This window comes from Liolophura sinensis, chromosome 1 (genome assembly GCF_032854445.1).
Source record: "Liolophura sinensis isolate JHLJ2023 chromosome 1, CUHK_Ljap_v2, whole genome shotgun sequence".
NCBI lineage: Eukaryota > Metazoa > Mollusca > Polyplacophora > Chitonida > Chitonidae > Liolophura > Liolophura sinensis.
In genome coordinates, this window is record NC_088295.1 from 51,973,266 (window position 1) to 52,107,068 (window position 133,803).

The 133,803-nt window shown below is 41.0% G+C and overlaps 5 protein-coding genes across 6 annotated transcripts; 3 read left to right on the forward strand and 2 right to left on the reverse strand.

Moving 5' to 3' along the window:
• The first annotated feature begins 1,961 nt into the window (after positions 1-1,961).
• On the forward strand, positions 1,962-18,980 carry LOC135467592 (catalase-like). Of its 2 annotated transcripts, XM_064745764.1 has the most exons (12): positions 1,962-2,110; positions 3,809-3,980; positions 6,472-6,582; positions 8,253-8,383; positions 9,966-10,016; positions 11,165-11,344; positions 11,697-11,888; positions 12,350-12,502; positions 13,685-13,823; positions 14,601-14,752; positions 17,133-17,297; positions 18,762-18,980. In XM_064745764.1, exons 1-12 carry the CDS (start codon positions 2,051-2,053, stop codon positions 18,783-18,785), a joined length of 1,530 nt encoding a protein of 509 aa, XP_064601834.1. In that variant the 5' UTR covers positions 1,962-2,050; the 3' UTR covers positions 18,786-18,980. The 2 variants fall into 2 exon arrangements, with proteins under 2 accessions (XP_064601834.1, XP_064602677.1); XM_064746607.1 differs by lacking the exon at positions 8,253-8,383 and having other exon boundaries at positions 1,970-2,110.
• A 5,963-nt stretch (positions 18,981-24,943) lies between these two features.
• On the forward strand, positions 24,944-34,688 carry LOC135468924 (dehydrodolichyl diphosphate synthase complex subunit nus1-like). The gene is made up of 5 exons (XM_064747803.1): positions 24,944-25,276; positions 27,558-27,674; positions 29,195-29,347; positions 30,811-30,910; positions 32,101-34,688. The coding sequence occupies exons 1-5, from the start codon at positions 24,979-24,981 to the stop codon at positions 32,189-32,191; spliced, it is 759 nt and encodes a 252-aa protein (XP_064603873.1). The 5' UTR covers positions 24,944-24,978; the 3' UTR covers positions 32,192-34,688.
• Positions 34,689-41,805: 7,117 nt separating this feature from the next.
• On the reverse strand, positions 41,806-44,808 carry LOC135481890 (DNA polymerase epsilon subunit 2-like). Its single transcript, XM_064761659.1, has one exon. The coding sequence runs from the start codon at positions 44,806-44,808 to the stop codon at positions 43,237-43,239; it is 1,572 nt and encodes a 523-aa protein (XP_064617729.1). The 3' UTR covers positions 41,806-43,236.
• A 276-nt stretch (positions 44,809-45,084) lies between these two features.
• Positions 45,085-60,402, forward strand: LOC135481891 (uncharacterized). The gene is given in 9 exon segments (XM_064761660.1): positions 45,085-45,109; positions 48,355-48,514; positions 49,800-49,977; positions 50,399-50,589; positions 53,881-53,991; positions 55,501-55,576; positions 55,578-55,631; positions 56,522-56,624; positions 59,373-60,402. Coding segments are annotated over 8 exon segments (975 nt in total). The 5' UTR covers positions 45,085-45,109; positions 48,355-48,392; the 3' UTR covers positions 59,513-60,402.
• Positions 60,403-72,196: 11,794 nt separating this feature from the next.
• On the reverse strand, positions 72,197-94,448 carry LOC135472750 (uncharacterized). The gene is made up of 6 exons (XM_064752416.1): positions 94,397-94,448; positions 81,933-83,842; positions 77,632-77,748; positions 76,668-76,868; positions 72,929-73,114; positions 72,197-72,469 (listed from the first exon to the last, which is right to left on the reverse strand). Exons 2-6 carry the CDS (start codon positions 83,787-83,789, stop codon positions 72,347-72,349), a joined length of 2,484 nt encoding a protein of 827 aa, XP_064608486.1. The 5' UTR covers positions 83,790-83,842; positions 94,397-94,448; the 3' UTR covers positions 72,197-72,346.
• Between the last annotated feature and the right edge of the window lie 39,355 nt (positions 94,449-133,803).

Consider the following 133,803-nt stretch of genomic DNA (forward strand, 5'->3'; position numbering starts at 1 on the left):
AGTTTATGTTCTATAGCCAAAATGTTCTATGAACCTTTGATCAATCTGTATTTTCTTGTTGATATCCTTTCACTATCATACCCAGGAGTTTGGTATGCACTTTGAACTCAACTTAATTTCAACACTCGCCGGAGATGGGAGTGTGTTTTGTTTTTCCTGTTGTCCTTTCAACGTCAAAATTAAGTATTGTGTCAAACATTAAGTTCTGGACTGGCTGGTTTGTATTAGCACATGACAATAAAAAACGAGAAATTCTCACCTAATAGTTAGACTCAGTCGTTCTCTTGCTTGTATGACATAGGTGCGGGAATGATGCATCTTTGATATTCCTTCTTCAACTAGATGGAACACTTGGGCAAACTGCTCCCTTGACATCCTGTGAAACTCAATGAACTTTTCTTCGAACTGCCCAAGTTCTTTAACCAGTGTATGGAAAACCCCGTGTGTGTTGCGACTCTGTAATATGGGGTGGACGTTCCATCGTCGAAATCTTCTCCTCTTTTTTCGTTTCAGCAGCAGTATGCCTAATCCGATGATAATGATATCTTGATCACGATCAGCGAGAGTTGGCTGTACGGGGACCATGATGGAAATGAAAACCGCTCGTACCGCGTTTCAGTAAACACTCACCCCTGCGGAAAAAAAAAACGCTGCCGCTACCAAAGCCGCCGCTGCGGCCGCGGACGCTATCGCTACCGAAACCGCTAAATCTACCGCTCGCCAGTAAACGAAGCTTCATACTTCAGTGGTGGCGGCACACTGACGGCATGGGCTCGTCACGCCACAACGAGACACAGTATTCATTTATTTATTTATTTGATTGGTGCTTTACGCCGTACTCAAGAATATATCACTTATACGACGGGACCGGCCCGGATAGCACAGTTGGTAGAGCGCCCGCTTCGGGACCGGTAGATCGAGGATCAATCCTTGATCGAGTCACACCTAAGACTTTGAAAGAGGAAGTTGTAACTTCCTCGCTTGGCGTTCAGCATGAAGGGGATAGTGCAACGACTGGTTGACCCGTATCAGTATAATGGCTCGGGCGGGGCAGCTTACTTGCCTTCGGTAAGTCGTCTCAGTGAAGCAGCACTAAATAAAAGAGCGGTGGAAATCCGTCCTGCAACAAGGAGGCACATTACACGTACATGCACCCTAATGATTCCTTCGTTGTCATTTGACTGAAAAATTGTTGAGTACGACGTTAAACCCCAAGCACTCACTCACTCACTTATACGACGGCGGCAAACATCATGGTGGGAGGAAAGCGGGAACAGCCAGGGGAAACCCACGACTATCCACAGCTTGCTGGAAGACCTTCCCACGTACGCAGGGCATAGTAGGCCTATGCCTATATAGTATGTAATTAATGCACACATTGGATAAGCTCGGTCATCGTTCTCACTTTACGTCCTGGAATTTTTTTTAAAATAAAACCCATACATAAGCATTTAGCCTACTTCTAATTAATATTCTGCCTGGATACTGTAATCGCCTTACTTTTGCTTGGCCATGAATTGAAAAATTATATTTATTTATTTTATTGGTGTTTTACGCCGTCCTCAAGAATATTTCACTTACACAACAACGGCCAGCAGAGCCCGGGGGAAACCCACACCCATCTGCAGGTTGTTGACAGACCTTTTCCCCAACAGCCGGAGAGGATGAAGAATTATATAGTAAATATGCCAGTTAAGCTACACATTAAAGGTACTATATCTTAGAAGTTAAGAAATTGTATATATTTGGATACGTGATCGGTACTTGTGCATTTACATGTAGTGCAAAAAGACAACCCTAAACTTTGGGTGTAATAATTAATATGTGATTTTTGCCGTTTAATTTGTGTCGAAACAGCGGCTAAGAAAATGTAGTTGTTGCTCAGATAGTGACACGGGGTCGTTCACAGAAAAGGGCCTATTAACATAGACGTCGCTGGTAGCCTCGTCAGGCCATCCAAAGGTCTACCTGTAGTTCTAGTTCGCTCATCGTATGCAAGTACTGTGTCAATAACCTGCAAGTTAGTATCCTGTGTGAGCAAGTTTAAAAGATGTCTAAGTCAAGAGACCGTGCTGCTGACCAGTTAAATGACTTCAAGAAATCGCAACAGGTAACATGCAAGTAGTACAACAGGCGTTTAAATTAGTCCGAGAAACTTTGCAGCTGACTGTTCATTTGTTCCATCTAAATCACCAGCTGTCCTACATTTTAGCCTGCGACACTCACAGTAGGCCTACATGTACATGTACATTGTAGTGTCCGATAACGACTCTGTACATAATGTGCAGACCTTTGTGCGTATCGAATGATTACACTGTCCTAGGGTAGCTTCACGAGTGACGCTGATACCTGAGTTAACAATGTACAAATGTATAATGTAATAGCATGTCAGCTTCACCCACTCCTGGGATGAAATCAACGGCGTTGGAAGCTGAAAAACTTGCTTTCTGCCAGAAAGCTTCGGAAATACATTATAACAAGCATTAACGTAGTATATTCATAATGTCATTGACGAAATGAACCTTTCTGAGCATTTCTGCGTCATCGTTTTGTAGGTTCCGGTCACTATATACACTAAATCCATGTCTTGCACTGCCAGGGTCTCCATCTCGGGGGAACGAAAGCCTTGTTTCTATTTGACATAACCGCCTAATCACCTGTAATGCCATGTGCTCGCAGGTCTTCCCACACAGGGGAAGCCTAATTTAACAGATGGAACCCACAGAGGGATGAATTGAGATGCTCTCAAATGACTGACTTTGTAAATTTTTACTGCTGACAGCTCGAAGCAATTCGCTTCATCCAGTGTCAGGAGCGGCGGAACGTTAGAGAATTTATTATCCCAGCCGATCAGTAGAGGGTTCAGGGTCCACTTAGGCTCAGAAGTTCTTGGCATTTATATCGCTGGAAATGCCATTAAGGCGCTTTCTGGTGAAAAAAATTGTGATAAATCTTGGATAAACTGCACTTTTTCCTCATTTATTAAGCATTTTTATTCAAACTGTTCAGCTGAAGCCATTTGCACAATAGAAAAAAACATTATTTTAGCGGGGGCTTAGCTCCCCTACTTTGTCTTGAAATAGGGTGATTGGAAACTGACTTTTGGTAGACTTCTAACTTAAAGTGTGTTTGGCTAGAATCATATGCATTAACGTAAATATCTGTCTCCAGGGCCCATTTGTTCAAAAGTGTATTAGAACTTAAGCCTGGCATTAATTTTAGTCCAGATTAAAGCCATTTATTTTGTTTTAGGATAAGACTGATATTAAGTCTGGCTTAACTTTAATATACTTCTGAACAACTGGCCCATTTCATTGGCCTAGACTACATTCAGTTAATTCATTGAAGGAAAGACAACTCAATGATTTCATCAACATTTTTTATTTAAAATAAAAAGAAAATATTGTACTTTGCTGAAAATTAGGTGTTCATGTGACCAGTAATGAAATATTTGATTTACGTGAACCATGAGATAGTTCAGGGTCATCAGCAAGAACACAATCATCAATGGCTTCTCCCATAACTAGGTCAAAACCTAGAATTTGATAGGTAGCATGGGACAGTTAATGACATATATATATTGTTGGTTAATTTCAGTTAAGGAATGTTAAGTTTACAGTGTATTTTATAAGAAAAAGAGTAATGAGGTGCAATTAAATCTTATAAACCGTAGTACTACTATATATACATGCATGTATATATCTTCCTCCCATAAATCTACATGTACATGCCTTTGTAAATGTGACATTATTCGGGTATGCGGATAAAGGTTTTGAGAATACTGTTTCAACAAAAATTTGTTTTTCAGAATGCTCCTTCAATGACAACAGGCACTGGGGCTCCAGTTGGAGATAAACTGGCCTCACTGACTGTAGGACCACGGGGGCCTCTGCTGCTGCAGGATTTTGTCTTTACAGATGAAATGGCTCACTTCAATCGGGAAAGGATTCCAGAGCGTGTGGTTCATGCTAAAGGATCAGGTATTTTTTTTTTCGTGTGTTTTGTCCACATGTGTAAGGCAGCTTTATTAGTTCAATGATCAAAGGGCAACCCTCAGTCTGTTAGCGATATAGCACAGCGTACTGACCCAGGAGCCCCTCACCAATGTCGTCGCTGTGAGTTCAAGTCTGTGGGAAGGTCTGTCAGCAACCTGCACATGGTTATGGGTTTACCCCCGGACTCTAGCCAGTTTTCTCCTACCATAATGCTGGCTACCTTCATATAAGTGAAATAATCTCGAGTACGGTGTAAAACACCAATCAAATAAAATATATGGGCCCCACACATACGGATATTATGCCGAATGTCACACAACCATCGGCATTAAATTTTGGATAGAATACTGTGTGGAACATAACCCGGAAAACGGAGTGGCAAGTGTTTTGGGAACAGAAATAGCAAAGGTATATTTTCATCACTAGTTTGATGTTCAGGTATCAATAGTTTTGTCTTTATTTTCTTTTTAAACTGAAAAACCCTTATACTGAAGAATGACAATGACTTGCCTTGTATAAGCTGTCAGAAAAGGCTGGCTTTATAGGCCCAGATACACCTTTTTCCAACTGGGCCAGCTGGCACGCTGATATCACCCGCTGTGAGAGCTTCCTGGGAGAGTTCTGTGATCTACCCGCTTACATTCAGTGTGTCTCAATTAGCGAGAGTAATTATTGAGAAGGTATGGTAGTTTGACCCTCTGTCTATCATGTCGACTGCGGAACCCTGGCCGGGTGATGTCGTGCCAGTAAGGTCTGCTGAGATTACCCAAATTACCTAAATATTTGATAATCAGGAAAAAATGAGCCACTTAGGCATGGACGAATTTTTAGGTCATTTACAGTATGTATTGGTTTATTTATTTATTTGATTGGTGGTTTACGCCGTACTCAAGAATATTTCACTTATATGACGGCGGCCAGCATTATGGTGGGTGGAAACCAGACACAGCCCTGGGGAAACCCACAACCATCCGCAGGTTGTTGACAGACCTTCCCACGTACAGCTGGAGAGGAAGCCAGCATGAGCTGGACTTGAGACTCCTGGGACATTACGCTGTGCTAGCGCGCTAACCAACTCAGCCATGGAGGCTCCCAGTATGTATTGAAAAGCCCTGCAAAGGAATCCATGCATTAGGCCTAGCCACTGTGTGCTTTCCAGAAGACATCGTATGACTTAATCTGTAATTACCCCCCATGTGTACACCTCTTAATTAGCACCCTGAAAATCATGTAAGTTTTACAACAAATATTTTGAAAGATAGACTACCAGAGTTGTATTATATCCTGGAAAAGCTTGTACAGCATAGCGACTGGTTGATGACCGATTTTCACTCACATACCGGCCACAGTGGATGACGCAAACTCGATCCCGCCTGGTTTGTCTAACACGAATTGGACAGCCATGGAATTAAGGTAGTATTTGTGGAGAATATGGCACCGTTTCGCAGTCCACAGACTGAAATTTTTAGAGCAATACCAGCTGTGATACGAGAGTCTATGCAGTCAAGCCAGCAGATTGTGAATTGAGTGATGAGATCAGTCTATCACTCAACACTGAGCTAATCTTTTATGTTTTAAAAAGGTGTCACTGGCAAAAAATGACAACTCTTCAATTATATTGAATGGAAACAGGGACTGGTTACAATATAGAAATACCAGTTTAAATTTGGTCTTAATTAGCCCATTACAGGCTTCAAGTCACGGCATGCTGAATTGTATTGGGCATTTGAGAGGTGTGAACTGAGCTGGATTGTTGCCCTGTAGCCTCGTGGCCATTGTTGGGCAAAGGCTAGCGGCTCCCTACAGTTTGTGTCACAGCCAAGAAGCTAAACAAATTCTGCGTGCGGGGATTGAAAACATGGATAGTCTTTGTTTGTTTTCATCTTCTTTTGGACATTTTCGTTTGGCTTTTTGGGGGAGATATAGGGCTCGTCTTTTGGTCTTTTCTTTTAGAAGCAACTGCGATCAAGTCCTCATAATCAAAGGGTGTTTTTGATGAGATTTTTTCAATATATTCTCAGTCCGCGGCTTTCTTAGGCCATGTATGTTACTTTAGAGTATCCTGCATTGTGTTATTGCAGTCCCATGCCACACTCGGGCACGGAATAATCTCAAAATTAGCTGCAAAAGTATAGCTCCCCTGTTGTCTGTCTTGTACACATAGAGAAGCTTGCAGATGCCTGCAGTGAATGTGCCCTGTGCCATCACAAGGTGGCTGGTGGCTTGATGTATGAATTTTTTATCTTGTCTGTTTGCTTTGTTTTGTATTTTTTTTGTAAATTTGTTTTTTTTTTGATCTTATTTAATATTTCATAGAATGAACTTTTTGGTCCTATACTTGCAGATTTTGTGATAAACATTAGTGCTTGTATTTAGAATGCTTTTTTGTTTCAAAAAATACCCAGAATTTGGAGTGTGTTACATTTACATCGTGGACATGTTAATGTTACCTCATGTAATTTATGTATTGTTTCAGGAGCTTTCGGCTACCTTGAGATCACTCATGATATCACAAAGTACTGCAAAGCCAAGCCATTTGAATATGTGGGCAAAAAGACTCCCCTTGCTGTTCGCTTTTCAACTGTTGGTAAGTTTATGTGACTTGGGTGGTCGCCAAAGTCTGAAATGCAGTTAAAAAGTGGAAACTGACAGAGTGTCAGTTGAAATTCATGGATGACTGCTGACTTTATTTTGAGGGAGTAATGTTTAACTGTAGCTGCTTTTGAAGGCATAATGAAGAGGGTATACCATCAGTTGTGCGACAAAAATTATAAGTGCTAATCATATCAACTTTTCTTTATTTTTCTTGTGTAGCCCAAATTGTAACCTCTCAGGAAATACCTGCCTCAGCAGTGTTCAGTATATGGTATTAACACAGGTATAAAAGGGTGTATAGATTTAGAATGGAGGTTGATTTATGTCTCTGTGTCAAACACAGAAACAAAATCTGTAGATGGATCCTTTAGCAGAATAGAATAGAACCATGTTGGTGCCTTTGAATTTACCAGTTCAGGCCCCGCTTCAGCAATAGTTCACAGTTCAGTGTGAACCAGTGCTGGAAAGGTTCACAGTTCAGTGTAAACCAGTGCTGAAAAGTTACAGTTCAGTGTGCATGTCGGCTTTGATTTCTTTGCGGTACATGTATGTGTAATCTACTGCTGTACAGTCTGCATTTTGGAAACAAGCACACTTTTTGAATGAGTGAAGGTCTTCTTATTTGGTGATATGAGTTCCAGAGGGATACAAATGTTATGACCTTAAATACACAAGAGACCATTTCAGATATGTGCTGTCTTCATGTGTGGTATGCGTGTTCATACTGAGGTGAAATGGGTTCTTACATGTACATTTGGGGCTAATTCAGTCGCATTTCTATATTTTCAGGGTAAGCCACTGGAAATAGTAAATTTCAATGGTGTAGACTTAAAGTCATGGAAAGTTTCACATGATATTATTCTGATAAGTATTGAGTCTACTGGCTGAGTATCAGCCGACACATCAGATCTGGCAAAGTTTGTAAGTTGCAGGAAAAGAGTCTGCATAAGGTGCATAGGTTACAACATTAGTATCCCCACATATGCGTAATCCCCAGTTGATTTACAGCTCAGCCTCATCAGATATGTGTAATCCCCAGTTGATGTACAGCTCAGCCTTGTCAGATATGCATAATCCCCAGTTGATCTACACTTTAGTCTCATCAGATACACTGTATATGTAATCCCTGGCTGATCTGCACCGTAGCTTCTGTCAGTTACACGAAATCCCTGGTTGATCTACACCATATTTCCTCTCAAATAAGCATAATCCCTGGTTGATCTACACCTTTGCTCCTGTCAGTTACACAAAATCCCTGGTTGATCAACCCCGTATGTCCTCTCAGCTAAGCATAATTTCTGGTTAATCTACACCTTTGCTCCTGTCAGTTACACAAATCCCTGGTTGATCTACACCGTATTTCCCCTCAGATAAGCATAATCCCTTATTGATCTACAGCCCAGCTGCAAAAGTTTAATGTGAAACTAGATCATGGTTGTACTGGAAGTTACAGAAAAGTTATGAGTCTATATACTATAACCTTGTCTCTCTCATCTAGGCTAATAATCTGCTGTGAAGGGAATAACAAGTACTTGGATCATTATTATTCATGAGGTCTTGTGCAGTCATGAAGTATAACGAGATTTAACCCAATCACAGTGCTGATTGCGTGATGTAATGCTAGAGACTAGGTTAGTGTATCTTGAGCTGGTATGTTTAAAGGTGGGGAGCGTGGCTCAGCTGACACAGCTCGGGACCCCAGGGGATTTGCTATCAAAATGTACACAGAGGACGGTAACTGGGACTTGGTGGGAAACAACACGCCTATCTTCTTTATTCGAGACCCTATGCTGGTAAGACCAAGATCACTTGTGATAATTGGTGCTTACGTTCTAAGACATACTTATTGCCTTGTCTTCAGCTACATGTATCCATGTAAGACATATATGTTTGTCCCTTGTCCAGGAGATATGCAGTGTAGTAATGATTCAAGTTTGTCTGGTCAGCTCCTTTAGCATCTTTTTCACCACTACATGTGCATTTACCAATAGACGGATGTGAGAAAACAAGAAGACAGTTGTGTACTGTAGGAGACAGTCCTGACTTATGCACAGTACATGTACCTTGATTTTTGTGTAAAAAAGCCTACTTTTTGTATGACGGCATCATTAATGGCGGTGGAAGTTTTCGGTTGGCCAGTAGAATGAATTCTATCTTAATAATGTGCTGTTAAAATCACTCAAACCCCAGTTCCTCTTTCTGCACATTTGTTTTTCATTCATTTATTTGATTGGTGCTTTTCGAAACCCACAACCATCCGCAGGTTGCTTTGCAAACCTTCCCGCATTTGGCCTCAGAGGAAACCTGCGTGAAGTGGACTTGAACTCACAGTGACCGCATTGGTGAGAGGCTCCTGGGTCATTGCACCGTGCTGGCACAATAAACACCTCAGCCACAAAGGCCCCACCTACACATTTGCAGATGAAGGGAATTAGAACAAATGGCATGGACATGTACATATCTTTAACATTGGTGGGTGGGAGGGACTCTGATCTGACTTAAGTAAAGCTACATCATAAGGAACAAGGGAGGGATAAACTTGTTTCTGAGAAGGTCTGTGGTGAACATCTACATGTATATAAACATCTAACTAAACAGGAAGGAATGTCTGTATGTACGCCTGTCTTTCGATTTTTCTCCAGCACAGTGTATTCAGTTATCTTCATACCTGCTTGGTTTTTTACTGCATGAGGACCCAAGGAAGTGCAGTGTCAAATAAATTAGACAATGGCCACATCACAAATTGTTTTACTACACACTGCCTTGTATATGATGGGTATGTACACAAAACATACACTCCTGAGATCTCCAAAAGAGCTTGAGTGACTGTAAAACAGATTCAGACGTATTTCAGATATATAAAGGAAAGAAACTTAGGCAATGATGACATAATAAGTCTGACTTTCCTCAGCTCTAGAAAACTATATGAATAAGAGATATGCCATTAACATTAACTATATTGATTTATTTATTTCTTTATTTATTTATTTATTTATTTATTTATTTGATTGGTGTTTTACGCCATACTCAAGAATATTTCACTTATACGACGGCGGCCAGCATTATGGTGGGAGGAAACCGGGCAAAGCCGGGGGGAAACCCACAACCATCCGCAGGTTGCTGCAGACTTTCCCACATACGGCCGGAGAGGAAGCCAGCATGAGCTGGGCTTAAACTCACAGCGACCGCATTAACTATATTGAAATTAGATAGATAAGAATTTAACCAACTTTGAAAATGTCCCAAGTACAGGTACATAAAACATACATTTTACAGCATATGCATTTGCAAGTACTTGGTCTTGCTTTTTTTTGTGTGATCTTCAATTTAACAAAGCCTCGAAACATGTCACATGTTTCACCTCATTTGTTTCAGTTTCCCAGCTTTATCCATACTCAGAAGAGAAATCCAGTAACTAACCTGAAGGTATGTGCTTAACAGTGGGGGACACCAATTTTATACACACAACTAGTTTCTTTGCAGAAATTGACTTCATTTAGAGTTACCATTCCGAAGTACATTTAGTGTAACATCACTAAAAGACGACTCATTGCAATGAACAGTCAGGTATAAGGATATCCAGATCATCCACATACTGAGGTGTATTAGAATCATTATTAAATAAAATGTCAGGGGTGGTATCTTAAAACTTAAAAGCTCTGGGTTTGCTCATATGTGGAACACTATAACATGATTTGGTTCCCGACTCTGAGGATGCTGGTTCAAAACCCACAGTGGTCTCAGCCAATTTTCAGTACTAGAATCTGTGCTATATTCTGAAAGTGTAACCCCTATTAACGATGACACTGTTACTTAATCCACTTTCTAAATTGTCATCTAAACCTGACTATAGCATGAGGGGGATATTCCATCGTTGATTTGGTGTGTACACATTAAATACCATAAATTACTGAATTCCTGACATAGTGTATTGTGTATTAAAATCAATGTTAAACAAAGTGCTAAGGGTGGTTTCTGTAAAAGTACTGCATGTATTGAGCTCAGGCTTAGCACACATGTAGGGCACAATAACACAAAGGGGATATTCCATCATTGATATGGTATGTTCATATTAAATGCCTTAAATTACCAAATTCCTGATTTAGTATGTTGTGTATTAGAATCAAAATTGAACATAAATAGACAGCATGTATTGAGCTCAAGGTTAGCACATATGTAGAGCCCAATAACACGAAGGGGATATTCCATCGTTGATATGGGATGTTCGTACTAAATGCCTTAAATTACCAAATTCCTGAATTAGTATATTGTGTTCAGTTGCGGCGACCATTGAAGTGTCATCCTGAAAACACCAGACGTGACACCCCAATCAGACGGATTATACTGACACCGGGCCAACCAGTCCTGTTTCCTTGCCCCAACCTTTCAGTGCTGAGTGCCAAACAAGGCAGGGACAAGTACCATTTAGGTATGACTCAACCTGGGTTTGATCCTTGGTCTCTCGTCTTGGAGACCCTGTAACAATTTGGCCACCGAAAAGGTTTCTAGGAACCAGTGTAACACTTTATAAGTCCCCTGTGTCTCTTACCAACATATGCTATTTGTCTGGCTAGGATCCTGATATGTTCTGGGACTTCATCACGTTACGACCAGAAACCAGCCACCAGGTGTCCTTCCTCTTCTCGGATCGCGGAACGCCTGACGGCTTCAGACATATGAACGGCTATGGCAGTCACACATTTAAACTGGTCAACCAAGATGGACAGCCTGTCTACTGTAAATTCCACTTCAAGGTGCTTAGACGGTGATTGTATACTTTAAAGATGAATTTGGAGGCTATATCTCAAGCAGCTGTAAGCCAACTCATTATCATGCATGCATACTGGTATGATTTATTTATATATTTGTTTGTTTGGTGTCTTATGCTGTCAGCATTACCATGGGAAGAAACCAAGGAGAGCCCAGGAAAAAACCCACAACCATCCCCAGGTTACTGACGGACCTTCCCCGTCAAAATAGTGTGAGATTTAGAAGTTGTTGTTTATTGACATCAGTTAAAACATGAACGCTATTGCATATATATCACAAGCCAAACAAATATATGTAACGGCAAAATGAAGACAGTAAACCCGACTGCTTTTACAGACTGATCAAGGCATTAAGTGTTTGATGGGACCTGAGGCAGCGGCTATGGAGGGGAATGAACCAGACTATGCCACGCGAGACCTGTATAACGCCATCAGCACGGGTAACTTCCCCTCCTGGAGCCTGTACATACAGGTCATGACGTATGAGGAGGCCGAGAGGTTCCGCTGGAACCCATTTGACCTGACCAAGGTATTACAAGAGTCTGTACAATTCATTAACATGGAATGAGATATCACGGATTGAATCGGCATGCCTGAATAGACTGTTGAAATAATCAAAAGTATTCCAAAATCCTGCAGTTTCATTGATAACTTTCGTATCAAAAAGGCAGTTTCAGTGGTCATGACAACAAAGGAATCCTTAGAGTGCATGTAATGTGCCTCCTTGTTGGAGGACAGTTTTCCACCGCTTTAAATGTGGTAGTTTTCTTTGTACTGTAATGTTCTCATGTCGCTGGCAAATCCCAAAGAAGAAAGTGCTATGTATGTTGTCTGTCGTTGTTGTCTCTTTATTACTCCTGATGGTGACATAACAAGATGTTGTAATGTTTAGTGAATAATAGTATAATTGTTTGAAATGACACTACTTGTGTTTTTGTACCAAAGGATATCTGCTAGATTGAATGTTTAAGCCATATCCCTGTTGAACAGGTGTGGCCCCAGGGTGAGTATCCACTGATACCTGTTGGAAGGATGGTGCTTAACCGGAATCCAAAGAATTACTTTTCTGAGGTGGAACAGATCGCCTTCTCCCCTGCCCACATGATTCCAGGCATCGAGCCCAGCCCTGACAAGATGCTACAGGTAAACCTAACGCTGGGTCTCGTTCTGTGTCGTGTCATTGGCTGTCAGCAGTGCTCATCAGAATTTACTGATGTAACTCCCTGAAAGCTGTTACATGTATAAGTGCCACATTCCCTCCTTGGACGAGGTGATTAGCATACCAGTGCGGCGCAATGACCCAGAAGGCTCTTGCCTAGGCGGTCACTGCGAGTTCGTACAGCTAATGCTGGCTTCCTCCTCGGGCCATACGTGGGAAGATCTGTCTGCAAAGTGCGCATGTCATGGTCATGTGTTTCCCCTGGGCACTGCCCGATTTCCTCCAGCCACGTGTGCTGGCCACCAGTGTATAAGTGAAATATTGGTGTTTAACTCCAATCAAATAAATTAAATAGATATAAGTGCCACTTATAGCATGGTAGGCAAATTCATTTCCTAACCAAAGCATGGTTATGCGGTAGAGGTGTACTTACATTCTTGTGTGCCTCCGTGGCTCAGTTGGTTAGCGCACTAGCGCATTGTAATGACCCAGGAGTCGCTCACCAATGCGCTCGCTGTGAGTTCAAGTCCAGCTCATGCTGGTTTGCTCTCCGGCCGTACGTGGGAAGATCTGTCAGCAACCTGCGGATGGTCGTCGGTTTCCCCAAGGCTCTGCCTGGTTTCCATCCATCATAATGCTGGCCGCCGTCGTACAAGTATTCTTGAGTACGGCATAAAACACCAATCAAATAAATAAATAAATAAAAATTGCAGCATCCATCTTGGTGTATGGCTGTAATGTTCAGAACTTGTTGACTGTGTTATTTACGATCTTATGTGTATATTGTCCTAAATGAAGTTTGCTGGAGACTACATGCATTCCATCAATATACCATACGTCACACGTTCAAGAGTTGAACGTGATTGATGGTTTTCTCTGCGTACTCTAGGTTTCTCCACTGATAAAACTGGCCCACATCATGGAGTGAAAAATTCATGGGTTGAGGCATTAAATGAAAATCAGATAAAATGATTGATCAAGGCATAACTTGAACTATTTATAGTTGTTTTCTAATAAATTGTATATTATCTTGTGGAGAGAGTGTAATCAGCTGTTTGGGAATAGATTATAGATCTCTGACCATTTAAATAGGAAACATGTTGAGTGAAGACACTTCCTGTGCCTGTTTTTTTTGTTATTGGCCATCTGTTTGTGGCGTGTTAAAGGGCCGGCTGTTCTCGTACTCTGACACTCACAGACACAGGCTCGGCAGCAATTATTTACAGATTCCTGTGAACTGCCCCTTTAATACCAAAGTGAGAAACTACCAGAGGGATGGGCCTCAGTGTGTGGATGATAACCAGAGTAAGTTCGATCATTAGTTAAAGTTCTGCTCTATTCAAAATTATTTTATATTGGAATTTAGTGGTTTCATCGGCAAAAGTCAAATAAAATTGTTAATTCCCCCAGGCTTAGTCAGGTTTCCTGCCACAAAAATGCTGGTCCCTGTCAGTAAAAGATTCTTGATTGCAATGTAGGACATCAGTGAGATAAATAAAAATAATGATGTTAAAAGAAAAAAAAATACCCTAAAACAGTGTTTTTCTTCTTTATGAGCTAGTAATTGTTTACTAAATAGATTATAAATACAAACACATATGTGCTGCCAGATGGTTGAACAGTTGGACCCTGAGCTCTTTGGTGCCAGGAGGTAATATTTTGTACTTCATAAATACAATTCCATATTGACTTTGCTCTCCTTGTCTGCTGCCATCTGTCAGCTACAAGAGGGCGTGTGTGCTTTTTGCTTGTCCAAAATCAGTGGTGTAATCGCATGTATACATGAATTCTAGATTTTCATAAACATGTAGATCAAATAATAGACTAACAGTATGGTTGCCTATAGTCATGTACAGCTTTGGCTTGATTTTGCAATCTTTGGAAGCTTGTAGTTTCATAATAATAAATGACAAAATATTGAAACATGTATGGATCATAGGCAGAGTTTTAATGACACAGTCCCCAGCTGAAAGCTCCTATCCAGTTTCATAGTCTCATACCAGTGAGATCTTTTGTCCCAGTCATCAGTAAGTGTTTTGAATCCAGCATGTCATCATGGTTGTGACATTTTTTATCTTGCAGCTGGCGCCCCTAACTATTATCCGAACAGTTTCAGCGGTCCCCTGGACGAGACCAGACACTGCGAGAGCCAGTTTACAATTACTGGAAATGTGTGTCGATATAACACCAAGGATGAGGACAACTTCAGCCAAGTGGGAATCTTCTGGAGGAAGGTAAGTAAGTGACATTCTCACAGGATAGAGTATAGTTAAGGTTATTAAAAGTTCTGTACCAGTGACATAATAAATATTTACATAATAAATTGCAATTAACATCAGTGCATTTTTTTTTTGTCTTAGTCCTGCTTAAGCCATGGTGCTAAGGGGTATGTAATTTGCTGCTATTTAGGCATTCACATGAACAACTGGTCGAAAAGCTTAACTGAGTTAAATTGTTAAGAAACTGTACTTCACTGGTTACGTGTCACCTTTTGCCAATTGTCACCCTCTATGCTGTAAATTTTTGATATTAATAGTCTCACAGTGTAGAGGAAGGGTTATTGATAGTCTCACAGTGTGGTGTAAGATTATTGATAGTTTCACAGGGTGGAGTAAGGCTGTTGATAGTCTGACAGTGTGCAGTAAGGTTATTGATAGTGTTGCATTGAGGAGTAAGTTTATTGATAGTCTCACAGTGTGGAGTAAGGTTATAGATAGTTTCACAGAGTGGAGTAAGGTTATTGATAGTATCATGGTGCGGAGTAAGGTTATTGATAGCTTCACATGGTGGAGTAAGGTTATTGATAGCTTCACAATGTAGAGTAAGGTTATTGATAGTCTCACAGTGTGGAGTAAGGTTATTGTTAGTTTCACAGTGTGGAGTAAGGTTATTGATAGTCACACAGTGTGGAGTAAGGTTATTGATAGTCTCATAGTGTGGAGTAAATTTAGAGATAGTTTTACATTGAGGAGTAATGTTATTGATAGTTTTACAGTGTGGGATAGGTTTATTGATAGTCTCCGCCTGCGGTGTAAGATTATTAACAGTCTCACAGTGCACAGTGTGGAGTAAGGTTATTGATAGTCTGACAGTGAGGGGTAATTTTGTTTATAGTCTCACAGTGTGGAATGTGGTTATTGATAGTTTCACTGAGTGGAGTAAGAATATTGATAGTTTCATAGTGTGGAGTAAGGTTATTGATAGTTTCAAAGTGTGAAGTAAGGTTATAGATAGTTTCACATAGTGGAGTAAGGTTATTGATAGTGTCATGGTGCGGAGTAAGGTTATTGATAGCTTCACATGGTGGAGTAAGGTTATTGATAGCTTCACAATGTAGAGTAAGGTTATTGATAGTCTCACAGTGTGGAGTAAGGTTATTGATAGTTTCACAGAGTGGAGTAAGGTTATTGATAGTATCATCCTGCTAAGTAAGGTTATTGTTAGTTTCACAGTGTGGAGTAAGGTTATTGATAGCCACACAGTGTGGAGTAAGGTTATTGATAGTCTCACAGTGTGGAGTAAATTTAGAGATAGTTTTACATTGAGAAGTAATGTTATTGATAGTTTTACAGTGTGGGATAGGTTTATTGATAGTCTCCGCCTGCGGTGTAAGATTATTAACAGTCTCACAGTGCACAGTGTGGAGTAAGGTTATTGATAGTCTGACAGTGAGGGGTAATTTTGTTTATAGTCTCACAGTGTGGAATGTGGTTATTGATAGTTTCACTGAGTGGAGTAAGAATATTGATAGTTTCATAGTGTGGAGTAAGGTTATTGATAGTTTCAAAGTGTGAAGTAAGGTTATAGATAGTTTCACATAGTGGAGTAAGGTTATTGATAGTGTCATGGTGCGGAGTAAGGTTATTGATAGCTTCACATGGTGGAGTAAGGTTATTGATAGTTTCACAGTGTGGAGTAAGGTGATTGATAGTTTCACAATGTGGAGTAAGATGATTGATAGTTTCACAGTGTGGAGTAAGGTTATTGATAGTTTCACAGTGTGGAGTAAGGTTATTGAGAGTCTCACAGTGTGGGGTAAGGTTATTGGTAGTTTCACAGAGTGGAGTAAGGTTATTGATAGTTTCACAGTGTGGAGTAAGGTCATTGGTAGTTTCACAGAGTGGAGTAAGGTTATTGATAGTTTCACAGTGTGGAGGAATCATGCAGCAGGATTAGGGCTGTGTGTCTTGAATGTACTAACAAAGCTGTGTGGGATGACATTTTTACTGATGTAGAAGCTGAAAACTTTGAGTGACCTCAAACTATGTACTGCACGATGTTCTTGTTTAGCTTGCCTTTGTAGGTGTACTAGTTAGCATATGTTACTATGGAAACCTGGACTACATGTGCCTGGCACCGTTATTCAGATCAGTTCAGAAAACTAAATGGTCGCGAGGCATTGCTCTTGAAATGCCCATTTGTACAAATGATTGTGCTGGCACATGGGCACATGCTTTACAAAGCTATTGCAATGCTTTGTTAAGCGCATTTGCATATAAATGTACACAGCTCACTGACATTTGTAAATGTCCACTGGCAAAAAGAAAAAGATTTGTATAACCTCAAGTGCATTGTTAGTTAAGCCATTAAATAGCTACGTGCTGTTATGTAAAGGTGTTGAAGCCAGCTGAGAGGAGGAGACTGGTGGAGAACATGGCAGGCCACTTGAGGAATGCTCAACCCTTTCTACAGAAGAGAGCTGTCAACAACTTCAGCCAGGCTGACCAGGAATATGGACGCATGCTACAAGAAGAGTTGGACAAGTACAACCAATCAACGGTGTGTACCTGGCTTAAATAGACCGTCAGGGCCTCTGTTCTCAGCGTGACAAAGTGACGCAATGTCTCAGGAGCCTCTCACTTGTATATTTCACCTTGTCTGCCGTAGTCAGTTGAAGTGTCACTCTCACTGCAACTGATCAGGCAGCAATTAGGTCACATTCGGCCAATTAGGCTGCTCCTGTCACTAGCAGTCTGGTCTTTCTATATTGATAAATGAATCTTCAAATGTGAACTGCGGCGCTAACCAGTACACTGAGAAACTGAGACCAGATGGCAGTACTGGCTCATGCGAGACTCAAACTCATATATTAGGATGTCCAACTTCCAACACCTCAATTTGAGTCCCACATTTGCCAGTATTTAAGCTATTGTTGATTTTCTACTGTTGCCCAGAAGATTTCAGTAGTCTTTGAAATAGGGATTTGTTACGTTTGCACATGGCTGGAAAGTTGGTAAGTTCATATTTTTAAGCAAGTCAAAGAACAGAGAGGCCACAGCGCTGTAATTTGCTGAATCCGTGTCTGAAAGCAAAATGGGTGGCAGCGCCTTATTTTCCTGGAACTTTTATCATTAACATTACCTGGAGCCTTCATGTACAAAGATGTCATGAATTTAATCATGTTTAAAAGGCCTGCATCTTCTGACTGCGTCATCTGTGGGTTATTGCTGAAGTAGCAATCCACAAAAGGTATTGGTGATTTATAATACACATCTTACTAAATCCAGCTTATGCTGTAGGTCAGATTTATTCAGTAATACGTCAACCAATTAATTTGGAAGGGTTGATAACTTGTCTAATAACAATTTAGGGTCACAGAGCTTTGGCTAATTTGCTTGGATAGACTTTTAAAGTGCCATCCTACACCCGGCTCCCCATTTTGAATCCTTTTTTTAACCATGTTGCCATTATGTCTCTTTACTTTTTTAACCTCATGTGTTTAAAGCACGGTGCCCCGACTTTGAATGTCTTCTCAAGAATACGTCCATGGTAATGAAAGGCTGTCAAGCCTCCTGTGCCTTACCAGACCTTGGACCCCAGTCCAATGTGCTGGGGTAACCTTTTAAAACTTTCACCACTCTATACCCTTCAGACCCCTTCTCTTGATGCAACAAAATGGCTGAGATTTCATCAACGGCTATCAAGAGTTGTGGAGGTTTCAGGGTCTGGGGGACCCCTGGACCCTCGCCTAATGGTTAACCTTCGACCATTAAAATGAAATGCTGGATTCCATTTTTTTTTTCTGTAAAGAATTTGAATCACACTCATGCCTTTTTAGCCATTTATTGTTTTTAACGAGGGGCGGGTAAAGGTTCTGTATAGACGTGAGATAGATAGAGACTACCAATTTGTACCACGACATTGATTTACAGACAAAGTGAAAAAGTATTAAAACATTCACATTGATCTTAGCATCACTGTTTCCAGGAACTTAAATTGTTTTGGTGTTGTTTTTTGTTTCAGTCTGGCCTGGCATCTCAGCTGTGAGGAATTTGGCAGTGTCACTGAACACTTGCAAGCTTACTTGGCAGAACATGTGGTGTTTTGTGTTCCTTTACCTTGTTGAAGATTCTTTTATGGTTAGAGCAAGTGAAGGAAGTAAATGAATACAAAAATGTTGTCTAATATTCAGATGAATTTATGTTTATATTTTTAACTGATTAAAATGTCAGCATATCTTAACTGGTTTATTCGGTTAGCTTTTGGTTCTTGTTAAGTATGGATGAAAACTTTTAATCTGTGTAAAAGTTGACTTGTCTCAGTTATGCTTTATGTGTAATATTCATTCTAACCAATTTACAAAATACACCTAAATGATTCACACATGTAAATTCTCTCTATGTTGATAACTAATACATAAAGTATGCATACCTGTATATAAACAAATATGAAAGGGAAATAAATTGGGAAATAATTTTATTGTTCAAAAGTGTACAAAAAATGAAGTTTGATTAATAATACCAGTGTTATCTAAATACATAACATTTTTTAATGTTAATTTAAATTTTAAATTTTAAAAACAGACAGAAATTAAAACTGTACTATTTAGTTATTCATATTTAGACCCTGCTATTGTATAATCATTTTACTTCTTGGATGGGGATATTTGCTTGGTAAAGAACTGCCTTAGGAACCTCCATGCCAGCACCTTGGCCTGACAAGAAGAGGCATTTGACATTATATCCTATGATGTACCTTCACTGGAGCCAGTGGATGGAAGACTGAACGTACGTGTCAGATGTGTGCGACTTCCAGTCAACAAATTATAAGTGCAACAGTATTATGACTGGACAATTTTGCTTTCTGGACTGACAGTCGGTCTATGTGAAATGAATAAAAAACTCAATAAAATATTTCACTGTACCTTGGTATCTTTGTTGTATGTGTTCGCACCACGTACTGTGTCGTATGTACACCTTTTGTCTTTTAGTGAAGTAAACACCTGATTTTGGTTTAACCTTGTGCAGATGGAAACTTGAATCAATGGTTTCACGATTTTTTTTACCTGCACACGAGAAACTCAAGAATCCTCTGTGTTTTATGAACACAGTGTTTTATTTACAACATAGTCTCATTCATATTTGGCAAAAAGACTCGCGGCAATTTTTAGCTCAGCTGTATAAAGTACAGGCATGCCTTTTGTTGTACCGTGAGCGTCAGCTTCCCATAATAAAGCAGGTTAAACAAAGTGTTAGGGGTGGTATCTCAAAAAGTAGTGCAGGTGTTAAGCTCAAGGTTTTCACACATGTAGAGCAGAATAGCACGAGGTAGATATTCCTCCGTTGATAGAATGTGCGCATATTAAGTACCGAAAATTATCAAATACCTGACAGTTCATTGTTTATAAGAATCAATATTAAACAAAGCGTTAGGGGTAGTTTCTCTACAAATACTGCATGGATATTTAGCTCATGGTTTGTACACATGTAGAGCACAATAGCACGAGGGTGATATTCCATCGTTGATTGGGTGTGTGCATAGTAAACACCCAAAATTACTGAATTCCAGACCTTGTGTATTGTGTATTAGAATCACTGTAAAGCAAAATGTTAGAGTTGATATCTTAAAAAGTATTGTATGTACTGACCTTTTACTGAAGTTATAAAGCACAATGAGGTAAGGGGGATGTTCCATCACTGATGCTCTGTGAGCATATTAATTACCATAAATTACCAAATTCACGATTTCAGTTCTTCACGCATTCAGCTCAAGTTTTACATTCATGTACCTCATACTGGTGAGCTCTTTGGTAGCTTTGCTACCAATTCTAAGATAATAAAAAGTCATTTTTACCGCACATGAGTGGATTTTTAATTGCATTGCCTTTGTGGGCCAAACTTTTAATCAGTGACCACTTCTAAGTTTTGTTTATTTTGAACTGTACGTTGGTGAACTGTACGTTGGTGAACTGTATGTTGGTGAACTATACGTTGGCACTGTACTGGTACAATAGGGACAGTCACATAATGGCAGGTGCCTGCGGGACGCAGTTGTTGACTTACTACAACAAAGTTACCATCCAATACTTAATGATGTCCTGCAGCAAAATAGGGCTATATGTACTTGCCTATATATCGCCTATATATCATGCAAACCGTTATGAAGGCTACAGATTTTGAATTCACCATCTTCTGAAATTTTCTTTAAACAGAGTTCAACTTCACTACACGGTATACTTCACTGAGAGTGTTAAGAAGTTTTTAATTGTGGACTAAGTAGTTTTTTTACATGATGGCTGCCGATTTAAATGAATAATTTGGCTATAAAAAAAGTGAAAACGAATGACTAATCTTTTGTAACAAAATACAACTAAGTAATTCTTCATTACAAAATTGTAAACTGATCTTTAATTTTTTTCGACAGAATTAGGAGTTGATGTATTAGATATACAAATATGGATGAGGGAAAGGTTTCCTAGAATATATGAGTACTATCAAAACTCCCAATAATGATAATCATCAATATTTCATTTATTCACATACTTGGTAGTTAATGTGAAAAGTTATTGATTTATATGAAGTCAAACGCTTGCTAATCCATAATGTCGTCAACCTGGGGACGCCATGAGCAGAGTCATCAAATTCCTAAGTAAGATATAAAAATACGTAATGTCCTGTTTATTTTTATCCGTTTATTCGGGTTGTTCAATCTAATCAACATAGATTATACATGTTTACAGTCTCAAAACTTTAAGGTAAAACTCCATGCAGATAATGACATGACTACAAAGGAAAATATCTGTCTGTAAATATTAAATGTATAGTCCTGCAATAAACTGGATGTGTCGCAGTCTTTAAATTGTTATGGGGGCGGCTGTGGCAGAGTTGTTAGCATGCTAGCGAGGCAAAATGACTCAGGAGCTGCTCACCAATGCAGTCGCTCTGAGGTCAAGTCCAGCTCATGGTGGGTTGCTTTTCCGTTGTGGGAAGACCTGACAGCAACCTGCAGGTGGATGTGATTTTCCCGTTCTGCTTCGATTCCTCTCCCCATAATGCTGGCCCCGTCACATAGGCCTAAGAGAAATATTACCGAATATAGCATAAAACACCAATCAAATAAAATTACAAATTACAAAATTGTAATTTTTGTAAAGTAAAATGGTTTGGAACTGATTTTTAAAAAATATAAGGTTTTTTGCTACATTTACCTTGTATTGACCCTTGTTTGCCGCATTCACCCTACATAGCAATGCAGTCTTAGTTAGATGAGAAATGACGTAGAAATTTAGATGGATGAACACAATTGGTGTTTGTCTTTCAAGCTACGGTATCGATAAAAGTCAGATGTAAGGGTGATAATTGATGTACACTTAAGCTTAAATCTCATTGTGAGTCAGCGAGTAGTGGTTAACTCTAATTGGTGAAACAGGTGTTTGCTCTGATATCTGGTGTCATGGACAGGCATTCCAGTTAATTTAGCCAGCATGCGCTACAAATATATGATAGCATTTGTACCATATCATTAAAGGACAAGACCTAGCTAAACATTTTTCAATTTAAAGCAGGATACTCAACCTTTCTAAAAAGTATCATACTTTAATATTTTAATGAGGTCTAGAACACAATGACAGTACTGCACAAATGGCTGGTGTGAAATGAGGCAGACATCTTGGACATTTTTATCCAATCAAACACAATGCTATCTGACTGCGTGGTCTAAGTTGTGACATAGGCTTTACCCATGTACTCCACGAAGTGACATGATAACACAGAACTACAGCATAAAAACCTCATTTTGAGATGGTTTACAACGATTTAGTTACCTGTAGCCGAGGGGCCATTTCACAAAATGTTGTGGGACACGTCAGTATCATTCAAAAATGAAATCAATAGATTTACAAGCCGTGTAGAATGCGACTATGGTATCACAAATTATGTCAGACAGAAGCATACCATCTCGGCCCAAACCGCATTCATCTCCCCAGTAGACCCTAGGCGCATCTTTAAATAAATATCAGTCAGTGCAAAATTCATCCGGGTTGCTGAAGGTCTATGGAAATTAAAAGATGGCAACTCGGCAGACAATACTTAACATTAATTAAATCTTATGATATAATTTTTTTTTCTCTGAATTTATTACATCTGAAGAATTTAAAGTTTGCTTCTGTGTCTTCCTCGCACACAAAGGGTGTTTTTTTTTTTATTATTATTATAAAATACAGGGCTGGCCTAAAGAGGGGGATGAGCTGCATATAAATGGTTGTTACATAGAAAATACTCAGTGGACATACCTAAATATGCCCTTTTCAAAGAGAGCACATTTCAGGCTATTAAAACTGTACTGATGGCCACAGATAAAGTATTGGATAATTAGATTCAAACTATAAGCAGCAAAATGCAACATAGATATTCAGTGTAATGGTGATTATAACCATATCAGTTTGTTAGAACAGTGATAATTTTAATAAAAAATAACAATGCAAGGACATAACATTCTTTCTTTCTTACATGTATCTTTCATTTATTAATACCATTACTAAAAATGGTAAAGTTGGTGTAATAAGCCTTTTCCTGGTGAGTTGACCGAGAATATCATCTTTTAAATGTATGCTTTATTTGCTCATTAATTTTACCCCTTAAAAGGATCTTTTACATGCAAGCTGTAATATTATTCAACACAGAAGAGAACCAAAATCTTTCATATTGTTTTTTAATATATATTACATATATATTACCAACAATGTTATGTTATCTAGTGTTGTTATATTCCTTTCGTAGAATTTAAAATCAGAAAATCTCAAGACCACGTTGTTGTTATTTTGTGATGATTTATGAATAAAAAATATATATATTAATTTAAATTTGAAGGATGAAATTTATGAATGTTCCACTTCATTAACATTCTTTTTATTCAGAATGTGTGAGGAAAAACTTTATTATTTAGAGTACCATATCGTTTGAAAAATAGGCACTTTTCTCAAATTGTTCTTTACGATGTTATAGGTCGCATTATTCCGAATAGAAATGCCACTAACAGAACTGTCTTTGCAGCTGACTCGATTATCTCCCCTGTATGTCTGGCCAATATGACTTCCGTGCTGACACTCGCGGTCGTGTTTTTCTTCAGTCCAGTCCAGGATTTGGAGCTGAAGACAAACTAAACCATGAAATATTATGCATTTCTGGATAGCCTGAAATGTGCTCTTCCTGAAACCGGCTTATTTATGGCAGTCCATTCAGTACTTTCCACGTAACAACCACTTATGCAGATGACCCCCTCTAGTCCGGTCTCTACACTGGTCCCTTGTCATTCTGGTCTTTACTGACACGACGTGTTCAGTCAAGGTGCTTTCTCTGACATCCGCGATAACTCGTTCAGCACTGTTCTCATCTCAGAAGCCACCACTACAAAATCGAAGCATAAAATCCAGCGATATTCGAATGCATATATCAGCGTCAGTGGTGCTTAGATTTATTTCCATGTGTTTCAGAATTGAGCATCAATCTAGTTGTACAACAATCCTATTGTAATTTTGTGAACATTTAATAGAGGTCAAAATTTATCGGCACAATTAACCCCTCCGGACGCTACGACCTGAACCAGGAGTACCCCGGTCGTGCATCTGCAAGCCACTTAAACAGTAAATGACTATATGAAAACTTTGAGCAGTGGAAGAAATATCCTTCCTGTATGTCCAATTTCCGAAAAAGCTATTTATCACTTGGTCCTTCATCGCCGAAGTCGACAACTTTTATCTGCCATGCACTACTGCTTTAACTGTGACAAGGAAAATACTTTTGACGTTACAGAGCTAGAATAAACGTGACGTCACCTAACTTGGTGTCGATAGCGGAGACGTGCTGAAGCACGTGTTGGCATGTGCCATTCTGTTTTTTCCGATTGTTAAAGCTGTTAATTATTATTTTTTCACAAATAAAGTTTGTACTATTCAGAGTTTTGCTGGCATGGCACTGAAAGCAGTGAAACGTCAGTAACGAAGACAACACATTTGACCTACTTTCGGCTTTCACATGGCTCAACAAATAATGATGACGTTGTACATGAAACGAACGCCCTCTGGTGGTAGAGATGAGGGTAGGCGGCAGTCGGTCCAAGGTCCCTAAAATGTAGGGATCATCCATCTTGCATTCAACACCGCCATTACATCCACGGCGGAAGTGCCTGTCTGTCGGCGTACAATTGGTTCCCACATGTCGGTGTCGTCAGCCTAGGTTTCAAAATGTTTCTCGATCGGCATTTATTGCGATTAACTCACTGCATTTTAGATTTTGGTTCGTTTTTATGTCAGTTTACGGTAGTTATTTGGAGCATGGCTATGAACTTTGTTTTGTACCGAAAACGTAAAGAAATGTGTTATATGCCGGAGTCGGCGACTGAAGGAAACGTTCTAAGAAAGTTACCGCAGCACATCGCCTATATCGTTACGGAGAGCAAATTCTCCTACAAAGATCTAGCCAACCTTATTATTTGGGCAGTCGAGTTTGGCATCTCCTATGTCACTGTATACGATCCTCACGGTGAGTAGTACATCAGCACATTAGGGCCTATGCTCTCTGACATTGAGTGTTCGCATGTCGTAAGCATTAGACAATCCGGTATCGGTAAAGCGCGCATCACAACCATTTTTAGATGCGAAAAGAGTCATTATGAGGCTGTATGTCTGTAGGACGATCAGTCTATCGGTTTGTCAAACTTTGCATCCTTTCGTTTAACGTGAGCACTTGGAGTGATCTCACTTTACAAACAGATCAAAAGACAAGGTGTGAAACACAGTTGCCGAAAAGTCCACAGACAGTCAAAACTAGATCTGTTTCCACTCATAAAATGCCCCACTCCCACTGAATATAGCCATTTCCCAGTTTTCTGACTACCTGCATTTTTGGAGTGTCATGGGCATTATGGAATTTCACAGGTCTTTTTGTGGTGGTATATAGGCCTACTAGCTATTTCAAAATTATAAATTTTAATTTGGAATTCCTCATGGGAGGCACCATCGTAGATAAAGCGGAAATAAGGTGTCATGTAACCTCAGGCTCATTGGGCTAAAAGTCAAAACAGGGTTCGGTTGACGTCCGTGGAAACAGTTGCATTCTCCGGCAGAAACTCACGTCTGTTAATGATTGCTTCAGATTGATAAAATGGCAGCACTTCCATTTTCTCATGCACAGTTTTACTTACACTCAACAAAAATATAAACACAAAAAAAACAATTTTTATGTTGTTTTCTCTCCAATTGTTAACTCAACAATTAGGGTAAAGATTCATTGTCAAATGTGGCTTCAATTTCTGTCAGATTTTTACATTTTAGGGCAGTTATCCAGGAGCTTTGGCTGTAAGAAAAAAGCACTAAGTACCAAGTGTGCACTGTAAGCATCACAAAAAGCTGTACATCTCCAGCGCATAGACATCACCAAATTGTCAGTGGTGGCCTGTGGGATGATGTTCTCTGAAACTGGAACATGTTATCGTACACACTGATCTAGAACAACCAAAAGGTGTTCGATGGGCGAGATATTTGGGGGAATACGGTGGCCAGTTTAGGACAAAATTCCTCGTCATCCAGGAACTCACTGAAGATCCTGGTGATGTGAGGGCAAGCATTGTCATGCTGGAATGTTACATGATGGAAGCGCACAAATGGCAACAAAATAGGCCACCGGATTTACACTCTGTAAGATTGTCCATTTAAATTGCCATTGATAAAATGAAGACGAGTGTGCTGTCCATTGCATATGCCTGCCCACATCATGCCACAAGCACCACCTTGTGCCAGTGCCACCCTCCACAGCACATTGGTGTCAGCATAAATCTCCCCAACACGGCACTATACACAGAGTCTGCCATCAGCACGATTCACCTTTAACAAGACTCGTCGCTGAAGAGCAAAGTGCTGTCCTCCACCGTGCAAATGTCCAGCGCACGTGAACATTTGGCCCAGGCCAGCCCAATCCGATGCCCTGCTGTATTGAGGTGGAGACCACAGTGTGGTCAGCGGGCTCGGAGGTCAATCTCACTCAGCCTGTTTCTGACTGTCTGGCTTATCTGCCTGTTGTGCAGCCCAACAGTTTCATCAGCAGTTTATGTAGCCAGTCAGGGCCCATCTTGGAAGTGCTCGAGCCGCATGTGACAGTCCTGAGCCGGCATGGTCAAACATGGTTGTCGTCCATGTGAATGGTTTATAGACGGCCCCAGACTTAAGTGAGTCATGCTGGAATGACTCATGTTCAAGAGTGCTGCTGCTGCTGTTACGGACGGTGTTAAGCATGACAATAGCATGCTCCCTCATGAGTTGGGACATCTGTGGCATGTGGACAAGTGGCAAAAGTCTACAATTTTGGGTGCCCTTTTTATTCCCAACTGTAGAAAGTGTCCTTGTGCTGGTCAGGCTGACAGACCACCACATTGTCATCCTTCATGTCACTCAACATAAATAACTCAACCTCTGAGTAAACTCACTAGGAGTTGTAATTTGAAATTGGGCCACTTGATCTGAGGAAAACAAATCAATCAGTAGGCAAATAAATTTTAGGGGCATGTTTTATGAAAGGTCAATTTAACCTAGCAGTTTTGGTTTGTGCGTTTATATTTTTGTTGAGTGTACTTTGAACTGTGATATCTCAGCACAGAAATAAAAAGGTTTGCTTTTTAAACTCGATGTGGGACACTTTATTGATACATATAGATGCAATTAGTGTGGTGTTGTCTTTTCTTATGATGTCTACTATTTTAGTGACAATTCCTGGTTGGGTATTCTCTAATCAGATTTCATGTTTTTTTTTTATATATTCTCTTTTGCAGGCGAAATCAAACGAAACAACAAAATTTTAAAAGATTTAATTCAGCAGAAGAATATAAGGGCTGACAGTTCTGGACGTTTTGACATACAGATTTCAACAGATTTACAAGAATGTAAAGGTAAAGACTTCTAAAGGATAATCCAGAACAAGGTTAATACTTATTTTTCAATGAAAGACTATGATTCAGAGTTTAAATATTGTGTTGTATGTTTTTCAACAGAAGAAAAGTTTATTGAACACTTCAGAATGTCATCATTATTGAAAGCAGCATGATGTCCAGTTTACTCAAGCTTTGTAACGTGAGAGGTATTTACCCTACAGTAAGCTAGGTTGTATGGCAGAGATGTGCTCAGTGGGGATGGATGCCCTGGTGACCAACATTTATGGACATTTTCCTCTAAATCAGATACATTGGATGGATAATATTTCTTACACCTGTTAAACTGTAGATACATTAGGCCTACTTGAATATATGTACTGTACAGTTTCTCTACGCGTAGTTCTCTCAGAAGGTTTCAAAGTATTAGTTGCAGAGGTGGTTGAAAAGGTTTGAAGAGTTAGGGTACATTGCTCGTTCCATTCAAAAAGCAGGCCTTCTTGTTCTCATAAAACTTTTGCATTCATAAGAAATATTTCACTGGCTGACATGTTTTTTTTACTATTAATCTGCTTGCTAAACACTATGACGAACAACGGCATGAGTACTTGTGTATTTTGAGCAGCTTTCCCAAGTAGGGCCTATTGGAAACTTGAATGGGATTCGAACTGAAACAATATTCTGCTGTCCGACATAATTTTTAATTTTACATTACACGGCTCGGAAATCAGCTGGTCAGACCTGTACAACAACACTGTCAGAAATGGTCCTCATGTTACAGTCAACTGTAAAAGTTATAAATGTCTCAAAATAACGGCTTTGTAGCAGTGCTTTGTTATCACCTGTCACTTCATGCAGGGAATGGGTGAAGACTACATCACAGCGCAATCGTACAGCAAAGCTAAAATTTTCAAGATGTCCACCGGCCATTAGCTCAGTGTTCATTGTTCAGTTATTTCATTTAAAATCTTATTGCGTGAAATCACATTGGGGGGCCTCCGTGGTTCAGTTGGTTAGCACCCTAGCTCAGCGTAATGGCTCAGGAGTCTCTAACCAATGCGGTCGTTGTGAGTTCAAGTCCAGCTCATGCTGGCTTCCTCTTCGGCCGTACGTGGGAAGGTCTGCCTGCAACCTGTGGATGGTCGTGGGTTTTCCCCCAAGATCTGCCCGGTTACCACCCACCATAATGCTGGCTGCCGTCATATAAGTGAAATATTCTTGAGTACGGCGTAAAACACCAATCAAATAAATAAATAAACCACATTGGAAAAATAAAGCATGATACTTTTTTGCAGAAAGTTTGAACATCCTGCTTTCCATTGATGTGTTTTAGCCAGGTGCTGTCTTATCCTTTATGTACCAGTGATACATGTACTAATTTCATATAAATCTTCATACAAAATGCTTTGACCATTGCAGTTTACCAAAGCCATTGAGAAATAAATAAAAAAACCTATGATCCAAGACAATATAAGATATGTTGTTTTTTTCATGATGATGACAACCCAGAGCTAACAGCCTTTTTGTTTATGTCTGGACAGCATCAATGAAAGTATTTAATGTAGCAGTGCTGTCTTTGGAAGATGGAAGACAAGGCCTAGTTCGTTTGACTAAACAGCTATCTAGCCAGGTGCTGGCTAACCAATGGAGTATAGCAGATGTTGTTCCAAACAGTGTGAACAAGCTCATACAAGGTAACAGCTCATTGTCGCAGAAAATAGAATTGCTGTCAGTGATTAAAATTTGTAATTTACTGTACATATTTATATATTCTTGGTTGTTGATGAAACATTAAGGCATTATCTTAACGAATAACCTGCTTGTGTTTAATTTCATCTAGTTATATCTATGCAAGGTAATGGCACATCAAAATTGGGATATAATAACATAATGATGTATTATGGACAAAAGCAAATGTCATCTTTCTTCTTGCTTTTTGTATATGTAAATACAGTTTCAGGGGGTGTTTTGGATGTGTTTGATGTAATACCTTGGATGTGCTTGATGTAATATCTTGGATGTGCTGGTAGATCTGGTATAGTGTAACTGGAGGTTTAGTTAGTAACAAAGCACTTGGATGTGCTTGATGTAATATCTTGGATGTGCTTGATATAATATCTTGGATGTGCTTGATGTAATATCTTGGATGTGCTGGTAGATCTGGTATAGTGTAACTGAAGGTTTAGTTAGTAACAAAGCACTTGGATGTGCTTGATGTAATATCTTGGATGTGCTTGATATAATATCTTGGATGTGCTTGATGTAATATCTTGGATGTGCTGGTAGATCTGGTATAGTGTAACTGGAGGTTTAGTTAATAACAAAGCACTTGGATGTGCTTGATGTAATATCTTGGATGTGCTTGATGTACTATCTTATGTGCTGGTAGATCTGGTATAGTGTAACTGAAGGTTTAGAAAGTAACAAAGCAATGTTTTACACATTTATAAAAAATAATGCACTGTCATTTCAATAATGTGTCTTTTATCAAGTCTTTAAATTCTTTCATTTCTACAAGATATAGAAATGGGCTCTGATTAATACTTTATTTTAATGTATATAATTCAAGATATTTCTGCAGTGTGAAACTGACACTTTATCATTTCCATCATTGAAAGTAACGTCATATTACCATCAGATTCAGATTTCATGACATATAGGTAGTAATTAAGCGTGTTTAAGCTTACAGAGTTGTATTCTACTTGGTAAGCCAGATCCACCTGTTAAGGAGAAAAGAAGACAATGTTATATAGCATTTTGATTTTATTTAATCAGTGTTACAGAAACGACATTCTGTACATTATAAAAAGAAGACAGTGTTATATAGCATTTTGATCTTATTTAATCAGTGTTACAGAAATGACAAAAAACAGAGGATCAAACAAAAAAAAATTATTTAATTAGAACACAGTTAACTCACTGTAGCCCTACTAGGCCCGTAACACAAAATACCAGCATCCATTGTTTAGAACTGAAAGGTCCCCTTATCTATATTTTCGTGAATTCATATTAATGCTTGAATTCGTACTATTTTTTGTAAATCACCTGTATATATGTATTAACATCATTAAAATCTGCTTTTTTTTTTCTTCAGCTTAGAATGAGTGTGAAAGTAAGTCAAATGAGTTATTCTGTTGAATTTATTTTCATTTTTCAGAAAGTTATGGTTTTCCTGATCCAGATTTGATAGTGCGGTTCGGAAACATCTCATCACTAATTGGTTTTCTCCCATGGCATGTTCGGTTATCAGAAATTTTGTAAGTGCACCATTCATGTAATTAATATTTGACATACAAGGGTTAATTAAAAGATGACCAATAACATAACCTGAGTTATTCAGAAAAAGGAGACCGGCCCCAATAGCTCAGTTGGTAGAGCGTCCGCTTCAGGAAGAGTAGATCCAGGGTCAGTCCTGGGTTGGGTCACACCTAAGACCTTAAAAGAGGAAGTTGTACATGTAACTTTCTCGCTTGGCGTTCAGCATTAAGGGGTTGATTGACTGGTTGATCCGTATCAGTATAATAGCTTGGACGGGGTGGCTTACTTGCCTGTGGTAAGTCATCTCAGTGAAGCAGCACTAGATTAAGGAGCTGAGGAAATCCGTGCTGCAACAAGGAGGCACATTACATACAGTCTAAGGACTCCTTCGTCGTCGTATGATCGAAAATTTGTTACGTACGACGTGAAACCATAAGCACTCACTCACTCAAAAAGAGGAGTGGAAACGGGGATAAATGGCCGCAGCTATTTTTCTAGGGCCCCTGCCATTAGATGCAACATATTATGTTATGGCTATAAATCTACACAGTTTTCCACAGAGTTTTAATTTTGGTTGATACATAAATATGCATATGACGATTTGTCGCAACTCACATTTGCCCACTTTCACAGTTGTCATGGTGACCAGATAGTCATTTTCATTATACATACCATATAAATAGATTTGATTACATGTCCGGGCTACAACTCCAACTGTTTTCCACACAGGGTTTTAACTTTTGGTGGATACATAGATACGCAGATGATGATGTGTCAAGACTCACATTTACCCATTTTCTCGGTTGTCATTTTAACCAGATAGCCATTTTCCTTATATATAAACAGAAATAATTTCAACTCCAACTGTTTTCATCGTAAAGTTTTTAGTTGTGGTGTACACATTTGTCCACTCGTGCAGTCGTCATGGTAACCACGTACCTATCATCAACAACCGTGAAGATTATCCTCAAAGGTTATATTCACCACAGTGCTGCTTGTATTTTTTTACACATTTCAAACAAATGCATTTGTTGGGTCATACATTGTTTTCTCCTGAACTCCTGTTATCTCCTCTGCTTGGTAGCTCAATAAATCAGTTTTTAACTGATTTAACCGGAAATATGATGTCTTTATTCCTATGAAATACTTTAATTCATGGATTTGTTTTGTTCATCGTTCTTTCCTGCAGGTCTTTGCCCACCCACCATGGATTGGATTACTATTTATTTCGCTGTACCCTCATGAGGTACGGCTGTTTGGAGCAGCGTTTTGGCAAATAACAATCAGACTGTGCCTACACAGCTTGTACATCGCGTAAGTGGTTGATTCAGTGTCAGTGTTCTACTCCAAGCAATGAGCAAATCACAAGTGACAAAGTATGGTGGGCTAGAAATGTTATATTCAATATTTTAAGTATATGTGTTCTAACATTGAACAAAATGCTTCTTTTAGGTAATGTAATAATTCTTTTAATTAGATTTTCTGCATATAAGTTGCCTCTGGCATTATTTTTGTTTTGAGTAATTTCTAATTTTTGTTGGTCAGGAAAAGTTTTATTAAGGTGAAGGCTGATAATTGTAAAGAAATATGGTTAGAATATCATTTTGAGCAAGTGCTTTGTGCGCAGGAATATAACAAAATTAATAATGATTTCACAACAGCAACAACTCCAGTTTAAAGTGAAAGACAGCACCTGACTAATGTTTATGTCCAGTGAAAGACTACTGTTCAAAGTATCTTCAGCCAAAAATCAAATATTTTTTAAAATTATTTTCAACCCAGTGACAGTTTTGTGAAACTTCCTCTTGACAGCTTCAGCACGTCTCCATTATTGACAGCAAGGTGACGTCACGTTTACTCTAGCTCTCTAACTTTAAAGGTATTTTTGGTGTAATAGTCTGAGCAGTAGCCTATGGCAGATAAAAGTTGTAGACTTGGGCAATGAAGGCCTAAGTGATAAATGAAGTTTTCTCGGAAATTGGGCATATTGTAAGAATATTTCTTCCACTGCTTGATTTGTTAATGCAGTTCGCCTACTATATCATTTATGAGGAACGCCAGCGACCCTGTTTTAATAGCCTATCTGCAGATGCACAGCCGGGGTGTCCTGGTTTGTAGCCTCCGTAGGGGCTGTGCTAGTGATTTTGACCCTTATTAAATGTTTACAGAATTACAGTAGGATTGTTGTACTAGATTTATGCTCAATTCTAAAAGAAATAAAAATAAATCCAAGCACCACTGAGGCTGATCTATGCATTCAACCGTCGCTGGATGTTATGCTTCAGTTTTGTAGTGGTGGCTTTTAATATGAAAGCAGTGCTGACTGAGTTATCGTGGAGGTCAGAGAAAGCACCCTGGCTTGAACATGGTGTTTCAATAATTTTACTGTATTTTATAAAACAAATTAGACAAAAAAAAAAAAAAAACGTCTGTTGTGTGTGAGAAAGACCAAGGAGCAAAAAATTGCAGTTCTTCAATTGTAATGAATTCACACCAAAAAAATTGTATTGTAAGATTTAATTCATTTTAAGCGTTGTCGGGTGAGATGCCATCTTCTCATTTCCATAAACCTTTGACATCCCTTATGAATTTTGCGCTGACCCTGTTATTTGTCATTTAGAAACTACTGACTAAAGGCTAAAATGAACAACAAAAAATGTATTTGGGGGAGATGAATGCGGTTTGGGCCGAGATGGTATGCTACTGTCTAACATAATTTGTGATACCGTCTTTGAATATTACACGGCTTGTAAATCAACTGATTTTACGTCACTGGTGGTCAGTAAATGATGCAGACCTGCCCTACAACACTTGGTGAAATGGCCCTTCAGCTACATGGGACTAAATCGTTCTGAAGATGTTACGTTAGATGTTATATCTACATGTTTATTCATCGAAATCTCAGTAAAATAATAAAGTATGATATTTTTATAGATAGCTTGAGTATCCGGCTTTAGATTGAAATATGTTTTAGCCAGGTGCTGTCTTGTTCCTTAGAAGAAGATGTTTTTCATTCAGTGATTAAATATCGGTATATATGTACTGAACATATATCGAGTATCAAATGTTACATTTGAATGTCATAGTTTATTTTGAGAAGAAAGCTTGTGAATATTGCAACATTGGTTTAACCACAACAGTGATGCAAGATATCATAGGGTATATATGATAGCATTTAAATTTGTATGAGGGGCCTCCGTGGCTGAGTTGGTTAGCAAGCTAGCACAGCGTAATGACCCAGGAGTCTCTCACCAATGCGGTCGCTGTGAGTTTAAGTCCAGCTCATGCTGGCTTCCTCTCCGGTCGTAAGTGGGAAGGTCTGCAAGTAAATAAATAAATTTGTATGAAACTGTTTCATTTGACAATATGTGTGTGCATATGTATTCAGGTATATCATACTACATCATGGTGTGGATGGACCCACAGGCCCAATGTCCTGTCACCCCTTCTTGTGATATTACTTATTCCATTCACAGTGAAAACCGTTATCATGAAAGAGTGAACATATGTAACCAGTACGGAGACATCCAGTTGACCTATCTGTAACAGTATTGTTTAGGATAGGCTAAATATGTATTCTTGAGTGGCAGGGCCCAAAGGTTTATTGTCCTGTATGTACAAATGTCTGGTACATGTACATGTGTGTGAGTGAAAGACTCAATCATATAAATTAATACATGTGTATTTTATGAAATGTTGATTAAAAATGTATTATCACTATATACTAGTCTGTCAGTCATTCAAGTCTGAGACTTGCATACACATTGGTATGTTGAAATAAATACAACCTTTGGCTTGTTGGTTCGTTTGTGGTTAATTTTTTTATCAGCGTTATGAAATGTTACACACAAAAATGCAGTGTAATAATTAAATATTAGTGCATTTATCAAATTAAAAAATTTGTAAAACGTGTTAGTTGTAATATTGTATGCTCCGTTCTCAGAATATGCTTGCTTTTTATGACATAACAACCTTTGGAAAGGCATATAAATGTCAAGACTTCCTCTGGCTGTCTTCCTGTCCAGCCGTATATGGGAAGGTCTGTCAGCAACATGCAGATGGTCATGAGTTTTAACCGGACTGCCAGAATTCCTCCCCCCTTAACGCTGGCAGCCGTCTTATAGAAGTGAGATATTCTTGAGCACGACTTGAAACACCAATCAAATAAAATAAATTTTATGTGAGAAATGAGGTTAAATCCTGCTTCATGTTCTGGCTGGTCAAAGGGTAGTTAAATCTGCCGAATTTACAGAATTTGATGTTCGCCATCGTATCGAAAACCAATTGCCATCTTGTGTCTGAATGTATGCATCTTTTTACCTGCCCTTGTGTAAGATACTGATCAACTGAACATGGAGCCAGAACTGATGTCTGGTGTTTCTAACACTGTCTTCCCACAGCTTTAGAATTTCATGATGAACTGTTTGACCAAGTTTTTTTTCCCCAACAGTGGTGTTTATTACCATACAGGAGAATTTTTCACTTGAGACAGTGGTCAGTCTTATACATGTCTGTGGAGGAAACCAGACAAAACTCATAAACTACCTTTCACCAGATTCTCAAGCTTGCATCAATGAGGTTCATAACTTGGAGGTTTGCGTAACACATCTGTTTATATAAAACTGCTGTCACTAACGAACCCATCAAACAGGGTCAGCTGGGCTAACCTCCAACGAACATATTTTAAGATGCATTGCCTCAGCAATCAAATATGCTCACTGGGGTAACCTTACCAATCCTCCTACACAACCAGGTCTTACTCTTCAAATTTTTATAGGGCTTTTGATGGAATTTCTTTTTCTTTTGTTCTCAATGTTCATTTCTTTAAAATCCCAGCAAGTCTCTTCCATTAGCCAAAATAAAGAAAAAAACTTCCAAACTGACCTTGTTATTTGCTGAGTTGTGTTACTCCCAACAAAGAATTTTTCCAGGTTGGTCCTAGTTGTACTAAAGAAAGTCACTAGCCAGGATGTAATACTTGCTTCATGAATGAGGCATCAAACAAGAGAGAGGGGCCTCCGTGGCTCAAGTGGTTAGCGCAATGTAATGACCCAAGAGTCTCTCACTAATGCGGTTGCTCTGAGTTCAAATCCAGCTCATGCTGGCTTCTTCTCTGGTCGTACATGAGAGTCTGTCAGCAACCGTGGGTGTTGGGTTTCCCCCGGGCTCTGCCCCGTTTCCACCCACCATAATGCTGCACGCCGTCGTACAAGTGAAATATTCTTGAGTACGGCGTAAAACACCAATCAAATAAATAAAACACGAGAAAACTAATGCTGAATAAGATTTTCTATTTTGCATTAGATTTATATGTACATGTTCCTTCATTTAATTTTGTAGACTATTTTGAAAATTCAAAATTTCATGCTGACAAATGCCATGGATTAAATGCATTTTACTTATTATGATGAAAGCAAAGCCTTCGCAAATATTCCCTTCCAGAACTACCACTAATAAATTGTATATACAGTATATTAACTTCAGCATAAATTAACCTCATAAATTATACAGTGCATTTGAAGGCACACAATCTTATCTCATTTTTATTTGATTGGCATTCCATATACATGATACAGGGTTCGTACACCTTAGGTATTATGAAAATTAAAGACTTTTTAAAGACTTTTAAGGCTGTCATTCTCCAAAATTAAAGACCAATTTCATCAAGTTGTTTGTAAAGATCTATTCATTTAATCGTTGTCTTACACCACACAAAGAATTTTTCACTTCTATGATGGCGACTAGCGTATTGCGGCTGGAGGAAGGCAGAGTACCCGTGGTAAACCAGCGACCTTTGGTGAGTTATACCAGCTGAACTTGTATGACTGACTCGACATATTGATGAACTGCATGCGATCTGTAATGAACTTAATGCGAACGGAAGTCACAACATCCATGTAAAGCCATATAAATAGCAACACCGACTGCATATTGCGATCAAGGCCTCACACAGTGAAAGCATGAGGATCATGAAAATCCCTTGACACAGGTATTGAAACCACGCTCGTGCAGCCTCAGGTTGATGGACAAGCACCTATATTCGAGATAGCTACACCATCAGCGACCATACTGAATACGAAGCAAGCCAGAGAGTTAAATTGTAACACTTTTAATTCGAACAAATTCCAGCAGACACAGATTTTAATGTTGAATGAGTCAGTTAAGATAACTGAACACATTTCAAATCTCAAATGCCAATTCAGGCAAGCACACATTAAGGTAACAGGCAATAAAACAAGAAGTTCAATCACACAGTACGTGTTCAGATAATGGTTTAGAGCACAGTTTTAATGAGGTCCATTAGGTCTCACTCAGTTTAGATAACTCACTAAAGTCTCTAAAATTTCAGATGCCTGTAGCCTAATTCTTAAGATTTTTCAGGATTTCCTCTATTTCTCTGTCAATATCTGTAATACTGTTGGATTTCTCCTTAGCACTTCTCCTGAGGCTGTTGGCTCTTGCCACATAGGTAATGTCCCCTGTTGCCTCTGCCCTCTCTGAAAACTCTTCTGATGACTTGTATAAACCTGCTATGTTCTGTTCGATTCTCCTTTTCTTCATTTTCAATTCCTCTAACTGGTCCATTGTTGACTTTCTTTTCTGTGCTTGTTTATGTGATTCTTTCTGTCTTTTCACATCATCTAGGTGGGCCATATACTTCTGCCTTGCACTACCTACAGCAAGCACTAGAGGCTTTGTAAGGTTTACACCTGAAATACCACCAACTGCTGAGAGGTGATCAAGGACTATTCTCTGAGCCATGAAAGATTTTTCTTGCAAGTTGTCTGTTGCAACTTCTTTATTCACAGAGAATCCCCGCTCCACACTTGCCTGGCCATGTGACAAAATAAGAAGGCTTTTGACAACTCGCCATAACTTTTTGGCTTTGTGGGCAAGATGGTCATGCAAAAAAACATCAACTCTCTGGGTATCAAGCTTTGGATTAAATTCACTAAAGCTTGCCTCTGCCATTGGAACTTCTTGATCCAAGAACTCTTGGTACTCTCTAATCACATCATCACAATTTGACTCAATGATTTTCTTACTGTCCACCAGACACTTTAACAGTCTCTTCATCTTTGCTACACAGCCGGATTTGTCCAGAACCATCTGTCTCGGATCTAAACACTTCATGTTACGAACAAGAGTGTAACTCAATGGTGATTTGTTTTGAAGTTTCTCGACAACGCGAAGTAATGCTTCACGGTGACCCTGTCGCAGCTCAATGAGTTGACGATCTGAAATTTTTTTCTTTGAATGCAACCGCTTTACTTCATTTTCTGCTGAAAACCCAAGATCTACTGCTGATACTTCTTTCCACAGCTTTTTGTCTCTTACGTCAAGCTTAATTAGTTTAAGTGGGGTATCAATTTCTTTTAGAACATCTGCTTTGATCACTGACTGAAGCAGGCTTTTTAGCAAGTAGGAGAGGTCATCTGACATGAAGGGCAGCAGTGGTCTTTCTGCTTGATACATGGTCAGGAATGGTGTCAGCAGTTTGCTTACTGTCAGGAACATATGGATATTTGCATAAAGCAAAACATTCTGACATCCTTCCTGCACAGTTTGAAATGACTTTGTCCCAAGGTCTTTCACTTTTTTGTCTTGAACAGCCTTAACAAACATTTTCACATTGTCGAACATCTCCAATGCTCTTTCAGCAACAGGGACATTTTCCACCCACCTGTGCTTACAAAACATCAACGGAAATGTGTTGGAACCTGTCAGTTTTGAGAAGTCTTCTCGTCGTGCAGGGGAATCTTTAAACAGCCAGTACAAAGATGAAAGGAAATTGTGAACACCATTGTCAGATTTAAAGAACCCATCTTTCAGGGCACCGTGGATAACATGAAGTCCACAACTGCCAATGTTCAGAAATTTGTTTCCAGTGTCTTTTTCGACCTTGTCTTGGAGCATATCAAAAAGTTTCCAATTTACGGATGGCCCATCCATTGATACCTGTTGTAAATTTGGAAGATTCATCCTCTCAAGATCTTCACACACACTCTCAAGTAGGGCTTCAGCATTTGTATGGCCCAAGAACTGTGATCCCAGATATCTAGTGGAAACACAATTTGTGTCCCAAAATCTTACATGTAGGTCAAGCTGCTCATTCTTCGTTACCTTATTGAGGCTTTCATCGAAGCAGAGCACAAATTGTTCTTGTTTTACACGACTTTCCAACAAGGATTTGAAATGTGGAGCAAGTCCAAAACAACACAAATATGCTGTTTTCTTCTCACCACATGTAAATCGTTTCGCAATTTCACTATCTGGAAACATGGTTTTGAAAACAGCTTGAATCCCTTCGTTGGATTTGTAGGAATGGTCATGTTGTACAGTGTGAAGCGTCCATATGATCTCTGCTTTGACAGTCTCCTCTCTCTCCACAAATGATGTTAATGTTGAGCTGATTGGTCGATCTGAAAAACATGAATTTAAAAATAATTACAACCTGTTAATGATTTTGTTTCTCTTCCATTAAAATCTGAAATATTAGATAGATACTGAAAAACAAAAAAGAGGAAGGGAACAACTATTGACAAACTTAATTTGATGGTGTCTTCCCTGAATAATACAAATTTGCTACTGTGCACAAATACAGGGCATGCAGAACCCAGAACTGTTTATAATATTAACGTATAGTTGTTATGTGAAACTGTATTATTAAGGGGGGACTACTCGTGTATTTACATCAAGTTTGTCATAAGTTGTCCCCCCTGATTCGAAATATAACCAGCATGGACCACACATTACCTTGTTGTTGTTGTTGTGGCATCGGCCGTGACGGACCAGCAGCTGCAGGAGGTTGACTGCTACCTGCCTCATCTGTTGGCCTCTGGGAACTAATAAAATCCGTTATGGATGGGGTCCACAAGGACATTTTACTGCGCATCAGAGCAATGTGCTTTTTGCCAGACATGTGGACTCGTAATGCTGCTTCCCCCATTGTGCCCAGGCCAAATGATTTGACACAAACTTTACATCTCGCCTTGTGTTTATCTGGATCTTTTTCCAACCACCCGACATATTCACTGTTTTCCAGCCATATTTCGTGGAACAAACAATAGCCAGGCATGTTTAACATTGTTAGCAAGTTCACATACTACGGCTTCCTCGATTCAAACCAATCCCGTCAGAAAACTTTCCTGAGAACCCGCGCAATTTCCGGATTCGGAAACCAGCTTTTTCAATGACTACTTATGATGTGGTTCTGTTTCCGATATTACAATCTGCAACACTCGGCAATTTTCGTGTGAAGGGGCTCAAATGGGGTTTCTGAAATATGGTGTCTAACCGTATGATTTTCGTGGATGATTCTTAATTGTTAGCTTGTAATATTAATTACTCAGCAATAATTTTTTTCACTGGTTGCAGTTTATAATTTTTAAAGACTTTTAAAGACCCTGATCTCACTTTTATCAAATTTTAAGGTTTTTAAGGTCCTTAATTAAACACAACGAATATTAAAGACTTTTAAGGAAATTAAGGCAGCGTACGAACCCTGATGATAGCAGTCAGCAGACCATGTGGTAGTTTACATTTTGCTTTCCATATGATCCCATATGTCAATTCAGTTATACTCCACTGAACCTGAGGAGAACAAAAACTCAGCAAATACATGCTACACATTTCAAATTTTGTGTACACGACACGTGCATGTTTAACCTCAATCATATCCATCCGTTCCAAACTTATTTTAATTATTTGATCGATGTTTTATGCCGTACTCAAGAATATTTAACTTATACGATGACAGCATTATGCATTTGAGCAGAGCCTAGGGCAAACCCACAACCTTCTGCAGGTTGCTGGCAGACCTTTCCACCGCCTGATATGGACTTCAACTTATCACATTAGTGAGAGGCTCTTTGGTCATTGCGCCGCTTTGGCCTACCAAACACCTCGGCCCCCATCTGTCTTAATAATGTGTAAGAAACACATTTGGTTACAACAAATCAAAACGAAATGGTTGTAGCCTAGTGGTCTAGAGGCCGGCCACAAGGCCAAAAAACTGTAGAGCACATACATCTAGTAAGAAAGGGGGCGTATATAAATTAATTTTTTGTAAATGAAACATAGCCCAGCGTAATGACCCAGGAGCCTCTCACCAATGTGGTTCCTGTGAGTTCATGCTGGCTTCCTCTTCGGCCGTAAGTGGGAAGGTCTCGGAGCAACCTGTGGATGGTCGTGGGTTCCCCCAGGCACTGCCTGGTTTCCTCCCACCATGATGCTGGCCGTCGTCGTATAAGTGAAATATTCTTGAGCACGGCATAAAACAAATAAATAAATAACTCAAACATGTCGCCAATTATATTTTTAACTGAGAAATAGGTAAAAATGTGTGTGAAGTGTTTAGTTTATATGACTTGCATTTAGCCAGACTGCAATCAACATATCATGAACTGATTTCTGGTACATTGGAATGTGAGACGTGGCAAGTTGTCCAGTAATCAGTGGATGTGACTGGATTTCAGAATATCAACCAGTGAGCTAACCAACGTGGGTTGTCTTGTCCAATAAATGCTCTAGCTGAATGAATTGCTGAATATGACTGAAGTCAGGATCAATGGGGGAACAGACATCTTAAGTCAAGAAAGTGCGTATTATGGCACGTAGTGGGGTAGATTACAGGTGTTCCACAAGACAATTATTATTTTATACATGGGTCTTTACTCAAGCCAGATGACCAGAGAATTTGTGAGGAAAGACTGTTTAAGAGATTCCAAATAACTGATAAACTGGAACGTCTAACAATATGGTATGTGTGACAATGTGACAAAGTGGTCTCTATCAAATTGCATATATGGCCTCTCAAGTACTGTCGAATTGACACCAGCTTCAGGGACAGCGAATACCAAGAATTTGACCTTAGAAACAAAATGGTATTGGCATGCAGTTTTAATAGGCCTATTTGAAAATGTCAAAATTTACATACTTACAAATTCTTATGTATAAACAGGAGTGTGGAGGTTATGATGTAATTTTTAATAATGATTAATATGTGTATATTTTTACAACATGCATTACAATTATACATAAAATACAGCACATGTTTACAGAGAAATATCCTTAACCCTTAGTAGAGAGCACTTGATAATACTCAGAGCAAATGACCTCGTACACATCTCATGATCAGGGTCTGGTTGTTCACCAGTGGTTTAAGACTTAGATTTAACTTTATACCAAGTCTTCAGTTTTGTACTTGGTCTAAAAAACATTGTGTAACATTATCTTACATATGAACTTAAACTGCTGCTGTTACACTTTTTGGCTAATACATTTTCGAACAACTGGGCCCTGGTGCTAAAGCTTAGTTCACATTCTAAAAATTGTATTTCAATGAATGCTAAAAATTTTGCCATATAAAACATAAGTCCTCAGAAGATGACATAGACACATCCCTCTCACCACACCAACTAAACTCATTTTTTCTTATCTAATCACAAAGAAGCCTTTCACAAATTTTAAACTACCTGTACCTTAATTTGTTTCATCCTAGAATGAAAACATTTTTTTCCAGAACACACAAAATTCAGCCAATTCTAGTTGTGCTTATCTCAGTGATACTCACTGAAGGGCACCTGGCGGATTGACGGCTTGCATAAAAAAATATAAATATTAAATTTATGGATTTTAAAATCTAATGAAACTAATGGGCTAGCTGTGCATAGGATATACATGTACTTTACTGATGGCACACAGAGAATCATATTTTGGCTTAGCATTACACTGTACCAAGATAATGAATTATCCACATCAAAAACGTTCTGATTAATAATATCTTAAACCAAACATTCACCTGGAGTGCCTAACAACCTTTACAATTTAGAACACTTCAAGGTTTCTTGCTGAGGAAAAATCTCATTTTGCACCAGTTTTCAATTATCTGTATCACAGTATGAAGAGGTCGATTCAAGTACTCGTCCAACATTGCGCATGCCATGACACATACAAACAAAGGCTTTAATAATAACTATTCCTATAGGAAAAGACAAGACAGAGAACTTTCATCAGCATACATACCACAAAAAACTATCAAAAATTATCTTGCATCATTGATGCCTTGATACACATATGGTCAACAGTGCCCATCTCAAATATATTTTATTCTATATTCTAGAAAGGTTAAAATCAAACAAGTAAATATATTTTTATATAGAACTGTTACCCTTGTCTGGATGATATTGTCTTCTTGTCTTTTCTTTAATTAATAAGTACTCAATTAAGGGCAAAACTCTCTGGCGCTAGCTAGTCCAATCATGGTCAGGCATTTGATTTCTAGATCAACCTGTCCAGTCACCTATGTAGCGCAGAGGAAACACTACTCTTCTATCTTGCTGTCCTCAATCTGTCTAGAAGCAGGCAAATACACTTTGAAACTAAATCCTGTACGAGGGAAGGAGCCAGGGTTCATAACTGTTGTGTCTGTCTGCATCACATAGAAAGGGTCAAACTTATCAGCACACACAATCAGATCAGGCAGTGGATAGATCCGCAATGCATTATCGTAGGCCCAGTACACTGGTGACACATGCAGAGGCAAGGGCGACAAATGGCCCTGGCTAATTACTGTCTTTGCGAAATGGGAAGGAATATTGTTATCAGTAGGAAATTTGACACAGTTACGGCACATCTTTGTTACAATGTCCTCCCTGAAAACAACGATCTCCTGCGTGCAGTACTGGATGCGGCAAGGGTTACTGGCAAACACAGCAGTCGGCAACTTACTTGTGACTCCTGTAGTCAAACAGCTTGGGATGGCTGTTCGTGGAAGTATTGTTGCCATTCCACAATCATTGGGACCAGGAACAAAAACAAATCTACTGTTTTCGACAAGCTCCTTGTATTCACTGATAAGATTGCCCAGGCTCTGCAAGTTTTCCTTTAAAATCGAACTGTGGGAATTTCCATACGATGCAGACAGAAAATTTCCACAAAAAACAAAACACGTAGGAGGAAATTCTGCATAACCAGAGAAAAGCAATCTGAGCTTATCCATCACTCTGGTGTCATCCAGCCAGACATCTGAGAGAAAAACTAGCATAGAATCAGCATTTTCTTCCAGCTGTTTCAACTTAACAGATGTCCTTGCACTTGTTGGTGATGGACCTCCAAAGAAATTAATGTTGCCAAAAAAAGAGCAGGTTTGTTTTGCGGGCTCTGGTGGTGGAAAACCAAATGCATTAACATGGAACACTTCATCTTCGTACTTTCCCTCTGCCAATACAAAACAGTTTTCTGTGAATAGTCCACTGTGGAAGTTCGCCTTTGACAGATCCAGTTGTACCACACCAGTTGGGTCTTCCAAGAACCACTTGCCTTCCTTCAGCTGTGACAACATCCCCAATACTATTATCTCACCCATTTTTGTCGAACTTCCAAGCAGGTATTCGATGGGTTTAAGCTGGAATTTCCGGTTCTGTAACTCTTTGACTGTACCAACTGCCGGTGGTGTGAACAGCTCGTGACGTGCAGTGCGCTGATGGAGGATAGCATAGTGCTCCCTGAACAGGTTAACTTTATCACTGGCGGAACCATGAAGTGTAGGTGCCCCTATGGCAAGTTCACTATTTGGCAGGAACCGTTTTCTGGCAGACACGTAAGTAAATCTAGGCACCGAAAAAGCATCGATGACCAAGAAGGCGTTTTCACTATCGTCACTGTGTTCGGCATTGCATTCCTTCACAGCTGCCTCGCAAGCTGCGCGGTCTACGAGGGCACTTTTTAACGACTGTTTCAGCAAACACTCGATAATCTTGTCAAGCCATTTCTCTCTAGCATTGGGACTTAGCGGACCCAGCACCTCAACGAGGTACTTACTGGCTTCACTCCGAGGAGTTAAACCATGCATCTTAAAATTACTCACGATACGGCTTTTCTCGTGAGAAGCCATTTTCCAAGTTTAGCGCCAAGTCTCGTGTTCACTTCAGAAATAACAATGCGAGGTTAGTGAGGATGGGATACACAACTTTTGAAGGCGGAAAAACGAACGTGTCGCAGCGAGTTTTATTCTACAGCGTTACATTGTTATCCTTATGCTTTATGACTTAAACCAAAGATCTGAATCGACAATAGCTAAATGTATCATCCATGGTTATAAACATGTGACACCTTCCTGTGGAACCCCACCGGAAGCTTTGAAGTTGTCGGGAGCGTTGTTGTTGTTGTTATAGACAGACAAGCATGTCGGTGTTGTAAGTATCATTTTTTCTCTAACGATTTGATTTCCTTTGACATTTTGTGCTAATATGAAATAAGCAAACCCTAAGACCGAACGTAGTGTATAGAGGTCTATTAGGCAAATAAATCACGACGTACAGGTGAAACAGTAGGCCTACTGTGCTGAAAAGAACTTGTGTTGACGCACGATGACACGGTTCATTCATCCGAATAATGAACGAAAACTAATGGGGAATGACAGCGCTAAGTTTATGTGATGAATGCTCCCTTACAAAAAGGAAAGCAATGACACTGATATTACCGGGAATGACACTGACACTCCACTATACACAATACTTCAGGAACTAATTACTACTACTCTAACTAAGGATGTGGATAAAAAGCAGCAAGGCTGTATTTATGTAGAAACTAGTTCTGAATATCTCTACCTTTGCTTACACCCTGGTAGAGCTATGAATACTTATATATTTAGTTTTGTAGGAGTAGTGTCAGAGTTTTACCACCTCACACCTCAGGCACTTATTGCGTGTCTCCTGCAAAAGTACAGCACTGCGCAAATATTCGCAATGCAGTTTTGGAGGCCTAACCTTTATCCTTTAGCAGCCTGCTGGTATCAGTCGCCACACGTTGAAATGAAACCTATCTGTTTCGATGGCTGTGGTGAGTGTAAACAATAATGTTGACACCCGTGTGTGGAGAGTTCCCACCGAAGCTGCCTTAATAAAGATGATTTTAGAGCCTACAAGTGCTGCAATATTTCACCGACACAGATGAGAACTGCTAACAAAAGGACTGGCCCACTTGTGTGGTCAAAAGTGACTAAGTCAGTTCTGCAAAATTTTGAACAGGGTCAAATGCTAGGTATATAAGTAGGAAAGTTACTTGGGGCGATGAACTTTAAATCCAGCAGGCTGCTTAGGGAAAAAGGTGAAATTGTAGTGCACATATTTCTTCAGATCTGTACTTTCTCAGGACCGTTGGTAGTGGGTCTGCTTCGGGAGCAGAAGATCAAGGATCAATCTTAGGGTTGAGTCACACCTAAGGCTTTAAAGAGGAAGTTGTAACTTCCTCGCTTGGCATTCAGCATGAAGGGAATAGTGCAACGACTGGTTGACCCGTATAAGTATAATGGCTTGGACGGGGCGGCTTACATGCTTTTGGTAAGGTGCACGTCTCAGTGAAGGTGCACTAGATAAAAGAGAGGTGGAAATCCGTCCTTCGACAAGAAGGCACATTACATACAGCCTAAGGATTCTTTCGTCGTCATATGACTGAAAAATTGTTGAGTACGACGTTTAACCCCCAAGCACTCACTCACTCACTTTCTCAGGAGACACAAGATAAGTGTTTGAGGTGCAAGACAGCAGAATTCTGGCACTACTCCAGGCAAGATTCATAACCCTACTGGAGTTTAAGCAAAGGTAGAGATTTAGCCCTAAATACAAGGATTGACTTAACCTGTACTCCTCGGTTTCAGTGTGCTCTCCTCAACATAGTGATGTTGTCTTTCCACTTTATGACATAGTTGTCCATAATCCTTGTCAGTTTCTGTCCAACGAACACTGGACCAAACCAGCTTGTACATGGCTATAGCAGCTGATCAGCCATGTTTGACAGTGTTTGATTTTTGTTCTGCAATACTTGGAGACTGCTGAGTACGCTTTCAGCTTTTTTCCAAGTAGGCCTCCATATAAGGTAATGCAGGAAATAGAGAAATTTCCAGAATTGTTGAGTGAGTTTCCAACATGGCATGTGAATGGCATATGATGCTTGTAGGTCATCTACTCCGGGTAAATCGGTGCTTGCATACAGGACTATGTTTCTACGTGAACATAGCCCCATAGAGCTACCTAGTAAGGAATGTTACTCTAGGGATATGGAATAACACTAGTATCACCTGGAATTACATAGCTCTGCAGAGCTGTGATAACATGTACTGTCTATGCGTATAGGGTTCATGTCTTTTTATAATAGTCTGCTAGCCGACATCAATGAAAACAAAGCTTCTGTAATAGAACCGCATATCCACTTTTTCAGCATTCTCAGGATCTGACAAGGTATGAAACAAATGTGACACAACAAACGCCGCTATGCCAGTGGTAAACCCTTAATCGTGCCTATTTAACCTGATAGTGCCGAACCCTGTTTCGCACGGATTCAAATCCCAAGAATGCAAGACATTTGAGGGATTTTACGAGGTATGGAACAAGGTTCAGTGGTATCGGGTTACCGGTACTCAACAAGCACCAAGACAAAGTTGTTTATGTCTACTTACCATGAGAAAAAGTGGAAAATTTCCTTTTTGCATTTTACATTTCCATTTTGCAAGGACATACATTGGCCGATACAGTCACCCATACGCAGAGTAAGCTCAACTTCATGTTAGAATTTGCGTTTATTTGATTTCAGCCTTTGAGCCATTTTTAAATAATCATAAAACAAAATGTCGCCAATTTACGCCTGTCTGTTCTTGTAGCATGGGTCCATCTGGGTGCATTAGCAGGAAGATAATAAATGTTCATCACAGCACCTAATCCATATAGTTTAATTCTCCTGTTCATCAGGGACAGTGCATGTGCACCTATGTGGAACAGCAGGGCTTTTCAAGAAATACAGGAATGTAGTGTTGACAAAAATTAAACTCGCTAAGAAAACGCTTATGGGACCCTTAATTGTTGTGCGGAAATGTGATGTAACGAAACTTAAACATGACCCAGTTTTGGATATTTTTGAAAAAAGGCGCATGGATTTCAAATGGGCAATTTTCTCAGTTTTCATTGGTTGCGATTGTGGCCCCCACTTTCTTTATTGCTTCCTATGTGCCCCTGTCTCAGTAGTTCTTTGTGTATTTGTTTTTGATTGCCTTTTTGTGATGTCAGCCCAGACAACAAACTTATAGACTGCTGATGCGGTTGCTATGAGTTCAAGTCCAGCTCATGCTGGCTTCCTCTCCGGTCGTATGTGGGAACGTCTGGCAGCGGATGGTCGTGGGTTTCCCCCCGGGCTCTGCCCGGTTGCCACCCACCATAATGCTGGCCACCGTCATATAAGTGAAATATCCTTGAGTACGGCGTAAAACACCAATCAAATAAATAAATAAATATAGACTGCTGTTTGTTTACTGCCAACTATTGCCTTCATGTATGCGACTCTTCAGCTGCAAATATCGGAATGTTCACAGTCACAATTTCTCATCTGCAGTACTGTGGTGCATTTTTGACTTGTATTGATTTGATTTGATTTGATTTCTTGTCATTAGGCTTGAGAGGATTTGAAGTACATGTAGACTGGAGTAGCATGGCAGCTGACAAGAAGCTACTGATAGATGAAGAACTCAGTAATATGAAAGAGGTGACCAAGTCATTGGGAGGCATTGAGCTGGTGACATGCGTTCCGGAATTAGTGCGTGTCCATCTAAGGTATAGTGGCTTGTGAATACACTTAATAAATGACGTTCTATTTTACGTATGTTTTAGATAGGGAGGTCATTAAATATGCATTTATTTTGCGTTACCTGACCAACTCTCGGAAAAAAGCGACACACTCTGAAGATAATTATATGGTGGGATTTTGATAAAAAAAATTCTAAAAATACTTTTTGGTCAGTATTAAGCTTAAGCTGTACACATATGTGAGGCACAGTAACACCAAAGGGATATATCATGTCCCATCCTTGGTTTGCAGTGTACATATTTATCACTATAAATTACAAAATTCATTAATTGTGTATTAGAATTAGTGTTAAAGTAAATGTTAGGGAGGGTCTGGGGCAGTGGCGGTGTATGTGTCCAGTTTGTTTCAAGTTTTTGGCCAATCATTCGCTTGCAGTGGCCATCCATAGCACATAGATAGCCAATCATTGGTGGCGATTTGCATACCAGAGACCAAAGAAGTCTTTTACCTCATAGCTCAATGTTTTGCTCAGCTATTCACAGGGTGACATTTACCTCCCATAGTACATGGATTGCCAAATGCAGTTTCGCGGTTTGCATGTCAAAGACTTCTGTGGTAAAGTTTTGCCCACAGTGTCTCTTACCACGACATTGATTTACAACTCCATAACATATGAAGTCACTGCTCTGCAATACTTATGCATAAATAGTCATAGCGGGGACAGTACAATAATTTTGTACAGTATCTGTGTATGACAGTGTCATTCGACTTCGAGTATTGTTGGGATAAGCTGACTAACTATAAACAGAGGACAGGAGATAGCATGTAGTGGACTCACATAAAGTGTCCGTATCAGGTGTATAGAGCTATGCGTATATTCAGAGCGACATGTATTGAAGCCTTGGGTATACGTACATATCAAACATATAACACTTATGCTTATGTAACCCCATAGGTAAAGTATTTGAACAGTATCGCCCTACGGTTTTTACATTATGCGGTTTTTCGAACTGCTCAATCAAGAGAGCTTTCGGTTGTTCTCTGAATGCCTTGTTGTTGTTTTCCTTAACCTTGAAAATATTTCACTTCCAGCAATAGCGGTGTGTGATTTAGGTAAAATAAACAAGTAGAGGGGAGGTTGTATCAGGAAAATCAAGGAGTTTGTTTCACTATTATATTTTTTATCTTCATACAGTGTAGAAGAATAAATTCCTATGCATCTAAATGCTAGTCATTTTTGATTCACCACATATTGGGTGTAAATTACTTTCCATTTTTAAGTGTCTTTTTTTACAAGGTAGTATTTTTCAGATTGACAGAGCACAAACAGTTAAGCATGTGCCTGCAGTTTCCTGAGGATTACCCACATTCCCCCCTCCTCATAGAGCTGAAAAGCAGGACGCTCGGAGATAAGCTGTTAGATAGGTTGACCAAGATTTGCGAAGAGGAAGTGAAGAAAAAACTGGACAGAAGCAGGTATTCTAGCACTGTAAACATCTGTTACATTAATATATTGCTAGTAACAGAGAGAGAGAGAGAGTATCATGAAATGCCTTAAGCATGAGACCATGTGTTGTAACGTATCATAGCTCCCACTCTCCAACATTACACTCTGGTTGCTAAGGGGCAAGTCGATATCAGCTTTTAACTTATTGATTGCTGGCCTATGTGGAAACTTTATCACAGAGGGAAGTTTTCAAGTGTAATTAAGTCCAGAAAATAACAAAGGGAAGGGCTGGCATTTCCAGTCTAACATTATATGTAGCCAACGTGCTCCGGTGAACCTTGTGCATAGTGTTTACCCGTTTACATGGTACCATACGGACATACCTTACACATTTTCCATTTTAATCTTGTTTTTTTTGTTTTGTTTTTTTCCAGGTGTGGATGATGCTTAAATTTTTAAGCAGTTTTTAATGGACAATCCTTTATGTTCCTGTAGTGAAGAAATATCTCTGATCAAGAAAGAATTGCTGGATGATGGTGATGAACTAAAGTTAAAACAAAAAAATTCACAGATTGTCCTGAGAATCCGCAAAAAAAAGTACTTCATGAATTTCAGAGTAAATGTTCCAGATGATTATCCAAAAGAATGTGTAAGGTAAGTCACATTTCTGTACATACCCTCAGTATGCACCCCTGTTAATGCATTCTCAAATTCGTGCAGAGCATATCTCGAAAATTATAAGGCACAGAATTTTCAAACTCCCACAGTGTGCAAAATGACCTGAAGTTGTGCACTGTCAGGTTATTTTTCACATTTCGACCTGACGTGCAAGTCTACCCTTGCATAGATTTTTGGGGCCATTGATATTTCAGAGGAAAATCAGCTATTATTGGGCAAAGAATTCTCAAAGTTGCACCAAATATGCAAAATGGCTTGCAGTTGTGCACTTTCAGGTTACTTTTTCACATTTTGATCGGTTTTAGGAGTTATATTACCTAATATAGTAAGACGAGGAATCGGCCCCAGTGCAAGAAACTGTGAGCCTCTCGTAGTGAAACTTACTATAGCTATGAGTGACAGCTACTGACACACTCGCAAGGCTACATGTACTTCCTTTTTCAGTTTTGGTTTACTCGTCTTTTTGTAGTTCTGGTTTACTTGTCTTTTTTCAGTTCTGGTTTACTCGACTTTTTTCAGTTCTGGTTTAGTTGTCTTTTCCTGTTACATGATAAGGATGTGGCTTATATAACTCCAAACATGCACTGAAGCGATGTATAGGTCATAAAATTGAAAAATTGTAGCCGGCTCGTGTCACACTTGAAATGTTTTTTTTTTTGGGCATCAGACATAGTAGGGTCATGAAAATCACTGCATTACAAATGTAACTGTTTGAAACATTCTTGAGCACGCAGTTATGATTTATTTATTTATGTGATTGGTGTTTTATGCCGTACTCAAGAATATTTTACTTATACGACGGCGGCCAGCATTATGTTGGGTGGAAACCGGGCAGAGCCTGGGGGAAACCCACACCATCCGCAGGTTGTGACAGACCTTCCCATGTACGGCCGGAGAGGAAGCCAGCATGAGCTGGACTTGAACTCACAGCGACCGCATTGGTGAGAGACTCTTAGGTCATTACGCTGTGCCCACACGCTAACCGACTGAGCCACGGAGGCCCCCAGCATGCAGTTATGCACCAGTCAATTAAATAAATGTATAGCAAATGTAACGTTGAGCCTTATAACTTCCTCTACGCATTACACGTTAATGTTAATGTTAACTGGAGGATCACATGCACTCTCAACCAGGATTCCCGTATGATGTAGCTATGGTTGCCAAAGGTACGTAAAACAGTTGCTTTTCCATTCTAATTCATGATAGCACTGACGGCCTTTATCTTTACTCACACAAAAGTATGCCAAGAAAAAAAAAAAAAGAGCCACAAAAGTTCAAACTTTTCTCTGATATGAAACCTTTTCTCCGCATCAAGTTCGTTAGTCAACTGTACTGTGGAGGATGTCTGATTGACTGTGGCAGAAACACAAAGTTTAAACTTGCTAAAGTATGACAAAACTCATCACATTGTAAAGTGTATGTTTTACATATGAAGAGAAACATTAACCAAAATGAAACTTTCATAGCACATCTCACGTTTCCAGTAAACATATTTTTCTGGTTAACGTTGATCTTCACACTGTAAATTAAAAACACAGTGCCTCTTTTAAACGAAAAGTTGTTGTTTTTGATCAGAGTGCATTTTTGGAGGGTTATGGCTAAGCAACCATCTCTTTTATGGTATTATAACTTTCATGAGTGCTTTGACCAAGTTTTATACTTCTGATTCCAGAATTTAAAGAATTGTGCTGAGATTTTGAAATTTGCACTTTCTTATCGTATATCTCTGGGGCCGATTCTCCACCTTACCGTATCAGGTCCTCTGTACATTTGGACATAGTTAGACTATTGTATGGGACATAACTCTAGTATCATATGCCATATGTTTCTTAGTCTGACACAAATTATTTGAGATAACCTGAGGTGATGCGTTGTCAGATTATTTTCTCACATTTTTTGAGTAGTTATCTGCACTTGCCCATACACCAGAATATACAGGAATATATCAGGGATCTGGCATACATATACATGTAGGATTCTCAAATTTACACAGGACCCTCTGTGACCGATTGGTTCAAGGTGCACTCCTGACAATTGCTGTAGCCTCCCACCCATGAGGTCACAGCTAGGTTCCATCTCACACTGTTTTCTTCCTGGCTTTAAGGGGGTAAGCCTGTCAGTGAAGCTCATTGACGTCTCATTGAGTCTAGTTGAGTCTTATTGATGTCAGGGCGCCTCTATGGCGAATGTAGTACAAAAACCTAGGAGTCTCTCACCAATACAGTGACTGTGAATTTATGTTCAGCTCATGCTGGCTTCCTCTCCTGAGGGTCTGGCAACAACCAGACCAGTGGATGGTCAGATAAATAAGTCTTATTGACGTATGTGGCCTGTCAGTCAGTTCCCTTTGCCCTTCCCATCCCCTGGTTCCCCATGCTTCTTGAGAGTAGAGCAAGTTGCCCTTGGTGCCGTCACCAGATGACTGCATGGATGCTCGCCTATTACTCATCCAGTATCAATTGTGCTGGAGTTCTGGGAAAGCCGTCATAGTGTTATGAGCAGTTACATGTGACTTCTTCATGATATTCCTCAGTCATCAGTTATCTCTGTTCTGTTCCCATGGTCAGTGATCTGCGCATTCCCGCTATCGGCGCAGTGGACACAGGTCCTGCAGAATACTCACACAAGCAGTGCTCTGTGTAGTCTGTGAGTGTGCCATGGCCGATGGTTCCAGGGTTCTGGTTGCACACAGATCTGCTGGTCGATCGGGCACGCTGAAGTACTCTGACCCTGCGTACTCAAACAGCCGCAGTCCAGTGATTAATGCCAAGAGAGCCATCATGTATTAATACATAGCCAAGCAGTCTGCTGTGGACTTGACAGGGTTTTTACTCCATATCATATACTCCAGTCTATCCGATAATTGTCCAGTTAGAGGAAGAGAGGAGAAAGGTAGAACAAATGGTGCTGAGATGCCTATTTGTTTTTGATGATCTTTTAGTTCACTTCTCTTCGTGTCTGTCTTTCCTTATGCTTATGGGTTTAGCCATGGTGTGCCATTCCACTGTGCGAGTCCGTCTGTGCGTCTGTCAGTGAAGGTGGCGTTTTGTATTTCACAAGAGATTTGTAACTAATGTCTGTGTTAGAATTCTAGAATATTGGCTATTGCATCTGCAGGGTAAGGAAAGCTCTGTGGTTAATTCTTCATCTAGTAAGTAAAGCAAAGCACATTCAGTTGTCAGTTAAAGCAAGATTTTTTGGCTTAGAAATACGGCAAATGCAAATTTTCTCAATTTTGTTCAGAATTTTTTTTGATACAACTTTCAGAACTGAAGTAACAGATAGTAACTTTCCGGAGTTGTTGCGTATGAATTTCCAGGCTCAAGCAGAAGAGATTTCCAGAAGATGTATACAGCCGCCTTTAAAAAAAACCCCAAAGTAAGTGAAAGTGTAGAATAAGTAAATATGAACTTTTAGTGTGGTCTGTGGTGTGGCATGATAGCTCGTCTTTTTTAATACTAAATAAATAAGTTGGAACGTTAACAGTTTAAGTTCTTTTAAAGTAAAATGATATAGCACGTGTAGATATAGAGGATATACGAGTGACCCAGTGGATCAGTTTTATTCGTTGAGTGGTGTGATTTTCATGTTTTGTGAGCCTTTGGCAATGAACAAATGAAAATTTCATCATGAGTTTAATAAATTGGATATAATGGATCATGAATTGCATATCCTATTTAGCCCATGATTTATTTTGAACAGTTTGACGTGGTTCATAGTGAAGACAACGTCTGTTTGTTTTGACCAGTATGTAAATGAGATGCGTACTGATATCAATATATGTGAAATGGCTGGAACCAAACCACACATTTCACTAAATATAGTTCTAGAAAACATTGATGAAACTGTGATTTCTGTAATCAGAAAATTTAACACAGTCCATCGGTGTACGATAAGATGAAAGAGCTTTAAGGTTTTTCTCGAAAATACCAGCATTCGTAACTGCTTATTTAGTCAAACATTTGGCTCCGAAATTGTGACCTAAATCTAGGTAATATCTGTGTGACAACTGATGTCACGCGATGACTGGCAGGGTGTTTCCGGTCATTTCGAAAATAGCACTTAACAAAATATTCAGTATTCATTTTTAGGCTTTTAACACAAACAATTCACGTGTGAGTCCAAACTTATTTACTGGTCTGACCAACCATCTTGAAACTTGGAGAAAGCAACAAAACAGTGTCTACGATATTTCAAAGGGCTTGATTTTGGTTCTGTTTTGGAATTTTGGGGCGATAGTAATGTTGAATGAAAAGGCCAAAGTGGGACAAATTATCGTGTTCGATGTGGCAGATAGAATGGACTAGATCTAAGAATGATGTTGACGTACGCCAGTTGCAGACGAGGCAATACACACAAGACAATTTCTTGGTGCTCTACGAAATAGTAACGTAAGTTTGTAGGTGTGTAATTTCTTTGAAGTCTGATACTGAGGTATGCTGCTGTCGTTGACCGTTGAACATGTGTTTTGTGAGCATCTAGTTTTAGGGGTTCAGAATCAAGCGCTTCATTTCTTTCACCAATCTTTGCTGCTTTTCACATTTCATTAAGATACATTTTATGCCTATCCAATGTTCAAAAAACTGAACGGTTTGGTACAAATAAACCCGACGGAAACTGCTGTCAAGGTGTAGTAAGTGACTAGCCTGGCTTTTTTTTTCATGGCAACAAACAATAGAAGTAGTCTGCTGTGTAGTTGTACTTTTTCATTGGATAAGCTTGTCAATGAAATTTCAGGTGACCAATCAAGTGCTTGGTTTATCTATATCAGGAGTGGTACATTGAAAATTGACATCACTGTTGTTATATCACTGACACGGGCAAATTATTGGTTAAATGTAATTACGTGTTTGGAGCATATTGGTGTGAGTCGTCAGTCTTTTTCAGAGCTCCAGTGTTCACTCCTAAACCCTCCCTGCAGCCTGTTTGTGAGTTCATGATAAGGGAGAGCATTAAGCGGTACCCCGGAGGAAGTGTGTCCACTATGCAAAGAGACTTGTCTCCCTGATGATCCACAGGTACTAATTTTTGTTAAATTTTGCCATCTGTGTCTGGTCTCCAAAGCACCTATTACAGACTTGGCCTACACTTTAGACTCTTGACATTGTTTTGATTTATTTATTGAATTCATTGTTGCTTAACAATGGCCAGCATAAGCCAGTGACCTCTGGGAAGTTACTCCTGAACTTTTCCATGTGACGTACATTTATTGAAATGCACACCATATCACAGGAGGTTTTGGTTCATATTGAGGTAAACTGGGCTCCTATTTAAACTATGGGTGTTTTGATAGAAATTTCTAGTTGATATGGCAAAAAATTTTAAACTTAAAGTTTAATGTAGTGATTGTATATATTTTTTCAAGTTTGTGCTATGCATAGCATGGTAGCTGAATCTTGGCAATAGGTGGGCCATTCAAGACATACATATGGCATCATCTGTGATTCTCGAATGCCCTTGGCTGATCAGGCAGGTTAAAATGTTGACCACATGGGGTATATGGAATTTAAGCCCAGCGCCGTTGAATTACTGCGCTGACTGACATCATTTTTTCTTGGTTACGCTACATTACAGGGTGATATGACACCACTCTACATGTACCAGTCCTTTGCTCAGCTTCACATATACGGGAGACTCGCTTTCTATGTGATAAGTATTGTAGAGACAAAATTGTTATCCATGTGTTGACAGGATATATGGGGATTTGAACCCTGGATTTAATTCCCATATACCCTCGTCAGTGCGTGGATAACTTAAAATACCCCAGTTGAGGAGGGATAATCGCCAAAAGTGTCCTGGTAATGCTAGCGTGTTTCTTCCAGGGAGATATTAGTTTCAGGAAAGGGTTATAGTATACAGATCTGAAATGCACTGTAATTGCTCTCCCCTGTCTTGTATTTCTTGTCAGACACAGCCAGTGGAGAAGTCCAAGGAGGTGATACGTGTATACTGTGGTCATATCTATCACTTTGGATGTATGAACAGTTACATGAATACTCCCCCTTTCAAAGGTAAGGTCAGAGGTTAATCTGGAAAGAAAGGAAAAAAAAAAACTCGCACCTGTTCATGTACATAAGTGAGGAGCCAGCCGGTGTATAGGATCATCTGTACAAATTCAGCTCCCGATTTGTCAACTGTGACGAGTTGCAATAGTTCCAGTGTCGGTCAATGTGGATTCGGACATGTTGACAGCATATACAGAACGAATGCTGTTACTTGGTGAAATAATCTATTTGATGGCTTAAAACACCAGTGATATAAATTAGTAAGAACAGAATATTGTCATTAAGTCATGTGCCAAAATAGAAGTCCAACAAGCCTAGACTGTAAATTGTAATGAGTTGTTTTGTTTTTTCTGCTTTAATTCATTCATTTCATAGGTGTTTAAGGCTGTACTCAAGAATATTTCACTTTACACATGTATATGATGGCATCCAGCATTTTGGTGGGAGAGAACTGGGTAGAACCCTCGGTGGAAACCCACAAGCATCTGCAGGTTTAATGCCGCTTTAATATTAAACCATGGCACTAAGGTGAAAGTAAGTTGCTACTTTGTAAGCATTTAAATGAACAGTTAGAATAAAACCCTGACTGGGGTAAATTGACAAGAGGCCGGATTTCACCAGTCACATGTGGCCATTGCCACGTATGAGTGAGTGAGTGAGTGCTTGGGGTTTAACGTCGTACTCAACAATTTTTCAGTCATATGACGACGATTGCCACGTATGAACACACTGTTGTGACCATCTTGGTCTTACTCTGCGTGCAATAATACATTTTGTCTTCTATAATCATTGATGTGTGTAAAACGATATGGCCACAATTGCCATCTACATTTCCCTGCTGTTAAAGATTGATCACACAAAAGCTGTATTTTTTTTTCTATTTTTAGCTCGCCTGTAGAAAATATAGATGTAGCATATGTCATACCCCAGTGTCCAATAAGTGCGAACAATGTTAAATAAAGTGTTACAGATGGTATCTTGAAAACTACTACATGTATTGAGCTCAGGTTGTGTATATGTGATGAGCACAATAACAATTACATATGGGGATGCTTCATTGTTGATTCATGGGATGAGTTACAAAATTCATGACCTTGTGTTATGAATTGGAATTAATATTGAACACAATGTTAGGGGTGGTATCTCAAAAAGTACTGCATGTATTGATCTCAGGTTTTGCACACATGACGGGGGTGTTCCATCGCTGATGGAGTTCCAAGAATTCAGTATTGAGCAGAAGTTTTGCAATCATAGGGCTAACACGGGCTGTTTTCTAGCCTTGCTACCAAATTTAAGTTTCTCTTATCATTGTAACCAAAATGCCATTTTCCCTGTATAAATACATGTACATGTAGAAATGATTCTGTTCAGGCTCCTTTTCTTTTCTTTATGCAGTTTTAGTTTTTGGTGGATACATAATCCCAGAGGTGACAATGTGTAGTAAATCCTACAGTGTAGTTGTCAATTTCTATTGGGGGGAGGGACGGGGGGACGTGTGTTGTTTATCTACTATCATGACTATACATAGCTATGAACTTTGTGTCCAGGTTACAATAATTTGTTTCACATATGCATAGCTTTTATTTTGTTGGATACATACATTTAGAAGCGACGAGGTGGGGTGTATCTGTACATTTCTGCAGTTGCCATGGTAACCAGATTGGCAATCTTTCTATGTCTACCATATAAATACTTCTGTGACTTTAAGTCCAAGCTACTACTCCAGTTGTTTTGTACCTGCTGTTTTGGTATTTAGTGAATGCATACACATAGTAGATGCATAGGGCGAACCTTTCTACCCTGTATCTGTGATATAAATAGGAATGTTTTTGTTAATAATTCTTAGTTAGCTTGTTTGCCATCAAACAATGGTATATGGCTGGGATCATATGGTTGAAGGAGAGTTCAGATGAACCAGATAGAGTCCTGTTTATATTGTAGATACTGGCAGTATGAACACATGAGTATCTACATGTACATGGATCCACCAAGGACGAAAAAATACAAAACAGTTGGAGTGGTGGCTCGGATTTGAACTCATTTACAAGTATATGTATTGTAAACATTGAGAAATTGGCAACCTAGTGACAAATGCAAGCCACAATACATTGTCATACAGTTCATGCAGAAGTGGCAATCTGGTTACCATGACAACTGCAGAAATGAACAAATGTGAGTGGCAAAACATCATCATTACCTCTTGATATATGTGTCCACCCAAAAGGAAAATTGCTGATAGGAAACAATTCTAGTTGTGGCCTGGAAGTTGTATCTAGTGTATAGAGGGAAAATTGGGGGAGATCTGGTCCCCATGACAACCCCAAAAATGGACAAATGTGACTTCATCATCTCTGTATCCACAAAATAATTAAAACTGTCGAAGGAAAATGATTGGAGAGATAGCCCAAACAAGGATACAGCCAGACAGACAGACAAAATCGCTGTACCATGACACACTCTGCCCATTGGCCTGAAGGCAAATATAAATTCTTCAGTCTGGCATTACGCTACAGTTTTATGAATAAATAAATCAGTGATGGTTTTCCAGCTTGTGCCTAATTTGCATGAAGTAAAATCACTGGTACAGCCATCTTCTTGGTGAAAGATGACACTGAAAAAAGCATAGCAAATATTAGATTTGCCAACTTTGACTATGGCATTTTCTACTTTTAATTTTGGACTGCAGTGTTTATGGGTTTGGATTTTTTTGTAAGAGTGTTGTCATTTATAATACTCTTGATTTCATTGTTTCAGGGGGTAAAAAATGTCCGAGTTGTGAATACCGCATATTCCATCACCAGTGGAATGTTAGTCCAGAGCTAGCGGAAGCGAGATGGGCACATAAAGAAGCGAGGAAACGAGAGCTAGACGAAGTTATGGATTTTTTGGAATGACGTAGAATTTTACCAGTATACATCATCCGTCTTATTTACACTTGTACATGTACCCAAAGGATAATGGGTGGGCCCCCACTAAAAACCCCCTGATAAGCCTCTTTATTCACAATTACTGAAAATGTTATAAATTTAAGGTCTGATATTCTACACACATGTAACGCATTGTTTAGTGGAATTATTTAATGGATATTACCAGTAATTAGACACCTTTACAAATATTTTAGCACCACCATATACAAAATTTATAAACTAGTAAAGTGCATTCATGTGATGTACAATGCTGGACAGTGGTATAAAACATCTGGTATATGGCATTCATTTCGGATTACTGTGACATCTGTCAATGAAGTAAAACTGTTTTATGACTGTTTCACCTCCATGCATGATGTTCATTAAATGATGTGTGTGAAGTATCAAAGTCTTGCATTTAAGTATTTGGAATGATTGTGTATTTAGCAGATACCACACCACATCAGATACATAAATGCAGATATGTGTATTATGAAAACAGTGATATTACTTGTAATTATGTTGGGTATTGTAAGATAATATATAAACTTTCTAACTGTGCATAATGGTATCAATGCAGGATTGAGCACACCTTAAAATTGTAGGGAAGTTCAGTACCCTTTGTCACAACTCAACAAATTGGTTCGAAGCCAGCTTGTCCTTGCAAGATATCAATATAGCTGTGAAATATACATATTGGTAGTGGCTCATTTGGTTAGTGCACCAGTGCAGCGTAATGACCCAGAGGCCTCTCACCATTACGGTCGCTGTGAGTTCAAGTCCAGCTCATGCTGGCTTCCTCCCCGGCTGTAAGTGGGAAGGTTTTCCAGCAACCTGCGGATGGTTGTGGGTTTCCCCCGGGCTCTGCCAACTTTCCTCCCACCATAATGTTGGCCGCTGTTGCATAAGTGAAATATTCTTGAGTACAGCGTAAAACATCAATCAAATAAATAAATACATATTGGTATGTACTGAAAAAGTGCAAGGAAACTGTTTTCACAAGTGCCACAGCTAATGGTACATTTCAGTCTCGGCTTGATGATCTTAAACCTTGTCTTTCATACTTATGTATAGCTTATTTGCACGAGTTTGCAGGAAGAGCTTGTCTCTGTCTTCTCTTTGTTGGTAGCCTTTTGACAAACTAATCTTTGCAGAAGAACCATTTTCCACTATAGTTTCAGTTTCCAAGATCGCTCATCATGCCTTGATATATTTTTCATGTAAAGGATCAGCTGCTAGATGTGTGGTGTATTTCTGTTAACTTATTCTTGCTTTAAAAACATCGCCCAAGAACAAATAACAAGATATGTTCATACAATGATGAGTGGTGTCTGCAGATGGTTCTGGGTTTCCTCTTATAATGGTCATCATGGTATAAGCAAGCTGTTCTCGAGTACTGCATAAAACACCAATCAAATAAATCCTACATGGATTTGTGTGTAATGTACATTGTTTGTTGTACATGCGTAGTGTACATTCAGAATTGTATCAGTGTGTGCTGGTTGGTAGACGTGCGTCATATTAAAGAGCGTGAAATTCATGTAAAATGACATCACCAATTTATTTTTTTATTTTATTGGTGTTTTTACGCCGTACTCAAGAATATTTCACTTATATGACGGCGGCCAGAAATATGGTGGCCGGAAACCAGACACACCCATCTTTCAGAACGCATGTCACAAACTTCTTGTCAAAAACACTCAGTAAAAGGAAAGATTGTTTCATTATGGTATACCCACTACCTTAATTTACTGGCAATAGCCCAGTGGAAACTGTCACTGAGCCCTTAAACACTTGGCTGATATAAAGTCTTTGTTGAACCAGGTAAACTTTACCGTCTAGGGCTAGCTGGACTGAATGTTACCCTGGTGTTTGAATTCACCTGTATCATAAACATCATTTTTCTGTTGGATTTAGCACCCCATTCTCCTCAGTTACATGAGGAGTTCTGGTCTTCCACAATGCTTTTCATCAATATAGTGATATCAGACTGTAGTATGTACACACTGTATGCGACGTGTAGCTCTGTGAGGAGGAACAGGATTCTGTGCTGATCTCTGCTCACTTTCCACACCAAACAAGCAAGCCACTTGTATGTCAAAGTCTATGGTACAGTCATCACCTCCACAATCTACATATACTTGCCAAAAGATAAAAGAAAATCATATGACATGGCAGAAATATTGATTTAGTAATTTAATTAGTGTTAAAGGTAATTTTTGACTTATAGTGTGGTGATCCATGTTAAGGGGTAATGGAAACCACTGCCTGGATAAACCACTGGCTTATGGTATGATAATTCTACTGAAAACCTTTCCCGTGTGTGTTTTACGTTCACCCTCAGGAAAAGCTCCAGGGGTATACCATACTGATGAAATAGTACTTTTATTTATTTATTTGATTGGGGTTTTACGGTGTACTCAAGAATATTTCATTTACACGACGGCTCCCAGCATTATTGTGGGTGAAAACCAGACAGAGCTCGGGGAGAACTCACGACCATCCTCAGGTTGCTGGAAGACCTTCCCACATACGTGAAATATTACTGATTTCCAACTAACTTCTGAGAACAAAGCTCCTATACAGACCAGGAGGAGGAGTAATCACAACATTTTCTGTCTGGGACTGGCACTTTAACCAACACGTCATGTACAAGTATCTTAACCATTTGAAGACAAGCAAACAGAAATGAGATTGGACAAAATAATCCAATGCTGGAGTCAAAATATTAAATTTACTACATGAAAAGGACCTCTTTAACACATTCAATGATGGACAATGTAACAAAGACAATGCTCCATTATTCACTGGTCAGAGGTTAACACCAATAATGAAGAACAGGTGAAAAGATGAAATAGTAAGGTAGAACTTCCAGACAAATGACTTAACTGGAACTATTTCGTCAAATACATGATATCATTGACATTCAAGAATAAAGATAAAAATATGCTGAATTTTCTCAAGAAAGGATTTTGTTAAACAACCTGATAAGTTCACAAATACAATACAGGATATACTAGCTGAGACTAGCTGGATATGGAGTTCAATATAGGTTAGTCATGAGCAGACAAGCATCCATATTGCACTAGGTCAGCATCCTGATACGTTATATTGCACAAGGGAAAACAACTCTGAAGTATAAATATTGCACACAATGTTTGTCACAAACTAGGATATCAGAACTGTATATCTGAAAATAAATATATTAATTTGCATTCATGTATATTGAAATCAGCTTACACTGAAGCAGGACAGAAACGTTCCATGGTAATTTTCCTTTATGTCTCTCTTGTACTGACGACTGCGATTTAGTGACTGGGCCAGGACAATTCAGACATTGTGCAGATAATAGTAAGACGTAAAAACATTAGAGGTAAACTTCTAATACTGTACAGCATTTCATGAACCTGAGACTACAAACATGACACAAATAAAAGTGAACAATCTATACACATGTATGTGTCGAATACGTGAACACATGCAGTGTCCTACAAGAGACATACCAGTGAGACGTGTAATAGTTGACAATCGCTACTGACCTGTATGCACACAACAGATACTTTGTACACTTACATGAGGCACAAGGGACATTCATCATTTGATACCACATTGTAGACGATTACATTACAGTCGTCTGTCACTATCAAACTGTACGCCTACAGGAGGCACAGGGGAAGTCATTCACTGCCACATTGTTGAAGAGGCACAAAGGACATCATTCACTGTCACACTGTACATGTACTATAGGCACAAGGGACCTCATTCACACTGTACTTGTACAATAGGTACAAGGGACCTCATTCATTGTCACACTGTACAATAGGTACAAGGGACTTCATTCACTGTCACACAGTACATGTACAAGAGGCGAAAGGGGCCTGATTCACTGTCACACTGTACATGTACAATAGGCACAAGGGACCTGATTCACTGTCACACTGTACATGTGCAAGAATCACAAGGGACCTGATTCACTGTCACACTGTACATGTACAATAGGCACAAAGGACCTGATTCACTGTCACACTGTACATGTACAATAGGCACAAGGGACCTGATTCACTGTCACACTGTACATGTACAAGAATCGCAAGAGACCTGATTCACTGTCACACTGTACATGTACATGAGGTGCAAAGGACCTGATTCACTGTCACACTGTACATGTACAATAGCCACAAGGGACCTGATTCACTGTCACACTGTACATGTACAATAGCCACAAGGGACCTCATTCACTGTCACACTGTACATGTACAAGAATCGCAAGAGACCTGATTCACTGTCACACTGTACATGTACAATAGGCACAAGGGACCTCATTCACACTGTACTTGTACAATAGGTACAAGGGACCTCATTCATTGTCACACTGTACAATAGGTACAAGGGACTTCATTCACTGTCACACTGTACATGTACAAGAGGCGAAAGGGGCCTGATTCACTGTCACACTGTACATGTACAATAGGCACAAGGGACCTGATTCACTGTCACACTGTACATGTGCAAGAATCACAAGGGACCTGATTCACTGTCACACTGTACATGTACAATAGGCACAAAGGACCTGATTCACTGTCACACTGTACATGTACAATAGGCACAAGGGACCTGATTCACTGTCACACTGTACATGTACAAGAATCGCAAGAGACCTGATTCACTGTCACACTGTACATGTACATGAGGTGCAAAGGACCTGATTCACTGTCACACTGTACATGTACAATAGCCACAAGGGACCTGATTCACTGTCACACTGTACATGTACAATAGCCACAAGGGACCTGATTCACTGTCACACTGTACATGTACAAGAATCGCAAGAGACCTGATTCACTGTCACACTGTACATGTACAATAGCCACAAGGGACCTGATTCACTGTCACACTGTACATGTACAATAGCCACAAGGGACCTGATTCACTGTCACACTGTACATGTACAATAGCCACAAGGGACCTGATTCACTGTCACACTGTACATGTACAATAGCCACAAGGGACCTCATTCACTGTCACACTGTACAAGAGACACAAGGGACCTCATTCACTGCAACACTGTACATGTACAAGAATCGCAAGAGACCCATTCACAGCCACACTGTACATGTACAAGAGGAACATTTAATCGCTGCCTTATTGTCCATGTACAACAGGGACGTCACTCACTGCCATATTGTACACCTACCTGTACACAAGGAACACAGAACATGAGATACAAGGGACAACATCCACTGCCATATTGTGCACCTACCTGTACACGAGGAACACAGAACACGAGATACAACGGACAACATCCACTGCTATATTGTACACCTACCAATATATAAGGAACACAGAACATGACATACAAGGGACATCTTCCACAAGACAAACTAGACATCATTCAGAGGTAACGTATCATAAAAATGAGACAGAATACGTCAAAATTCACGGTTAAAACGTACATGTATCTCTGTATACTACACAGATATGTTATTCTCTGCCAAAATTTTCTTCTACGTGTATAAAATGTCCAATAAGTGAATGGCCTCACGGGAAAGAGAAACATATTCCTGTGCCAACACGTATACTTAATCTATCTGATAAACTCTTCACGGCATCAGTTATAAAGGTGCAGGATTCAAACCAAAAAAAAACAAAACAAAACAAAAACTGCAAGAAAACATGTATAAATTCTTTGATGAATCACAAGTTGCAGGGAAAAGGCCCTAAAAGCAAAATCTGTTTAAAACATTAATCTAAATTAAAAATACAATACAGTATATTATATAAATATAGTTACAATGGTACACTTGTACTCCTATAAAATCCACGCAAGAATATACACACTTAAAACATCAAAGCAGGCCTTGTAAATAACTCTTTGCATATATCTTAAACTGAAAGAAAACAGTCTTCATATATACATGTATTTTAAACAAATGCAATTATCAATCTACAATCAAAAATTCACTATGACTCGAAGAAACTTTACATCAAATAAACTGATGGAAACCTTTGGCAACTCTATACACCGAATGAATGAATAAAATTGTAGTTTACCCTGAAGTGTCCTCACCACTTTCAAACTTCACAATGGTTCTTTTTACTAAAAATCCTGACAAATTCATAAGACTTGTTGATAAACAAGCTGTATAGTGGTATGAATCAACAATTACATAAGGTGTAAGATATTTGAATGCTGAATGCTAAATTTGGCTGACCAGAAAGTTGTATGTGCATTAATACAACAGGAGTACAACTACTTTACAATACAGGTATAAAAACAGATTGTCGACTTTGTACACAAGTATATGTAGGCTGAGAGTTCATTTAGCCTGTAGGTTATACCAGTTACCACCAGCAGCCACTTACATGTGAGCAGATAACCAGAGGTGCCTTTAGAAGACTAAAGTTATCGTACAACGCTAGCATAAACTGCATAAATTATCTACCCTTTTCTTACTTGTATCTTTGTTTTAATCAAAATTTTATTCTTTTTAACTTTTAGTAGTTTGAATTCATCACACTTCTATATGCCTAAGAAATCAACCAACAGACAAACATGGTTTCTAAGGATTCACTAGCTGCCAGAATGCAGTATATCAATATCAAGAGCTACAATTTTACCAATGGTCTGCAAAAGATCATGGCAATGTGTTCACTTGCAGTACACCATAAAATATTACGTTTCCACCATTGTAATATTACGTTAATGCAAGGTATTCCAGTATTTCAGATAAAACAGGTTTATAAGGTTGCAATTCTGATAAACCGATGACTTAACTAGGGCATCAGGACCTGGGATCACAAAGTGATCTCAGCCTTAAATCAAAATTTCAAAACACTTTATAATTGTTTATTTCTTACATAACAAGGTCAAAATATTGCCTGAAAGCATACATTCTAAGTAAGTTATTGTAAAACAAATTTCAGCTAAAATATTATAACTAAAAGGAACATAGCTTAATGTTTGAAGTTTAATGATTAAAATTCTCTCTTAAGTCTAAGATCACTTCGTGACCCCAGGGCCAAGACAATAATAAAGTGCTATTTCAATAAATGCTGAGACGCTTATCAACGTATATAGTGTTTTCATAATCCTGTCAAATTTTGGCTCAATCTATAAAGGGTGTACAACCAACTTTGTGCTTTATGCCTTGAAAAAAATTCTGTCCTTCTCCATATTTGCCGTCTTGGAGACGGATGAGCAAAGGAGTTGAGAATTGAAATTTCTGCTTCATAGCGATAATGATGGGAATGTCATAAATTTAGCCACTGTTCAATTCTGGTACAGATTTACAACCATATCACAACACTAAGTACTTATTCCATTTATTTGAGATTTTGCAAATGCTGGGGTAAGACAGCTGTTATACAGATATTCCTTTTTCTGAAACTGTCATATTTTAGCAAACCTGCTCTGCCAATGTTATCTGTTCTATTTAAAAAAAAAGCCCAATATCAGCGGGCAGCTCTGACCCCCCAACTCTACACTGAGGGCAGTGATTCTGCCCCTGCAGCCCACCAATATGTAGATATGTGTGTAGTTTATTACTATCAAAGACGAAGTTTAAAAGGCTGACAGTCCAGATACACGCAGACAAAAGGCACAATTTAAATGAAGGCAGACAACATACACTTAGTCTGAATAAGGCAGACAACACAGAGTTGGGATAAAGGCAAACAAACACGTAATCTCAATAAAGGCAGACCTATAGAAACAATTCAAGCTATTAGAACAGAGGAGAGCAAACACCTCAATTCCTATCCCAAGAACCATAAACCTGACGCAAGCAGTCAGAAAATGTTGTAGCTCTATGCAAAATAACATACCAATTTAAATTCTCAAACTCTTATTTGTATCAGTCAAAAGCCTTTCATAATGAATAATGACAAAAAGGTCAACAAAATATATGCTGGATGGACATGTTGGTTTAGGAGATCATTCTGACAAAGATATAATGGGTCAGTCTATGTACATGTAATACCATTGTCATGTCAGTGAAAGGGTTTAAAAGCTCAGCTAAATCACCAAATGTGGTCATAACCCTATATTACAACAGAGACAATTTCATTCTTAAACATTTGGTGGCTTAATGCAGCTGTGGTGTACACATCCTATAAATGGTGGATGACTGAGTACATCAATAAGACATTACCTTGTGGGTGGGTGGCTGGGTGGATGAGTGGCTGGGTGGGTTATATCAATTTTAGTAGCAGTTACACAAAGAACACAGTGAGATATAAATAGGTGCAATCAAGATTGCTATCACACCAACTTTTATAACTGCATTTTCAGAATTTTCTTTCTTTGAAACTCAGTGTTGCTTTTTCTGCCTCAGGAGAGATTCTAGAACTTTGATTGACTTTCCCACATACACTTGTATAATGCACAAATTATTTTTTCATATTGGTGCAAGGCGCACAAAACTCCATGCGACCTGCATAAATTGTAAACTATAGGTTATAATGAACAAAACATGTATGACTTTTTTTGTTATACACTGTGAGTAGTTTAAATGTGAAAGATAAGTACTTTAAAAGGCAGAAAATGCACATATCTTACAGGAAACCCACCGTGTGGGCATGGCTGAAAATGATTCAGGCCCTCCGTAAGATGTCACATATAACATATCACTGGATATGCATAACTCAGAGTTGTGATAAGCTTAAAGACAGCAATGTACTAGTCACATATGTATCCTTGTATCCTTCTTCCTCATTTTAAAGACAAGACAACACTAGACTAAATGCATACATGCAAGGAAAGAGTATCCCACCCACAGTTTAAAAAGCATACCCCTGTAAATTTTGTGATGTCGTTTAACCAAGACATTACAGTTCAAAGTAAGCAAAATCTAGCATATTGAGAAAATTTAAAGCACTGCAAATGGCCATGTCAGCAAGTTTTACCTTTAGGCAACATTTTTTTTTTTTCAATCACATGAGAAAAAACTGTTTCGGATGTGGCATCTGATCCCTATTTTACCATTTTGCCATACAGAATGAATGAATGTAGGGTACCAGTGATGAGACATCAGGTTTTTGGTCTCTCAAATATGACCTACCCCCTCGTCTTGTAAGAATTCAAGACTGAAGGTTGATACATAGTGTTACAGGGTAAATGTATCAAGACAATCGGAAAGAATTTATTTATTTTATTTTATTTGATTGGTGTTTTACGCCGTACTCAAGAATATTTCACTTATGCGACAGTGGCCAGCATTATGGTGGGAGGAAACCGGGCCCAGCCCGGGGGAAACCCACACTGGCAGACCTTCCCACCCATCGGAAAGAAAGAGACATGGATATTTAGGTCCATTTTGACCCATTTTCTGAAATGCTAAGATTTTCTTTGAACAGTTATACAGACATCTGATTCACATACACATGTAATCCAGAAATTGGGGCAATCCGCCTAGAGAATGCAATGTACTAGTTACACGTGTACCTCCTTGTATCAGATGCCTAAGACATTTAAACAGTTACAGTTATATAGTGGACACACAAAGTGTAAACATACTGAACTGAATGTACTAGCTACCTACACACTACACACTAACCCAACAGGATCATCCTGTTCATACGCCTTAAAAGAAGCACTGTGCTAGTCGCAATATGCGCCTTTCTGTATCACACTCACTTATAACTATAACACAAGACCTGATACTCATATTTTACATGTTATATTACATTTACAATTAACACACCATACAATTCAAACCCTAGATATGTAAACCCCATAAATATATGAAGCACTCAATGTCAAATTGAAGGCCTCTTAGTCTTCACACAGTCAAATATTTTTATTTATGTCTTATTTAGTGCATTATTCACAGTGCATTATTCACAGTGCATTATTCACAGTGCACTGTAAATGTACTGTTATTAAATATCAAATCTTAATGCACTTCACAAAGATATAAGGTTTTAAAACAACCAGGCAAAATTTCTCTTTCAGAAGTTTACTGTTTAACCAAAAACAGTAACATGTGTCTGAGAATAGACTGAGCCATAAAGATTAAGGTTCTTAACACAACACATGCATTGTGCTTCTAGAAATGTTAGGGACAGGACAAAGTTGAAAATTGGAATGACAGATCATTACAGACTACATGTAGCTGTCTGATCACTCATGTTTGACTCACTACTGGGGACAGCATGGGTGGCTGACAACAACAGCCTGACTGACAGATCATTACAGAGTACGTGTACCTGTCTGATCACTCATGTTTGATTCACTACTGGGGACAGCATGGGTGGCTGACAACAACAGCCTGACTGACAGATCATTACAGAGTACGTGTACCTGTCTGATCACTCATGTTTGACTCACTACTAGGGACAGCATGGGTGGCTGACAACAACAAGCCTGACTGACAGATCATTACCGAGTACAGGACAGCTGTCTGATCACTCATGTTTGACTCACTACTGGGGACAGCATGGGTGTCTGACAAGAACAGTCTGACTGACAGATCATTACGGAGTATGTGTACCTGTCTGATCACTCATGTTTGACTCACTAGTGGGGACAGCAGGCTGGCTGACAACAACAGCCTGACTGACAAATCATTACAGAGTATGTGTACCTGTCTGATCACTCATGTTTGACTCACTACTGGGGACAGCATGGGTGGCTGACAACAACAGCCTGACTGACAGATCATTACAGAGTACGTGTACCTGTCTGATCACTCATGTTTGACTCACTACCTGGGACAGCATGGGTGGCTGACAACAACAGCCTGACTGACAGATCATTACCGAGTACAGGCAGCTGCCTGATCACTCATGTTTGACTCACTACTGGGGACAGCAGACTGGCTGACAACAACAGCCTGACTGACAGATCATTACAGAGTACGTGTACCTGTCTGATCACTCATGTTTGATTCACTACTGGGGAGAGCATGGGTGGCTGACAACAACCTGACTGACAGATCATTACCGAGTACAGGACAGCTGTCTGATCACTCACGTTTGACTCACTACTTGGGACAGCATGGGTGGCTGACAACAACAGCCCGACTGACAGATCATTACAGAGTATGTGTACCTGTCTGATCACTCATGTTTGACTCACTACTGGGGACAGCATGGGTGGTTGACAACAACAACCTGACTGACAGATCATTACCGAGTACAGGACAGCTGTCTGATCACTCATGTTTGACTCACTACCTGGGACAGCATGGGTGGCTGATAACAACAGCCTGACTGACTGATCATTACAGAGTATGTGTACCTGTCTGATCACTCATGTTTGACTCACTACTGGGGACAGCAGGCTGGCTGACAACAACAGCCTGACTGACAGATCATTACCGAGTACAGGCAGCTGTCTGATCACTCATGTTTGACTCACTACTGGGGACAGCATGGGTGTCTGACAACAACAGCCTGACTGACAGATCATTACCGAGTACATGTAGCTGTCTGATGATGATGGCTGTATGACTAGATGATGACTGCTGAGTGGCTGGTTGTTGACTGCTGTGTGGTTACGCTGATGACTGTTCTGTGATTGTCTGATGACTGCTGTGGCCTACTGATGACTGCTGAGTGGCTGGCTGATCAATGAATGGATGAATGAATGATTATGGCTCTATGCCACATGAGCAATATTTCAGCCATGTCATGGCGAGGCTGACTGATAAATGCTGGGTGGCTGACTAATGACTACTATAACTGGCTGATGACTGATGAGTGGGTGGTTGATGACTACCATAACTGGCTGATGACTGCTGAGTGGCTGGTTAATTACTACTATAATTGGCTGATGACTGCGCAGTAGCTGGCTGATGACTGCTGAGTGGCTGGCTGGTGACTACTATAAAAGGCTGATGACTGCTGTGTACCTTGGTGATGATTGCTGAGTGGCTGGCCAATGACTAATATATTTGCCTGATGACTGCTGTGTGGCTGGCTGATGACTGCTGTGTGACTGGCTGGTGACTGCTGTGTGGCTGGCTGACAACTACTGTGTGGCTGGCTGATGACTGCTACGTGACTTCCTGATGACTGCTGTGTGGCTGGCTGATGACTGCTGTGTGACTGGCTGATGGCTGCTGTGTGGCTGGCTGATGACTGCTGTGTGGCTGGCTGATGACTGCAGTGTGGCTGGCTGATGACTGCTGTGTGGCTGGCTGATGACTGCTGTGTGACTGGCTGATGGCTGCTGAGTGGCTGGCTGATGACTGCTGTGTGACTGGCTGATGACTGCTGTGTGGTTGGCTGATGACTGCTGTGTGACTGGCTGATGACTGCTGTGTGACTGGCTGATGACTGCTGTGTGGCTGGCTGATGACTACTGTGTGGCTGGCTGACGACTGCTGTGTACCTTTGTGATGATTGCTGAGTGGCTGGCCAATGACTAATATATCTGCCTGATGACTGCTGTGTGGCTGGCTGATGACTGCTGTGTGACTGGCTGGGGATTGCTGTGTGGCTGGCTGACGACTGCAGTGTGGCTGGCTGATGACTGCTATGTGGATGGCTGATGACTGCTGTGTGGATGGCTGATGACTGCTGGGTGGCTGGCTGCTGACTGCCATGTGGCTGAGGACTACTGTGTGGCTGACTGCTGAGTAGCTGGCAGATGACCTTTATGTGACTGACTGATGATTGCGGTATGTCTGGCTGACCACTGCTGTGTGGTTTGCTCAGGCATGGTTGTTTGACAGTTATGATGTCTGGGTATTACATGATATCAACCAGTGGGTTACCATTAGTTCCTCATGTGTTACATGATGTGAACTAGTAGGTCACCATTAGCTCCTAGTGTGTCACCTGATATCAACCAGTGGGTTATCGATAGCTCCTGATGTGTTACCTGATATCAGCCAGTGGGTTACCATTAGCTCCTGTCCTCACCTCTGGGCTCACTATCTCCACTGTGTGCTGAGAGCAGTATGTGTGGATCTGCAGCCTTTGGCCATCATGCCCTTCCTCCTGAAATACAAAACCATAGTCAACCGCATGCAATTATCATCATTTATCTCCTTATTTGATTGGTGTTCTACAACGTACACAGGACCCCCCCCCCCCCCCACAATACATGTGGCCATGGCCTTACCCTGATATGTGACCAAAATAGAAATGGATTTCTTGCATCTCACCCTCACTCATTGTTCTTCAAATTATGGCAAGCAGATAACTCAGCTGTAAAAACTACATGTATTATTTAAGTTTCTGAAGCCATCTGGAAGCCGACAGGTAATCTCACCTCAGGAAGCAATGAAACTCCATGGTATCGCAGTAAAGGGAAATTGTGTACATAACATATCTACACCAGTCAAGTGAGTGTGTTTGCAAACCTTCATTTGCCAGTGGAGCCAATGTTATATATTAACTGTGTTTGCTACTATTACATGTACGATGAAGACTTGAGGTACACAAGATTGGTCTTACATGCACACTGGCCAAAGAGGGCCCTGTGGAGAGTGGGTTGGTGGGGATGAATGGTTGGTGAGGGACAGGAGATGTGGTCAGCGGACGGCACATGGACCCCACTGAGGTTGTCGACTGTTTAGATGTCACAGACATCGTCCTCCGCCGGAAGGGCCGCCTCATCACTTCGTCTTCCTCCTCCTCCTCCTGCATATTAGACAATGCCTATTACACATCCGTACAAACCACACATCAGACATGTGTATCACACACTTGTACAAATCACCCACCAGACACATGTATGACACACTTGCACAAATCACACATCAGACATGTGTATTACTCACCTGTACAAATTACACATCAGACATGTATTACACACTTGTATGAAATACACATCAGACACGTGTACAAATCACACATCAGACACATGTATTACACACTTGTACAAAACACACATCAGACGTGTATTATACACTTGTACGAATACACATCAGACATGCGTATTACACACAGACATGCGTACATGTATTATACACTGGCACAAATCAAACATCAGGTACCTGTACAACTTACAAATCAGACATATTTATTGCACACCTGTACAAATCACAAGTAGACACATGCTATTACACACTTGTCATTTATCACAAACAAACCCCAGTGCATTTCATGTGGCACCTGCATCCCTGTTACATGTGAGGTTCTGGAAGGTATCCCAAGAGAACATGGCTGTATGTCCTAATAACATCTGCAGTAAATTCAGAATTCTGGAGAATTGCATAACCAATATGCAAATTTATACATACGCTAATTGTCCTAAATGTATGATACGAATTATGCAGTGTAATATGGCATGTCATTTCCAAGAAATCTCCTGCTCCCATCCCGTTGAAGCCTCACTTAACTGTTTCAGACTTAACTGCTAACTGCTGTTTCAGACTTAACTGCTAACAGAACTTGGATGTAATCTTCTTGACAAACCTTTCAGTCGAACAATATAAAGTGATAAACTATACAATGTATATGGATTATATCAGACTGAACAGCAATTAACCGATACAGGTATTTACTTCAGAAATTATTAGCAAATAACAAACATATAACCAAACGCATGATTAAAATATTATTTAAGAATTCAGCCAAAAGCTAGAAGCTGACAGCTTGTAGGTATCCTGCTGAAATTTTTAGGCAGCTTTCCATAATCATCTGTACGCCCGCTGGCAGGCCTATTTATGTTTGTGTGAATATTATATTATGTTAGCTTACTGTGAAATACTGAAAAATGCATTTTGTTGTGTAAGACTCGGTGAGATGTGTGTGTGAAAACTTTTAATCAACAGGAAACAGGGCTTGATCAGCGGGATTCCTCAACAACTTCATGACAGTCCCGCCACACACTGTGTCACAAGGCTGGATATTACCGTTCTCATTAATGATTTTGATATTCTTTATTTGATCTCAAGCACATGTAGATTTGCTCAAATTTGGACAAATACCGATTGCACAGTGTACCATGCCTTCTCAATATTTACAGACACTCTCTAACTGAAACACACTGGAAGTAAGCAGGTAGATCATAGATCATAGATCTCCCCTGAACGGCTCACAGTGGGTGATATTGACATGCCCAGCTGAAGTATAGGCCTACCCTTGCCTATAAAGCTAGGCCTTCCTGACAGCTTGTCCATGGCAACTCACTATGTCATTTTCCAGTATACGCGTTTGTTTAAAAAAAAAAAAAAAAAGACCAAAAATATTGATACCGGAACATCGACCTAGTGAAAATATATTTCTTTGCCATTTCCCTACCCAAAACTCTCCCCATGCCGTTTTCCCGGCTGTGTTTTATCAACTACGCTATCCGATATTTACAGTCGATGGTTGTGTGGCACTATTTACAGAGGAACAATCAACACTAGGTATTATATCCGCAGGATTGTCTTGAATCTACCTATCGCTTGTCTTCCTCCCTACTTGTGTTTGGGGCCCATATAAAAATGAAACATTGATGACTTGCATTTGATCATTGAATTAACAACGATGCCTTACAAATGTGGATAAAACAACTGTAGCACACGTGTCCCTACTTGCAGGTACAAGTAGACTTCTCTTTTTTGGCATTTTTTTTTTTTTTACATTGGCAGGAACATGACATAAATCTGACAACTGAGTCTCAATCTGGAGATGGGGTCTGCACCCTTTTTAGTTTGATTTAAAAAAGATAGTTTGAAACATATTACCACAGGTATTTTGAGAAAAAGTTAGTAGTGCATGTACATTCATGTATATATGTCATTAAATTAGCTAAACCAGGCTTTATACTTTTATTATGTACCAGATGACCTTGAGAGAATATCAATCTCTGAGTACATACGTGCTGCCGTGAAAGGCATTGCTTATTTGACAGAAAGAATGTAAATGATGTTTGCCCAGAAAACAAAGTTCAAGTGGATAGATCTAGCTGAAAAGATGAAAGGCCTTATTTTCCAGTTCCCGGACGAGGAAACAAACTACGTAAATTTCGTCTGGCAACTGCAGGTCTGGGAAATGCGGGTCTCTGGAAAGTCATTTCCAGATGCAAGACCATATACAGATGTTCTGTGTCCTAATAAATGTCTAAAGTAAAGAGAAGAATTGCCAAATTCCCATGTGTATTTATCTGCCAATCACTCTAAAGATATGCTCAAAAGTTAAAAATGATGCACAGTATGACAAAGTATCAACATCCATCCCTTGGAAACCTCACTCAGTTGATTTCAGATTCAACGTTAGTGAGACAAAATAGGTACAGTGCAAATGGATTACAAAAATCAAGATTGAATGCAGAACAATCACTATAGGTACTGGCTATAGAAATTATTACTAGTTAACAAACTCACAACAAAAGAAAATCATTAAAATATTCTAGAAATTCACAGCTTGTATGGCGATGTGGGAAGAAATACAGACAGAGGCAGGGTTTCATCTTTCTGAGTACTGGTCATTACAAACATTACATTGCAAACACGTGCTGAGTCGATCCTAGATGGACGAGGTGTAATTATTGAGAGGGTACGGTAATTGTGAGGGCTCGGCATCGGCTGGCGCGAAACCTGCTGAGCTACGGCAGGACCTGGTACATGTATGATTTGGCATATGCGTACTAATAGTTACACAGGGCAGCCTAGGCATGAGATTCTGCCATATACGTCCAACGACATATTCGTATTAGTCCTATATACTGGTTATCTGTAGACTCGGAAACATTATGAAAATAAGTAAGTGCGAAACTTGAGCATTCTTCGGGAAAGGTTTCATGACCACTGTTGTAGTTGTTTTTAGTTTGTTCCGATTTGTTTCTAGTGTAGACTTTAGACTGAAAACCGCTTTACCGATCGCCGGTCTACAAAACAATGTTTAAGCGTGTACACTATGCAGTGACAGGTTGATACAAGGATTCATTTGATTCGTTTAAACCGCATGGGCAAACGTAGGGTGTAGATCGGGTTTGGTTTTCCTGATAAATAAAAATGAACGAATGCAAACAATTTATGGGGACGGTCCCATTCGAGTATTTGTAGATCAGTACAAATACAAACCACTGTATAGATTCAACGTTATGACAGTGCACTTTATGATTCATACTGTAACTTAAGAGGCTTAACTGTAATACCAGTCCTCTTCTACACGCAGTTGGTACCGTTAAAATTGTCATCTGATCTGGACCATAATTATCATCTGATGCCAGAACAGACCAACAGAAGCAAGCTGTACCTACCTCATCTGAGAGCATAGAGCTGCCCTCAGACATTCGTCTATGTCGTAGTTCTGACATCAACTCTCGAAACTCGCCTTTAAGCTCTTCAATCCTCTGTATGATGACGCCATCATCTGCCGGATACTTCCTATCCATGCTGACATCCAAGCGTGTTTTCAGATCCTGCAGGTGTTGCTGGATCTCAGACATACGCATATGGATCTAACAAAAAAACGATACAAACAATAACATACTCGGTACGTACCCATTACAAAAGTTACTATCTGCAGCTTGTTGGCCTATCTTTCCACATGTGACCAGAGCGGAAGGCAGCATGAGCTGGACTTGAACTCTTCCGCCTATATCACAATACCTAATAAATTTAAAAGACCATCCGCTCACTGTTGGCCTATCTTTCCACATGTGACCAGAGCGGAAGGCAGCATGAGCTGGACTTGAACTCTTCCGCCTATATCACAATACCTAATAAATTTAAAAGACCATCCGCTCACTGTTGGCCTATCTTTCCACATGTGACCAGAGCGGAAGGCAGCAGGAGCTGGACTTGAACTCTTCCGCCTTTATCACAATACCTAATAAATTTAAAAGACCATCCGCTCACTGTTGGCCTATCTTTCCACATGTGACCAAAGCGGAAGGCAGCATGAGCTGGACTTGAACTCTTCCGCCTTTAACACAATACCTACTAAATTAAAAAAAATTCTTACCTGTAATTAAGTTGTTTGGCCTTTCTGGTGGCTCTATTGGTCTCCTTCCAAACCATAATGAAACAACTAGGTAAAAGACAATGAGACTGTCTAAACCTAGTTAACCAACCAATAACCCAACCCACTCACCCTCCCTGTAACTTTATTACACATGTACTTGACTTACAAGCTATGGATATCGTATGAGAGTATACATGTATTCTCTGACAGTGTTGCCATCTGATAACTGTGACGTGTCTGTCTACATGCATACATACCTCTTCTAAGGTGGGATCTTCCAGCCTGGCCTGGGCGACATGCATGGCCTCCAGCCTCTTACTGATATGCTCTCCAGGCAGACGTCTGTTCGCCAACAGCTTCGACAATGTGTCCATCTACATACAAAAAGTTATCACAAAATAAGCAGTCAAACAAGTAGCTCTAGAAACATCACTTGTTCATACTGCAAGCAAATGTTAGTACTCACATACTTACATTTATCTATTTGGTATCATTTGTTACGTGGAGTATGATGTAAAACACCAATCAAATAAATACATAAATTTGTTACGTGATATGAACATGTATGCATATTACATAAAAAAATGTACCTATATGTTTTAAAATTTAACACCTGATAGCAATAATGTTATTATCATGGGAGTTAATGATTGCAGTATTAAAGTATATTTCTTCTTGAAAAATGTCTTGGAGATATACATACACCACATAATTAGACCCCTTGTAGTTACATGTAACATTTTGCTACACATTAAATGCAGCAAGAGTCAAGTGAATCATACCTTTCACCTATGCTTCACAACAGTTTCCCCAGAGATGTTAATCACATATTACACCGAGTAATAACTTCACTGTTTGGGATGGGAAGGGGGGGGGGGGGAGCTCCGTGGCTCAGATGGTTAGCACGCTAGCGCAGCGTAATGACCCAGGAGTCTCTCACCAATGCGGTTGCTGTGAGTTCAAGTCCAGCTCATACTGGCTTCTCCAGCGGTACATGGGAAGGTCTGCCAGCAACCTACGGATGGTGTGGGTCCCCCCCCCCCAGGGCTGTGCCCGGTTTTCTCCCGCCATAATGCTGGCCGCCGTCGTATAAGTGAAATATTCTTGAGTACGGCATATAACACCAATCAAATAAAATAAATTATTGTTTGGGCACCCATAACAGTGCCATCTCATGAGCTGATTGTAAGACTGAAATGCAGACAGTTTCCACAGACAGTCTTCAGCACAGCTTGGGTGAGAATCCATGAAAAACACTGGATACTGGTAATGCAGATTACAAGCCTGAAAGATACACGTATGTAGCTCGCATGTGTGATGCTAAGTGGTGTATAACTGTGTTGTTGAGAGCTAAACTGAAAACCGGGATGTTTTTCTTGATCCCATGCAACAATCTCAAAGTCAAACATTGTCTCGACTTGACAAAAATAAAGATTACTGTTGGGTTCAAACGAAACTTGTCATTTGTGTAATTAGTGTTCCAACTGCAATAGGTAATGATGCAAGGCACTACCTCCTGTCTGAAAATGATTATGAGATGACTCTAAATTGCCAGATTTTGTTCCTTTATATGCACATTAGTGAGACATTCTACAAATAATCTCAGAAAGGTGATTGAATTAAAGATTATTTTATGGTCCAGAAACTGAATGTGTTAAAAATAACATTGTAAGAAAAATACACTGGAATGTGATCTATAAATTACGTAGACAAATTTCTTTGTCACTTTTGACTGTAAAAAATACTTCAATCAGTAAACTATTTGAATGCTTTCCTGAAAGCGAGACTGCTAGTCTATTAGAGTAATTTTGAAACTTTACTCTCAGTTTCCTCCCACCATTATGATGGCTGCAGTCATATAAGTGAAACATTCTTGAGTAGGGCCAAACACCAATCACGCGATATGTCACGCGATCACTGTAAACAAAGCCAGGTGAGAACAAAAGTCAACGACAATTCCTCAATAACCAGTGAGTGCCACTGTACGTGCATGATACCATTACAAAGCCCAAAGTCTGCGCAATCAGGAACAATGCAGGAAGTATAGATATTTTTTCTGCCTTTTGTCTCCGAACGAAAGTTTTCATCTGCTGGTACCCCCTACTTAGAAGGGATTTTCTCACCAACAGAGCTGCTCATTTTGCTCAAACTTTCACAATAGAAGGCCCATATACTAAACAATATGTATGCCAAATTTCATAAATATGGGCAATTGCGTTTGTATGACATAGCGAGCATTTGATTGGTTAGGGAGGTTTTTCATACCACCTTCACAAATGCCTTTTACTATAACCTGGGTGTTAAAAATTGTTGCATTATGGAGAAGATATATTGGGCTATGTCCTTGTCGAATATCAATTTAGAAAAAACACAGTCAGCTACATGTGCTTCCGTTCTCACCTGGCTTTGTTTACAGTGGTCACATGACATGCCTTTCCAAAATATTCCTCACCTGACCCACTCTCTGAAATGGGGCAGGTAGGGCTAGGCATAACATAACTTCGGTACAGGTGATGTACATGCTTTACTGGGTACAGTATAAGCCACAATTACACGTACAAGTGCATGTATATTACATGTATGTGCGACATGTATATAATTAATCTTCATGAGATTTTCATGAAAACATATATATTAATAATGTTATTAATTTAACTGACTCCCAGTATAAGCCACAATTACATGTCCAAGTGCATGTATATTACATGTATGTGCGACATGTATATAATCTTCATGAGATTTTCATGAAATAATATACATTAATACTGTAATTAATTTAACTGACTCCCAGTATAAGCCACAATTACATGTCCAAGTGCATGTATATTACATGTATGTGCGACATGTATATAATCTTCATGAGATTTTCATGAAAAAATATACATTAATACTGTAATTAATTTAACTGACTCCCAGTATAAGCCACAATTACATGTACAAGTGCATGTATATTACATGTATGTGCAATATGTATATAATCTTCATGAGATTTTCATGAAAAAATATACATTTATACTGTAATTAATTTAATTGACTGTGCGACATGTATATAATCTTCATGAGATTTTCATGAAAAACTATACATTAATACTGTAATTAATTTAACTGACTCCCAGTATAACAACATTATTGCTGTCAAGTATTAAATTTTAAAACATATACATTATCAATGTATGATGTAGATAAATGATCATAAAACGTATGTCAGGTGGTTAGCTTTTCAAAAATTTAATACCAGTAGCAGGAGTTGAGAAGAACTCTTGAATTTTCTTCCATAGTTGGCTAAGATATGTATCTTGATGTGAGAAAAAAATGCGTGAGATGTGTGAAAAAAACAAAAAAAATGTTACCCAACATATGTATCTTGATGTGAGAAAAAAATGTGCGAGATGTGTGAAAAAAAAAACAAAAAAAAACTGTTAACTGCTACCCAACTGTGAACATAGAAAAGGGGTAAATCATACAGTTGTTTGTTCTGGAGAATAGTTCAGACATCACGAAAATCAAAGATAAAGTTCTGAAGTGGTCAGGCATTCTTGTGCAAATGATAATGTACCTAAATAATACTAACCATGTAACAAAGATATACAAAGACAATGATGATTGTTTGCTGTTTATTTTGTTGTTAAGTGGTGTAGAATTGTTTAAATATTTTTAGAACATTTCTGGAATACTGCTTTATTAATTACTTCAGAATTAGTGGATAACTTTATGTTCACTTTGAGGGCTATCATCTCAAAAAGTGTTGAATATATTACTTTATAATACATCCTGGGTAGAAAACCCCTGTAGTATTCCAGACCAAATTCTCTTCAATGGGAAATTACAGTTACCTAAATATGATTCCTCATATATGCTAAGGGTATGATTTTCCAAACAATCCAAGGGGGTCACTGCAACGCTACGACATGGAATAATCCACTGACCACTGGGGCCTTAGGAAAACTGTAGTTTAAAGACACTTTAATTTATGTCCCAATACGCAAGGTAGGAAGCTTCTTTTCCTTTTCTACCTTTACATATAGGACACGTCTCCAAACTGCGAAGTAAGAAATAAAAACCAAACATTTCACGTAGCTCCTGCCATGGTGATGTCATTCGTGCGGACTGTTAAAATAACTTTTATGAATGGAACAGCACACTTTAGTAGGGATACTGCTAAACTAGTCCTGCAGTCCCATTTAGGTTCATCAATAACATCATTTCCTAAAATTTCTACAACTACATGCACAAGGTGACCTGTTTTTAATATGAATCTTCCATGAGAACATCTTGAATGAATGTATGATTGATTATGGCTTAATGCCACATCAGCAATATTTCAGCCATATCGTGGCGAAAGAAGATCTTGAAAAATGACAAGCACAAAGCAGGCCATCATGTACGAAGCTTACTTCCCTCTCCTTGCAAAATCACATGCGTCCATGAAAGTTCTGTTACATTTAGATTCCCTATGGTCTGTGATAAAATTAACTTTGTGTCTCCAACGTATGAATACATTCATGCAGACAAGGACTGCAAGTGCCATTTATTATGCTATATATTCTATGTAGATTACCTGGGCAATGAATTCTCGTGTGAGAAGTTCTGGGTGAGGTATCACAGACCGGTCAGCTATCACAGACATTCGCAGCTCATCCGCATAGGTAATGAAGGAAATAGACACAGCCATTTCATCCCTAGGGGGTACCCAGAACACAAGGCTCTTGATTTCTCGTGAAGCAAATGTTAATCGACCTTCTGGTCCAGGCAAATTTGATATGAAGCAGGTAAACTTATTGAAAAATGTTCTCCAAAATCGTTTGAAGCACTTTCCAGACAGAAGGAAGGCTGAGAGCCAGGAAATGGAGGCCATGATGGTGGAGTCTGCAGAGTGTTTGGCCTCGTCCATCCTCAGTTTGAACTCCCACAACCTCGGCACAATTCCTTCTGTATTCGTAGGCACAGCAATGTTCAGATAAGAGTACTTATTTCCCATTGGGATTATAAGTCTGTCAGTTCTCAAATCCACAGGCACAACAACTTGAATATCATAGGGGTTGTGCACTCCATTATACTGGAGGTATGTCCTTAGGCAGCCTGCTGCCACAGACATAAGTACATCATTCAGAGATGACCTAGCTACCTGCTTAACCCTCTGGGCACATGGCAAGCTGAATGCTTCAGACCAAGCCACGGCCATCTTGCCTGACAAATGTATATGATCTCCATGTAGAAGATTAAAGTCACGTCTCAAAAACAACCACTTGTGAATAAAGACAAGCGGTCCACACAAGACACTTCGTAAAGCATCCCAACATATAGAGTTACTAGCACATCGTGGTTTCAGATTGCATAATGAATGATGGTCTACTATGCTTTTGATGAGAATGCGGATTAAGGAAATACCATCGGTTACACAGGGATGTATTCTGAACAAAAGCACGGTATCTCGTGTCTCTCCGAAGTTCATAAGGACATGGATTTCCCATAAAGGATGGTCCAAGGAAATAGGTTTGGAAGCCATGTCAGCCACAAACTCCTGCAAGTCCTCTGATGACTGGACGCTGTGTGGCACATCAAATACATGGTTCTCCATGTGGAAATCTGGGTCAGCAATCCAGGCATAGCCAGACGGCATCGACACAACCTTCTGGGAAAAGCGGGGATACTGCTTCGATCCATTCTTATTCTCCGCTGAAATGAGCCTTGCATTAAGAAGGTCTTGTATCCTGATAGTACTTAGTCCATGTTGAAGTGTGAGTAGACACTGCACCACCATGGCGTTCGGGGAGGCTTGATACCACAAGAGCTCAGTATCAGACATCAGGTCAGCACAGCAACAAGCACATGACCCTGGCTTAAGGCAGCAACAACAGAAGATAAAGAGTTTACGAATAAAGTAAATAAAGGGCAGGGTGATACAGAGAATTACAATGACTGGGCAGCCAACGATGATGCTGGCAACACAGAAGATGATTCCAGTAAGGAACACCAGACACACGTTCCTGTCCTCCAGGTGCTTTAGTCGTTTGTAAGGAGCACTCGGGAAGTTGTGTACGACCTGTCCTGGCCGTCGTCGCTGTTGTGTGGATGTCACAGGATGTGCAGAGGGCGAGTAGTCATTGAGACTGGAGAAGTCCATGCTGATCTGATCCCCTGAGTCACTAGAGCCAGACTCGGGGGAGGAAACATGGATACTGTTGGATCTCTTCTGGTGCCACTTACTCTTGGGCATGGGTCTCTCAGTCAAGCTATCCTGCCCAGGGATTGTGTGACTGGAGCTGTTGACAGGGGTAGAGCTGGTGGCCTGCGGGGCAGGGCTCATCTTACCGGCCTCTACACTGATGTGCTGAACGGCCCATGTAGACACAGAGTTCATAGCGGGTTGACCTCCATGGTTCTCTTGGCTTGTCCTTGTCAACTCCGTTGCCATCACACTGTCTTTTGCATTTTCACCACTTCACTGCATCAGCCATTATACACCATCTGCAAACCACAATGGAGAAAATCAGATATATATTTGCAGATACAGCAGCAAAAGAGTAAAAATAAGTACATGTTCAACCATACACAGAATCAGTGCTACTGAATGAGTTTGTGACAGTTTTCTGTCTCCTACCCATTACTGTAGTCAGGAATGTAAAGGATCCATATCCATTCCAATCTCAAAGCTTGTAGTATCAAGCCAACACTGGAAGTCTAATACTAATATTTCCTACCATAGGTGTCCTACCACAGACCCATAATATTTATTTATTTGTTTGATTGATGTTTTATGCCGTACTCAAGAATATTTCGCTTATACAAAGGCAGCCAGCATTATGGTGAGAGAAAACCGGGCAGAGCCCAGGGGGAAACCCACAGTCATCCGCAGGTTGCTGGCAGACCTTCCCACTTACGGCCGGAGAGGAATGTGCTGGACTTGAACTCATAGCGACCGCACTGGTGAAAGGCTGCGCTAGCGTGCTAACCGACGGAGCCACGGAGGCCCCTAGACCCATAATAACTCGACAGGTTTTACAAACATGGCAAAATCTTAGGACCATGTATTATGTAAACATCTCTAAATATACACATCATTACATGTACCCTATTTTGGAGTTTCATATATGTATTTTATACATGTAACTTAAAGAGACATATTGTCAACGGTATAACATCTGTGACGCCATTTAAACTAATCAACATAAGATAAGATTTCCGGGTATCAACTGATGTGTCAAACTTTCAGTGAACAATTGAATGTTCAGTTTTATTCGGGGCTTCCCGTCGACCATCCACTCACTCCCATCGCTATGACTAAAAACATGCCCGAAGACTGACTTTTCTGACGGTTACCTCCCCTTGTAGTGTAGACAACCAGAGATATTCAGTGCACTTCAAATGTCAGTTGTAATTATGCAGTTCTGATGTTAGGTTGCAGGAAATAATAAATACTGTACAACACATGGTCAACACAAAGGAAGATTGTATTTGGTTTAGCAGACTTATAAGTCACTTTCAAATGTTATATTGTCTACATGCGTGATCCACAAGCAAATGTTGCACACTGGGAATACCGGTGCTGTATTTCTTCGCCCCCCCCCCCCCCCCCCCCCCAATATATATACTCCTACACACCTACTCTATTTCAGGTGGTAGGGTCAGTTTATGCTCAACAAAAAATAATCTAGTGAAACAATTAAGTGCATAAATATAGTTTATGCATATTAAAACATTTACTATTTTTTAACAAAACACAGATTGAATGATTTGGGAGGTTACAAAAATTAACACCTTCAACCCACTTCACATGATATTACATGTTCACTCCTGATAGCGGCATAATAAATGCTGAAATATTGAGTCAAAATGAAGCTTTCGTTTTTCGAAGTAACTCTACACTGTACTGGTGTAGTCTGTTTTCTGTTCAATAAACGGGACGTTTATTGACATTTCTCCTTAGAAACAGCCATACATATACACAATGCCATATGCTCATCGCACATTGAGACCAAGAAAGCAAGCATACTATAATGGGTTAACACAGCAGTGTATCTATCACATTAGATTTAGTCTACACTTACATTACTCTGTCTGTATGCATTGTGCAATGTTATTTCAAATTAGTTTGGGTACCCATGGATTACAGAGTGACACTATAAATTTACATTGTAATCTTTTACAACTGCAGGACTGGAAATGAATATTCCGTATATTGTACTTCTTATGGAAGGTGATATTTACAACTATTGTATACTATTGTATAACAAGGCAACTTATTATACATGTATGTACTTAAGAGTCCAGATGAATTCAGAAAATAAAGCAGTGCCATGACTGCCATTACTGGGTTGCCAGTTTTCTTGCCATGTCTACAGTACACAACCCATTTTTATGAAAGCATTAAATTTTATCCTGTTGTACACTCAGAGTGCTGATAACTGTATGCTGCAGCCGAAAATAATTATCTACTTAATATAAATCAAGCAAAATACAAACTCCTATCCAGTTTGATGTGTAAAGGCTGAATTGGGTGGGCCAGATTTTGAGACCACGTCCTCTCATCTGTTCACTCAAAGAAGATCTGTCCATTGGAAAATATGAGAACTCACCCAAAACTGGCATCTAACAGTAATGGTGTTAACCCAGTCTACATTAGTCATCCTTCCTCGTCTTCACTGTTACATTCGTAAAAAGACTTGAATGTTTATGGCTGAAGTTTCCTTTCTGTACCTAGGGAAATATTATTGACAGTTTTGCAGATTTTTAGGTTTAGATTTAGGGTGTACCATAGGATCAAAAGCACATAAGAGATATTAATATGTACTTGTACATGTTCCTTCACTGTGTTTTTTTTCTAGTCCCACTAAAAAGACTTACATATACATATAATGAAGTTAGGCATAGTAAAGCAGATGAGTTTTGGAAGAACTCGAGATATATCTAGCTTAGCTAATATCTTTTAACGTCCTCTATGCAAGAAATTTTCAAATAACTTTCCAGGTTCCTACTTTTGATTTATTTATTTATTTATTTATTTGATTGGTGTTATACACCGTACTCAAGAATATTTCACTTATACGACGGCAGCCAGCATTATGGTGGGTGAAAACTGGGCATAGCCCAGGGGGAACCCACAAACATCCACAGGTTGCTGGCAGACCTTCCCACGTACGGCCGGAGAGGAAGCCAGCATGAGCTGGACTTGAACTCACAGCGTCCCACTTTTGAAGGTAGAACAATAAGTATATGAATTTGTTATTCTCTAGAACTACACGTATGAAGCATGTACAAGTACAGAGGGGTGTAAACATTATTTTATACCTGTACCTAATTTACCAGTGCAGAATAACATGGTGACAGATTCACGTTTAAATGACATATATATATATATATATATATATATATATATATAACTGGAAACTGACCCAAACAACATCACCACTCATTTCAGATTACCAAACACAGGTATCTCTTAATCCCAGGATACACTGATCCCAGTGCTCAATTTCCTTGTAAACTATATTAACTACACAGGAGGCCACTTTCACCTCTTCCATGTCCGTTTGCATGATGCTGCAACACAGCATCTATATCAAAGCTTTGAAGTAGCCTACCATAGTCCTACTTTTACAGCAAGAGTACAGTGAGATCTATAAACAACACATCCCTAGCTTACATGTATTTATAGATGAAGTCAATATAGGCCATACCTTTATGTGTTTATCATAGATGTATTGTCTATCCTTATAAATGTCAATTCAGGAAAATTGTGTTGTTTTTTTTTCACAGTTTTTTTACACTTATTAAGACTACATATCTAAAATAACGGACAAGATTGTTCAACTTCCGTTGGCTATTTTCAGCTGGTGGTGAATTTACTAGGAGCACAGCTACGTCATAGTCCCATGACGGCAGCAGCATTCACTCTTCTCCCATTACAACCTGAGCTCTGCCAGTGGCTGGAGAGTGCTGACAGAGGAGATGAGCTGTACAAATACACACACTTCTATCTGCATGGCAGTATCTCTGTACCATTTCTATACTGTACTAGAGAATTCACAGGGGTCACATGCATGTGCGCATGAGGGTATGTTAGGGACCACAGGCTGCAAGACAAACCTCATTGTTGTCTGGGGCAATGTTGATAACAAATGGTCAATAGCCTTCGGATGAAAACAGCATGCCAACGATATGTCAACTACTGGATTATGGAAGTTCAAGCAGGCCCAGTTGTCTTCCACCAATAGTATGGTGTGCAAGCCTGAATCATTGTTCACAAGTGGCAAAGTTCACCACTTGACAAAGGTCATCGATTCACTGCTGGCTTTAAACCCCAAAGAAATAAATCCTGTTTCAAAGAGGAAGCTGGATTAGAGCACATAACCTCATTTGTATTCTTCTTCACACAGTAGATAGGAATCACTCAGCAGTGATGGTCCACATCTATACACCTATGTATTTGTCTATTTGATTGTTGTTTGATGTCATACTCAAGAGCTTTTCACTTCTATGATGGCAGTCAATCAAACAATTGGAGAAAGTGCCTGGAGTGCCCAGGGCAAGCCACCAAACCTGTTTTCATAGATACAGCGCTCTATTTGACGTTCTTAGAGTAGTACCAGAGTTCTCTCAACTCGCACCTCAGGTATCTTTCTCCTGCAAAAGCACAGGTCAATACAAATGTGCGTGCTACAATTTTGGAAACTGAACGTAATCTAGTAATCTAGAAATTGACAGGCAAGCACCTTAACCGCATGGTTACAGCCGACTCCCATGTTCATAAATAAGCTCTTGGTAACAGTATTTTCGACATACATCTCAAGATACACTTACTTCTCCGGACAGAGAGCCATCTGGAGCATGATGATAAATAGTGAAAACATCAAGAAAATTTCTAGCTCCAAAAAATAAACCATCAGACACAAAAGAAAATTTATCTAGATATGAAGACAAGAATTGTTTTTTTACAGCAACAGTGAGTACTACAACGCATTCTGATCAGTGCACTGTGGGTAATTTGTCCAAATTAAGTCTCTGATTAAAAGAAAATTCAAGTTCATTTAGAACTAAACATCATTACCACTTCCTAGTTAGTCATCATTTCTGATGCCTCTCATTTAATAGGGAGACTGACATAAAAAATGAAAATTAGTACACTAAGGTATGCATAAACAATTACACCTGATATCTAGTACATCTATTAAGCACATTCACTATCTACCGACGTACATATTATTTCAAGCTTGAAGGTTGGACCAAATCTCAAACTCCATTAAATTACTGTTAAGATTTCAATTTCAATACATACCGATGATCACCATTAAAGTGTTTAAATGTAGTGGATGAAATTTCCTCTCTATCATGTCGCTGTTTTCCACACATCAAATCTTATTTGACCTTATCTCAGTACCACTTCAGTTGCAGTCAAAAATAAAGGTATAATGTTCACTGAATAGCATATGGTGTGTGCCAGAGGCATACAGTGTACACATGCATGTATGAAGTACCGATACTTGTAACTATGTAATTATGGCATCAGATGAGATAACAGCCAGTTCCCAGTTTAACCCATCATGCTTAACGGAACATACATGCAGATGTAATAACAGTATTACTATTCAGGCACACTCTAGCCTAGCGCTGTTAAACAAACTTCTGCATGGATTACCAAATTTTGGTTGGTACAATTGTCTGTCCATCACTGCAGAATCTGGTTGGAATAAAGCTACAATAATTACTCTTCAGGCCATGTCAATAGTCATAACAATTACTAAGCATAGTAATCATACAACACCCCCCAGTGTTCCAATTTGGTCTCAGCATGTCACTATCAGCTGTCACCAGCAGAGACCCTTCTCTGTAACTCCTAAGCTCCAACATGAAGTTGTGCTATAAACCAAAACAATCCATTTAACAGCTTATTACAACAGTACCTGACTCCCCACACCCCCACCCTAACTCACCAAACTCCTCAATTACAGATTGCATACATTTAAATGCTCAACAAGAGCGAGTGAGTGTTTGGGGCTTAACGTCGTACTTAACAACTTTTCGGTCATATGACGATGGTGATCAACAAGAAATCACTGAGACCCTGTTTACTTGAGCTAAAGAGCCACTTATATATAAATATATGATTTGAATACAGATCAAAGGTAATTTATCCAACCAAAATCAGGTATGGGAGACCCACAGCAAATACATGTATACAATTCATGACATTTTGCTTAGTAGATATGGGTGACATGCATGATGTGTCCCGCATTGGTCACGTTTAGTCACCATACTGCAAAATTTAATTTAGTAAGGTTGAATATGGTTCAGCTCAACTGAATGTGATTGAACAATTGAATAAGTAAGTGAATGAGTGAGTGAGTGCTTAGCGTTTAACATCATATTTAACAATTTTTCAGTCATAACACGATAAAAGAGTCCTTAGAGTGCATGTAATGTGCCCCCTTATTGCAGGACATCCCCCTTATGTCATGGTGCTCTACTTGTGTTCAAACACTGATCTCAAAACCTGGAGTACTTTTTACGATACCACCCCTAACTTTCTGTTTATCATTGCTTTCCCTGTTACTAGACACCTATGTGGATGCCAACACTCAGGGTATAACATCAGCTATGCCCATACTTTGTACAAGCAAGCTGAAAAGTACATGTGGAAAGGACATCACAACCTGGCTGGTTTCCTTCCCCTTTGCATTTGGTGGCATGTACCTCTTTAGGTGTAGGGGCAGGCACAGGGTATGTCCATCGCCCCAGGACTGATGGAGTGACGTCACCTTACCTCATGTCACTGGTTTTGACATAACAATCTTGTACCCAGTAAGTTTCATTAAAGCGAACAAAAGTCTGCCACTAAAGCTGAATTCATTAATAAAGTAATATTCCAGAAATGTTCTAAAAATATTTAAACAATTCTGCTGCGCCTATCCACAAGATAAATAGTAAGCAACTGTCAGTACCTAGCCACTCATTTGGTGACACCATTTTGCCATGTTATAGCTATCTAAAGTGACGTCACAAAGCCTAGGAGCTCTCCCATACCATGAGTATTAAACAATGTGACAATGAGAAAATACTAACAAAAATGCCTGATACCTACCAAAGAGTATCAGTTCAAAAGGCCGATGCTTGTTTTAGTTTGGGGCTTGGTCAGGGCGATATTGATGGACACAAGCATCATGTTTTAGCGGTCCTGCTCGTCCTCATCCTGCATGGGTGTAAGCATTTGGCCTAGCTGGCTGTGCTGACTTCAGGGAATTACCGGACATAGCAGGACCTTCTGATTGGATCCCCTTTCATTCAGATTTTGGGAAGATATTTTCGTAATAAACTGTGCGAAGGAAAAATAATGCAAAGTCACAATATTTTTCTTCAAACAATGACTCTCTTGCCAACTCAACCTGACAAGTTACTGCGGCATCCTGCTCCACAATTATGCAATGTGACATGGGCAGCCATTCTCAGTTTCCCCGCTCATAAATGTGTGGTCCAATATGCATCAGTTTAACACTCAGACTAACCTCAAAATCCAATTTATTGCATCGATATCTTTCTATACACAACACCACATTGACAATCGAGTACTAATAAATTTTTGGACATGACAGCCAAGTATCATGCGAGACTTTCAGCACTAGTGATTGGCCAACTTCATAAGGGCTTCTACAACATGGCTACTCTTAGTGAATTGTCTGTCAGTGCCATATCCCCAATGCTGAACTTCATCTTCTCAGCTTTCAATAGTTTATAACATTTTTACATATTTTTCTGTGATAACTGTGTCCTATATCATTTTTTCTATGTGTATATAGTGGCAGACTTTATATTCATTTTAACTTGTACCAGCCATTTTTTCTCGTCACACTCAACAAATCAATTTACAGCAGGGTGATTTTGATACTTTGTTGCTCAAAAATGACAATCAGTGCTAAATAGGTTCGCCCATGATTGACAAGCAGTGATCCTGTGAAGAGTTCTTATGAAAACATCTGAATACTCGCAAGACGGCGGAGCTCTGAGCTTTCAAAAAGATCCTCAACTGATAACGAATCAATCAATGAGTGATGATGCACATGTGTAGTAAAGCACTGGATGTCAGCCACAGCACTAAGTTCCAGCTAGGTCAAGACAGGGGATCAACTACCAATCAAAAAGAGATACATGCACGTCAATAACTCGGGATATCACACATCGGTTCACCTAACAAGTGTCAATATGTAGTCCTTATATAAATGTTACCATGGTAACATAACTAGACAGAATCACAATGACAGGGAGAGCTGGCCCTTAACCATGTATATATATACTGTGAATCATGGTGAAGAACCTAATGCTCTGGTAAGGCCTTGGTTAAAGTTATGCTGTAGGATAACAATATCAAGGCAATGGGGATTTCGTAACCTTAACAATGCTAAAGGAAAGAATTTGCAAATTTGTACAAATCTTAAACCTATTTGGACCAGATCTAGAGTTAAGGATTGGACTATCTAGCATCCAGTATGTTAGACAACGGAGCTTCACATTTTTGCTAGAGGCAAAATAAAACAGAATTGTTACATAAATAACCCTGTGTATGTACATATATGCCTTCTTTGGGCTTTTGGTTGTACTTAATTTTTTAGCCATATGACCAAATGTGTGTGTGTACATATACTGCAAAGTTCTGCAGTTGCTGAAGTGTCATGCCAAGCACACCATGCATGACACCCCACCCAGTCACATTATACTGACAGCCTACACCAAGTCAACCAGTCCTGTTTCCTTGCACTAATCTCTCAGTGCTAAGTGCCAAGCGAGGTAGCAACAAGTACCATTTTTAAAGTCTCTGGTATGACCTGATCGGAGTTTGATCTCTATAAAGCTTTTTAGGAACAATTTTTGAAACATCTTTTTATCTTATTTTTATCTTTCTTATTATCTTTCCATAAATCGGTGCCCAACCTATTCAAGCCCAAACCCTACATCTGAAGCCTAAAATAAGCATACATGTAGATCAGGCCATGCTACATGCTCATAGAATATCACATCATAACAGATAACATGAGCTGCAGTTGAATTTGTTCCCTAACTTGACTTCACATACCACAGAATTTTTTCAGACAAATCGATTAACAAACTCAATTTGTCCAATTCGGGTCAAGTACATCATTGTCTGACCTGAACACCTTCATTGCGAGGTCAGCATTTAAGTTTACCTACACATACATTTGTCATGAATACTCTATGATTGTATGTATCAGTCATACACTGCTAACTGAAGGTTTGCTTGCTACAAGCAAATAATTATCAACTTCCTGTTCGAATTAATTTCTTTTTTCTGGAACACAATCTACATTGTATATGCTCATACAAAATGTGAAAACATACTAATATTAATATACTAGCTGTATAATGCAGATAAGACAAATATTTTCCTTGTTTTTTTTCCCTTAACCATCAATAAAAGACACATGTTTAATGACTGACCAAACAAAAAATGTATACACGAGGGAAGGTCACGAGAAGAGAACGACTGTTTGCCAGTTGCCTAACAACTTGCCTGATTTGCCAACTTTTAGTAAAATTGCAGATTGCACTACATTCAAATATGAAATCTACATACTACTACCTAGCTGAATTAAGAAAAGTATAAGTTTTTACCATATGTTTGCTATCCAATACATAAACATTAAGTTAACCCTTTCTTTTCTATATGTAAGCTGTAAGCGAAGCCCAGATAATAGCCAAGCTTAACCTCTACCATAATGGCTACCCCTAATAAAAAGGAGCTTACAGAAAATCATACCAGGACACCAACAACATTGACAAATTTCTCCACTCTTACAACAGCTTTCCCTACTTCATACATGTGAGTTACAAAGTTGTACATAAATTAAACAAGAATACAGCTCCTATAATGTCAGTAACAGTTTGAGGATGAGAACCACTGGCAATAATAACAACACTTGCAGAAGTTATTTCTTTTCTTCATTGTGCAATCTTTCTCAGACTCCTACTGAAGATACCAGGCCATTGCAACTAAAAACACCTGGTCAGGATATGACAAAAGGTACTGTTGATTGCAAAATTTAACACCACCATTGCTTTAAAAACAGAAGACAATATTAGCATTTTTATTCTATGGATTCTGTTGGGCGTTAATATAGAACAAAAAGTATAATACTGTATACAAAAGCGCCATGCATACGGTGTTTTTACTAAAGTCAACGCAGAGAACAACTAGTTAACCGAAAACACATTAGTGTCTGTCTCAGACTTACACCTGAAACAATTTTACTACATTTCATAAAATAAAATATAAAAAACACAACCTTGGTGTTTAGAAAACAGAACTGAGCCAAATTAATATTTCCCACTTTTAAATTGTGAGCAACATGAGAAGATATACCAAATAAGACTACACCTATTCATGTCTGGTCTTTCCAAATATAAAACAATTATGTACAAGATAAAGCATACTGTACAATAATTAAGGTCTTTTAACATTTAAAAGTAACATGCCTTTATAATTATGCCCTATTGTAAATTTAGTGTAAATTATGTTATGGATACACATAAATTGTTTTCTTTACTGCACCTTTCTTTTTCCGATGATACGAAAGAACTCAATGGTAAGAATTACATGTCTCCGTGGCTAAAGTGCTCGTCTGACAAATATATGTGCTGCAGTGAATGCCTCTCCTCGGGCTCCCCCCACCCCCCCGTTACCTTCCACTCTATCTGTCATCAATGTTAACGGCGTCTCTTATCTTCCCCCATTACCATTTGTAGTTTAATGTTACTACCACCTATCTAGCTGCCTCAGCTGAGTTTATCTGTCTATACCAAAGGCTACATCTGATTACGCATTACCGTCAGCACGACAGACAAAGATGGGGACACTTGTTCTGAAGCATAATGGTTACTGCAGCAGCGCAAGTGCTAAGGTTTCGCGAAGACTTGGTGCAATGCCCCTTTCTGCAGAGAAGTCTACCTGGCACACGCCTCATTGTACTGCACGTCGTACCGTAAAAACGCGAACCGTCGTCTTTGCGTCATACATACATGAAGGTCGACCAGTTCGACGGTCATCGTGTTGTCTTCCTTTCTCTGCCGTCCATGATGTATCCATAACCAAGGGAGGTAACCTGTACTAACCCGTACATGCGCATGCGACACACACCAAGTTCCATATCAAGGCTGCTTATTTGTAGATGCGAGTCTCTTGTCCAAAAGAGTACTGATTAAATGTCAAACCATGCTTAAATCTTAATACCAGTGTCATCTTAATACAAAGTAAATGGCACGTTCATCTGAACTATAATAAAAGACTAAAGCCTAAGAACAAGAGAGTAAAAACTGAGGCTAGCAGCCACGACAGTGCGATATATATTGTTGGCAGTTAAATGGTCGCACATTTAAATTTAAACAGGCGTTGGCGGCACATCGTATGTACATGGCATCAGTGAACTAGTGTCGAGTAAGCTTCCTTTCGAAATTCCACATCCATAATAATGTAACATGGAGTAAATAAAAGTGCAATTTGGCGTTTTTCATTTGACAAACATTCCAGTCTAAGCGTAGCAACTGGATTCCATGGTAAACACTTAGGCGTCTAAAGGTGACAAATGATGTATGTGAGGACCTGAGCCTGTTGATTGAATTCTACACACTTTTGAAGCCGGCTTATGTGTAGTTCATCTAAATGGACTTAGTGTGGTATTTTAACATTCTGACATTCATCGTACCGCGTCCATCTCCACCTCTTAAAAAACATGGCGCGGATTTCAAACTCCCATCTCCTTCCCACTTAAGGCAACTCCCCGCGTCTGGTCATTTCTATGTATCTTCCAGTGAAATATTAGATAATATCTTCTTAGTTTGCTCCCTTCGCCAATGAAACCAAACCAACACGCTGCCTTGTGGCCACACTGACTGCGAGAACTTTAGCATCACTAAGTGCCTCGGCGTAGACAGCCATTTTGAAGTGTCACGTGACCTACTTTGTGGTTGGCAATGTAACTGAGTTTTGTCATTGAAATCCTCCAGAAAACTGTTTTCATTTTGTTTCCATTGTCGTTTGTAAGCACCACTTCTTTCTCATTAATCCAGTCCTGATGCTAGAGTACAAAAAGGAGCTTGTATTGTTAGTGCAGATAAGTTTATTGGTGCCATCAGCGCGGACCTGACTGAGATTGGTTCTATCGAGTTAGAATCTGGAAATGAGCGGCAAATTTTTTTTAAAGTGGGGATGGCCTAAGTGTTGCAATGAATGATGAAATTTTAAAATTGCACATCTAGATGGACTGGGTTAGATCCTGATTGACGAGGGCTACACAACATTTCACCGTGACCTACTTTGTGGTTGGAAATGTAACTGAGTAACAATATGAGATATTGCGCTAGTATCCCAGATTTCACCATCAAGAAACTAGCGTTTTCACAGTTAGTTTTCGAGTTCTACACTGATTATAAAACTTCTCGCATTTCAAAAGAGAAGTTTAATCGATATGTAATTTTTCAAAAAATTCTGTCACATTATCCTGTTTTCCGTTCTATTTTTCTTTTTTTTATTATTAAGAACTGGCGGTTTCACAATTTAGAATTGTCTTCCTGACCTATGAAGAGGAAGAGATCGGGGTCACCGCAGTGGTATCAGGCCATGCTTTCTTGTGTTCTCCTCTTTCCAATACGAAAACATACGAAAGTGAACTCAGGCACAAAAATCCGCGGTTGTTGACTTACACGCTTCGGTGTTCAATCAGAATAAATGTACTTGCAAGCAGGAGTGTTGTCAGTCTGCGTCACATCATGGCACTAGTTTCAACCACTAGCGAGTAGCGTATTGTCAGGAGACAACCACTGAGGCTCACTAAAAAAGCCTTGGGGTAAAGACTTGAGATGTTCTGGGCTACCCAACAGCACATTATTTACAAGCGGAATGTTTAATATTGAAGCGGTCAGTCCACGTCGTACATGGTACATGTAAAGGCATTACACCATGTTCTAACTTATGTAAATCACCAAAGTCATACGACAAAAAGTCAAATTGTGTAAAATTGATAAAATGCGGTCCCAAAAGAGCCTATCTGACGAAGTTTGTGACGAGAAATCGAATGGTGCAAATGGAGTTCCTAGTAACAAACTGTACTCGTTAGATACCATGTAAAATTTGACATTTTTTCAACTGGTGCCGATTGCTTGAGTAGGTGCGCATCGATTAGTACCTTAATTATGGAGTTTAGTGTGAAATTATCTTGTTTGGAACAGACGGTATCAGATATGCTATGTTACCAATATAGAAACGCTGTGCGATCTGAGAACACGTACATGTTGCCGATAGGTTTGAACTTGAAGGTAACACAATTGCCAGGTTACAAAAAAAACTTGGGGTAAAGATCTCAGATGTTCTGGCCTACCGAACTGCACATTACTGAAAGCGGAATGTTTAATATTGAAGCGACCAGTCCTCGTCATGTAAAGGTATTACACAATTTTGTTACTTTTGGATTTTTGCCTAGTATCTTTGCTAATTGAAAACAGCTACACTGTAGTATGTACCATCGCAACTGGTCATTACTATATTAAACTTTTGGCCATAAGTTATGTGCTTTCCGGTAGCTCAGAAGACGTCAAATCTTTGGGCCAAGCCCATTTAACTCACCCAGCAATTGTCTTACTTCTAAGTCGAGGACAACCCAAATGTCTTTATCTACATGTAGAAAATCAACACCGTTTGTATAAAGGAAACATAAGGTACTTGATACAGTCTGCTCTAAAAAAAACAATTGAACACTGACTTTTGGCTAAAAGATATGTGCCCTTTAGTTGCCAAGAAGGCGCCAAATCTTTGGGCCCAGCCCATTTAACTTACCCAGCAAATGTCTTACTTCTAAGTCGAAGACAAACTCAATGTATTTTTCTACATGTAGAAAAACAACACCATTTGTATAGAGAAAACACAAGGTACTTTATACAGTCTGCTCTAAAAAAAAAACAAAAAAAAAAAAACAATTGAACACTGACCCACATCAATAGGGTGCCAAGAGATGCGGAATTGGGCCAGGCATCGGCAGGTGTGGAAAAAATTGCAAATTTTCCTGCTTTCCAAGGAGTAAGAGACGATGTAGGGCACGTCATTATGACATCAATCATCATTTAAAGATCGCTACAGCCAAAAGTATTGGTCGGAGAGCAACGCGGTTTGCACCATTCCATTTCTCGTCACAAAATACGTCGTATTAGTCTCTTACCAGCAGTTTTAGAACAGTTTTTCCACTTTTGAATTTTTGCCTGGTCTTTTCGCTAATTGAAATCGGCTACACTGTACTATGTACCATCGCGACTGGTCATTATTATATTAAACTTTTGGCTATAAGTTATGTGCCGTTCGGTAGCCCAGAAGACATCAAATCTTTGGGGCAAGCCCATTTAACTCACCCAGCAATTGTCTTACTTCTACGTCGACGACAAACTCAATGTCTTTATCTACATGTAGAAAAACCACACAATTTGTATATAGAAAACACAAGGTACTTGATACAGTCCGCTCTAAAAAGTAAAATTGAGCACTGACCCACATCAATATCGTGCCAAAAGACAGGGAGTTGGGCCAGGCATCGGCAGGTGTTGAAAAAATTGCAAATTTCCCTGGTTTCCAAAGAGTAAGAGCCGTTGCTGGGCATGTGATTATGACGTCAATCATCATTTAAACGTCGCTACAGCCAAAAGTATTGGTCGGAGAGCAATGAGGTTTGCATCATTCGATTTCTAGTTACAAAATTCGTCGGATTAGTCTCTTTCCAAGAGCATTGGAACAATTTTGTCACTTTTGGATTTTGGCCTAGTCTCTTGCTAATTGAAATCGGCTACACTGTACTATGTACCATCGCGACTGGTCATTACTATATTAAACTTTTGGCTATAAGTTATGTGCCTTTTAGTTGCCCAGAAGACGTCAAATCCTAGGGCCAAGCACATTTAATTTACCCAACAATTTTCTTACTTCTAAGTCGAAGACAAACTCAATGTCTTTATCTACATGTAGAAAAACAACACCATTTGTATATAGAAAACACAAGATACTTTATACAGTCTGCTCTAAAAAGTACAGTTGAACACTGACCCACATCATTAAGGTGCCAAAAGATGCGGAATTGGGCCAGGCATCTGCAGGTGTTAAAAAAATGGCAAATTTTCCTGCTTTCCAAGGAGCAAGAACAGTTGCTGGGCACGTGATTATGACATCAATCATCATTTCAACGTCGCTACAGCCAAAAGTATTGGTCGGAGAGCAACGCGGTTTGCACCATTCGATTTGTCGTCACAAAATACGTCGGATTAGCCTTTTACCAGCAGTTTTAGAACAGTTTTTCCACTTTTGAATTTTTGCCTGGTCTTTTTGCTAATTGAAATCGGCTACACTGTACTATGTACCATCGCGACTGGTCATTACTATATTAAACTTTTGGCTATAAGTTATGTGCCCTTTGGTAGCCCAGAAGACGTCAAATCTTTGGGGCAAGCCCATTTAACTCACCCAGCAATTGTCTTACTTCTAAGTCGAAGACAAACTCAATGTCTTTATCTACATGTAGAAAAACAACACCATTTGTACAAAACACAAGGTACTTTATACAGTCCGCTCTAAAAAGTAAAACTGACCACTGACCCACATCAATATGGTGCCAAAAGATGCGGAATTGGGCCAGGCATCGGCAGGTGTTAAAAAAATGGCAAATTTCCCTGGTTTCCAAGGAGTAAGAGCCGTTGCTGGGCAAGTGATTATGACGTCAATCATCATTTAAACGTCGCTACAGCCAAAAGTATTTGTCGGAGAGCAATGAGGTTTGCATCATTCGATTTCTAGTTACAAAATTCGTCGGATTAGTCTCTTTCCAAGAGCATTGGAACAATTTTGTCACTTTTGGAATTTTGCCTTAGTCTCTTGCTAATTGAAATCGGCTACACTGTACTATGTACCATCGCGACGGGTCATTACTGTATTAAACTTTTGGCTATAAGTTATGTGCCCTTCGGTATCCCAGATGACGTCAAATCTTTGGGGCAAGCCCATTTAATTCACCCAGCAATTGTCTTACTTCTAAGTCGAAGACAAACTCAATGTCTTTATCTACATGTAGAAAGACAACACCATTTGTATATAGAAAACACAAGGTACTTGATACAGTCCGCTCTAAAAAGTAAAATTGAGCACTCACCCATATCAATAAGGTGCCAAAAAATGGGGAATTGGGCCAGGCATCGGCAGGTGTTGAAAAAATTGCAAATTTCCCTGGTTTCCAAGGAGTAAGAGCAGTAGTATAGGGAATAGGGGTTCTGGCGCACCCACCCCTTGGGGCCCTCCCCATAACAAATAGAGGCTCCCAGGCCCCATTCCCTTCCCTGCTTCTGGGGGGTAGTATACACACTATATTTTCTGGCGCAACCTTCCCTTGGGGGCCCTCCCCATAACAAATAGAGGCTCCCAGCCCCCATTCCCTTTCCTGCTTCTGGGGGGTAGTATACACACTATAGGTTCTGGCGCACCCTCCCCTTGGGGCCCTACCCATAACAAATAGAGACTCCCACCCCCCTTTCCCTGCTTCCCCAGCCAAGGCGTACAGCTTATTTACAATTCTAGCCTACACACACACACATTGATATGAGCCGACCTAGTTGGCATTTAATAGATAAGGCGTATAGTCTATATATAGGCCGGCTGTGTTGCACAACAGGGTGATTCAGCTGATTTTCTCCCCAGGATAGGGCCTAAACTACGGGTTTTTTATGAAAAATAAATGTGACAGGCTTTTTCAGCGTGTCTTGTTTGATAAGATCCAGTGTTTTTTTTAGGAGGATTGGAGATATTTTGCTTATGCGGAAAAGTCCTTCCAATTTAGCCCATGTTTCGTGGGTCGTGGGATATAGCTCAGTCGGCTGACAGAGGTGGGAAAGGCGCTGTGTGTAAGGGGTGTATTCATATACTACATATATAAGGTGATGTTTGCTAGCTCAAATCCGGATTTGGTCTCCTGTATATGTAGTATATGAATACATTACCTGCATATGGCGCCGGGCTCTACGCACTTCTAAGGAATCTCTGCAACTTTCGACAGTTTCAGGGGCAGAGAGACCTTACCAAGGGGTGTTGTAGATGGCCCAAAGGTAGTGGGATGTGTCAGCGCCAATTAACCCCCCTAACAGCGGGTCGCTAGCGCAAAAAATCCGGAGCCCGCCGATAGGGTGATGGTTAATTGGTAACAGGTTGAGCTATAAACCAGGCCTTTTGCTTTTTTGGACCATGGGTTCGAACCCCACAAAAGGGGTATTTTTGACGGGCAAAATTTTGAATCAACATTTTTTTTACGGCGAGTCCCAGCCCACAGACCAGTACACTGTTTTAAAGTGTATTAACATTATATGTATGTATACTAGATTGTGAATATTTTTCTAACATGTAAGTTTTCAAAGTGTATTCATATATATATTCTGATGACAGAAATGATGTTTGACATGCACTACTGTGTCACTGTGCCAAAAGTTAATTTCTCGGCATAGATATGTGACTGATAGTACATGTATTTGAATTGTTTCTTGTTTTGTTTTGTTTTTTGTATTTTACAAAGTTTATTTCTACCTACTGTGACTTAGCTGCTCAAATCGTATGGTGATCGGTGCCACTACTCTTTTTAGTGAGTGACAGTCACAGATTCAGTGGTGATGAATTTGCCTGTTCTCAGTCTCAGTTGTAAGAGCTATGTATACTGTATTCTGATTTGGTTCAGTTGCATTTTAATGTGAAGTAGTCTAACTGTGAGTGACATGCACCTGCTGTGCCAAATTACCATGCATTTTGATTGTTTTCCTTTTATATGTATTTTTGTGTATTTTATTGTTCACAGTTTATTTATTTCTACCTCCTGTTTCACAGCATTCACACTTAAACTGTCAGAACTGCTGTGCCAAATTGCCATTGTTTTCCTTGCATCTGTATTGAATTGTGTATTTTACATTTCAATTTGTTTTTCTACCTCCTGTTTCACACTTGGTTGTCCAAAGCATAACAGATTGTAACCTTACATAGTTTAATATAAAATTTATGTACTCTTTTTAGTGATTTGCACTCAGTGTCAGTCACTGGTGGGAAAAGTGTGATATATTGGGTGCCCCTAAAAACTGTCAATTTCTTGGGTCCTATGGTAATACATTATTTCCAGTGATATAATAGCAATTAAAGCTATTAAAAGGTCTTGATTTTCAATGATAGTGGCGATAAAATGTCTCCGGCGGCAGACCCCCTGCTTATTTACGGGGGCCTCAAGCAGCGGCCCCCAAACCCCCTGCCTTTTGCACGCCCTATTGTCAGATACTGGCTAATGCCCTGCCCCCAGGGCTCTCGAGACATAGCATGGGGGTTGCCCTGGTTCCAAATAAGTTCCCCCTGGGCACCTCCCCAGAACATCATTCGGAAAGAGCGTTTTTCAGCTCTTGCCGTGCTAGTTTTCGGCCGCGATCTATAAGCTGTTTTTTCGTGCTTTCATCGATCTCTAGGGCGTTGAATACCTTACGAGACTTGGGGCGTATCTCCTGCTTCAGATCAGAGTAGATCTTGAGCTCCTGAACGATTTGCTTGAACTCTACGTCTGAAATAACACCATCAGATAATGCCGTAGATACCTTCGCACGGATGCTGTTAAGTTTGGACTCGGCCAACAGCCGTATATTGTTATGTTTCTTGGCCTTTGCGTGAAGCCGGCGGCTAACAAATTTTCCGGCGACATTTAAGACACCACAAGCTAGGGCCGCAGCTTCCATGGCCAAGACAGCAGGGGTTGCAGTTATCGTTGTGAGTAGCCCCACGCTTGCAACCCCTTGTCCCAAACCGGCCGTGAGCATGGCTGAATCAAGGGCCTCGGTGGCCAAGACACCACGCCGGTACGTTTTGTACAAGGCCCGGCGGAGATCTCGCTCAGATTCAAGCTAATATACTGCAGGCGATGGGCGTGCGCCACGCTCTCCGGCGGCACGGTCGGGGCCAAGGGGTTTTCAACCATAATTGTCAGCGCGGTCGGGGCCAAGGGCTGGTCATCCTTAATCGTCGGCAAGGAGTCTTCATCCGTGATCGTCGGGTACAGTCGCCCCATGTTGTCCGTCCTACGAATCAATAACGACTCGTATATCCTCGAGAGAGCTCCGGATGACTGGGTCGCGCTGGGCCTGTAATTTGATCATAAGTCTGAGATCCTTTGTATCGTGCTCCGCAGGCCACCTTATTTTCCCCCCGGTAATCAAAATGCAACGGCGACTGCCCGCGCCAAGTATGAGGTCGAAGATAAGTATAGATCCAGGGTTTATTAGTAGTGCGGCCTTAAAATCGTTTTGCGCGGTAAGACGCACGGGCTCTCCAAGCCCCGACATTAGTTCGAAGCGGCCTCTTCTGTCCCAATCTAGATAACAGCCGGCTGGTACGTACGGCACGAAATAGGTTCCGGAGTTGAAAACTTTTTTCACATCGGCTATAGTGGCCTGGACCGTCATCGGGGTCACCTTCACATCTATCAACCAATCGGGGTCGCGAGCTCTGGTAAGAACAAAGCGGTCTTCAAAGCGAATTAATGAGAGTTTTTGTTCTTCAATCACCTCAGACGGCGACCTGCGCTCTTGCTCTGCAGTGGATGAGACATCTTCAAGGGAAGCAAACGTGGTAGGTTCTGCTTGCCCCCCGTAATCTTTTTGCGATTGTACTGCCCACTTTGAAACTGGAAGGCGTAGATTTTACCTTCCTGGCCTTGAAGTTCGAACTCCGACACATGAGCCAAGTCGCTTAAAGACAGGCACGCAGACCTGGGACCGGCTGCGTCCACTATACTCATTGTATTTCTAGGGTAGCACTGAGGTACCCTACATTCATATACTTGCCGTCTTTGTCTAAAAGTGCCACGGTCAAGTGCGTTATATAATCGGCGCGCAAGGTTTTGTACTGTGGGTTGGGAAATCAAACCGTCTTCCCGCAGTTTATCCCTTCATCATTCAAGGCGATGGCTTTAAGTAGTGTTGAACCGCCACCGAAATCTGAGGTTGTTCTCACGTTTTCTGAGGTACTCAGTTCATCTAAATGCACGAAGACTTCTTTGTGTGAGACCAAGTTAGGTAGCTTTTCACCCTCCACAGCCCCCCTATGGGCGTCATCCCGTCGGAGAACCCTAAGATGGGGGCAAGCTCTTGGAGTATTATGAAGGCATTTCTAGGGAGGGTAAGGACTAAGCGGCCTGTGGCTTCATTCAATCCCAGTGAAACCCCATGCGCTCGGAATATGTCCTTGTCCAGCGTACAGACATTGTAGTAGCCCGTCGGCACTTCAACACGTTTGCCCTCAAGCAAGAAGCCCACTCCGGAGGGGATATTCACCCAGGCCGGGTAGAATGTTATCTCGCAAAGGGCGGGTTTTTTTGCGGCCGTCGAGGTTGTTAAGGGCATGAGGCAGCGTGTGCTGTGCCCCATTTAGAATATCAGTCAAAGTGATGAACATTTTAGCCACGATGAACAGCGAGGCTTGCAGGTTCAATAGAGAGGCCACTTACAAGGCCGGGGCATTTCATAGTATCCAAACCCACGCAGAGCAGCTCACGCGATTTGACATCTATATCGATGAAAAGAAGGCTTTTCCAGTCCAGTTCACAGATGTGTTGGCCAAGTACCGGCTGCCAAAGACAACCGACAATGAAATTGTTCGGGCCTGAAACACCAATCCTATGCAATTCTGGCAGAACCAAGTAAACTTCGCGGTCTGGTGCGCAACCACCGGCTGTGGCTTCTCTGTAAAAGACCATCTTCTCGCCCCCCCCCCCCCCCCCGACCAACGAATAAGGGCCCTGTACACGTTCCATGTGTATTACCAAGTTAGGCGGATCTTGGAAGTGTTCCAGGCCCCCCTGCCGCAAGACAGAGCGTGGGCGACATTCAAAAACCCCTACGACGAGAGGGCCTATGAGAGGATTTGAAGGGAGTTCCGCGTAGATGCGCACACAGACTGGAGGCGCGGTGGAGTGAATCACGGCCTCGGAGTGGCTATTACTATGTCACGAGAACGGGCTACAGCCTCTTTGGCGATGGGACCTTCGTTCCGAGCAGGATGTCGTTCTCTAGAAAGCCTACAGCGCTCCACGTCGACTACATCCAGCAGGACGCCGAGGAGGCTTGGGCGGCGTTCATTGTCGACACATCCCAAGGATTCACGCAGCCGGGCGTAGAGCGCCTAAACGATTCCATCCGGACATACGTGTGGGCTATTCTAGGCGCCCAAGCGCAAAGAAGGGCGTGTATTCTAGGCACGGCACAGCCTTCGACGCGGAAAAAGAGTTTGCCGCGAACGTTGAAGACGCTATTTCCTCTCCGATCGACATTCCGTCTGCTATCGAACGCTACCAGGACGTGCTACAGTATGCCGGGAGCGCTGTAGACTTTGTGTATGGCATAGGCCTATATATGGCCCCCAGCGACATGATTCTGCAGATCGGCCATGTGGCGAACTATAACAACAAAATCGTCGTGGCCACAGAGGACCAGAAGCTAGGCGCCAATGAGGGTGTGAACGCTAAAGTGCCGCCCACTTTTCACAAGCGCGCACCTGACCACGGGATCGTTGAGCCACAAGAAAGCGTCCCACCACCCACCGCGCGCGTTCAGCATGTTGCTACCGCCGGAGGCAAACAAGAACCCCTATTTCCAAAGCAAAAGAATCACGATGCGGAGAAGACAACCATCGTCGTCGCTGGGGTTGGTATCGGCTTACTGCTGCTGTGGACTATGCGTTAAATACTTGCGAACAGCCACGAGCATTAGGCCACCTACTGCGACGATTAGAGCCCAGACATTATCGGCCAGCCACCCAGCCGCTTTCCCGAGAGGGTTCAGTAGCCAGGACACGATACTGCCAATAATACCCGGAATCGCAGCGGCAGCCTTCCCAGCCAGCTTGCCAAGGGCACGCGCCAGGGACTGGAGATGCTTTTTCACCCATTCTTTAAGACCACGCCTGTCGGATGGAGGTGGTGTTGGCTGGATGCCCCCGCCGGACCCGCCAGTCAGCACCAACTTTATCGCTAGCCCCAGTGTCGAGATCGCCATCCCAATTGCCGTGAGAATGGAGACCACGGTTATTCTCTGCTCCCGGAAGAGGGTTCGGACGCGCTCAGCCAGAGTGGTATCCTTGTGTAGGATGCGATCGATCGTCTGCTTGATGCGGCGTATTTGCGTGCGCAGGGCTTCGCCCGTTAAAGAGGCTGTTTCGAGCCGGGCCACCCTCTCGTCCTCGAGATTCCTTATCCGGTCTGCGACCCGACGCCAGGAGAATTCATCAGTGGCCTCCTCCAACTTCTGTTTTTGTTTTGCGATGTCCTTATCGAGACTTGACAGCTTGGCGAGGTTATTCGCGTGTTCCTCTTCCAAGGTCTGCAGTGCCTTGTCAAGCCCCAGAAGTTCTCGCATGGGAAGAGGAGGGTCGTTCATCGTTTCAAGAGCCCGCCCGACCTCACTATCCGTTAAGCTTGTTTCCATTATTTGGACAGCATCAGCGGTGTTTTTCGCTGGTTGGCTTAAATCCTTCAGCTCCATGGTATCTGACTCGGCGGCCACGGCATCGAGCCCAAAGCCCAGCCCCTCCGTATCCTTAACAACCCTGCTCCATCCATTCTTGGCGATTGTTATGAGGGCCAGCGGTTCGACAGTTTGTTCGTTGGTGAGTTCCAGTTTTGGATAGTTCACGAGTCGCAGGCGCCCATCGACAAGCATAAACTTATTTTCTTCGTTTAAACGGAGTGGGGTAAGGTTGGGATACCAATCATCCTTTGCCATGGTTTTGTAATAAGATTTCACGGCGTTCTGTATCACCCTTGGTTTTTGGTCTTCGTAGATTGTACCCAATATTGGTGTCTTGGGAACAACATCACCTGTAAAGAGAGAGGTCTGTTCGACGTCGTCGTCTTGGGCATTGTTGTAGTCCTCTTGGGCGTCGTCGAACGCCGGATTATCAAAGTCAAAGTCTGCCATAATCCTCGTATTGAACATTGCAAGGTATGCCTTCAATACAACAATGGATGCATACGGACGCAGGCTATACCCCTTCAGAACACTCCGAAAGCCTCGGGGGGTACAAGGTGTACGGCAGTCCTTGGTCGTCACCAACAACCGGAGTACTATCGACCAGAATCAACAGCTCTTGGTGCGCTTCCCCAAACTCGGGCACAAATGACGTCATTGTGCCCGGTACCGTGCGCTTGGCCTTCTCGATCACGATCAATTCATCCGACCCGAACGCCACAGTGGTCGGGAATCTCTCACGCGCATTAGTCAAGAAAACCACGACCAGAATCAGCGGGAATGGGGTAATGTCCATCGACGACTCTGATGTGTTTCATTGCTACGCCGACTTATGGCTGACCAAAAACGAACGGCAGAATGCGGCCTACCAAGGCATCGGCAGCGAAAACATGCTTAAACTTCGAGTCGGAGCGGAGGACGCAAGTGAAGACGATACTGGAGAAAAAACCATCGCTCGCGCCTTTGGCAGCCGGTTCCACATCCCACTAGATTTTGAGCTTCTAGATAGCCATATGTCATTCTACCAGAGTGCCTTGGCCGACCGACTGGAGTACGAACTGACGTTCAATGATTACAGTCGGGTCATCCAGACAACAGACGATGCCGACGCGACTTACACCATCGACAACATCAGCCTGGATTTCGATATGGTCACCGAAGAGGAGCTCGCTAGACAGATCCGCACCCAGTTTGCCGGGGGCATCTCCATACTGTATGATCGCGTCCTGCGCCACCGAAAGATTGTGAAGGAAAAGTCTGATACTCTCTGGAACATAAACCTGAACACGCCCGCGAGAGCAATGAAGGGCATCCTCATGCTGTTCGAGACTAAAGGAACCCGTGGAAGAGGAGGTCGGAATCCTTCTACAACCCGAAGATCACCAAAGTAGAAGTCACAATAGAAGGGTCCCCAATCAGCTGTACAGCCAGGGCATGCGGGCGTACCAGCAATGGGGCGAGGTCCAGAAGTTCTTCGCCAGCTCACCCCTACGGAAGCGGGATCCTGAGGTGGCCAGGGTCGTTAAAGACTGAGGCCTGGAAGACGTCTCCCTGAAAGAGTTCTTGACGTCCAAGCACGCCCTCTGGCTTGACCTTCGGACAAGCGACGATGACGAGCTGCATGGCAGTGGGAGGCCCGTTCTGAACGCCAGCGAGGGGGTTACGATACAGGTGACAAAAGAGAGAGAAGAGCCCGGCGTGTTGAACGCATATCTGTATGTGATCATGGCCGCAAAGCTGCACATCCAGAATGGTAGATTCGATAGCGCGCTTTATTGATGACGCCCACTGCGCGATTATCTGTGGGCAGACGAACCGCGGCCAAACAGTCTTCGTGCTGGACCTGCTGAGGGCCCTTTCCGCGGTTTCTTTCATTACATTGTGATCCTGTGCCCCACTCTTAAGCATAACGAGGCGTACCGGCGGCGATGGATACTGTCTGACCCTGAGGTCTATTGTTTTGACCCCGGCGAGCGGCTCAACGACTGTCTGAGAGCTTTCTACAGATTGTTCGAGGGGGAGCCCACCCTATATATCATCGATGATTGTAGCGCGTTGGATTCGATGAAGAAGAAACAAAAAATGCTGTCATTCACGGCTTTCTCGGACCGTCATGCAAAGCAAAGCGTCTGGGTCCTCACTCAGAAATACAACGCCGTCCTCAAAGACTTTCGCGAGCAGACAAGGTGGGTGGCTTTATTCCACTGCAAAGACCGGCACTCCGGCACTCGTTCAACGAATGAATGGAGGAGAACCACATGATCGAGGCCGAGAGCGAAAAGACAGAGGTTCGACAGAAGCTCAAGAACAATCCGCATTCTAAGCTCCTGCTAATGACTGATACGCCCGCCACATCTAAGATTATATATTAGACGTAGACGCCCCTACGTCTAATAGACGTATGAAGCATGGATACCGACGAGCTTATAGACGAGATTCTGGGCGCAGAGGAGGACCCCGGCCGAAGCCAACAGCCCGGCCCCAGCCAACATCCCGGCCAAAGCCAACAGCCCGACCCCAGCCAACAAGATGATGCACGGCAGCTCAGGGATAGGCTGGCGGCTCTTGCGGTGGAGGCCAAGCGATATCTGGGAAAAGACGTAACAGCCGCTGAGATCGACGCCATGAGCGACGAAGACGTTGAAAAGCTGCACTCCCGGTACGAGGCTAAGCTCGGTGCGCGGATGGTTAACGGTCTCGGAGGTATGTTCTTGAGATCATATGTAAGGGTGGCCAGCTGACTCCTACCAATCCCACCCGAGAATCGACCAATGCTCATGGCACAGCTCGCCACCGACCTATTTGTTGAACAGGCGCTTAGCAGTGTTAGCTGCTGGCTATACTACTGCTATGGTAAGTACTTAGCACCGTTAACCATGGCGCTGACCACTGCTGAGCACTGCTCATTTGAACACCACTGCTGTCCTAGAAATGAGCCGTATGATCCAGAGGAACATGAGTATAACGAAGGAAGCGGAGGGGGTGACAGCGGATTCTACGAATGACGGCCCTGCGAAGAATCCCAAAAAAGTCGCTGCGGGTCAAGCGGGTGCTGCAGCGAGAAAGGCCAAGGCTGAAAAGCTCAAGGACGAGCTTTGCGAGGCAAAGGCTGCTTTCCTTGGCGCAGCTGATTCCATCAAGAAACAGCCGAAGGAACCGGATTCTACGAAGGAGGGGGAGGCCACAGATTTTGCGAAGGAACCGGATTCTACGAAGGCACACCAAATCACCCGCTGTAGGGCACCCCTGGCGTTATTGGGCGTTGGCAGCCTTGCAGTGCTAGTGTTGCTACGCGTGTGGCGCAGCCGCTATACAGCACATGCACGAGGTGCAGATATTACGCCGCATGCAGATATCACGCCGCAAGAAAAGAATCTCCATTTGAATACACGTCGCGACCCTTTCTATATAGAGCAGCATGCCTACTCCACCCAGTGACGGAAAAGTGCTAGTCAACGCGGCCTACCACGCCGATGTGGTCTCTCTCCTGGCTACTGGGTACGCTCGTCTCGGCAAGATGTTCCTGAAAGGAGCCCTCCCGAAGCTGGACTTAACTCCCCGTGATGTCGGCATGGTCATTGCAGATGTAGGCCTCTCCATGTTTTCGAAGGGACTGCTAATTAAACAAGGGCTCCTTCCTCCCAATATAATCCAGTAGCAATGGCCTCCATCGGAATGATGATGGGCGGCGCCGTCGTAAACGCTTTGGCCTTCAGGGGGAGCAACTATATGTTTTCGATGCTGAGGAGTTCCGGTGTCGACGAAGAGCGGAGGCGCCATGACCGCGCTGTAGAGCAGCTCCAAGCCGCCCAGGAGAAATGGGCCCGAAAGCGTACTAAGCGCTTGGACTGGATCAACGATGAACTCTGCCGCCAGGGCCACGCTGTCCAAACGTTCCGGGATGTCGACGCTGCAATCCGCGAGTATTGTAGGGTCACGGGCAAAAGTCTTACACGCCATGCACGCGAGGCGCTGCTGGGCTCAGAGCCACAGCTCTCCAATTTCTATGTGCCTAATGAAGATCAAAAACACCGCGAGATGACCTTTGTCATCCTGGGAATGTGTGTGGTTGGGGGTGTGAGTTACAGAATCGCAAAACTCACCAAGTAATCCGAACTGACTGTGCCGGACTCGCCATCGAGCTTCTCGCCGTATGGCAGGCACGATCTTAGTAGAGAGGTGGTTCTGCGTGCGCAATAAGCCGCAATGATTAACATCTTTTTCGTCGCAAATCTTTTAGAGGGCTGCTAGAATACCTCGCTGACATGGCTAGTAAAGTGTCTGCACGCCTGGCAAATATCTACTACAGCCCTCGTGGGTACTGGAAGGGCCACGCGGCCATCCAGAAACTTGCCACTGCGGCTAAAGTCTCCGAAGATGTGGTCCGGGCTTGGCTGAAAAAGCAGGCTATCTGGCAGATATACCTGCCCCGTCCCCGAAAAATACCGAGGCCTATGTTCGATGTATCCACGCCGAATGAGATCCACTAAGCCGATCTTCTATTTCTACCACATGATCGGCGAGGCCGGAAGCTGTATAAGTACGCGGTGACAGTTGTTGATGTCGCTTCTCGCTACAAGGAGGCGGAACCTCTGGGCTACTAAAGATTCCAAAGAAGTCGCTGATGCTCTCTCTCGCATTTACAAGCGGGGACCCCTTCGATGGCCGAAGCTTCTCCAAGTTGACCCTGGGTGCGAGTTTATGGGTGCAGTGAGCCAACTGCTTTTACAAACACGATGTCACAGTCCGCCGAGGCTGCGTGGATATCCACCGAGACCAAGGCATAGTGGAGCGTTTCAACCGTACTCTGGCTGAGCGGCTCTTTGGACATCAGTACGCCCAGGAGATGTGCCTCCCTTCCGAACACCGGTCTACTGAATGGGTGGCTCGGCTGCCCTCTGTTGTGGCCGCTCTGAATAACGAGACAACGAGACTGATCGGTAAAAAGCCGAAAGACGCCTTCAAGGCAAAAGGGGTGCTCCACAAGCCTTCCTCGACGGTTCCAGGTCGTCCCGTTGGACTTAATGAGCGGAAGATCCCCGAGGGTGTTGGCGTTCGTTATCTCTATCAGCCTGGAGAGCTGGAGGGCGGTCGCCGTCGCGCGACTGATCCTGTGTGGTCTCTAGAGATATATCGGCTTGGGCGCTCTGTAACAAAGCCTAATGAACCCATGCTGTACTATCTAGACGATACGTCGGATGGCCCGCGACGGGGATTCGATCGTGAGGAGTTGCTTATCGTGCCTCCCGATACTCAGCTTCCCATGGATGGGGTTCTACGGCGCTAGTAGTTCCTCGATGAGGATGTCCATTCCAGCCCATCCTGCGTGTGCCGTCAAGGAGGCGCATCTCTATGGCCATAAGCCAAGCTGTGGACACCATCTTCGGCGATCCATCGCTTGCTATCGAAGGGGGACAGTGAGACCTTATTCAGGTGCTGCCCATAGATATGGTGGCGCTCTGATCGCAGCACGTCCATACCATGACGGAAGATCTTTTTCTCGAAGAGGGCCTCTTTGTACTACTTATGGCGGATACGCTTCCACAACTCCCTTTTTCACGCCCTTGGCCTGCTTAATGTTGGCTCCACCTGCCTCCAGAATGGAGTACATCTTGGGATGCAGACCAATGTATTCGGCGATCGGCCGCCCCGCGCACTCGTCCTTCATTTTCCCCAAGACCTTCATATTTGCTACGCTGTGCAGGGGGTGGTCTTGTGGGTAATCTGAAGTGTCGTACAGGTTTGCATTCTCAGCCATATTCCTATATCTACCCACAGGAAGCCGCCCGTTGGAAGGAACTGACTCATAGCTCAGCCATATAGATTATTGGCGTCTAGGTATTGGATGTAGCTGTTTGAACTTTCTGGGTTGTATCCCTCCACCTGCGGATTATTTGGCATATCGCTTACTTACCATGGAGATACCGCCTGGCAACCCCTTACTAATGAAGAGATGTTGGTCGTAGTCGGTCAACAGCTCCATTTCTACCCCGGTCTTCTTGAACAGCGCATCCCACGAGAGACCTGGGCTCGTACAGTAGTGAGCAGAGTCCAATTCATACTGCCGTAAACAAGTCTTCCGGAAGGCCTCAAACACATCGGCCAACAGGAGCACGTCTGTGCGGCAGTAAACGTCTGTGTAGTCTCCCAGATTGGTGCAGTCAAATATCTTCCACACCTGTTGAGCGTGGATGTAGTCCTCATCGCTAATGCCTCCGACTTTGAGCTTACTGTAGAAAAACTCTTTGGGTGGGAGGCTGGACTCGTCGAAGCGCTCCCAGGAGTCCATATACTCATAGGGGTAGACACCCTTACGCATGAGGAGCTTTCGTTTTTCTTCGGCAGGCTCATACCGGGCTGTGATGTGGAAAGCTTCAGGTTTGTTGGCCTCTACCAGATTAAGGAAAGTCGGTAAGAATTGAACGCTGTCGATGAAGCGGAGCTGCCCCAGCGAGAAGGAGATGTACTTTTCCGTGTTGTTGGGGATGCAGGAGATGCGGCCCTCCACCTTACTTATGGCTTGCATCAGGAGGTGCCCGTCGTAGCCCCGTAGGTTGTGGAAGACTACTGGTATGGCTGTCTTGGGACCCAGCCGCAACTTTAGGTTGCATACGTTATGTGCCGCGCCTCTGTACTTGCCGTTGATATGGCAGTGATCGCGCACAGAATCGGCGCCTAGAGGCTTCTCACACACGTGACAGGTTGTGGCGTTGTTGTGAGCCTGCCAGTCCTGGGGAGTCATCCTCATGGCTATAGGGTTAGCTAGAACATTTTTGATTTCGCGCTCCTCCTGTTGGAGAGCTCTGAGGAAGTGTTCCGTCGCGTCAGAGCCTCTGTATTCCACGGGGGGTTTGGTGCGGCCGTCGCAACGCACCACAACATAGCAGTAACTGCAGGGCTCGTGGTGCTGAGTCTTTTGAGTGCTGCTCTCTGTAGGTGACGGCGGCGAGAACTTAACCTTTTTGGTCAGAGTTTCAAAGTCGGCATATATGATGAACGGAGCCGGTAGCTATTTGTGGTGGTTCTGAAAGGTGAACTTGTTTCCCACCTTCTGGGGCATTTCCACCCTCACCGCCGTCTGGCCAATCCCACAGCATTCCGGCTTATGCGCCTCGAGCAGGTCCTCCCTTGTGTAACCGTGTAGGCAGCGCTCGCAGAAGTGTTTGCTGTTTGGCGCCTTACTTTCTGGGAACAGGAGACGATCGAGGTCTTTTACCCACGTATAATGGAATTTGCCTGCCTTATCAATCAGCAGCAGATTGATTCGGGGCGTGTCGCCGGACTTCTTGCTGAGGCGGTGCACGATCACGCCCTTGTCCCACCTGAACACGTTGATGGCGAGGTCGTTCTTTTCCTCCACTTTAGGGATCTGAGAGATGGGCGTGGGGGCGTCGATCCCCCCAAAGTCAAGGCCATCATTGGTGGGATACTTTCTTGGTCTCTGAGAGTTCCGGGCGGCTAGAAATAAGTCAGACCGGAGTGCCCATCATAGGCAGTCGTCGTCTTTGTTCTTCACATTGATGACTGCTTTCTTATCACTCACAGCTGCAGGTAGGGGGATGTAGGACCCGCCTCTCATTGGCTGATACCTTGCAATGTCAAACCAGAGTTTTTGCACGCTATTGACAACCCACCCTGTCCCTCGCTGTGTCCATTTTTCCAGCACCTCCTGGATGGTGGGGAAGGCCTTATCTAGAGCCCCGTCAATGTCACCAGCCTCTAAAAGGGCCTTCTATTTGCTGTGGAGTACTGGGCTGGTATACTCTTCACTGCCATCGGCGTTGTCCTTTCGCAGCTGAACCCTGAGGCCTAGTTGGAACTTAATCCCGTTGAGTGCCAGGATCTCTTCTTCTAGCTTCTGGCGAATAATGGTTCGAATTTCTTCTAAGAAGGCTACTGGGTCCGTCCAAACGCCTTCGGATACGCCCATCTGCTAAACCCGGAGGAGATTCCTTATGGCCCGGCCGGTGTTAGTGAATTCTAGTTTCTTTCCACCCTGTATTCCGCCTAGCAATTCATCCAACTCCTCGTTACTGAGGAGGTTCTTGACGTCTTGCTTCAACTCCTCGATACTTCGGGACTTCTTGCTGTCTTGCAGCCGCTTCAACTAAGCCACAGCCGTTTTATGCCTGTCGAGGATCCCCTGCTATTCTTCCAAGGCATTCCTAGACCGTGGGTACTTGGGCCGCGTCTCAAACTCCTCCCGTAGTGCTCGCGCTTTTTGATGGTGCCTCATTGTACGCGCCGTATGCATAATTACACCGACTCTCTAATTGTAAATATCAATAGCCGCCAGCCGTTTGAACTCATCCAAGAAAACCTTGAACCTCCGCTTCCTTTCACACGTCTGGACCTTATTATGTCCGCAAGGCATGCAAAGCCGAAACCCGTTTTTAACGCCCCGGCGACAGCTAATACATGGCTGGGTTCCAGGACACTTCCGCAGACGGTATAAGTGAACCCTGCAGTACTCCCCCAGACAACTCTTCCCACAGAGCTCCGTGGAGCCGATGAAAAGCCACCGGGAATTATTGTAACCCTTTGGCATGTTGTTGTATACACAATTGCTGTAGAAGCATATCAAATGCAAAGGGTATGTCTAATAGAACACCAGAAGCAGGAAAGGGAGGGGGGGGGGAGCTGGGAGCCCCTATTTGCCAGTGGGAGGGTGTTGAGGGAATGGGGGTTGGGAGCCTCTATTTGTTATGGGGAGGGCCCCAAGGGTGGGGGTGGGGGTGGAAGGCGGTGGTGTGCCAGAACCTATAGTGTGTATACTACTCATGTAAAGAAAGACATTAAGTTTGTATTCGACTTAGAAGTAAGACAATTGCTGGGTGAGTTAAATGGGCTTGGCCCAAACATTTGACGTCTTCTGAGCTACCGAAGGGCACATAACTTATAGCCAAAAGTTTAATACAGTAATGACTAGTCGGGATTGTACATAATACAGTGTTACCGATTTCAACTGGCAAAAGTGGAAAACTCGTTCCAGTGCTGTTGGTAAGAGGCTAATCGGACGTATTTTGTGACGAGAAATGGAATAGTGCAAACCGCCTTGCTCTCCGACCAAAACTATTGGCTTTAGCGAAGTTTAAATGATGATTAAGGTCATAAGTACGTGCTCAGCAAAGGCTCTTACTCCTTGGAAACCATGTAAATTTGCAATTTTTTAAACACCAGCCGACGCCTGGCTTAATTCCGCATCTTTTGGCACTTTATTGATGTGGGTCAGTGTTCAATTATACATTTTAGAGCAGACTGTATCAAGTACCTTGTGTTTTTTATGTGTAAAAATGGTGTGCTTTTTCTACATGTAGATAAAGACATTGAGTTTGTCTTCGACTTAGAAGTAAGACAATTGCTGGGTGAGTTTAATTGGCTTGGCCCAAAGATTTGACGTGTTCTGGGCTACCGAAGGGCACATAACTTATAGCCAAAAGTTTAATATAGTAATGACCACTCGCGATGGTACATAATACAGTGTAGCCGATTTCAATTAGCAAAAGACCAGGCAAAAATCAAAAAGTGGAAAAAATTGTTCCACTGCTAATCCGACGTATTTTGTGACGAGAAATAAAATAGTGCAAACCGCGTTGCTCTGCGACCAATACTTTTGGCTGAAGCGACGTTGAAATGATAATTGAGGTCATTATTACGTGCTTAAAAACGGCTCTTACTCCTTTCGATCCATGTTAATTTGCAAGTTTTTCGAAACCTGCCGATGCCTAACCCAATTCCGCATCTTTTGGCACCTTATTAATGTGGGTCAGTGTTCAATTGTACTTTTTAGAGCAGACCGTATCAGGTACCTTGTGTTTTCTGTATACAAATGGTGTGGTTTTTCTACATGTAGATAAAAACATTGTTTGTCTTCGACTTAGATATAAGACAATTGCTGGGTGAGTGAAATGGGCTTGGGCCAAAGATTTGACGTCTTCCGGGCTACCGAAGGGCACATAACTTATAGCCAAAAGTTTAATACAGTAATGACCAGTCGCGATGGTACATGGTACAGTGTAGCCGATTTCAATTAGCAAAAAGACTAGGCTAAAATCCAAAAGTAAACAACTTGTTCCAGTGCTTTTGGGAAGAGGCTAATCCTACGCATTTTGAATTGAGAAATCGAATTGTGCAAACCGCGTTGCTCTCGGACCAATACTTTTTGCTGTAGCGACGTTCAAATGATGATTGAAGTATTTTTAAAGTGCACATCAACGACGCTCACTCTTTGGAAAACATGTAAATTTGCAATTATTTAACACCTGCCGATGCCTGGCCCAATTGTGCATCTTTTGGCACATTATTGATGTCGGCCAGTGTTCAATTGTACTTTTAGAGCAGACTGTATTAAGTTCATTGTGTTTTCTGTACACAAATGATGTGGTTTTTCTAGATATAGATTAAGACTGAGTTTGTCTTCGACTTGGAAGTAAGACAATTGCTGGGTGAGTTAAATGGACTTGGCCCAAAAATTTGACGTCTTTTTGGGCTACCGAAGGGTTCATAAGATTTTGCCAAAGGTTTAATATAGTAATGACCAGTCCCGATTTTACATAATACAGTGTAGCCGATTCCAATTAGCAAAAAGACCAGGCAAAAATCCAAAAGTGGAATACTTGTTCCAAAGCTGTTGGTAAGAGACTAATCGGACGTATTTTGTGACCGGAAATGGAATGGTGCAAAACTACGTTGCTCTCCCACCAATACTTTTGGCTGTAGCGAAGTTTAAATAATGATTGAGGTCATAATCACCTGCTTAGCAACGGCTTTTTTTACTTGGAAACCATGAAAATTTGCAATTATTTCAACACCTGCTGACGACTGGCCCAATTCCACATCTTTTGACACCTTATTGGTGTGGGTCAGTGTTTAATTGTACTTTTGAGAGCAGGCTGTATCAAGTACCTTGTGTTTTCTGTATACAAATGGTGTGGTTTTTCTACATGAAGATAAAGACATTGAGTTTGTCTTCGACTTAGAAGTAAGACAATTGCTGGGTGAGTGAAATGGGCTTGGCCCAAAGATTTGACGTGTTCTGGGCTACCGAAGGGCACATAACTTATAGCCAAAAGTTTAATACAGTAATGACCAGTCGCAAAGGTACATAGTACAGTGGAGCCGGTTTCAATTAGCAAAAAGACTAGGCTAAAATCCAGAAGTAAAAAACTTGTTCCAGTGCTTTTGGGAAGAGGCTAATCCTACGCATTTTGAATTGAGAAATCGAATTGTGCAAACCGCGTTGCTCTCGGACCAATACATTTGGAAGTAGCGACGTTTAAATTATGATTGAGGTAATTTTCAAGTGCACAGCAACGACTCTTACTCTTTGGAAACCATGTAAATTTGCTATTATTTAACACCTGCCGATGCCTGGCCCAATTGTGCATCTTTTGGCAAATTATTTATGTGGGTCAGTGTTCAGTTGTACTTTTTAGAGCAAACTGTATCAAGTACCTTGTGTTTTCTGTATACAAATGGTGTGGTTTTTCTACATGTAGATAAAGACATTGAGTTTCTCTTCGATTTAGAAGTAAAACAATTGCCATGTGAATTTTATTTGGTTGGCCCAAAGGTTTGACGTCTTCTGGGCTACCAAGGTGCACATAACTTATAGCCAAAAGTCTAATACAGTAATGACCAGTCGCGATGGTACATAATACAGTGTGACCGATTTCAATTAGCAAAAAGATTTAGCAAGAATCCTAAAATGGATAAACTGTTCCAATGCTGCTGTTAAGAGGCCAAACCGACGTATTTTGTTACGAGAAATCGACTGGTTCAAACCGCGTTGCTCTCCGACCAATATTTTTGGATAAAGCGACGTTTAAATAATGGTTGACGTCAAAATGACGTTCCCATCAACGCCTCTTACTACTTGGAAACCATGTAAATTTGCAATTTTTTCAACCCCTGCCGATACCTGGCCCAATTCCTCATCTCTTGGCACCTTATTGATGTGGGTCAGTGTTCAATTGTACTTTTGAGAGCAGACTGTATCAAGTACCTCTTGTATTCTGTATACAAATGGTGTGGTTTTTCTACATGTAGATAAAGACATTGAGTTTGTCTTCGACTTAGAAGTAAGACAATTGCTGGGTGAGTGAAATGGGCTTGGCCAAAAGATTTGACGTTATCTGGGCTACCGAGGGGCACATAACTTATGGCCAGAAGTTTAATAGAGTAATGACCAGACACGATGGCACATAGTACAGTGTATCCGATTTCAATTAGCATAAAGACCAGGCAAAAACCTAAAAGTGGAAAACTCGTTCCAGTGCTGTTGGTAAGAGCTTAATTCGACGTATTTTGTGAGGAGAAATGGAATGGTGCAAACCGCCCTGCTTTTCGACCAAAACGTTTGGCTGTAGCAAAATTTAAACTCTAATTGAGGTTATAACTACGTGCTCAGCAACTGCTTTTTCTCCTTGGAAAACATGTAAATTTTCAATTTTTTCAAAACTTGCCGCCGCCTGGCCCAATTCCACATCTTTTGGCACCTTATTGATGTGGGTACTTTTTAGTGCAAACTGTATCAAGTACATTGTGTTTTCTGTATACAAATGGTGTGGTTTTTCTAAATGTACATAAAGACATTGAATTTGTCTTCGACTTAGATGTAAAACAATTGCTTGGTGTGGTAAATGGGTTTGGCACAAAGATTTGAAATCTTCTGGGATACCGAAGGGCACATAACTTATAGCCAAAAGTTTTATAGAGTAATGACCAGACGCAATGGAACATAGTACAGTGTATCCGATTTCAATGAGCAAAAAGACCAGGTTAAAATCTAAAAGTAAAAAACTTGTTCCAGTGCTTTTGGTAAGAGTCTAATCCGACGTATTTTTTGACGAGATATCGAATGGTGCTAACTGCGTTGCTCTCCAGCCAGTACTTTTGGCTTTAACGAAGTTTGAATTCTGATTGAGGTCATATTCACGTGCTCAGCAACGGCTCTTACTCTCTGGAAACCATGTAAATTTGCAAATTTTTCAACCCCTGCCAATGCCTGGCCCAATTTAGAATTTTTTGGCACCTTATTGATGTGGGTCTGTGTTCAATTGTAATTTTTAGAGCAGACCGTATCAGGTACATTGTGTTTTCTGCATAAAAATGCTGTGGTTTTTCTACATGTATAAGACAATTGATGAGTAAGTTAAATGGGCTTGGGCCAAACATTTGACGTTATCTGGGCTACCGAAGGGCACATAACTTATAGCCAAAAGTTTAATACAGTAATGACCAGTCGCGATGGTACATGGTACAGTGTAGCCAGTTTTAATCAGCAAAAAGACTAGGCGAAAATCCAAAAGTAAACAACTTGTTCCAGTGCTTTGGGAAGAGGGTAATCCGACGCATTTTGAATTGAGAAATCGAATTGTGCAAACCGCGTTGCTCTCGGACCAATACTTTTGGCTGTAGCGACGTTTAAATGATGATTGAAGCACTTTTTAAGTGCACATCAACGACGCTCACTCTTTGGAAATCATGTAAATTTGCAATTATTTAACACTTGCCGATGCCTGGCCCAATTGTGCATCTTTTGGCACATTATTTATGTGGGTCTGTGTTCAGTTGTACATTTTAGAGCAAACTGTATCAAGTACCTTGTGTTTTCTGTATACAAATGGTGTGGTTTTTCTACATGTAGATAAAGACTTTGAGTTTATCTTCGACTTAGAAGTAAAACAGTTGCTGGGTGTGGTAAATGGGCTTGGTCCAAAGATTTGACATCTTCTGGCATACCGAAGGGCACATAACTTATAGCCAAAAGTTATATATAGTAATGACCAGCTGCGATGGCGCGATATAATTACGTGCCCAGCAACGCCTCTTACTCCTTGGAAACCATGTAATTTTGCAAGTTTTTCCACACCTGCCGATGCCTGGCCCAATTCCGCATCTTTTGGCACCTTATCGCTGTGGGTTAGTGTTCATTTGTACTTTTTACAGCCGACTGTATTAAGTACCTTGTGTTTTCTGTATACAAATGGTGTGGTTTTACTACATGTAGATAAAGACATTGAGTTTGTCTTCGACTTAGAAAAAAGACAATTGCTGGGTGAATAAAATTGGCTTGTCCCAAAGGCTTAACGTCTTCTGGGCTACCGAAGGGCACATAACTTATAGCCAAATGTTTGATAGAGTAATGAGCAGTCGCCATGGTACTTAGTACAGTGTAGAAGATTTCAATTAGCATAAAGACCAGGCAAAAATCCAAATTTTGAAAACTTGATCCAATGCTGCTGTTAAGAGTAAAAACCGACGTATTTTGTGACGAGAAATCGAATGGTGCAATCCGCGTTGCAAATACTTTTGGCTGAAGCGACGCTTAAATGATGATTGATGTCATAAGTACGTGCTTAGCAACTCCTCTTACTACTTGGAAACCATGTAAATTTGCAATTTTTTCAACCCCTGCCGATGCCTGGCCCAATTGTGCATCTTTTGGCACCTTATTGATGTGGGTCAGTGGTCAATTGTACTTTTGAGAGCAAGCTGTATCAAGTACCTTGTGTTTTCTTTATACAAATGATGTGGTTTTTCTACATGTAGATAAAGACATTGAGTTTGTCTTCGACTTAGAAGTAAGACAATTGCTGGGTGAGTTAAAATGGGCTTGGGCCAAAGATTTGACGTCTTCTGGGCTACCGAGGGACACATAACTTATAGCCAAAAGTTTAATACAGAAATGACCAGTCGCAATGATACATAGTACAGTGTAGCCGATTTCAATTAGCAAAAAGACCAGGCAAGAATCCTAAAGTTGATAAACTGTTCCAATGCTGTTGTTAAGAGGCCAAACTGACGTATTTTGTGACGAGAAATGGAATGGTGCAAACCGAATCGCTCTCCGAACAATAGTTTTGGCTGAAGCGACGCTTAAATGATGATTGACGTCATAATCACGTGCCCAACAACGGCTCCTACTTCTTGGAAACCAATTAAATTTTCAAATTTTTTAAAACCTGCGGATGCCTGGCTCAATTTTGCATCTTTTGGCACCTGATTGATGTGGATCAGTGTTCAGTTATACTTTATAAAGCAAACTGTTTCAAGTACCTTGTGTTTTCTGTATACAAATGGTGTGGTTTTTCTACATGTAGATAAAGACATTGAGTTTGTCTTCGACTTAGAAGTAAGATAATTGATGGTTGAGTTAAATGGGCTTGGCCCAAAGATTTGACGTCTTCTGGGCTACCGAAGGGCACATAACTTATTGCCAAAAGTTTAATAGAGTAATGACCAGACGCAATGGTACATAGTACAGTGTATCCGATTTCAATTGGCAAAAAGACCGGGTAAAAACCTAAAAGTGGAAAACTTGTTCCAGTGCTGTTGTTAAGAGCTTAATTCGACGTATTTTGTGAGGAGAAATGGAATAGTGCAAAACTGCGTTGCTCTCCGACCAATACTTTTCGCTGTAGCGAGTTTAAACGCTAATTGAGGTTATAACTACGTGCCCAGCAACTGCTTTTTTTCCTTGGAAAACATGTAAATTTTCAATTTTTTCAACACTTGCCGCCGTCTGGCCCAATTCCTCATCTTTTGGCACATTATTTATGTGGGTCAGTGTTAATGTAGCCGATTTCAAGTAGCAAAAATTGACCAGCCCAAAACCCAAGAGCGGAAAAAATTGTTCCACTGCTTTTGGTAAGAGGCTAATCGGACGTATTTTGTGATGAAAAATCGAATGGTCCAAACCGCGTTGCTCTCCGACCAATACTTCAAGCTGAAGCGACGTTTAAATCATGATTGACGTCATAATCAGGTGCCTAGCTACGGCTATTACTCCTTGGAAACCATGTATATTTGTAATTTTTTTAATACCTGCCAATGCCTGGCACAATTGTGCATCTTTTGGCAATTTATTTATGTGTGTCAGTGTTCAGTTGTACTTTTTAGGGCAAACTGTATCAAGTACCTTGTGTTTTCTGTATACAAATGGTGTGGTTTTCTACATGTAGATAAAGACATTGAGTTTGTCTTCTACTTAGAAGTAAGACAATTGCTGGGTGAGTAAAATGGGCTTGTCCGAAGGTCGTGTTCGGGGCTACCCATGGGCACATAACTTATAGCCAAAAGTTTAATACAGTAATGACCAGTCGCGATAATACATAGTACAGTGTATCCGATTTCAATTAGCAAAAAGACCAGGCAAAAATCCAAAAGTGGATAAAGTGTTCCAATGCTACTGTTAAGAGGCCAAACCGACGTATTTTGTGACGAGAAATTAAATGGTGCAAACCGCGTTGCTCTTTGACCAATACTTTTGGCTTAAGCGACGTTTAAATGATGATTGACATCATTATCACGTGCCCAACAACGCCTCTTACTACTTGTAAAGCATGTAAATTTGCATTGTTTTCAAAACCTGCCAGTGCCTGGCCAAATTCCGCATCTTTGGCACCTTATTAATGTGGGTCAGTGTTTAATTATACTTTTTAGAGCAAACTGTATCAAGTACCTTGTGTTTTCTCTATACAAATGGTGTGGTTTTCTACATGAAGATGAAGACATTTAGTTTGTCTTCGACTTAGAAGTAAAATAATTGCTGGTTGAGTTAAATGGGCTTGGCCCAAGGATTTGACGTCTTCTGGGCTACCAAAGGAAACATAGCCAAAAGTTTAATACAGTAATGACCAGTCGCGATGGTACATAATACAGTGTAGCCGATTTCATTTAGCAAAAGACCAGGCAAAAACCCAAAAGTGGAAAAATTGTTCCACTGCTAATCCGACGTATTTTGTGAGGAGAAATCGAATGGAGCAAACCGCGTTTTTCTGCAACCAATTCTTTTGGCTAAAGCCACGTTTAAATGATAATTGACGTTTTTTTTCGTGCTCAGCAACGGTTCTTACTCTTTAGAAACCTTTTAAATTTGCAATTTTTTCAACACCTGCCGACGCCTGGCTCAATTCCGCATCTTTTGGCACCTTTATTTTGTGTGTCAGTGTACAGTTGTACTTTTTAAGCAGACTGTATCAAGTACCTTGTGTTTTTTATATGTACAAATGGTGTGGTTTTTCTACATGTAGATAAAGACATTAAGATTGTCTTCGACTTAGAAGTAAGACAATTGCTGGGTGAGATAAATGGGCTTGGGCCAAAGATTTGACGCCTTCTGGGCTACCGAAGGGCACATAAGTTAAAGCCCAAACCTTAATATAAACTACCGGGTAAAAGAAACGTATAACTTTTTAATGCAGTTTTTTCTATGGAAAAATATGTTGAATAAGTTTGAACGTTGTGCAAATACGTTTGCACATAAGCACCCTGTGTACACGTCACTTTTTAACGAGATTCATTGAAATTGGTGTAAGACATCATGAAAAATCGGGAAAAACAGAGTTTCGGGCCCTGTTAAAAATTCTCGATAATGACCGCCGTAAAAATACCGATGTAGCACATGGTAAGGGTGCAATACCATAAAAAACATCTAGGAGATGCCGAGACTCACACAAGCAGAACGTGATAGAGCAACTGGTATGGCCGACATGGGGGCCAACGCTAACCCTAACCACAATGCCAGAACATTCAATTGCACTCAAGCCACCATCAGCAGACTGTTGTGTCGTTACCGCCTAACAGGCAGGACACAAGATCGTCCAAAATCGGGCAGGCCAAGTGTTACAACGCCTGGCGAAGACCGGTACATCCGCACAATCCACCTGCGTAACCGGTTTGTGACGGCGACGTCAACGGCGGAAACGGCACTGGGACACCCCATCAGCAGACGCACAGTCTTACGATGACTCCGCGTGAGTGGTTTCAGAGCCTATCGCCCCTTCCGTGGAATGGCATTGACTCCTCTACACCGTCAAAACAGGCTGCGTTGGACAAGAGTTGTACGTCGATGGCAGCGACGAGACTGGGAAAGGGTGCTGTTCACTGATGAAAGCCGATATAACCTCTTCAGAAATGATGGTCGAATTCGTGTGTATCGACGCAGGGGAGAGCGATTGGCACAAAACAGCATTCAGAATGTCCACCGTTTTGGTGCTGGTGGGGTGCTTGTATGGGGCGGAATTTGTGGACAGGTGAGAACGAGATTGGTCATCATCCAGAGAAATCTGACTGGCCAAAGATACCGAGATGAAATATTGGAACCTGTTATGGTGCCATTCGTGCATCAACAGCAAAGGGGTATCCTTTTGCAGCAGGACAATGCACGATCTCATACCGCCAGAGTTGTACTAAATTATCTGGACACCGTTGATGTCAACGTACCCACGGCCATCTGCCTTGGCCAGAACGATCGCCAGATATGAATCCCTTAGAGCATCTGTGGGATCATCTTGATGGACGTCTGAGACAACGCGTCCCTCCCCCACAAAACAGGCAAGAGCTCGAACAGGCTTTATTTGAGGAGTGGGACAGAATTCCTGATGACGTCATCCGGCGGCTGACGACTTCCATGAGGAGACGTATTTTGGGCTTAATTGATTCAATGGGTGCTCACACACGCTACTAACGATCTGTCTTATGACATGATAGGACGTTAGGTACACCTTTTTAAAGGAGTCCCTTTACTTGCATTTGTGTAATTTTTCAGATTTACCCCATGCCTTCTTTACTCGGCCTGACAGCAAGTGTAATATCCATATGGCTTTAAATTTTTGAACAGAACTTGGAAAATGGTTTATTGCAATATAATGCTTATCATGTTGATACTGTCTGTTTTTCTTTCTCTTTCCTGTGGTGCTGAACAAGGTTATACGTTTCTTTTGCCAGGTAGTTTAGTAATGACCAGTCGCGATGGTACATAATACACTGCAGCCGATTTCAATTAGCAAAAAGACCTGGCTAAAATCCAAAAGTAAAAAACTTGTTCCAGTGTGTTTGGGAAGAGTCTAATCCGACGCATTTTGAAATGAAAAATCGAATGGTGCCAACGGCGTTGCTATCGGATCAATACTGTTGGCTGTAGCGACGTTCAAATGATGATTGAGGTCATTATCACGTGCTCAGCAACGGCTCTTACTCCTTGGAAACCATGTAAATTTGAAATTTTTTTAAGCGCTGCCGATGCCTGGCCCAATTAAGCATCTTTTGGCACTTTATTGATGTGGGTCAGTGTTCAATTGGTTTTTTTTAGAGCAGTCTCTACTAAATACCTTGTGTTTTCTGTATACAAATGGTGTGGATTTCCTACATGTAGATAAAGACATTGACATTGTCTTTGACTTAAAAGTAAGACAATTGCTGGGAAAGATAAATGGGCCTGGCCCAAAAATTACACGCTTTTTTGGTATACCGAAGGGCACATAACTTATTGCGAAAAGTTTCATATAGTAATGACCGGTCACGAGTGTACATAATACAGTGTAGCCAATTCCAATTAGTAAAAAGACCAGGCAAAAACCCAAAAGTGGAATAGTTGTTCCAAAGCTGTTGGTAAGATTCTAATCCGACATATTTTGTGACAAGAAATCCAATGGTGCAAACTGCATTGCTCTGCGACCAATACTTTTGGCTAAAGCGACCTTGAAACGATTATTGAGGTCATTATTACGTGCTCAAAAACGGCTCTTACTCCTTTTGATCAATGTTAATTTGCAATTTTTTCAACACCTGCCGTTGACTGGCCCAATTCAGCATCTTTTGGCACCTCATTGATGTGGGTTAGTTTTTAATTGTACTTTTAAAACAGACTGTATTATGTTCATTGTGTTTTCTGAATACAAATGGTGTGATTTTTATACATGTAGATAAAGACATTGTTTGTCTTCGACTTAGATATAAGACAATTGCTGGGTGAGTGAAATGGGCTTGGGCAAAAGATTTGACGTCTTCTGGATTACCGAAGGGCACATAGGCAAAAGTTTAATACAGTAATGACCAGTCGCGATGGTAGATACTACAGTGTAGCCGATTCCAATTAGCAAAAAGACTAGGCTAAAATCGAAAAGTAAGAAACTTGTTCCAGTGCTTTTGGGAAGGGGCTAATCCGACGCATTTTGAATTAAGAAATGGAATGGTGCAAACCGCGTTGCTCTCGGACCAATACTTTTGGCTGTAGCGACGTTGAAATGATGATTGGGGTCATTTTCAAGTGCACAGCAACGACTTTTACTCTTCGGAAACCATGTAAATTTGCAATTATTTAACACCTGCCGATGCCTGGCCCAATTGTGCATCTTTTGGCACATTATTTATGTGGGTCTGTGTTCAATTGTAATTTTTAGAGCAGACCGTATCAGGTACATTGTGTTTTCTGCATACAAATGGTGTGGTTTTTCTACATGTATAAGACAATTGATGAGTAAGTTAAATGGGCTTGGGCCAAACATTTGACGTTATATGGGCTACCGAAGGGCACATAACTTATAGCCAAAAGTTTAATACAGTAATGACCAGTCGCGATGGTACATGGTACAGTGTAGCCGGTTTCAATCAGCAAAAAGACTAGGCTAAAATCCAAAAGTAAACAACTTGTTCCAGTGCTTTTGGGAAGAGGCTAATCCGACGCATTTTGAATTGAGAAATCGAATTGTGCAAACCGCGTTGCTCTCGGACCAATACTTTTGGCTGTAGCGACGTTTAAATGATGATTGAAGCACTTTTTAAGTGCACATCAACGACGCTCACTCTTTGGAAATCATGTAAATTTGCAATTATTTAACACCTGCCGATGCCTGGCCCAATTGTACATCTTTTGGCACATTATTTATGTGGGTCTGTGTTCAGTTGTACATTTTAGAGCAAACTGTATCAAGTACTTTTTTGTTTTCTGTATACAAATGGTGTGGTTTTTCTACATGTAGATAAAGACTTTGAGTTTATCTTCGACTTAGAAGTAAAACAATTACTTGGCGTGGTAAATGGGCTTGGCCCAAAGATTTGACATCTTGTGGCATACCGAAGGGCACATAACTTATAGCCAAAAGTTATATATAGTAATGACCAGCCGCGATGGCGGGATATAATTACGTGCCCAGCAACGCCTCTTACTCCTTGGAAAACATGTAAATTTGCAAGTTTTTCCACACCTGCCGATGCCTGGCTCAATTGTGCATCTTTTGGCACCTTATCGCTGTGGGTTAGTGTTCATTTGTACTTTTTACAGCCGACTGTATTAAGTACCTTGTGTTTTCTGTATACAAATGGTGTGGTTTTACTACATGTAGATAAAGACATTGAGTTTGTCTTCGACTTAGAAAAAAGACAATTGCTGGGTGAATAAAATTGGCTTGTCCCAAAGGCTTAACGTCTTCTGGGCTACCGAAGGGCACATAACTTATAGCCAAATGTTTGATAGAGTAATGGCCAGTCGCCATGGTACTTAGTACAGTGTAGAAGATTTCTACTAGCATAAAGACCAGGCAAAAATCCAAATTTTGAAAACTTGATCCAATGCTGCTGTTAAGAGTAAAAACCGACGTATTTTGTGACGAGAAATCGAATGGTGCAATCCGCGTTGCAAATACTTTTGGCTGAAGCGACGCTTAAATGATGATTGATGTCATAAGTACGTGCTTAGCAACTCCTCTTACTACTTGGAAACCATGTAAATTTGCAATTTTTTCAACCCCCGCCGATGCCTTGCCCAATTGTGCATCTTTTGGCACCTTATTGATGTGGGTCAGTGTTCAATTGTACTTTTGAGAGCAAGCTGTATCAAGTACCTTGTGTTTTCTGTATACAAATGGTGTGGTTTTTCTACATGTAGATAAAGACATTGAGTTTGTCATCGACTTAGAAGTAAGATAATTGATGGGTGAGTTAAATGGGCTTGGCCCAAAGATTTGACGTCTTTTGGGCTACCGAAGGGTACATAACTTATAGCCAAAAGTTTAATAGAGTAATGACCAGTCGCGATGGTACATAATACAGTGTGACCGATTTCAATTAGCATAAAGAGCAGGCAAAAATCCAAAAGTGGAAAACTTGTTCCAGTGCTGATGGTAAGAGCTTAATTCGACATATTTTGTGACGAGAAATGGAATGGTGCAAAACCGCGTTGCTCTTTGACCAATACTTTTGGCTGTAGCGAAGTTTAAACGCTAATTGAGGTTATAACTACGTGTTCAGCAACTGCTTTTTCTCCTTGGAAAACCTGTAAATTTTCAATTTTTTCAACACCTGCCGACGCCTGGCTTAATTTCGCATCTTTTGGCACATTATTTATGTGGGTTAGTGTTAATGTAGCCGATTTCAATTCGCAAAAATTGACCAGCCCAAAACCCAAGAGCGGAAAAAATTGTTCCACTGCTTTTGGTAAGAGGCTAATCGGACGTATTTTGTGATGAAAAATCGAATGGTCCAAACCGCGTTGCTCTCCGACCAATACTTCAAGCTGAAGCGACGTTTAAATCATGATTGACGTCATAATCAGGTGCCTAGCTACGGCTATTACTACTTGGAAACCATGTATATTTGCAATTATTTTAATACCTGCCAATGCCTGGCACAATTGTGCATCTTTTGGCAATTTATTTATGTGGGTCAGTGTTCAGTTGTACTTTTTAGGGCAAACTGTATCAAGTACCTTGTGTTTTCTGTATACAAATGGTGTGGTTTTTCTACATGTAGATCAAGACATTGTTTTTCTTCCACTTAGAAGTAAAACAATTGCTGGGTGTGGTAAATGGGCTTGCCCAAAATTTTTGATATCTTCTGGGATACCGAAGGGCACATAACTTATAGCCAAAAGTTATATGTAGTAATAACCAGCCGCGATGGCGCGAGGGTGACGTTATAATTACGTGCCCAGCAACGCCTCTTACTCCTTGGAAACCATGTAAATTTGTAATTTTTTCCACACCTGCCGATGCCTGGCCCAATTCCGCATCTTTTGGCACCTTATCGCTGTGGGTCAGTGTTCATTTGTACTTTTTAAGCTGCAACTTGTATAAACTTGTATTAAGTACCTTGTGTTTTCTGTATACAAACGGTGTGGTTTTCTACATGTAGATAAAGACATTGAGATTGTCTTCTACTGAGAAGACAATTGTTGGGTGAGTTAAATGGGCTTGACCCAAAGGTTTGACGTCTTCTGGGCAACTAAAGGGCACATAACTTTTAGCCAAAAGTTCAATACAGTAATGACCAGTGGCGATGGTACATAGTACTGTGTAGCCCATTTTAATTAGCAAAAAGACCAGGCAAAAATACTAAAGTGGAAAAATTGTTCGAATGTTGTTGGTAAGAGCCTAATCCGATGTATTTTATGACGAGAAATCAAATGGTGCGAACCACCTTGCTCTCCGAGCAACAATTTTGGCTGAAGCGACGTTAAAATGATGATTGACGTCATAATCACGTGCTCAGCAACGGCTCTTACTCCTTGGAAACCATGTAAATTTGCAATTTTTTCAACCCCAGCCGATGCCTGGCCCAATTCCGCATCTTTTGGCACCTTATTGATGTGTGTCAGTGTTCAATTGTACTTTTGAGAGCAGACTGTTTTAAGTACCTTGTGTTTTCTGTATACAAATGGTGTTGTTTTTCTACATGTAGATAAAGGCATTGAGTTTCTTTTCGACTTAGAAGTTAGACAATTGCTGGGTGAGTTAAATGGGTTTGTCCCAAAGATTTGACGTCTTCCAGGCTACCGAAGCGCACATAACTTATAGCCAAAAGTTCAATACAGTAATGACCAGTGGCGATGGTACATACTACTGTGTAGCCGATTTTAATTAGCAAAAATACCAGGCAAAAATCTTAAAGTGGAAAAATTGTTCGAATGTTGTAAGTAAGAGCCTAATCCGATGTATTTTATGACGAGAAATCGAATGGTGCAAACCGCGTTGATCTCCGACCAGTAGTTTTGGCTGAGGCGACGTTTAAATTATGATTGACCTCATAATTACGTGGCCAACAACGGCTCTTACTCCTTGGAAACTATGTAAATTGGCAAATTTTTCAACACCTGCCGATGCCTGGCCCAAATGTGCAGCTTTTGGCATTTTATTTATGTGGGTCAGTGTTCAATTGTACTTTTTAGGGCAAACTGTATCTAGTATCAGTTCTGTTTGTAAGAGTCTAATTCGACGTATTTTATGTCGAGAAATCGAATGGTGCAATCCGCGTTGCTCTCTGACCAACAGTTTTTGCTGAAGCGACGTTGAAATAATGATTGACGTCATTATCACGTGCCCATAAACGGCTTTTACTACTTGGAAAACATGTAAATTTGCAATTTTTTCAACAACTGCCGATGCCTGGCCCAATTGTGCATCTTTTGGCACCCTATTGATGTGGGTCAGTTTTCAGTTGTACTTTTTAGGGCAAACTGTATTAAGTATCTTGTGTTTTCTGTATACAAATGGTGTGGTTTTTCAACAGGTAGACAAAGACATTGAGTTTGTCTTCGACTTAGAAGTAAGACAATTGCTGGGTGAGTGAAATGGGCTTGCCCCAAAGACTAGGCTAAAATCCAAAAGTAAATAACTTGTTCCAGTGCTTTTGGGAAGAGGGTAATCCGACGCATTTTGAATTGAGAAATCGAATTGAGCAAACAGCGTTGCCAATACTTTTGGCTGTAGCGACGTTTAAATTATGATTGAGGTAATTTTCAAGTGCACAGCAACGACTCTTACTCTTTGGAAACCATGTAAATTTTGAGAGCAGACTGTATCAAGTACCTTGTGTTTTCTGTATACAAATGGTGTGGTTTTTCTACATGTAGATAAAGACATCGAGTTTGTCTTCGACTTAGAAGTAAGGTAATTAATGGTTGAGTTAAATGGGCTTGGGCCAAAGATTTGACGTCTTCTGGACTACCGAAGGGCACATAACTTATGGCCAAAAGTTTAATACAGAAATGACCAGTCGCAATGATACATAGTACAGTGTAGCCGATTTCAATTAGCAAAAAGACCAGAAAAGAATCCTAAAGTTGATAAACTGTTCCAATGCTGCTGTTAAGAGGGCAAACCGACGTATTTTATGACGAGAAATGGAATGGTGCAAACCGAATCGCTCTCCGAACAATAGTTTTGGCTGAAGCGACGCTTAAATGATAATTGACGTCATTATCACGTGCCCAACAACGGCTCTTACTACTTGTAAAGCATGTAAATTTGCAATGTTTTCAAAACCTGCCAGTGCCTGGCCAAATTCCGCATCTTTTGGCACCTTATTGATGTGGGTCAGTGTTCAATTATACTTTTTAGAGCAAACTGTATCAAGTACCTTGTGTTTTCTCTATACAAATGGTGTGGTTTTCTACATGAAGATGAAGACATTTAGTTTGTCTTCGACTTAGAAGTAAAACAATTGCTGGTTGAGTTAAATGGGCTTGGCCCAAGGATTTGACGTCTTCTGGGCTACCAAAGGAAACATAGCCAAAAGTTTAATACAGTAATGACCAGTCGCGATGGTACATAATACAGTGTAGCCGATTTCATTTAGCAAAAGATCAGGCAAAAATGCAACAGTGAAAAAATTGTTCCACTGCTAATCCGACGTATTTTATGACGAGAAATCGAATGGTGCAAACCGCGTTTTTCTGCAACCAATACTTTTGGCTAAAGCCACGTTTAAATGATGATTGACGTTTTTCTTCGTGCTCAGCAACGGTTCTTACTCTTTAGAAACCTTTTAAATTTGCAATTTTTTCAACACCTGCCGACGCCTGGCTCAATTCCGCATCTTTTGGCACCTTTATTTTGTGTGTCAGTGTACAGTTGTACTTTTTACAGCAGAGTGTATCAAGTACCTTGTGTTTTTTTATGTGTACAAATGGTGTGGTTTTTCTACATGTAGATAAAGACATTAAGATTGTCTTCGACTTAGAAGTAAGACAATTGCTGGGTGAGATAAATGGGCTTGGGCCAAAGATTTGACGTCTTCTGGGCTACCGAAGGGCACATAAGTTAAAGCCCAAACCTTAATATAAACTACCGGGCAAAAGAAACGTATAACTTTTAAATGTAGTTTTTTCTATGGAAAAAATATGTTGAATAAGTTTGAACGTTGTGCAAATACGTTTGCACATAAGCACCCTGTGTACACATCACTTTTTAACGAGATTCATTGAAACTGGTGTAAGACATCATTAAAAATATTGGAAAAACAGAGTTTCGGGCCCTGTTGAAAATTCTCGATAATGACCACCGTAAAAATACCGATGTAGCACATGGTAAGGGTGCAATACCATAAAAAACATCTAGGAGATGCCGAGACTCACACAAGCAGAACGTGTTAGAGCAACTGGTATGGCCGACATGGGAGCCAACGCTAACCCTAACCACAATGCCAGAACATTCAATTGCACTCAAGCCACCATCAGCAGACTGTTGTGTCGTTACCGCCTAACAGGCAGGGCACAAGATCGTCCAAGATCGGGCAGGCCAAGTGTTACAACGCCTGGCGAAGACCGGTACATCCGCACAATCCACCTGCGTAACCGGTTTGTGACGGCGACGTCAACGGCGGAAACGGCGGAAACGGCACTGGGACACCCCATCAGCAGACGCACATCGATGGCAGCGACGAGACTGGGAAAGGGTGCTGTTCACTGATGAAAGCCGATATAACCTCTTCAGAAATGATGGTCGAATTCGTGTGTATCGACGCAGGGGAGAGCGATTGGCACAAAACAGCATTCAGAATGTCCACCGTTTTGGTGCTGGTGGGGTGCTTGTATGGGGCGGAATTTGTGGACAGGTGAGAACGAGATTGGTCATCATCCAGAGAAATCTGACTGGCCAAAGATACCGAGATGAAATATTGGAACCTGTTGTGGTGCCATTCGTGCATCAACAGCAAAGGGGTATCCTTTTGATTTTTTGATTTTTTATTTTTGATTGATGTTTTACGTCGTACTCAAGAATATTTCACTTATACGACGGCGGCCAGCATTATAGTGGTTGGAAACCGGGCAGAGCCCGGGGGAAACCCACGACTATCCGTAGGTTGCTGCAGACCTTCCCACTTACGGCCGGAGAGGAAGCCAGCATGAGCTGGACTTGAACTCACAGCGACCGCATTGGTGAGAGGCTCCTGGGTCATTACGCTACGCTAGCGCGCTAACCGACTGAGCCACGGAGGCCCCTGGTATCCTTTTGCCGCAGGACAATGCACGACCTCATACCGCCAGAGTTGTACTAAATTATCTGGACACCGTTGATGTCAACGTACTGCCTTGGCCAGCACGATCGTCAGACATGAATCCCTTAGAAGCATCTGTGGGATCATCTTGATGGACGTCTGAGACAACGCGTCCCTCCCCCACAAAACAGGCAACAGCTCGAACAGGCTTTATTTGAGGAGTGGGACAGAATTCCTGATGACGTCATCCGGCGGCTGACGACTTCCATGAGGAGACATATTTTGGCTTTAATTGATGCAATGGGTGCTCACACACGCTACTAACGATCTGTCTTATGACATGATAGGACATTAGGTACACCTTTTTAAGGGAGTCCCTTTACTTGCATTTGTGTAATTTTTCAGATTTACCCCATGCCTTCTTTACTCGGCCTGACAGCAAGTGTAAAATCCATATGGCTTTGAATTTTTGAACAGAACTTGGAAAATGGTTTATTGCAATATAATGCTTATCATGTTGATACTGTCTGTTTTTCTTTCTCTTTCTTGTGGTGCTGAACAAGGTTATGCGTTTCTTTTTCCAGGTAGTTTTATATTGCATTGTACGGATTACTTATCCCGGTTCTGCTAGTTAGCATCTATACAAACAATACATTGAAATTCACAGAAGATAAATACGGTCTTCTGGGTATGCAAGTTTTCAGATATTTAATATAGATTTGAAATATTAATTAGCAAATATAGTGTAAAAGGGGATTGCGCTGAGGAATGCTATTTAGATGCAAACTATAAAAAAATTGGTTGAAATGCTAAAAGCAAATAGTGCACATTAATGGCATCCCCCGTGCTGCAGACCGTTCACGGTGGGTTACTTC

Excerpts from the sequence above, each read along its gene's own strand:
- LOC135481890 (XM_064761659.1), bottom strand. The coding sequence starts at position 44,808 with ATGGCTTCTCACGAGAAAAGCCGTATCGTGAGTAATTTTAAGATGCAT.
- LOC135472750 (XM_064752416.1), bottom strand. The coding sequence starts at position 83,789 with ATGGCAACGGAGTTGACAAGGACAAGCCAAGAGAACCATGGAGGTCAA. Across the intron at positions 76,869-77,631 it reads AAGATCCCACCTTAGAAGAG|ATCCATATGCGTATGTCTGA; the intron begins GTATGTATGCAT and ends TTTTTTTGTTAG. Across the intron at positions 72,470-72,928 it reads CCTCTTTGGCCAGTGTGCAT|GAGGAAGGGCATGATGGCCA; the intron begins GTAAGACCAATC and ends TTTGTATTTCAG.
- LOC135468924 (XM_064747803.1), top strand. The coding sequence starts at position 24,979 with ATGTTTCTCGATCGGCATTTATTGCGATTAACTCACTGCATTTTAGAT. Across the intron at positions 27,675-29,194 it reads AGATTTACAAGAATGTAAAG|CATCAATGAAAGTATTTAAT; the intron begins GTAAAGACTTCT and ends ATGTCTGGACAG. Across the intron at positions 29,348-30,810 it reads TGTGAACAAGCTCATACAAG|AAAGTTATGGTTTTCCTGAT; the intron begins GTAACAGCTCAT and ends TTCATTTTTCAG.
- LOC135467592 (XM_064745764.1), top strand. The coding sequence starts at position 2,051 with ATGTCTAAGTCAAGAGACCGTGCTGCTGACCAGTTAAATGACTTCAAG. Across the intron at positions 2,111-3,808 it reads ACTTCAAGAAATCGCAACAG|AATGCTCCTTCAATGACAAC; the intron begins GTAACATGCAAG and ends TTTGTTTTTCAG. Across the intron at positions 6,583-8,252 it reads TGTTCGCTTTTCAACTGTTG|GTGGGGAGCGTGGCTCAGCT; the intron begins GTAAGTTTATGT and ends GTATGTTTAAAG.